The sequence below is a fragment of the Prosopis cineraria genome, unplaced genomic scaffold, assembly GCF_029017545.1.
Source record: "Prosopis cineraria cultivar Desert tree isolate PC_DT_omini unplaced genomic scaffold, ASM2901754v1 PC7, whole genome shotgun sequence".
Taxonomy (NCBI): Eukaryota; Viridiplantae; Streptophyta; class Magnoliopsida; order Fabales; family Fabaceae; genus Prosopis; species Prosopis cineraria.
In genome coordinates this window covers 4665655-4799582 of record NW_026555338.1, presented here as the reverse complement: position 1 = coordinate 4799582, position 133928 = coordinate 4665655, and the positions used below count along the sequence as shown (strand labels likewise).

Below are 133928 nucleotides of genomic sequence, written 5' to 3'. Positions count from 1 at the left end.
TCATGTGGGCACTTCAATCATTTCAATCAAATATCATATTTGAAAATGGTGCGTACTAAAACTTTACCTTGAAAAGTTGTCATGACAGCATTATGCTGTTATGAAGTGGTATGTACGCTGCAGCATGTTTGCGTATGTTGCGACATATAGCACAGCAGCGAAGTTAAGCTCTTTGTGTCACTTGCCTTAGCATATAGGCCCCCATGCCAAGGCATATGTGCCAGAATATGTTAAAATGACATTTTTGACCTCGTTTTGTCATGTCTTAATTGTTTTTGTCTACTATTCTTCCTATAACTTGAATATTAACAAGTTTGAGCTCAAATTACATAGTTGAAGGGTTTTCATTGGGATCCAAAAATTTTTCAGTTATATTTAAAATATTTATTTGATTTAACCTTTCTATGATTATAGTAAACTTATGAGGGATTAATGGCTCCTAATTATTGTGGTATGTTATGATTGTGTAGTGATTGTTGGTAATGTCAAGGTGGACATTATATGTCGTGGCTTGTCTTCTCTATGCTGTGTGCTAGGGCACATTGCATGTTTTGATAGCAAGTCTGTTGTTAGTTTGACAACACCCAGGAAAACTTCTAACTTGCCTTAATTCTTTGTCTGATGTTCGATTAAGGCAATCTAGGTGTTTACATAAAGTTCTTTCCAATCCCTAGCTAATGGCACTAGTTTTTATCCTAAATTATTTCTCAATTGAAAGTTAGACATTCATACACAAAACTACCTATTTCACAAATTTAGACATCCATACACAAAACTACCTATTTCACACTAAAAACTTCAACTTAGGTGTCTAAATTCTCAACCCAATTCCAAAAGCCTAAAAACACACCTAGACCATACTCAATAAACTCAAGATTGCTTATGCAACACACCACATCAAACTCATATATCTCAAATTTACCTCCAACCCCTTAATATCAAAAGCAAAAAGAGGAGATCTAGCACGTACATTTAATCAATATTCTTGCATAATAAATAATACGAATCTTTCCTATACTTGGACTAGTATTTTGACCTGATTAGAAATTATTAAATTTACATACAAACATTAAAGAGCCTACAATACAACAATACATCATGAATATCCCTTTGATGCAAGTATGTGCAAAATGCATTCCTAATTAGCAATATCTTATAATTACACAAAATAAATTAAGTTAGGAGGCTTCATAGAAGGAATATCAAATTCCTAAGCCTTCGGCGCTTGTCCCCTATCTACACACGAGCTAAAGCCTATAAAATGTTAAGAGAGAGGGGTAAGTATCACCATTCAATAACTAAAGTATGCCTATCAATTGACGTTAAAACATAATTACATATGAAATACAATTACATAGCACATACATGCTTACTTTATATCACATATGTGCATAATCATCAAACATCTCATGATTACATTATATTGCTCATTGCCACAACACTAATTACCATATAACAATGGCAATTTAATAATCACGACTTGCCATAATCTTAACAACCATGTGATATGTCTAATATTATGCATGAACTAACCACCCTCATATCCTCTTTATAGCTTCTGATCAAAATAATACGTTATAATTCAAATCAGGCTCCATTTGTGTGAAATTACATAATTCAAATCATAATTGTAGTATACACACATTTCAAATCCACCTTTACAATTATAACAAAAATGGGATAATTAACAATTCACATGTTTTGCACGTATTCAAAATCATGAAATTCAACCATTCATGTCAATCATTTTATTTTTGAAAACATAAATCAATTAACGAGAAAATACATTGAAAATATTTCCTTTAGTTACCTTAAACCTTTGAGTGATCAAGGGCTTACCTATAATATCTTGAATTTTAAACTAAAAATTAGTTGCTTGTTAAGGGTAGATTAACAAATTGGTGGATTAATTGTGTAATCATAGTTTTGGATGGTGAATTGATATCTTGGGTTATTGGATACTTGTATGATTAAGATCGAGTAGAAGAATTGTGATCCAGAGTAGAGGATGTGAGCTATAGTAAGAATTCTCTTATTGTTCTACATGTCGCGACATATGCATGATGCATTGTGGCGCATGGAGTAGAAAGTTAACTTTAAAGTTTGAAGATCAGCTCGTGGAGAAAGAGAACAAAAGGGTGAAACACCACAGTGAGGAGAGGAAGTATTTGCTAGGGTGAGAATTCTTAGGTGCCTAAGAGTTTGTTTAGACTTGTTGCTTATTGAGTAAGTTTTGTACCTCCCTGCTCTCATATTCTATCCTATTTTCTCTTAGTTTGAGATATAGGGAACTGAATTGAGGAGTTATTTTTTGAGTCAATAGTTATGAAAGGGCTATTGGGAGTTAAATTAAGATTTTGCAACTGGTTTAGCGTTTAATGATTGAGTTTTAAAGTTATAGGCTCAATTTAGCTTAAATTGAGAGGTTGTAAAAGTGAAATTCATATATGGATTATATGGAAGTTAATCAAAGTGGTAGAAAGTTTATGGAGGGTGGTTAGGACTTAAGGTTTTCTAATGAAAGGAATTGGATGCTTAATTTAGTCTACTTGTACTAACAAGTGCTTAGGATCAATTTGGAATTGACATATGATGCTTAATTATGTATATTAACATGGCTCATGAGTTATTATAAGCAGTTAATAGCCAAAAGTGTAAGGAGTACTATAGATAATTGTGAATACTGCATTTTGTCTAGGCATTTTTTTTAAATTTAATAATAATAATAATAAATAACAAAAAAAATATATATATATATATATATAAATACAAAAATGAAATTTAATCCTTTTTAGAATTATATTTTCAAAACAAAAAATTTTAATTTAATTGATAGGGTTTAGTTTTATTTTAGATAATCTTTTATTAGTTAGGATTTTATTTCTCTTAGTTCATTAAAATAATTAAAAAAATATAAAAATACAAAAATAAAATTTAATCCTTTTTAGGATTATATTTTAATAATAATAATAATAATTCAACAAAATTAAAAAAAATCTTGCTTAAATCTTTAAAGATCTCTCTCAAATTATCTCAATCATTCAAAAATATTGGGAGTCAATTTTTAAGAGTTAAACTTTCTCTCCTTAAATCTTATTTTTCACTTAATGTGTCTGTGTGTGTTAATCTAATCAAAAAATAATAACAAAATTAAAAAAAAAATACATGAGGGCTGGATGAAACATTGATTGTCACGGCCCTAAAAGGGCCTCCCTTTTTCAATGCATGCGAGTAGCACCGATGAAGAAATCAGACGGCAAGATCAGAGGGCTGCATGAAAAAAAAAGGAAGCCATAGCTAGACAAAAGAAGCGCAAAAGAGAACACGCAAACACGCCAACAAAAAACACACAAAGAGAGCAGCAAAAATAGGAAAACACAGACTACAGAAAGAAGTAAAACAGAGCAGAAGGAGCAGCAAGCAACCATCATAAGTACACATACTTTCGGCCAGCAAAAGAAAAGAGACAGAACCAAAAACACAGCATGCACGCAAGTGGAAGGAAGAAAAGGAGGAAAGAGACATGTATAGCATAGGGAAGCTTTAGTGATAAAGCACAAAAGAAAAAAAAACCAGACAAAAAAAGTAGAAAACTGAGAGGGAGAGACCAAGGATGGATGAGAAAACGGAAGAAAAAATAGAGCACTAAAATGAAGAGGAAGATTTTGATGATTTCGAGTGCAAAAAAGGAGGAGCTCTGCGAGATGGAAAAGAACTAAGCATAGTTAATGTTGTTAGAGATTCTGTGGCCACATCCGAGCAAGACCTCGTCCACATTTCCTTCAACATGACAATGCAACATTTAAATAGAGCATACACATGAAAAAGAAGAGAGAAAGAGGCCGAAGATGAGCAGCTGGACAATAATGACCGAGAGTAAGAGAGCATCGAAAATAGAGAGAAGAAAAAGTGAGAAAGAGAGCACAAAAAGAGAGGAGAGAGGCACGAAAAGAAAAATGAAAAAATAAAGCACCGAGGAGGGAAGCCTGAACAGAGAATGAGAGTGAGGGAGAGACCGAGAGAGAAGTTTGAACAAAGCATTGAGAATGAGAGAAAAGCTTTGAGAGAGGAAGTTTGAGAAGGAAAAGAATGAGAGTGAAATGTAGAGGAGAGAGAACACAGAGAGAGACCGAGAGTAAGGGAGAGAGAGAAGAAGAAAAAGAAGAAGAAAGGTTGTGGTGTAAGTTGAGCCCAGAACTAGACGTGTGATAGGGAATTAGTCACTTATCCTCAAAATTAAACTAAAGCTAACCTTAATGCAATATAGGGTCAACCCTAGGTCATCTCCTAAGGAATGGTCTTAGTCTAATTAAAAGTTATTTAGTGGAATAAATCACCCAAAGTTGTAGGAATTTAGTTACCTAATTATCTCAACTAATTACCTAATGATTAAAATGCTAAATAAAGTTAGTGAAATGCACTTTCCTTTTCACAATAATAGAACCCTAGAGATTAGTTGATTTTGGACTCATTATCTTCTTATGATTAGGCTAAGTTAAGCTTCCCTTTCCTCTTGATTAAAGCTGTCATGACTTAAGAAAATTATCCTAAGCCAATTAACCTAATTAGCTAACTTCCCTAGGTTTTAGATTAAAGTCCCTATTTTAATTAACCATTTGGTGAAGAAATTAGCTAAGTGATTCACTTAAAATCTCTTCTCAATAGCCACGGTCAAGATAACAATGTGAGTAACCACAAAATTATGTCAAGCTACTCAACAACACAAGCATTAACATCATAAGATTATGTAATATTAACACAAATAATTCACTAATTGAAAAATACAAGATTATGCACCAAACAAAGAGTGGAAAAATTCAGTCATGGCTATCCAAGGAAGAAATTAAATGAAACAATCCTCTCTCTTTACATCAACATCAAATTCAAATTAGAATTTACAAACTAAGATGATTAAACCCTAGATTAAGGAATCTAACTATTTAGTAAAAAGAGAAAAGGATAGAAACAAAAGAACTTAGCCAATTTGAAGCTCAAGAATCATCTTCCATCTTCATCTCTCTAGGATTCCACCAAAGAAATTAGCCAATCTTCATCATATTCAAGAATCCTAGTGATTGCTTGTGAAGGCCAAACTCCATAGCTCTTGAATGATGGAAATGAGCTTCAATCCTTGTGAAAATTGAAGGGATGGAACAAAAATGAAGAGAGGAGAAGAATGGTATGAGTTTTGTGGAGGTTTGGTGGTTGAAAATGGAGGTTAGGGTGCTGGAAAATGAAGAACAAAAGAGACAAAATGAAGAACACTATGAACAAGAGAGAGAAAATGTAGAAGATGGATGAAATGAGTGTTGGATTTGAATTGGGGCTGAATGGACGTGCTCCTAAGTGTTTCCCATCAGCTGAATACTAAATTAAAAAATGGAAAAAGAAAATAAAAAGAAAATGGGAGCCTTGTCATACTTACAAGGTGGCACCCTTCTATTGGTTTGCAGATGATTCCAATGTGTGCCTAATTTTTCATGTGTCATCCACATCATTTAAGCTGATTTAATCCCTCAAAATAATCATAATTCACGTGAAAATGATCAGCCATTTACCTCAAGGAGTGTTGACCTCAATTGCCCAATTGATGCACAAGTCACATGCCACCTATGTCACGTAAATCACATAATTTGATTAAATAGCATGTGATATAATAAAATTTAATTAATATCCAAAATTAAATTCATAATTAGAAGGAAGAATTTATTAAATTAACTAATTTTTAGGTTGCACAAAATTATATAAAAATTTTCACGCAAAGGCAAACCGAAAACTAAGTCAAACTAAGACACTTAAGAAAGTGTTGACTTTTTTATTTAATTACTCCCAAACTAAAATAAATTTTAAAAATTTAATTTTATCACTCATCAACTAGACATAAAATGCACTTTGTCAATTTTTCTTGTACATTTGCTCAAAATTTTAATTTTTAGACCAAAATACCCCTAGTAAACTAAACCTAGAAACTTAGGCAAAATTTCAAATCTAATGCAATATGTGCATTTAAAGGTGATAAATAATTAATAAAAGGGTCCTAATTGATAAATAAAAGTGGGTAACAAATGTGTTCTATCAATGTGGATCCGGATTGAATGCTTTGAACCATTTGATAGGTTATCCTCAATCGATATTGGGATGTTTTTCTCGTGCAAGTGGGTTCGTTTCTGTTCATCCCAATAAAGAAGGTGGTATAGGATGATATGGGATTTACACTGTGAAGGTCAGGGAATTAATGCTGAGAAAAATATTTTCGAACTTGGACGAGAGGTTAGAATTATTTTGAGGCAGAAGGAAGCTGCAAAACTTATGTTGTGAGAATGAAGACTAGTTATGGAGTGGAACTCCTAAGGGAAGGTAGCTATGTTATGTAATATTAGTTCTGATTCTTCCTGGTGGAAAGCCAAGAGCTTGGAGGAAGAGCTGATCGAAAACACCATCTCTGTTAAAAGTTGCAGGTAAAAGCTATGGCTTGAATAGTATTGTCCTCCTTTTCCCTTTTGTTTTCCAAGATTTTATGGTAGGCATAAGTTTGCATGAGTCCTTGACTAGCTATTTATAAAATATCATGTATAATCTTGTGTCTCTTAATGGTTTAAGGGTATAGTTCTATTCAAGTTTTGAGATTATTGATACTTGAGAATTAATCACTAAGTTTTCCTACTAATTTTAAAAATTTGACAAGTTCTGTATCTTGTGATGTTTGTCTTTGCAAAATGGACTTGTGATGGTTTGTATTATAAGATATACAACATATCTAATCTAGGTACATTTAGTTTTGCATGGTCGATTCTCAAATTGCCTTTCAATGTTTTTAATTACTATGTTTTAAAAAATGCAACGTGTGCTAGCATGGTTTAATTCTTATATTAATCTTTATTCATTTGTGGTAATTTATTCATGCGTACTAGTAATCATGGCTAATAACATACATATACCTCATGGTGTTTTCTATTTCTACATGTTGTCGTGATTTCCTTATAAGAGGCTGAAGTATAAAAAAGAGAGAAAAGAGAGAGAGATATATATATATATACAAATATTTATGGTTTATTTGTAGTGTGAGATTTCAAGAGTCTCCACAAGCATTTAAATTTAAAATGATCTCATATGGTGTAAATCAAAAAGATTTTGTAGGTATAAGAATCAATTTTGTATGTATTTATATGGGTTTCAAAGGCCCATTATTAAAATTAATTCTTTTTTTATAATTAAGTCTCATGTGAGATTTTAAGAATTTTTGTACAGACTTAAATTAATCATATTATCGTGTGGGATAATATATGCCGCAGATATCGTGATTCTCAATTTGTATATATTACATAAACGGATTTTTGTAAATAAAATAATAAACATTTTTTATAACATTAATTAATTAAATTAATAAATTTAAATTTAAATTATATTGTCTAAACCTTTTGGTCATGTGAGATTTTTGAAACTCTGTAGACCTTAAGGATAATCGTACTACCGTGTGAGTTAATAAGGCTTCGTATGTATAACGATAAGATTTTTATATTTAAAAATATGCATTATATAATTACGCATTAAAATATATTCAAAGTTAATATTATTTAATCCTTTTATTGTGTGAGACTTTGAATCTCTGCATATATTTAAGATAATATTGTATCGTGTAAATCAATAAGGTTTCGCAGATACGAGAGTAAAACTTATATGTTAATATGGGTTCCAAAAGCCCATCATTAAAATTAACTCTCTTTTTATAATCCAGATTAAAAATTTATTTGACTCTCATATGAGATTCCAAAAATATTTGTAAAAACTTAAATTAATCACATCATCATGTGGGATAATAAATTCTCGCAGATGTAGTGATTCCCAAGTTCTATAATAAATAAATGATTTTTGTAAATAATGATATAATACACAATTTAGAAAAATTAATTAATCAAATTAATGTATTTAAATTGTAATCATATTTACTGATTATATCTTTTAGTCATATGAGATATTTGAATCTTCATAGACTTTTAAGATAATTGCATTATCTTATGAGTTAATAAAACTCTACAGATATAATGATTAAGTTTTTTAATATATATATATAAATTATATATTAAATTAATAAAATTAAAAATGTATTTAAATAAGTTTAATTCTTTTATCGTGTGAGATTTTAGAATCTCCGCATATATATAGAATAATTGTATTATCGTATAAGCCAATGAGGCTTTGTAAGTATGATAATTAAGATTTTTTAAAAACATATATATACATGCTTAAACAAATTATCACTAACACTCAAAAATATAAAATATTTTAAGTTGTGAAATTTTTTTATCGTATGAGATTTTGAAATCTCCGTAGATATTTAGAACGATTGCATTATCGCATAAGCTAATAAGGCTCTATAGGTATAACAGTTAAATTCTCAATCATAAAATATAAAAAAAAATCTTAAACTCTTTTCTTTCCTTATTCCAAAAATTCAAAAATTAGGAAAATAATTAAACTTAAATTACTTTTTACAATTTAAAACACACATATCAAAATTTCAGAAATTGTTTTATTTGCAAAATGGTGAATTATTTCTAATTAATTTCTTCACCAACAAATATTTTCACCAACAATCTTCAAGCCCGAACTACGTGGACTTTAATCTCCATCATAAGGTACGTAGACTTTAAAGTCGAATTCTAACTCAAGTTCTCCCTCATAATTAAATAAATATTTCTCATTTAATTCTTATCATTTTTATATCAAATACATGAATATAAAAGAGATAATTAAAATAATTTTAAAATCCTATTAATATAACACAACAAACTTTAGGTAACTATTCTGATGAACAAGTGTTGTGGGATGCCTAACACCTTCCCTACACTTAATCGACTCCTAAACCTATTTTTTTATTTTTGCAGACCATCTTTATTCTCCTTTAAACGGTTTCCCAAGATTTACTTCAAAATTTTCGTGGCGACTCCTGTTCCATCTAGCTCTTGTCGTGAAGGTTGGAACGTCCGCTCGCGCGCCGTCCATGTCGCATTTTTCGGGTGCAACAGTAACCCTTTCTAGAAATAGAAAGGCTGAGATAATCAAATAATTCATTATATTTATTAGCTTATTTAACTATTTACAAGTAGTTGGTAAAAATAATTATGATATTACATGTTTTAGTAATTTGGAAACTGTAAAGTGGAATAAATGAAAAGGTTTTGAGAAATTAGTGTATATATATTTACTTTGTAATTTTAACTTAAGTTGATTTAAAATGAAATGTGAATATGGTGATTGCATTATATACATGTGAAAAGTTATCATCATGATAGAGGATGGGGGTTCATCCTAGGTGGAGTAGCATAAAAGGCCATATGGCAATGTTGACACCTTAGGACTCCAGGGCAAACATATAATTTTCATAGTGTTTGAAAGAGTGCAGTGTTGGAGAATTTATTTCCTTAGTGCCCATATAGGTACAGTGTTGGAGACAATGCTCTTTAGCATTTGTGTGATGCAGTGTTGGAATAATGACACTCCGATTGCATGTGTGATAGGAGGAATATGTAGTCCAAAAGTAAGACAAAACACTTTTGGCCAAGTGATTCTACCATGGAAGGTGAGCTTAGATCAATCATCTTATGGGTTCAGTTGGAGGTAGATGAGGTTCGGTTAGATAGTATGATCATGTATATGATTATGATTATTTATGAATATGGATATATATATATATATATATGTATATTATGTAATTGATAATAATAATGTTTTATTTACTTATTTATAGTTTTACTTGTTAAGAGATAATTTTGAGTTATCTTAGTTATTGTGACTCTATCTCAAGCCGTGGTTATTATTTTAAAGGTTCAAATGTTGGTTGTAGTAGAGGGAAAGATCTGGGTTAAGAGTAGTGAATCCACTACGTTACCCATTGAGTTTGTGTAATGAATTTGCAATGTTATATATATCTATAGTAATGTTTATAAGTTGCCGTAGGAATGTATTACCATGTTTTGGTTGCACTTGGATAAGTGTGTGTGAATATCTTAGCACTGAGAAGCAAAAATATTTGAAATGTGACAGTGAAGACTGAGATACTAGTACAAGTGCAAGGTTAGGTGTTTTGAAATGATTGAATGTGTGAGATCTGGCCAAGTAAATGAATTTTTGTGTGTGTGTGTATGTGTAAAAGGCCCTATTGTGATGTGAAAAGGGGCATTTGAGTAGCAAAATTTAAATGTGATTGTATTTTTATTGATATAATTGCTCAATCAAGTGAAAAATATTCTATTGAAAGTGGTCAAAGCCCTAATGGTGACTAATGACATAAGATTTTTGATTTAGGACGCTTGAATGTGGAAAAGCAATAGTAAGTTGTCATTTTGTATCCAAGTGTCTAATTTTCAAATCAAATATTATATTGAAGTGAAATTTATGTCATTAGTTAAATTATGAAATAAGCTACGTGTAGGTGCTTAAACTAATCAAATCAAACCTAATATGTGAAAATGGCGTATGCCGAAAATTTGTATCAGACGAACTGCCATGACAACAAAATCTATCATGTGTGCCATGGCACATTGTGTCCATGCTATAGCATGGCACATTGTGTCCATGCTATAGCATGGCACAGAACATGAATAAATTGTGCGGCATTGGCACACATGCTGCAGCATATGGGTCCTTTTGGACGAACAAAGGTGTTTTGCCCTTGCTTTCTATTACATGTTATTTACGCATTCTTATATGCTTCCGTTGTGCATAAATGCTTATGTTTTAGAGTTTTCACACATTTTTAACAATTTTTAGGAATCCAAAAATTTTAAAAGGAATATTTTTTTATATTTTTAATATTTATGAATTGTGGTAATTTAGGAGTTTAAAGACTTCTAATTACTTTTGTGTGTTAATTATGGATAGTTTAGTAATGTCAAGGTAAACATTACATTACTCCAAATTTGCTCTCAAGCCTATAATGGTGCACGGACGATTAATTTACAATTAATCATGCTCATAACCATTAACATAATCTCAAATAAGTCTTCATCTTCCTATTTCAACACTTTAACCACCCTAACTTCCCTTCCATTCATAAATAATCATACTCATTGTACACATTGTTTTCCTTTAATTTCTACTAGCCTCATAAACTCTTTTAGGTTCATTAATGTCACCCAACAACTTTCAAAATCCATAATTAATACTCAATTTTCAAATATAAATGCCCAACAACCACCATTAATGTGTAAAACCATAAATCTTAGGTTTAAATACCTAAACAACTCTCATTAATTCTATTTAAATCAATGGATTTGGAACCATCACCTATATGGATCAAAAATTAACTCCCAATTCCTATCAACAAACCTTAACCTAAAACTTGAGAAAAATGGGATGGGAAGGAAGAAGAGCTAGGGAACTTACTCTTATAGTTTGATAGCTTCAAAATGCCTCTAAACCTCTTGAAATAGAAATCTTACCAGAGCTGCAAGCTTTCTCTATCTTCCTCTCTCATGTCCTCTATTCTTTCTTTCTATTTTTCAAGTTTGATTTGAGTATTATTTTTACAAAAATTTGGCCATGTATTGTAGTGCATGTGGCGTGTGGCACAAAGTGCCGTAGCCATGACTAATATGATCATGCACCATGGTAGACACTTCTTACGTTACGGTATGGCACAAGTAGGTTCCCCTTCCCATTTTTAGCTCATCTTGCCATAATAGTTAGTGCACATGCCATGACACGTGGCACAAGGCCAACCTTCACCATTTTTCTCCCTCTTTTTAGCCTACTTAGCCAGAACTCAGTTATGAACCCAATCTTAAGGCTATACCCAAGCCTAAATGTTCCTCTAATCCTCTCTAAATATCCTTTAACTCAATTCTACTTATTTAAACTTGATTATTTCTTTTAATTAACAAAGGGTTAAAATTTGGGATGTTACAACTTACCATTTCACAAAATTCTCATGTTATATAATACACCATAACTTAATATCACACAAATGCAACTTAAAAATTATATGCATTTCTAGTTGGCAATCTAAAACACTATACATTTACATCTATGTACACAGACTTAGCATAAACAAGACATTAGAAAAGATAGATGAGTTGCTATTCCTTGCTCGACTAAACCCATAGGCTATACTACTAGACTAAACCACACTATTTGGTCAAAGCTCACCTTCCATAATAGAATTACCAGGCCAAAAGCATTCTAATCCATTCATGGACTGTGAATTTTCCCTATTACAAGTAATTGGAGTGTCGTTACACCAGCATCACATCCTACAGATGCTAAGGAGTATAGTTCTCCAATACTGTACCTTTTTAAGTACTAATAAGAATATAACTTGCACCTGATGTCCTAAGGTATCAGTGATACCATATGGATTTTTCATCACCACCTTCCCACCAGGGTGAACTCTCCTCTTACTAAACATGTACTGCTAATCACCATATAATCATGCATATGCAAAACATCACATAACATTATATCTCAACAAAACATGCTTTAGTCCATGTGTAATGATATATATGTATATGTATCTCATATTACTTTTAACTCAAAGATAAAACATAAATTTTAAATGATTTTACCTATCCTCTCATCCTTTACTTCTTTTTTTCCTCTTTAATATTTATAATTCATGCATGTGAGTGCGTGTGCGTGGACCTACACACACATATATGTACATGTATCGCTATTAGATTTTGCAAAACCATTTGTAAGTAATTTTACAAGGTAATAAAAAGTACAAATTATCTAGCTATCTCAACCCTTTTAACACAAAAACAGTTACTCATGGCCAACATATGCTCCTACAATGGCTTTACCCTCAATGAGGTTCAACAACCAAAATCTACAATATAAAGCACTATATGTTAATTGTAATATCCTCTTCCTTTTAACCCATGATTAACTCAAAACGTTAATTAATAAGGAGATTGGGTTAAGGTAATTAACATAAATCAAGTTACGATTAGTGAAAAAGATGGGATCTTAAGTTTATAAAACCAAAACTAGTTTTTAACTCTCATAATTAGACAAATCAGAGTTCATAGATATGAGGAAGCATGGGATCATTACGCATGTGAGTGCATTTGCTTAAGAATTTGTAAACAAGAAAATTCTAAAAAAATTTAGGTCGTGCATCGCGACTAGTCGAACATATGTTGCAGCGTGTTCGCCTTTGTACCATGCGCTGCAGCTTGTGATGCCATGCACCGTGGCACAATTGCACTAATTTTGATAATGAATTCTACAGTCAATTTGACAACAATTTGATACATACAAAACATCAAAAATAACTCGTGCAATGCATTATACACAATAAACACTTATAGATTACCATTTCACTACTCAAACCCTTAACCTAAAAAACATACAAGGGAAATTTAAGCACATTTTCATCAAGTAATCTATTGTCAACACATAATATTCTTTACTTTTACTTGCATTAGTATTTTGGCTCTATCACGTATGACACATATCATCAACTCACTTCCTAAGGCCTAACATACACTTACAACTTACAAACACATAATGCAAGTAAGAATAAAAAATGGATAAAACCTAATTGGCAATTTAAATTGTCAAATACACATAAAGGCTCAAAATAAAGAGGCCTACTAAAATAGGATTGCAGTCCTATGCCTCTGATTGCTTTCCTTTATCTGATTCTCTTGAGTTATTTCCTATAATATTGAAGATAGTAGGGTGAGTACAACCACTCAGTAATTAAGGTCTAACGAACTTATACTAATGTATGTCAATTAGTTTAAATGCAATTAGGAAATAAAAATCAATTCTTCAAACCATAAAAGAAACATTGAAAAGTGAGAATTTCACATTTCCAAGTATAATTGCACATATTCAGGAATCAATGCTTTTTAACAATTTTCTCATCAAAAGAATTTGTCACACAATTCATTGACATATATTTGAAAGTGATTAAGACTCAACTCATGATTATCATTATTAAGGTCATAAAATAGACAACTATGTGCCCTTACTCATTATATGTATGATCACAGCTCCCTTATATTCTCCTTATTTCTTTTATATGAAACTGTAGGTTATAACATAATAGGATAGTCTATAATCCATGACTTCCTTAGCCTAAATACTTGTGAGGGGATTGCTCAGCTAAGGCACACCCAACTTACTTATGGAACTCAATTTCCCCTATTTCTCACATGATAAGGTGTCATACACCCTAAATTAGCTTCTTCATTGAACTGTAGATAGTTAGCTAGGTTTGAATCCCTCGTTGAACTAGTGGGATAGTCTCTCTTTAAACAAGTGGGATAATATGAGTATAATCAATCTGGGCAAGCCATCACTCGAATGAGAGCCCTATCATGTGGATTTAATTCTTTACTCTTCTTTCTAGGCAAACTCTCGCCTCTCAAGATCGTGCAATGTATATTCATGCAAAATTTAGATATAACTTAATTTATAGCACTCCACATAACCAATTTCATTGAACTCCACCATTTTGTAAATAATTGAACTTCTTAAACACATTTTTATTGAACTCTAAATCACACAAGTTGTTGAATTCTAAATTTCAAAATCGCTATACCTCACACAATTCATAATCATTGAACTCCATATATTTCAAAATCATTGAACTACATGAAATCACCACTTCAAAGTAATCTTTTTCAAGTAAAGCAAGCCATATTTGCATTTCAATCAATTTCACATAATTCAATCATCATTTATCAATCAATAACTAATAAACACACAAAAATTTAAATTAAAATTTCCCTAATTACCTCAAATCTTTAAAAGGTCAAAGGTTTTACCCTTCAAATACTCACTCCTAAAGCTTCCAAGAAGCTTGAATGGTGCCAATGATAGTCACTCTACAAGCATTTACAATGCAAATTATCAATATCCACATTTGAGCTAATTTTCACTAATACTTCAATATTTTTTAATATTCAAGATTCATTCTTGACTCATGTAAAAGTACCTATAGGGTTTCTTAGCTTCCTATAACCCTCATCAATATTATTGAGCTTTTTAATGGTCATTAATGGGACCACATTGTTCCTAACCACCATATTTATTAGGATTTTTGAACACTAAATGCTCCTTAACCACAAATCCTCATATAATTTTATTAATACCAAGTTTACTTAACTTAATCTACTCCCATTAACTCTATTTAAGTCAATGGCTTCGAACCCATAGCCTTTATAGACTGAAAATTATCATTATCAACCAAACCCTAACTTCTACCATCAAGAAAATGGAAGAAGAGAGAAAGATTTAAAAGTAGGAAGCTTACCTTTGATCTTTAGGAGCTCCAAAATACTGAGCATTAGTCCTAGCACTGCTCTTTCGTATCTCTCGGTTTCCTTTGTTTCTCCTTTATTTTCTACTTCATTTTGTGACTTATGATAACAGAAATGTGACTATGCACTATGGCTCATGGCACAGAGAACACCTCTCAAGCATGTTGCCACACATGCATAGTGGCGGCTCATCTATAAGCCATGATATGTGGCACAAAATCTCTCTCTTTCATTCTCGGGTGGCCTGATTCTCCTTTGAACCTGTGTTTAGGGCTAATATTGAAACCAAATATGCCCATTAAGCCCTTCAGGCCACACACCTCACTAATACACACTTAATTAATCTAATTGAGCTTAGATAATTTGGTTTAAAATTAAGGATATTACATTAATTCTCCCACTTAACACAAGCACTTTCTAGCTAAATTTAACCCAATGTAGCCATTCACAATCTATAACTTTGATAGTTGAGCTATTGAAAGCTACATCCAACTTATATCATTACCTCCAATCCCTTTTTAACTAATTTATGCCTTTAATTAGCTTTAGGGTTTAACTAAATTTTCACCACACTTTATAAAATCACTTGCCCCAAGTCTAAGAAGCTTAGATTAGGCTCTTATAGACACATACAAAGCTTAACACATAGAACCCTAACCTCATATCAACTCTCCCCACTTCCAAGTTACATGAGATACAAGATGGAGAGGTAGAAGAAAGGGTTAGGAAGCTTACTTGAATGATTGTTAGTCCAAATTAATTCCCAAGCACTTGAACTTTTATTATTTAGTAGAAAATTCTCCTTCTCATCAGGATCCTATTATCTTTATGTTTTCCCCTTGTTTCTCACACCGATTCACAACTTATTAACACTAGAAATGTGCCATATACTGTGGCATAACATGCACAAGCTGTGATTTATGGCATAGTAAAAAAACTCTCACTTGTCTCATGCTATCCAATCTTGATCCAATTCTAGGTTAGATTAATTTACCTCATTAATCTAAATCTATCACAACTACTTAAACCCTTAAACTTACTCAAATTCATCATTGTTATACTTCCTAAACACTTATTTCACTTTTACACAACCTAAATCATAGTTAAATTCACCTAACAATGCCTAGGGTTTTGGTTTTGACACCAAAATTGTCATAAACAATCTCAAAACAACTTAAGCTATACTTATTTATCCTCAAAAAAACTATTTGATTTGAACTTAAGGGTTGGGTTATTCAAAAATCAGAACCCCAACATTAGAAACTATATAAACAAGATAAATGAGAGGAGTAGAAGCTAGAAATGAGATTAGATACCTTACTTTGAGTGATTTGAATCCCAAAAATGTGCCCTAAACTTTGGAATTCAGAAACCCTAGCAGACTTCTAAAAAATGGCACGCCAAATCCTCAAAATTTTCCCTCCACATTTCTGCTTTTGAACAGAAACCTTTATGCAAATTTTGCAGACGTTGCACCTTACTTAAGCCCACAATCTAGGCCTAATCCGGCCTAATACCTATTTTGGGACTTATTTAACCCTATTGTTTCATTTTAGGCCTAATTTAAACCATAATTTGTAGCCTAATTTCATGATTATCCCTAAATAACCTTAATTACAACATACCCTTTGAATTATGCCTCCAAGTATGATCAACCTAATTTAAACACCTTAAACAAGGCCTTAACAATAAGAATAAATCCTCTATTAATTTCCCCCCTAAAACCTTAATTTTCACAATTAAGTTAAGATTAAAAATTAAGATGTTACACTCGATAGTCTCTCTTTTATTGAAACGAGTATTCTTAGTTGATAATTGAGATTCTATTACCTTTTGCATAGAAACCTTTAGTTGTTAATATGATCAATAGGCTTAGAATAGTTAGAACATATAAATATCCCCATGAATCTCTCTTTCTTTCCTTCCTTTGTTCCTATATTCACTGTTGTTGGAGATATTCAAAAATGGGATTGAAAGAGAATGGTGTGTAGTTTTTGTGATTCCTCAAACTGATGCTAGCAGACTATGATTTTTTTGGCAAATTGTCCCTGCCAAAGTTAGGAAAGTTGAAACCATCGTGATTCATGGCTCTATCATTCCTCTATGTTTTTGGCTTATGGCATCAAGGCCTTTATAAAGGTTGCAATTTCTTTTATTTTCTTCTCACTGGTGTTGGAGTTGTAGGAGAACAGTGTTGTAATCATTGAAAACACTAAGAATGTTGTAATCATTGCATGAAGGTTTCCAATTGAAGACTCGTATACACGTTGTATGGGATGTTGTGTTTACTGCTACTAGAAAATGACTTGTGGATGCCAGAAGTAGTCATTGCAACATTTTGGTTCACGGTTGTAGGAAGACCACAACAAATCTGGTCAACCAAGGTAGTCATATCGGGTCCTAAGGATCTGACTAGTGAGATAGAGAACTTGTGATGTAGGCTAAGACTTCAGGCCCAAAATTTTAGCTTTGGGGTTAGCAATAATAAGAAAAAAAAGGGCATTAGGCTGTTCATTTAAGTGAAACCAATGTTCCACTTATGGTTGGCTAGGCTAAGACTAGGCAAAGTCCCCAGAAAAAAAAGTTTATGTAAATTATAGTTTAGGCCATAGATTTATTTACAATTACTACTCAATATTCATAGAAATTGCACCTTGATTCCATGAAAGTTTTAGAAATTACAATTTCATCATTTGGATCTTATTGTGTTGATAATCTTATGTGTAACATATGATGCATGGATACTGATATGTATATCGGATCAATACATATCCAATTTTTTGATATTTCCATTTTTAAAAATATAAGAAATGATACGTTTTTGACACACACACACACACAAAATAAAAAACATTAAAAATATAATTGTAATTTGCAAAATATCCAAAATAGCATACATGTATAGCCTTGTAAAATAATATCAAGCAAAACATAATCATTATTTATAATTTTATTATATATATATATATATATATGTACACCTAATTCTCTATTACTTATTCTCTACTAATAGTTCCTCACCTAAGTTTTAAATGACAAAAGATTATATTCCTACATTTTTATAATTAAAAAATATAATTTTTATATTTTTATTATATCTAAAAGTTATTTTTAAGGAAAGTCTAATCTTTGATTTTAAAAGCAAATGACAAAAATATATTAGGAATAAAAAACTAATATTGCAATATTTAAATTTTTTTATAAAAATAGTCTTAATATATTAGCTTTAAAGTATCAACTTACAATTTAGAAGTATTGGATACATATTGAAAATAAAAAAATTTAAAATTTTAAAATAATATTTCAATATTCTATGAATACGTGTTGAAGAAGTATCGGTGATGCATGAATCAATTTGAAAAATTGTTGTTTCATGTGGTGTAACTTTGTTAATGTAATTTTGGGGTTTGAACTTTTGAAGATAGGCATATAGAACTTATAATGTATTAAATATTTGTTGTAGCCTATAAGTATGAAAATATTTAATACATTTTTTGGAATGGAATTATGTGATCTAAATTTATGTGATATGAGAGTCTTATTGGTGTATAATAATAATTGCATAGCTAAAATTCATTTGTTGGGAGTTTTGTATTATATTTATGTTGTGCATGCATAATTATTATTACCCATGCTCTATTTTGCAATTTCAATTTTTGTTTTGAGTGACTATCTTTTTTTAAAGCTCTCAATAAGACTAATTATGGTAGAGTCTCTTAGTATGTACCTTACCATTTTTTAGAAAGATTTACCGTTAAGAGAACCTAAACAAGTAGATCTTTTTTTCATACTCCAATGCTTCTTACAAGGCCTATCATTTGCTTTAGAGTATGTCCAACCAGATTTGTTTGGAAGTGATTAAATTCACTCATTGGGAAAGGGTATTTGAGACAACATTTCTAGCGACAATGGCTTAATTGAATATTTGAAAGTCATATATTATAAGATTATATAGTTTTAGAATTAATTATATAATTTCTATAATTCAAAACTTTTATCATTAAATTATGTCTTCTAAATAATTTTTATACGTATGCAATTTTTATAATAATTGAATAAAAGTGTAAACATCTTATCAAATCAATTTTTTCATTTCACCTAAAATATTAAATCAAAATTTCTATAAATTTTAAAAGTATTTTTATATACACTTTTTAAAATATTTTATTTTGAGAAATTACACACACATATATATACATATGTATATATGTGTGTGTATTTGTATATATAATGTTGGCAAAGTGCATTAAGCTTACTATTACTTGGTGCTTGATAGCACTCAACTTTGAAATATATATGTATATGTATATGTACATATATATGTGCGTGTAACGTTGACAAAGTGCATTAAGCTTACTATTACTTGGTGCTTGATAGCACTCAACTTTGACGGGATATTTGGTATTAGGGAGCGTCTCTTGAATTTTGTGTGGAGTTGACTTTGAAGAGTATGCCCTAGTTCGTAAAGTCGTTTAATGTTACAACCTAAATATAAGTTATTGATGTCTTCTAACTTCTTGCGAGAAGGGGGAAAGTTTGATGCATCATGTAATATTAATTGTAGCCATGGAGAAGGCTCAATTTGAAGGGAAATATGCTTTAAGTTTGGAATACTTTGGAAGGATAATTCAAGTGGGAGTTGTTAGATTCAAAAAATTATCCCTTATCATCTCATTTGGGCTATTAGTTTCTCTCTGGACATTGAAGAAAAAAGGAGATTGGACTTTGTAAATATTGTGCTTTATGGGCTTATAACTTATGTCACTCTTGATGTTTTGGATACGTAAATCCTTTATATCATAAGCCTTATGTTTAATGTTCGACTATTGAAAATCGATTCATTAAAGTTAGAGGTAAGAAATGGGTGGGCTATTAACAATTGTGCTATAGGGTCAATAATTGTACTATGCACATTATTATTTAATAAATTTTTCTTTTATTATTATATCAATTGCATATTTACTATTATAATTGTATCCTTGGACAAACTATAGTGATTATCCTAAATGTCCCTGGTCGGTCATCTATGAGGGAGCATTGATGAAATAAAACTAGTATGACTTTAATTAATTATAGATATATAAATCAAAGTCATAGGCATTTGAAAGAGTATAAGGTGCTGGACTGACTCGCTATGAGAAAGCTGCATGGTTCAAGTTATAAATTTATCTCATATGTAACCATATCATTAAGCCTTTGACCTGAGATCATTATGGATTCCTACATGATGATCACTGAACTTTAACTTAGTCAAAAGTCACCTTTGATTGAGTGATCATAAAGACTATGATTGAGTTTAGTGATATTCATGCAGAGGAATATGAGTAGTTGAAATGAAATTTGTCTCTCATGTTAAGTAAGAGATATTATTGGGCTTTTTGATGAGTAAGACTAAGAAAATGTATGGCTATACTATAATGGAAAGGGTTTTTCCGTTGCTACAGTTAATCCTCTTAGAGATCGAGAAAGTAATGGTCAGGTAAAAGAGAATAACAATTTCATATCTCACATTTGATCGAAATATTGCGTGACAAAAGAGATGTAATACGGTTACATGATAGGTTACATCGGATCATCGATCCCCATATGAATTGGGTAGTTGCAATGTCTTGCTAGAAGCTACTTGTGACTTGTGGGCTAATAGCATAATTAGTCTACTACTAACTTCATATGGGCCTACAGGGTCGCACACAAGAACAGCCCAGCTCGAGCTATAATGTCAAAGTTCAATAAATCTAGAATATGTCTAGATTCAATAAATGTAATATAGGGTGAATTATATATATATATATATATTTAAATATTTATTTGATAAATATTTATATATATATTTATATGAAATATAAAATTCAAAATATAATTTTATGTTATATATATATAATATAATATATATATATTATATTATATTATATTGTCTTAGTGTTAAATTTATTTTTATATGATAGATTAAATTTAAAAACTAACATAATATGAGAGAATATTATATTAATTCTATAGTTTAAATTTATAAGATAAATTTAATCTAATATTTTCATTAACTCATTAAAAGAAAGCAAAACCCTAATCTATAAATAAGATAGAAAAGGGATGTGCTCTGAGTTTAAGAGAGTTAGAAAAGTTCTGACAACCAAACACTTTGAAAGCTACAAAACACTCTAGAGAAAAAGTAAACTGACGTTCAAAGATGAATGGACATTGGAAGCATTAGCACGCTATTCGAGTTAGAGAGTTATTCTTGTGGATACTGGTAGTGGGAGCAAATCTACGTTGTTAGCTCTTAAAATCTAGACTCTTGAAGAGAACACATATGAAGCACGATAAGAAAAAGGTAACTTTTCTTTCCACTTTGACTTAAACGATTTCATTTGGGCCATATCAGGATAGAAAATTTAAAATTTTAATCTTCCACTATGCCTCCCTATCCAACATGGGCTCGGCCTTTAAGCCTAATTTTCTTAAAATTAATTAATATCTAAAACCCTTTTTATTTAAAGTGTTTAGAGTTGGGTTCATAAGTCCTTTTTTATTTTTTATTTTATTTTTTGATTTTTTAAAATTTAAAAATTTTAATTATAATATTTCATATTCTTGAAATACAATTATAATGTTTAAAAATTAAAAATAAATAATATAAATTTTAAATTATAAACATATATTTTTAAAATTTAAATTTAATTTAAAATTTGAAAAATATTTTTTAAAGGTAAATGGAAAAAAAGCTTAAAAGGGCTACCCGAGCTTATTCTTTTAGGGCCTATTAAGCCCCGTTTTCCCAAAAAAATGTTACTTTTTAAAACCTAAATCCTTAAAAAAATGGGTTTAGATTAACGGCCTACCAGACTTAGCTCTTATTCCTTGTTCTAATTAATGGGATTGATAAATTACAAATATTTGAAATTTTTATTTCCATCCATATGATAATGACATTTACAAATAAATTAATGATATATTTTTAAGATATTGCAAGTGCTATTTACACTTAGTGATCATTAGCTCAGCTACAGTGAGTCCAATTATGACCATGTCTTGTTCGAAACTATATTCGTGTTGATAATAAATTTTACCTTCCAAGTATGTCATTATTAATGTAATTTGCATTTTAAAATTTTGGAGTTATTGGCAAACCCTATTTGGGTAATGAAAATCCTTTATAAATGAGATATTACTATTGTTGGTAGTTAGATATTTATTTTTGGAAATGTTGGCAGAGAAAGGTTTTAGTGTTTTAATGTTTCTTTTACTTTGTAGGTACGGTGACGTTAAATACATTTTATTGTAACCTTTTCGATAAAGTCTTTAATCCATATTTGAAGTGGATATCCAATAATTTAGAGAAACAATATCAGACAAATAATTTATATTGGGCTAGAAATCATAAGTGAGATCTCTAGCTGAAGAAGTTTCATCTTAAATCTATCAAGGGATTTATCGTTTATTGTTGCCATAGGATCAAGAAAGTGCCTAGTTTCTAACTCACTATTAAGTTAATCAAATTTGGATTTAACTCTCAAGTGAATAGTGAGGGTTAAGAACAAGTAATTATCGTCAGAAACATGGAGGCTTGCAGGATTGAAACAAGCTAACAGAGATTGGATATACTGCAACAAAATATTACGCTAAAGAGATTCTTCTTGTAAGTGAGTCAAAGACTCAAACCAATTGGACAAGCAATACTCAATATCAGTATCACTGCTAGTTTTCTTGAAGACAAATCCATTCAAGAATTCATTCTGGACAAAGAATGCAATCTGACAAATGATGGAGCTCTTCCTTTTAATTTTCTCCATAGAAATTATCTAGTTAGATGAAACAAAGGAAATCTCTGCAGGCCGACTGTTTATTAAGGTTTCTGAACTAAATGAAGCATAGCCCCAATCACGAATGTCCTGTAGAAGAAATCATTGATTCCAAAAACTTTGGCAAAGTTCGTAGGGTCCTGATTGATACCCTGATGAATTTGAAGATTCCTAGATTGTCAAACGAAATTCAGGGGAATAATGATGCGCAAAATCATACTTAACTGCCACTGTCCTTTTATTTTTCAAAATATAGGAACTAAAAATATGTAAATAATTAGTGTGATTTAAAAAATTCTTTAACATGGGAACCTATTTCAAAATCTTATGTGGATTAGAGGCTTAAAATTCTAATGCTTAGGATTAGATTATGGCCTTTTAAAATCAAAGGTGAGTTTCTATAACTTCTATATCTATGAAACCGTAGTGTGCGTGGATAGAATAACTATTGTAATTGTTGGTTAAAAAAGAATGATTAGCTAATATAAAATGAAATAGATAGTATTGTTATTTTATTATTTACTAATGTGATCAAGCGATGATTGACTTATTTTTATAAATTAATCTATTTTAAAACCATGTATTGTTTTTTGAAAAAACATTAGAATTTCAACTTATATAAGATGGCGCAACACAGAAGCTGTTGGTAGAAAAATATTTCAAACTCGTATAAAATATCAGTACTAACAAGCCAGCTTCTACGCGTTAACACTGACCATATTGTGATTAGAGTCATAACTTCAGCACCTAGCGTCAGCTGGTACTCTATCACTGTTTCACTTACTCTAATACAATATTACAACCAAAAAAAAAAAAAAAAACACGTTAGGAAATATTGAAGACAGATGGAGTAACAAGAGGAAATGAAGGACAGTTGCAGTATCATTCCATTAAAGGAAAAAAAAAAAATACAAAATTGCCCCTAGAATAAAAAGAAATTTGCGAGAACTAAATTTTACCAAAAGACTACAAATATAAGTATCTTGTTATTTCCACATTCCCCTCATGCTGGGGGCTTATACCTGAAATTTTAGAGGAAAAGAGAAATTAGAGAAGATCTGTTTGAATGATTGTGCAAGATTTCTAATACAGATGTGCTCACATATATAAGATAAAAGTTTAAAAGAAAACTGCGGTACAATGTGATGTTTGCAGTGAAGTACGATAACCCTATTCTGGCTTATAAACATTACTATTTTAACAAAATCAATCATACTCAGCTTGGATAAGCGAGCATCAAATCATGTTCTTTAGAATAGATTTCGAAGCGTTTTACATTCTTTTCTCCTGTGTCCCAAATTGATTGCAGTGGTCAGGAAACATAGGAGAACAAATTCCTTCCCAGTCCACGCACATCGGCGATGTTTACTCGAATCCTGTGAGCTTCAGTAAAACTCTCCAATATCTCATACAGGAAGGGTTTATGTGAATTGCTTGAAGAACCCATCTTTGAAGACTGTAGAAGGACCTTCCGCTGGACTGGGTGTTAAAACCAACTTTCGACTGTCTTGCAAGCAGATGCATTTGAAAGAAGAGCTCAGCAGGTCTCAGTTCTGAGAGATATAACAGATACCCACCGTTAGTCAACAATCAGCAGTGCGACTATTGATGCAGAACATCGATTATAAAAAGGGGTTGGGGGGGGGGGGGAATGAAGAGGGTGAAATACGGAGGAAAATAGGCAGGGAGGAAGTTAGGAAGGAAAGACTGATACAAAATCTAATATCAACTGGTCGAAAATTCAAGTCTGAGCTTAAACTACTATAGGGCCTTCTTAGGGAGCATAAAACATGAAATGAAAATAAACGAGTCAAAATAACAAAACAACAAAGCGCCAGAAAATACATAAATCTAACCTAGTATTTCCTTTATTTATATTTAACCCCTAATTTACAAATTATAAATGTCGAATAGAGTCAAGGTGCAAAAATACCCATAAAATATTGTGAGGAGTTACTGGTATCCTTAAAGTATGATGCAATTTTACATCATTCAATCAATCATCCATAACAAAGACTTAATGCCTGTTGAGCAAGGATTGTGAGTCTCACATGCCATACCACGCGTAAATGGGTTGTAGGCAAAAAAATATTCATGAAATAGTATACCATGGTGCAATTTTGCCCATCAAACCAAAAAACAGTGTGGAAATGTACATGTTAGCAAATGTTGGCCATGAATGTTAGAAATATTGATATGATATTTTATTTGACACCAAGTGCATATATTAAAATACATGTACTCAAATTTTGCATAATTGGCTGAAATTAACCCTAGGCATGACATTTTTATTTTCTCACACATCACAACCACAAACATATTTTAATTCAAAACCCATTTAGAAGCCATCCCAACTCTTGACTGTCGCTTCTCTATGCAACCCAAGTTAGTTCAAACCCCGTTCCCTCCTCTCCTAGCTGCGAAGTTGACAAAATAAAATATTGTGCTTAGATATGGACACAAGTATTTCCTCATTTACAGTTGGGTCAAATAAAATTAATTTTAATTTTTTTAGGACACTCATGGTCAATGTTTGCTAAATATGGCTTTGTTTTATATTGAGAATTTTTGCACTGTTTTTTAGGGCTTTTGCGGAAAATTGCACCATAGTGTATCACATGATAGATATTTTTACCCCTAATTCATTTACATATGGCAACTATTATTTAACGGATGTTTGGCCTCGGTTACAAATTTGGGAGTTCTGCACAATTTTTTTAAGGTTTATGGGTAAAATTACACCATACTTGAGTTAATGATACCAGTATAGCTCCTCACAGAATACTTTAGGGGTATTTTGCACCATAACCTTATTTAGTATTTTTTTCATAAGCTCACTTCCATTCTCCAACTATTGTACAAAATTCAATAAAAAAGACACAGATGAGTTTTTAAATCGCAAAGCATTTTCATTCAAACTTCTAGTAATAAATATAGGCTTTGATTTGAACAAAGGTCATAAGCCAGATAATTTTCCTCATACTAGCAGCTAGTCATTTAAGGACCACAACAATCTGCCATACAGAATAAGAAACCAAAAGAATGCAAGGACATGTTTGGTTTCTGTTTTTAAAAACTGCTTTCTATTTTAAAAAACAAAAATAACAAAATTCAGGTGGATAAGTGTTTTAAATTTAGATGTTTTCAAAATTGTTCTCATTTTCTACTCAGAAGCACCGATATGCGAAAATGACCGGCGAGTCCGTGTCAGATACGTATCTGACATGGACACGCATTCAGGATTGGGGAACGGCGCGTCCCTTTTCCTAGTTTCTGGTGGACGCAGGCAATGCGGGTCGAGGCGGGTTGACGCAGGCGAACACGGGTCGGACGTGGGCTGACGCGAAACTTTGCGTTTTTCACCTCTTTTTACTCGGTCCCAACTCCAAAAACCCGATGCCCTAAGATTTTTAGCACCAGTTGACCCCCTTCTCGTGTTTTCTGCTCTGTCGCTCACTGCCTGTGTCGACCGCTGTATCGTTCTTTGACCCTGTATCGTTCTGAGTCAGATGCGTTTTCACTTCTCACTTCACACGCTGCCTCACTCTCGCGTCTTCAACCTCATCGTTCTTCAGTCTTCAGCTTCAATCTTGGTAATTTATTCAGCTTCAATTTGAGCTCTGCCTCAGCGTCTTTGATCTCGTCTCTATCTCTTCTGCTCTTCACTTTTTTATTGTTCAATGTTGTGCTGCTGCCTGATGGATATTTATTGGAATTATTGCATTGCTGGATAATGAATATTTATTGCTCAATTCTTCACTGCTGAACCGAGAGAGGCAGAGCAACTGATCAGTTTTTCAAATTTAATATTGAATTACTGATTTAAATTTTTTTTATTTAGATGGATTATTTTATTGAGTTAAACATTAATTTATTTTAAAGTTTTATTGGCTTTCTTCATGTTAAAATTTTTATTAGAATTACTTTAAGTTAGTAATTATTTTTTGCCACTTGATAGTGCTTAAGTGCTTAAACTATTTATTTTATTATATTTTGTGATGGCATTAGACATCTTGAAATTGTATTTTTAGACATCCAAATATTTAATATTTAATTATTTATATAGCCGTACCCGTATCTTAAAATTTTGAAAAATAGCTGTGTCCGCATATCGTATCATATCGTACCCGACACTCGTACCCGTATCGGTGCTTCTTAGATTTTCTATTTTTAAAATGAAAAATGGAAACAATTTAGAGCTACTTTTGTTTTCTTTCTTTGTTTTTTTTTTGAACAAATTTTAAAGCACACCACATTTGATTATTATAAATTATTTTCAGTTCAGCCAACTGCTATCATAGGTCATTAACCACCAGTGACCACCACTATCAACCTTTTTTAAACTCAAATCAAACATATTTTCATTTTGTTCTGTTCTGAAAAATAATTTTTAAAAATTGGTTTAAAAAATAGTTTTTAAATAACAAAAAAATGAAAACAAAACCAAACAAGCTCTAAATATTGGGAATTCTAATTATTTATTTATATACAACAAAATCTCCTCATATCTAAATAGAATACCTGTAATTTTAAGACAGTAAAGATATCAAACCTGGGGGCCACGAATGCCATTCAAAGCCAAGGTTTCTGATCCAATTCTCTTTAAAACCAAGGCTACCTTCTGCTTGAGCCAGCAATAGTCTAGCAAGAGGTAAGGGAATCATTGAATGTTCATGAACTTTGGCAAGGCTCTTTGCAGCCCGGGATAAAAACGAAGAGCCATAGCACTGCCTGCCAAGCTCCATACAGATAGCTCCTGCACGAATAATCAAAATGGCGATAGAAATCCCTCTTGTCATGTATGCAAAACAGAATAGGACAAAACAGAAGAAGGGGGAAGCAAGAGCACAAGACAGAAATGACTAGCAACCAAATGCATATCACGAGAAAAGAGATAAACTTGTCAGAGGAAAGGAGAGCCTGATAAAAAGAAAAATCATTTACCCAATACCAAAGTGTCTGGCAATAATATATAAAAAATGATTGGTAATATTTAAACATGAGCTGGATTGTAGCATATTATAGAGTCTATAGATATAGCACTAGTCCATCAAGTACCAGAAATATTATTCCTCTACAACCAAAGCTTGGTGAAAATTTCCAAAACATGGATGAAGAAGGAGTTGTTTCTAAGGAAGGCTTAGGCACATATGGAGGAGGAGTTCTATGGGATTCCAATGCTAGCTGGGTTTATGGGCTTAGTGGTAAAGTAGTTAGAGTTCCTCCTGTTATAGCTGAAATTATTGGTATTTGTACTTGTGAAACATAATTAATTAGAAAATATTCTTTTCTAATTAATAGGGATGCAATTCTCATTTATAGGGATATAATTAGACAAGATTATGAGGTTAAATAAGTGATTTGATTTTTTCCGATTATTTCCTTGTACAGTCAGCCTTGTAATCGTGTATATATATCTGCACAGTGAAATAATATATCATTCTTCTGGTCAAAATACCTTCATAGTATCAAAGCTCATCAACGGTTCTAACTCAGAAAATGCAAACGATAGCGTGAGACTAGCAAAGGAGTCACAATTGAGCAGCTCGAGACCTTCATCCATGGGCTTGAGCATGCCGAGAACTCTCTATCATACACCCACAGCGGAACTCCCCTCGGGTTAAGTTCCGCCGAAGGGTCCTCTATTCTCCTGGTGTCCGATAAATTCAACGGACATAATTACCATGAGTGGGCTCAAGCTATACGGCTCGCTATTGGTGGTTGTGGCAAATTGGGCTTATCACTGGTACTTCTAAGGTACCAGACGAGTCAGACGCAGCAGCCCTGTCAAAGTGGGAGACCGAGAACTCACAAGTTGCTTCATGGTTGGTCACAGCTATGACTCCATAGGTTCGACACTCTTTCATGTTTCTGCCTATTGCGAGAGACATCTGGGAAGCTGTTCAAGAATCATACTCGGATGGTGAAGACAATGCTCGAACATATGAGCTGAAAACTCGAAACTGGCAGATTAAACAAGCTGAACGTGATTTGACCGAATATTGGTTAGAACTAGTTGCAATATGGCAGGAGATCAACCTTAACACAGAAGAGGAATGATCCTGTGCCCGTGATGCAGCAAGGTACAAAAAACGAGTTGAGGATGAGTGGGTGTTTTAATTCTTGGCTGGTCTTCATCACTCATCAGATGATGTCTGAAGCAGAATCCTAGCTCGCTTGCCATTACCCTCAGCAAAAGATGCATTTGGAGAAGTCCATAGAGAGACTTCTTGTTGAAAGGTGATGCTTACTGACCTTGTTCCCGTATCTTCCTCTTTTGAACCTTCTGCCTCAGTAAGTAGGAACTCTGATCAAGGTACGAAAGAGACAAGGGAAAATCTCATGTGATCATTGTAAAAAGGCTGGTCACACAAAGGACAAGTGTTGGGATCTTCATAAGAAGCTTGTTGACAGGAAACCATGCAAGGATAAAGCACGTGGATATCAAGCTACTTTTGAAAATGCCCTAGACAAATCTGTTGCTATCCCTCAAATGGATAAAGACCAGTTAATTAAGCTCCTGGAGGTGTTAAATACTCTACCACGACCTGAGCAACCATCTCAAAACCCACACAATGTTTCTGTGGCTAAGCAAGGTAATAATCATTATGCATTAAATACCTCCTTCCATAAATTCCGGTGGATTGTTGACTCTAGGGCCTCAAATCACATGACGGCATATTCCACATTATTCACATCATATTTTCCATGTAGCAGATGTGAGAAAATCGATACTACTAATGGAACATCTTCCTTTATTGTTGGAAAGGGAAGCATTACTATTTCTGAATTTTTACAACTGGATTCAGTTCTTCATTTTCCATACTTAGCCTGTAATTTGTTATCCATAAGCAAGTTGACTAGGCAAGCTCATTGTAGTGCTCATTTTTTCTCTACTCATTATGTCTTTCAGGATCTCACATCGAGGAAGATGATTGGCAATGCTGAGAGGTGTGATGGGCTATACTACCTTAATGAATCAATCGTGAGTAGTCTCTGGTCTCACATTTGGTGTTATCTTGTGTCCACCTCTAAGAATAATAATCTTTTTTTATGGCATAAAAGAATGGATCATCCCAATGTCCAGTACTTGAGTTGTTTGTTTCCTCATTTTTCATTCAATAAAATTTCTACTTTTCATTGTGATACTTGTGAATTGGCTAAACACCATCGTTCTTCATTTCCAGACTCTGGATACAAACCGTCTAAACCTTTTTCTATCATTCACGGTGATGTGTGGGGTCCTTCCCGTGTTCCAAACCGAACCCAAGCCAAATGGTTTGTTACGTTCATAGATGACCATACTCATGTGTGCTGGGTCTATGTAATAAAAGAGAAATCTGATGTCAAATCCATATTTTTGGAATTTTACACCATGATTCTTAACCAATTTCACACCTCCATTCAAATCCTCCAAACTGATAATGGTACTAAATACCTGAATAAAACTATGAGTGATTTTTTTTTTGAAAACGAAGGGCATTGTCCATTAAACCTCTTGTACAAATTCCCCCCAACAAAATGGTATTGCCAAACGCAAAAATAAACACCTATTAGAGGTTGCCCGTGCCCTTATGTTTACCACTCATGCCAAAATTCTTTTGGGACAATGCCATTCTTACTGCTACTTACCTCATAAATCAAATGCCAAGTAATGTCTTATCCTATATCACACCTCTTGATCACCTACGTGAAATACATTCTCTTCACCATCTTGAAACTAATCTCCCTATGAAAAATATTTGGGTGCTCAACTTTTGTACATCTTAACCCCACTTCCAAGCTTGAACCCAGGGCCATCAAGTGTGTGTTCATTGGTTATTCTTCTTCTCAAAAAGGCTACAAATGTTTTGACTCCTCTTCCCGGCGTCTATTCGTTAGTCATGATGTCACTTTTCTAAACATGACTCCTTTTATCCTCCTCCCTCAATTTAGGAGGGGGGCTTGACATGAATTTCAGTCATTCTTTGAGTATTCCCCTATTCCATCTGTTGATCTCAACTCTCTTGAGCTAATGTCTGTCTCTTTTAGTCCAGAAGCAAAAGAAAATGTAGGTACAGAGGACAACAAGGACACAAGTACCACAAAAAAAGAGATCATAACCTATAAACGGAAGAAGAAGCAAGGTACTAAATCTCCCACACCTGAGGCAATCCTTGATTCAGAACCGATAAGAGATCCTGTAGAAGGAAATGAGAACATCAGAGGTTGTGAATGTCAATAATGATGCCAGGAAAGAATTGGATAGTGATTTGAATTTGCCAATTGCCCTCAGGAAGAAACCCCGATCTTGTACACAGCATCCAATTCAAAAATATGTGTCCTACGAAGTTATATCTCCCAAGTATTAAGGTTTCATTGCAAACCTAGATGATGTTAGTATTCCAAATAATATTCATGAGACTCTGGAATCACCAAAATGGAGAGAAGCTGTCTTGGAAGAAATGAAAGCATTAGAGGAAAATGGGACTTGGGAAATTGTGAATAAACCAAGGAACAAGAAACTTGTAAGTTGGAAGTGGGTGTTCACCCCAAAATTCAAAGCTGATGGGAACCTTGAAAAGTTGAAGACTCGGTTGGTAGCTAAGGGGTTCACACAGACATATAGCATTGACTACCAAGAAACCTTTGCACCAGTAGGCACGCTAAACACCATCAGAGTGTTATTACCTATAGCAGCAAACCTGGAATGGCCTTTGCATCAGTTAAACATCAAGAACGCCTTCTTAAATGGAGACTTGAAAGAGGAAGTGTATATGACTCTACCTCCCGGTTTTGATCCAGGCAAAGGTGATCAAGTGTGCAAGTTGAAGAAATCCCTATATGGATTAGAGCAGTCACCAAGAGCATGGTTCGATAGATTCTCACAAATCTTGAAGTCTCAGGGCTACAAACAAGGACTATCGGATCACACTATGTTTGTTAAATTGGAAGGAGGTAAGAGGTGTATTCTCATTGTGTATGTTGATGATAGTTATTTTTGGTGATCACAGTGAGGAAATCATAAAAATTAAGAATGCATTGAGTCAAGAGTTTAAGGTAAAGGACCTAAGAAAGTTAAGATACTTCTTGGGATTGGAAGTTGCAAGATCAAATAAGGGAATTCATGTATCTTAGCGGAAATACATACTTGATCTCTTAAAAGAGACAGGCATGTTGGGGTGTAAACCTGTTGAAACACCCATTATTGTTCCAAAGAAGAGGCCAAAGTTCACAAAGAAGGATGAAAACTCTGACGAAGAGACCAAGAAAATTGAAGAAAAGGAAGATGAGGAAAAAGACAAACCAATTGATAAAGAAAGATATCAAAGACTTGTGGGGAAACTTATCTACCTCTCTCATACATGACTTGACATAGCTTTTGCAGTACGTGTAGCTAGTCAGTACATGTGTGAGCCAAAGGTAAAACACATGGAAGCAGCATACAGGATTCTGAGATACCTGAAGGGCACCCCTGGAAAGGGCTTGTTGTTTCAAAAACATGAACAGAGAACCATAGAAGTATATACCGATGCAGATTGGGGTGGACATCACCCAGATAGGAGATTTGCTTTTGGTTACTGTTCATTCGTGTGGGGAAACCTGGTTACATGGAAAAGTCAGAAGCAAAAAGTTGTATCTAAGAGTAGTATTGAATCCAAGTTAAGGGCCTTAACTCAAGGCATAATAGGGGAAATATGGTTGAAAATAATACTTGAGGAAATACATGTCAGACTAGATCTACCACTGAAATTATACTATGATAACAAGGTAGCTATAAGCATGGCCCTAAATCCAGTACAGTATGAAAGGTCGAAACACGAAAAAATCGACAGGCATTTTATTAGAGAAAAAGTGGAAGATGGGATCATTTGTTTGACCTTCTTACCAACAAGTCTCCAAGCAGCTGATATGTTGACCAAGGGATTACATAAGCCCGCATTTGAAAATTGTATAAGCAAGTTGGATATGATTAACATCTATGATCCAACTTGAGTGGGAGAGTGAAATATAATTAATTAAGAAATATTCTTTTCTAATTAATAGGGATATGATTCTGATTCATAGAGATATGATTAGACAAGATCATAACGGTAAATAAGTGATTTGATTTTTTCTGATTATTTCCTTGTACAGTCAGCCTTGTAATCGTGTATGTATATCTGCACAGTGAAATAATATATCATTCTTCTGGTCAAAATACCTTCAGTACTGGCCTCAAATTATGCTGGGAAAAAGGATTTAAGTAAGCAGAAGGATTTTGTGATTGTGCTGAAGCAATCACCAGAATCACGAGACCTTCAAAGTTTTCATCCCTTCCAAAATGTAATTGATAATACTAGGAACTTTTGTGTGTAGTGACTGGCATGTGCCTCTTAATTTTGCACACAGGGAAGCCATTTGGGAAGCTTACTCTAGCAAAATTAACTCTAGGTAATGATTCTGATTCTTGTACTTTTTGAGTTTTGCCCATAGCCCACCCAGTAGGAATGAAGTGGGTAATGTGAAAGAAAACATGTAATTCTTATGCACTCTCTTTATTTTGATGTAATGACAGTCTCAGTTCCCTTTGAAAAAAAAAAAAAAAGTTTCCTTTTTTCATTCCAACAGCCTAGAAAACGCTGGGTGGGAATCTCACTCTTCCAAACCCAATAGCCTAGGAAAATCTCCAAAATGCATTAAATTACCTAAGCCACAACCTAAAGGCTAATGTCCTATCTATAACAGAAATATAAACAATAATTAAATAAATAATAAAAGAAACTTTGAAAACTCCTAAGAAATGGGTAAGAAGTGTCAGTGGACTTAATGCATGGGTAAAACTGATGCAACTCCTTCCCCAGTAACCCTGCAAGTGTACTACCCACTTGCTCCATATTCTGCTCATGATTTCCATCACCTAGGGTGGTCACGTGGTACTTTATCACTATTTCACTAACCCGAACATAATATTGAAAAAAAAAAAAAATTGGCAGGAAAGATATGATGAATGATAACTTGTTATTGCCTTAGAGTAGTTTACATCTGTTCTATTTAAAAAGTTCAATCATACATGACTAAACTAATCGTGACTGTAAAAAAAATATATTATATAACTAATACAACTCATAACCTGATGCAACCAATAACCATTACCCCCTTACATTTCCTAAGACAAAGAACATCACAGACTTGGCCCAATGTAGATAATTATGCCCATTGGGCTCATGTCTTGTCACTTTTGACGAGCTAAAAGGAAGTTTCGATACTGCCATTGCTAGAAGACTATTGTCCAAGGGATCCACCCACAACTTGGCTAGTTTGAGTTTGAGATGGCACACGGCACACATTGAGGTAAAAAAAGAGAATTTTGGAAGGATTGAGATTTTGATTTGAGATGTGGCTAGACATCATCGTGGGTCAGATCGGGAGTTCTAGGGAACAGATAAGGTATTGAATAATACGCTATCTGACCAAGAGCCGAAGAGACTTTTTTTAGTGTAAAATGGAGTGTATTGGAAAATTATAGATGACCTAAAGGTGAGCCAAGGATCTTAAATTCACTTTTTGATGTTTTGAAGGGAGAGCATAACAAAGTCAGCATTTTGGGCCTGGAGAAAATGAAAAATCAAAGGAAAGATGGTGTGCACATTCCATAAGGTCAACTGGAGCTAAATTTGGTTTTGGTATCAATCTACAGTCATGTTGATCCATTCTGGGTGATTAGCTACAATGCATCGATGCATGAACATTGGTGTAGCTTTAGGAAGGTGCCGCATGGGAGCAAAGGAAGGAGCTATAGTGAATGTGCTAGACAAGTAGGCATTGTATGAGGAGGATTCTAGTGGCTGTGTCAAGATTGTGATATCAAGACGACTAACACATGGTGGCCTCTGGTTGTGGAGTTTTCTAATAGATAAACTTTTAATAAATAGACTCTTGACAGTTTGTTTGGAAGTAGGGGATTTAAATAAAAGGAACAAAGACTTCTGTGAGACTTCCATGCCGTGAACGAAAAACTGAAGACACATTGGAGAAGAGTTGTATAGTGTGAAAAGTGATAAGAGGAAATGGAGAGCTGCATCATCCTCTATCAGATTGATAATCTACAAGTGTGGGAAGGGCATGTATTTATAGGCCTAAGGAAGAAAGTTACAATAATGGCCATAGAATTAAAAAAAAAGGGAGAATGGCAAGTAAGGACCTCATAAGAAAATTTATGTCAAATCAAGAGTTTTAATATTGAAACATGGGAGAAGGAGTACTGAATTTAGGAACTTTATTTATCAAGAAATCCTAATTTGACACTAATTATATTATGGGGTCCTTCCTTGTCATTTCCCCTTAAAAAATTTTTACAAAGAGAACAAAACAAAAATATCTTGATACTTCCACATTAACAAACAATTATAAAGGTCGGAATATGCTTATGAATTCAAGTATGTATCCAAGTTCTCTTAAGGTTTTACTTCACAGGTAAAAAAAATTTAGGTAAAACTTCCAACAACTCATTAGATAAGAGATACAAACCATGACATAAATAGGGGCAGGTTTCGGAATCCACCAATAAACAAGCCTGTGCCAAGAGCTCTTCTGCTGAGAGTAAATCCCCATTCTGCAAGGAAATTAAGCCTCTCACCAGGTTATATACAGCCATCCACATTTTCCCTATACTGCCACCCTTTCTAATACTGTGCTCAAAGTTCAAGTCTATAGCATTTGAATCAATTTGGAGCTGATATCGAGATTCCACTAGTTTGAGACAAATCCAGCCAATATGACAATCTGTTCTAAGGTCCAAGCACCTTGTATACTCTTTCTGTAGATTTAGAAAATCACTTTTCATAGCATGAGCACGACACAACAGTAGGTGTGCAAAAAATAAATAATCATCAGGAAGTACAATTTCAGCAGCCTTTTTAGCATGGGTGATACAAGTAACTTGGTCCCCACAACGTAAACTAATCTCAGAAGCACAGAGAAGAAGTTGGAACTGTTGATATTGGTAAGACACTTCTGCCTTACAATATAATTCATTAGAAAGAGCCACAAAAACTAGACGATTAATTATAACACAAAGATGATAAGGAAATCTCTCTTCGCGTGCCCTCTGAAGATAGTTAAGAACAAGCAAGTATCGAGCATTGTGATTCCATGGTTTTTGATGAAAGCATCTGTAATTTTGTAGGAAAAAAGTGAGATGACTATCCTGTTGAAGGAATAAACAATAATAAAATGATAGCCAAAAAACTGCCAAAATTGGCTATGAAAAGATTTGATTCTGGAGTAATATATAAAGTAAAATATAAATAGGCCTTGCAAGGAGGATTTCAAAACTATAATAATGCATGGCTACAAGTTAAAATATGGAGATGAAAAAGTAAAAAGAGTACTTCTGCTGGTATCTGATAGATTTCAGATTAGTATGATACTGCTTTGCACAAGTTGGAAAGTAAGCTTTGAATTATTGTTTCCAATGGTGTAGCAAGAAATTGCTCCAGCGCCTTGAATATCTGATGCTAATTTAAAACCTTCTTGATTTGGAAGGTCAGGAGGGTCTGATTTGCAACACCTTATTGCTATGTGACAGTTGTTTATCTCTTTACAGGATACCAAGAGAAAACCAAGTAGATTCCTGTTTTCCATAAAAATTTACAGGAGAGACGTTATGCTAGCAAAACATTGTTAACAAAGTTGACAAGAAAAAAATAACAGGGTGAAACAGAATGAAAACAAGAATTAACCTTAGATAATTGGAGGTAGGTTATATTTATTTACGGATTTAAATCCTCTGAAGTTGAAATCTATAAATTTCTGTAAAGTTTGTCTTTTAAAGAAAGAAAGAGAAGATCTTATATTTTATAAAAAGTAATAAAATAATTAAAGAAATACAAAAAAAGGAAAACTTCACTGAACTTCACATATCTCAACTTGAGAGAATTTAAATCCTTTATCTATAGTAAGGACTAATTGAAATTCTCCATACGGATAACATTTCTCTATTAAATCAAAATTTCTATTAATCATTTTATAACTATCTTAGATGAACAGGTACCTATTGGGCCAAGAGCATCATAGGCTCATAAGAGAAGAATGAGGAGAGAGCATAACACAGTGTTACTATAGATTCAAGCAACTTACCCATGTGCAACCAAGATTATAGAGAAGAGTTCCTCATCCCACATGGGGGCCCATTAGATTATAATTTGATCCATGAAGACAATCATTTACTTAGCCATCTTGCTAGACATAAAGGTGATCAACCAATTATTAAGAGTTTCTCAAGCTACCGGAACTAATTTCTTAGTCCGGTCATAAAAAAATCTACCTCAGCAAATTGCTGTTAGGGAACATGTGCAAAGCTTTCCTAAGGTGCAGAACTCCACTCTGAACTCCAAGGTAGCATTCAGACCCATTTTTCACCTGCAAAAACCACAAGTGTTGTTTTCCCTTAAACCGATTACAAGAATTCTGCTTTGGGAATGGAGGAATGAGGGAGAGGAGAATGGAAAAGAAAAGGAGGTGATTAGCATTATACCAGTTTACCAAGCACAACTAAAAAGTGCATCTTGGCAATTTCTTCATGAGAAGTGAGAAAAGATCGACTACTTGAGACAACAGATCCAAGATAGTCATTGTGCCCATCAAGAGCATGAATAGCTGACAGTACAAAACTCACTTTGGCACTTTGAAATAACTCTTTGGGCATTTTCACAATCATAGTGGTCACTGCATCCAACCCACGTAGGGAGTATAATAATCTACAGATGAAACAAATGGATGTTGCCACAAATGTCTTCTCCATAGAAGAAAGACTTGCAGCAAGACTTCGAGCTACAGAAAGGGCCATATTATCTTCACCAAGTTGCCACAGAGAAAAAGCATATACTTGCAAACCTTCTGAATCAAGCGCCCCTTAAACAACAATATATCATGCAATAATGTTAGCAAGACCTAAAAAAAAAAAAAAAATCAAATCCATTTTAATGTAAGGTCAGCCACAAGATCCTTCGCATAAAAATTGCAGCCTACGAGATCAAGTGAAGATATACTTGCAAATATTCAACATCAAGGGACCCTTAAACAACAATATATCATACTATAATATTAGCAACACCAAAAAAATTCAAATACACTTTAATACAAGGTCAGCCACAAGATCCTTCACATAAAATTGCAGCCTACAAGATCAAGTGAAAAGTCCACTGATAAAGAGGCTTTTTATTGGCAGCATACATGTATTGACAGCTGCCATTCACATCATAAATTACTCTTTCTCCTACTCCTCGCCAGGAAAAAAAAAATGCATAAATTAGAATTCAAAAGAGTGACCTCCTAGAATTAACTACACAAATCCTCTCCCACTTTCAACATACCAAAAAATCCCCTCATATTTTAAAACTGTACCAATATTTCTGCCCTGCTTGACCATGCTACTCAAGATCAGGAAGCTCCATATTTTTGCATAAATACTTTATTTGAGATTCATAAGTGATTGGTCAATCTTCTGCTCTTTTCTATGAGAAGGAAGCAGAAAAGCTTTTCCTTGAATAGAGTAGCTGAAGTATAAACTTATTCAAGACAATCATAACTCAACACAAAACCATTGTTTACCAAAACCACCTTTAATTATTTTTACCAAACCTCTATTATAAAGTCAAATATTTACATGCCACTTTTGCTATCTGACAATTAAAAGCACTTTCCTGAGAGATTACTGAAAAATTTCATGCATATAATTTTACAGATCTGGGTGGATTCTGCTTACAAGAACTGAGGTTTTCGCTGAAAACAGAGGAAGAAGGGACTCAGGTCACCCTCCAGATCCTCTAAAAACTGGGGAAAAAAATACATTGACTCAGCCACAAAGCTCTGAAGTCTGGAAAAGGCGAGAAAGGAAAGAAAATAACAATGATTGAGGGAGAAAATAGGATATGACCGTTACTCATAGTATAGTAAAAACTTGGAGATTTGATCTGGAATAAATGTGATCAATTTTCCAGATCTAGTCAATCTTTAACTATTCTGCCAAATCCCCCAACTTTCCCCCAAATTCTGTTGAATGCCAACATTTACCAAATACAAAAGGTTTCTTGGATATTATAAAATTGCTTATCAAATGATTTTATCACACACAAAATCACAAACTCATTTTCTCTCACAACACTAACCTCCATTGGAAAAGTAAGTTCTCCAGTTCCAGAATAAGCAGACACCTGCAACCTAAATCGACCATCATTCATATTTTCAAAGGTATTCTTAACAATATTGGAGGTTGTTGTGCAAGACCTTTCAATTAACGATATTCCTAAAAACTTAATAAATAATAGAGCACAATGACATCACATAATCCATGTGGCCGACCTCACCTAGTGGGATAAGGCCTGTTGTTGTTGTTGTTGTTGTTGATTCTTAACATAATCATTAATTAAGACATTAACAATCAATTGAAATATTAACCTCTATTAACAACATTTACAACTCTAATGAGTTGTTTTCAAATCTAAAGTCATCACATGCAATAAATCAAGGGCATTTTAACTTGAAAGCAATTGATAAATATATCCAACCTCTAACTGCCCTTTGATATCAAGTACACGTTACACCAAGTATCTCTAAAAGAACCAAATAGAATAATTATTTTCGAAATATATGAGGGGGTGGGTCATGCATATTTTTTTTTTTTTGGGATAATAAGAGTGTATTATGCAATTAAAATAGAGAGAAGTCTGTGTAATTAATGCTAAATTCAGAGAGATCAAAATGTTTTACTCTAAGAATAATATAACCAATAATATAACGATTCAATCTTTAATTTCAACAATATGTAATTTAATACTACAATAGAGATGGTGAAATTGAAAAGCACAGACAAACACTAGAGTTTTAACAGTTTACAGCATATGTTTAAGAAGATGGAGTGGGTTGAAGGGAACCCCCCACCTCCAAACCCCATAAAAATCTCACTTTTGGTTCTCCTTAAAATAAGGGTGGTAAAGGGAGAGAACAAGTTTCCTTTTTAAGGGATATTTATCTAGTACTTTATCCCAAAAAAGAAAAATTAAAAGTTCTTCCTTTTTTTTGGTTATCTCTATCATATATCATCCAAACAATGATAAGGTACCCCTTTCCATTCATTCATACAGTAATACCTTCAATAGTATTATCATAACATTGTTCTGCTCCCTATTCTACCCCCCCACCCCACCTTTTAAAACTTCCAAACACAGCCTAAATTACAGTAAAATGAACCTGAACCTTCTTTCTTCAAATGTTCGCATTCTTCCAAAGCATCAACTGTATTCCCTGCCTAAATCAGATAGAGTTAGCGTTTATTGCGAAAAAAGAAAAGTTCAAATATGAAGTTTGCTTTCATATGAAATTCAGTACAGAACATTATAGTAGAATATGTTAAAAAAATGACTGAAAACCTCTTAAATATTTATTTACCTTAGAAAGTACCCTTGCCAAATTGATTGATACATCCCTGATCTGTGAGTTTGGAACATTACATGAGCCAGTGTTCATTGCATGGCGTGCTAATCTATAAGAAGTAGCAGCAGACTGATAATCTTTTCGAGCCTCAAATACCAGCCCATTTAAATTATGGGATTCAGGATATTGAGGTGAACGCTGCACAGCCTGCTGAATAGCTCCGAAGACCTGACATTCAAACAAAGGTTTGGCATAAATTTCAAAGAACTCAGCATCCTTACATGAGACAAGAAATTTTATCCAACCATCACAGCAAATTACTAATCTCTTCAATAATCTAACCTGTGAAGATGAAAGATGGCCAGTGCGTAAGGCGAGCTTAGTGAGGCCGATTTGGAATTCAGCTAACTGCATTGTAATTCAACAATCTTTTCAAGGAAAGCAATAAAATTTAATTACAGCATAGAAAAAGATTTGATAGAGTACTGATTATGGTGGGAAAATGGATAATTTGAGAAGTTAGAGATATATTAGGATTAATGGATTCCTACCATCTCTACACTACTTCTACAGATTCACCCTCACCAACTATCTCAACATGCACTTCCTTATCTAACCATGTTCCCTCGCTTCATGAAAGGCATCGATTCCTTTACATCATAGTTGGCCTTGATGTCTATAATTCTACCGTTACAACACCACCAATTGTGCCAACCGGGAAACAAATCAAAGCCAGCCAAATTCATTTAGGCTTTAAGGGAGATATGAAAATTCAGAAACACAGAACTCCTCAACCTAAGAGTGTGTACAAGCACTTGAGTTTAGCCTTAAACAATGAATCTAGGGTCCAACACTCTCATGGTCCCAAAGGAGTGCAACAACTGAGTCAAAATGAAACATTCTTGACTGGAAATACATTTGTTCATGAGGCTAAGGAGATGCATCCTTCTCTCCTTCATCTCTCAAAGACCCCAACAAACTCTAAACCTTCTATTTCAGAGATTGAACATGGCAAGGAACTCATCTCTCCTCTGAAAGACAACACTAAAGTGAAGATAGTGCTAGAAAGTGCAACACCTTTCGTTGCTGTAGGCTTAGGAAAAGCTACTTCAGCAATGATGAAGCTTCAAGAGACCTTTGAGCGCAAGGTTCTAAACTTGGTGGACGGTAGGTGTAATTGCAACTTTATCCTTGAAGTTTCCCTGTAGCCTTTTGTTCAACCTTTTGGAACCCACATTGGAGATGCTATAACTCCCATCTCAACTTCCAGATACACAAAAAAGCTATTGCCTATGTCTCACCTTGAGGACAAGGAAAATTTTCAAGGGGGAGAATTGATAGAGTACCAATTATGGTGGGATAATGGATAATTTTAGAAGTTAGAGATATATTAGGAATAAATATTATTTTACTTTATTTTAGACATTTTCTATTTAATAATATTGTTTAGATTTATTCTACTTTATTTTAGACATTTTCTATTTAATAATATTGTTTAGATTTTATTTAGATATTTAGTTATCTAGGTTTTATTTAGATATCTAGATATGAATTCTTTAGATTTTATTCAATATTTTATATAGATATAGATTCTAAGAGATGAGATTTTATTCAGTTTTATTTAATTATCTAGTTATTTAGATTTTATTCATTATTTTAGATTGTATTTAACATTATAAATATGCTTAACAACTCAAAAGCAGGTATATCATGAATACAACTGACTTTTGTGACTTTTAGTCTTTTGGAGATTCTCTTAAGCATAACCATTAAGAGAAGTATAAAACGAGATTCTTGTTTTATACTATCTTGATAAATTTATTCCATCTATTTTCTTTTATCAGTTCTACGTTCTCTTATTAATAGTATGAAGTTAGATTTTGATTTCATATATTAATAGAGATTTATCTTCCTTGTTTCTCTCTATCCATCTTGGATCCTATCAAGATTGAACTAATACAATGTGTCAGATACAGCAATGACACGTACAGATCAAAGAATCAGCCCAGCTGAGAAAATGAGAGGGAAGACCCCAATGTTGCCCCTGATAATTATTTCCAAACTAATATGTGCCAACAATGAGAGAAAGACCAAGAAAAAAACTTAAGATTCTTCCAGCAGGATAATACAAAAACCAAACAACATCACTTTGCTCATGTGAAAAACCAGCAAACAAAGAGACAGAAATTACAGGCATTATTTGTACAGCCCGCAAACAGCTCTCAAATGCCTCAGCTAGTGCAAGCTCCCTAAAGTAAGAATAAATTAGTAAGATAATAGATATAGATAAAACTACCATTTACATACTACACAAATTGGGTATAAAAATGATGTTATAATTATACCTCGTGTGACACTCAGCTGACATGCTTGCCCAGGGCAATGCAAGCCCAGGATCAATACTTCTAGCACGATCAAATACTTGCCTTGCCAATAGCTTTTCACCCTTTTTTCTATAAAGCTGAAAAATATACAATCACACAAAAGTTAAAAATTATACACAAACAAATTCATGCCAATTCATGTCTCGTCCTAACATTTTAAAAATAGAAGTGAAGGCTTGTAACACCAAACATGACTTGAAGACTTCTACAGTTTTCTACTTTCCTCTTCCCCATCTTGTTATCAAAATTGATTTGAAGGTGATGAAAACAACGAATAATAACACTGATACAATTAATAAGATGGATTTTCAATGGTGACACAAGACAATACCTTCCCAAGATATCCCCAAGAAATAGCTAGAGACACATTCAACTGTAATCCTCTAATTAAAGCATGTTGCTTTAGGGCATTATGATCAGACACATATCCCAATGCCACCCAGAACTCATAATTGTCACTTTCCAGCAGCAGGGCCCCCACAGACATCTTCTCTGATAGCTGCCTGCCAAAACAAATAAGTTGAGGGAGCATAAGAGTAAATAAGATTAGGAAAAATCTCAGATTAGTGAAGCCATACCATGCATTTGTGTCTTGTTTGTGATCATTATCCAATGAGATAATAAGATCTGAAGTTACTGCAATGTCAACATAGATGTTAGCTTGCCATGGAGCCAAATGCAAGGCCCTTTGATACGAAACTCTAGCATCTCTTGCAGCAAAAGAGCAGGCCTTCCTCCATGACAAGATGGAAGCCTTGAAAGCCTCATCAGATTCCAACTCTTGAATCTCATCGATCCAAGGAAAACATTTTGCATATGCAAGCTGCCACAGGCCAAAACCAAATAGTGTAGAATAACAAATAAGCAACAAAAAATAGCCCATGTTATGCTGCCAACATATTGGCAAGTATTTGAAACATTAACAACAAACAATACCTTTGAAAATTGAATAAACAAATGGTACCTGAATATCAGCAAGCAACGTCCAAATACATGAGATATTTTTAACAATATATGTACATGTCCTAGCAAACTGAGATGCCTCCTGTAATCAAATCAATGAGGCTTCCTTAAAGTGGCCAAAATGGTTAACTCTACCTTTAACAAGTGCCAAAATTAAAATGGCCAACTTAACAAAAATATGAAGAGAACAAACCTTTAATATTGAAGCTCCCCACCGATAAGCGCCCCGATTAATGCAGTTTTTAGCAAAACCAAGCAACCCAAAAGCAATTCCATAGTGTGCAGAGACACAATGGAGCGAGATCGCCAAAGCTTGTCGAAAGTGATCAACTCCCTTGACATAGAAAAATACCCCAAGACAGCATTTCACACATTTTAGATAAATTGAAGCAACTAAGCTATAAAACAAAAACTCAATCATATAATTGTCAGATGACATAAATTAATCCATTCTAATAAACGTTTTCCCTCCTACACTTTAAAACCTTTGCATTTTTCTCCTTTCACTTTGTAAAAAGGAGTAATCCCTAAATAAGGTAGTTGTGGAAATATTTAGTATTTATTGTAATGAAATTTTGAATAGTCTTTATTAGGTTTTATTAGACATTATTTCCCTCTTATGTATATAGAGTCAGCTTGTACTCAGTATTCAAATTAATGAGAAATATTTTTCTCTCAAATTCCACATGATATTAGAGCATCAAGCTCAAAATAAAATTTAAGGTTCATTTTCTGGGATGGATCCCGGAAGGCTTCTTGTACAGCACCTGAGGGCATCCATGTGGACCTTGGTGGAGCTCATTTGGATTCTCACCACCAGCCCTAGGAAGATCAGGAGGTTCTTGGCACAGAAACCGAATGAAAAAATTGCACTCTTGTTTATTTTTCAACTTGGCTCCTTAATACACTAGATTCATGGCCTATTTATACTAGAGTTATGGCCAAACGAAAACAGAAACGAAACAACAGAATTAAAACGGGGGATTCACTGGTTACAAATGAGTTTTGAATGCTTTTAAATGGAGAACGTTTCAGTAACTTCATCAGCTTTCGTTTTCTGCCGTTTTCATCAGCTTTCATTTCTGCCGTTTTCTATTTCATCCTCCCCGAGGTCAATGGAACTCGCCCTCGAGTTAAAATTCGGCATCATGATCAATGTAAGGAGATAGATCAGCAACATTGAATGTGGCAGATACACCATAAGAACCAGGTAATTCAACCTTGTAAGCATTGTTTGATCTTTTGCACTATCTTGAATGGACCATCAGCTCTTGGGGACAACTTGGCATTTGGCTGTTTAGAAAACCGTTCCTTTCGTAAATGTATCCAAACCAAGTCTCCTACCTTAAAAGTCTACCGTCTTCGATGCTTGTCACGTTGAGCCTTGTATCTCAAATTCTGCTTTTGGATTCACTCGTGAACTTGCTCATGCAACTTCTTAATTTCCTTAGCCCTTTGGTCAGCATCAGAACTATATTGCTGCTTATCAAGTGAAGGAGTCAAGTCTAGTGGACTAAGGGGACGAGTGCCATAAACAACTTCAAACGGACACTTCCCAGTTGCTTGGTTGACAGAGTTATTATAAGCAACTCAACTTGAGCAAGAATAAGATCCTACTACTTCAAATTCTTCCCCACGAAACTGCAAAGAAGATTACCAAGAATTCTATTTATAGCTTCAATTTGACCGTCTGTCTGGGGATGACTAGCGCTGCTAAACTGGAGCTTAGTTCCCATCTTTTTCCATAGCGTTCGCCTAAAGTGGCTAAGAAACTTCACATCACGGTCAGAAGTGATAGTTTTAGGAATGCCATGAAGGCGCACAATCTCCTTAAAGTACAAGTCTGCTACTTGAACAGCATCGTTGGTCTTCTGGCATGGAATGAAATAGGCCATTTTTAAGAAACGATCCACAACTACCATGACAGAATCTTTTTGCCTCTGAGTCCGTGGTAAACCCAGAACAAAATCCACAGTTATATCTTCCCAAGGTGCTTCTGGAATTGGCAGAGGCATGTATAGTCCAGTATTCTGACCCTTGGATTTAGCCAAGTGACAAATTCTGCATCTTTGTATATGCCTGTTGACATCCCGTTCAAGTGGAGGCCAGCAAAAGTACTCCTTCACCAGGTCAACTGTTTTATCCCCTCCAAAATGTCCAACTAATCCACCGTCATGTGCTTCCCAAATTATGGCTTCTCTCAAGGAACCCTGTGAAATGCAGAGGGTTTTACCTCAAAATAAAAACCCATTGTGTCTATAGAACTGGTGGAAAGGTTGATTTACAGTTGCTTCCCACACTCCTCAGAAATCAGGATCATCCTGATACAACTCTTTGACAAGGTCAAATCCAACATCCTTGGTTTGCAGCGTTGTAAGTAGCACATGGCGACGACTAAGGGCATCAGCTACGGAGTTCAAAGTTCCAGCCTTATGTTTGATAAGGAATGGATAAGACTGTAAAAGTTCACTCCAACAAGCATGTCTGCGGCTGATCTTCTGCTGGAAATTCAAGTATTTGAGAGCCTCATGATCCGAAAAAAAATATGAACCCTTTATTCAGGAGATAATGACTCCAATGTTGGAGAGCTCGAACAATGGCATAGAATTCCTTGTCACAGGTAGAATATCTAAACTCTGCATCATTGAGCTTCTCACTAAAAAAGCCAATGGGATGGCCCTCCTGGCTTAAGACAGCACCAATGCCGGTGTTAGAAGCATCACAGCTAACTTCAAACACTCGGTCAAATTTAGGAAGAGCGAGGACTGGAGCTTCAATTAACTTCTTCCTAAGCTCCTCAAAGCTTTTCTGAGCTTGCTCTGTCCACTGAAACTTCTCTCCTTTGGTGCAATCTGTAAGTGGTGCAGCAATTGAGCTAAAATTACGGATGAACCTCCTGTAGAAATAAGCTAATCTGTGGAAGCTTCGAACCTCCTGGATAGATTTTGGAATTGACCAGCTATCAATGGCTGCAACTTTGCTTGGATCAACGCGAACACCCTCTGCAGTAATGATGTAACCCAAGAACACAACTTCGCTGGTGAGGAAGGTGCACTTTTTGAGATTTGCATACAGCTTCTGTTCACGCAAGGCTTGCAAAACTTGCCACAAGTGATCTAAATGCTCCTCTTGATTCTTACTGAAAATAAGAATATTGTCAAAGTACACAACAACAAATTTACCAATAAAGAGTCTCAATACCTGATTCATCAGGCGCATAAATGTGCTAGGGGTATTTGTTAACCCAAAAGGCATCACATTCCACTCATATAAGCCATCTCTAGTCTTGAAAGCAATCTTCCACTCATCTCTTGGCCGAATTCTGATTTGATGGTACCCACTACAAAGGTCAATTTTGGAGAAAGTAGTGGCACCATGCAACTGGTCTAGCATATCATCAAGCCGAGGTATCGGAAACAACAAATTTACCAATAAAGAGTCTCAATACCTGATTCATCAGGCGCATAAATGTGCTAGGGGTATTTGTTAACCCAAAAGGCATCACATTCCACTTATATAAGCCATCTCTGGTCTTGAAAGCAGTCTTCCACTCATCTCCTGGCCGAATTCTGATTTGATGGTACCCACTACAAAGGTCAATTTTGGAGAAAGTAGTGGCACCATGCAACTGGTCTAGCATATCATCAAGCCGAGGTATCGGAAACAACAAATTTACCAATAAAGAGTCTCAATACCTGATTCATCAGGCGCATAAATGTGCTAGGGGTATTTCTTAACCCAAAAGGCATCACATTCCACTCATATAAGCCATCTCTGGTCTTGAAAGCAGTCTTCCACTCATCTCCTGGCCGAATTCTGATTTGATGGTACCCACTACAAAGGTCAATTTTGGAGAAAGTAGTGGCACCATGCAACTGGTCTAGCATATCATCAAGCCGAGGTATCGGAAACCGATACTTAATAGTGATCTTGTTGACGGCTCGACAGTCAATGCACATTCTCCAACTTCTATCCTTCTTAAGTACTAGAAGAACAGGTACCGAAAAAGCTGATACTTTCTCGAACCAACCCTTTCTTCAACAACTCTTCAACTTGCCGTTGGACTTTGGCATGTTCTTGGAGACTCATCCTATAAGCAGGCTTGTTAGGAATGACTGCTCTTGGAACGAAGTCAATGGCGTGCTGTATGTCTCGCATGGGAGGCAACCCAAGTGGTATCTCATCAAATATTACATCTGGAAATCCTGATAATAGCGGAATGACTCTAGGTGGATTGGCCATCTCGTTGTTCACCTCAAGCACCAGAATAAAGCTCATCATTTGGGTTTCGGATTTCAACACCTTCAATTCCTCCTTAGTCATCAAAGACACTAACAGCTTCGAGACACTAGATTCCCTTAAAGATTGGCTAATCTCACTAGATGGTAGAGGCGCTAGTGTGAACTTGACACCATCTTTCGTAAAAGAATAGGTGTTCACTCGCCCGTTGTGCATAGCATGTCGGTCGTATTGCAATGGCCTCCCCAAGAGAAAGTGGCATGCATCCATAGGAACGACATCACATAAAACTTCATCACAATATTGATTCTCAATAGAAAAGGTCACAAGGCATTGTCTAAAAACTTTTACCTCATTCCCTTTGTTGAGCCAGTGAAGCTTGTAATGTTGTGGATGATCTTGTGTTGGCAACTTCAATTTCTCCACCATGTAGTGAGATACTACATTTTCATAACTTCCACTGTCAATGATGACATTACAAAATTTTCCTTAGGCCGTGCAACGTGTGAAAAATGTTGCGTCGTAGCCAAGGTTCTTCTTTGACTATTGTTGTATGCAGACTTCGTCTAAGCACCAATGCTTCTCCTTGATCAGTAGGTATGACCTCCTCGTCATATACGGGATTAGTGCCGTAGAACTCAGCATCCTCCTCATCTTCTTCAAGTGCTTCATACCCTGGTCCTTCCCTAATGGTGACAACCCGTCGAGTAGGACAATCTGCAGCAATGGCCAAATCCTTGGCATTTAAAGCATTTGATTGCTTTAGACAGATTCCTTAGCAACATTGGATGGTGGTTTGTGCATAACAATAGGTTGTGGCTTGCTTGAGGAGTTGGTCTGCTGGAATTCTACCTTATGGCCTTCTGGATAACCCCTAGAGGACGAAGGCTGGAAAGTGGACCTCTTGGGTATCTACTTCTCAACACGCAGGGCTAAACGGATGACATCATCCAAGGACCAATATTGTTGAAGCTGGACTGGACGACTGATATCTGTGTTTAAGCCTGCAAGGTACCGGACTATTGTTTGCTCCTCCTTTTCCTGAATATCACACTTCATCATGAGTTGTTCAAACTCTCTAGTATAATCTTCTACAGATAAAGATCTCTGTCGAAGATTTTGCAACTAGATAAAATTATCCTGGTGGTAATGATCTGGCAGAAATTTCCTGGTGAGCTGGCGTTTCATTTTCTCCCAGGTCTCAATCTTGCGCTTTCCCTCACGTTCTTGCTTCCGTCTGAGGTTTTCCCACCAAATAGAAGCATGTTTCTTGAGTTTGAGGGTGACAATTTTGACTTTCTACGCATCTGGAATCTCCTTGTATTCAAATACTCGTTCAACAGTTTGCAGCCAATCTACAAACTCGTCTGGCTTGAGTCTTCCCTTGAATTCAAGAATGTCTACCTTTAATGTCATTAGGGCGGAATTGTTGTTGTCGTGGACGGTGGCGGTTGTCAGTGGATGACGAACTACTGCTTCCCGAATCTCCCTCTAAGTTTTCTCTATTGTTGTTTAACAGAGTTCGTTGCAATTCCACAGCGGCTTCCAGCTCTCAATCCTACGTCTTATCTCTTCCATCTCAACCTCGTGCACATGTCTACGTCTTAGAGGCATTTTGAATAGGTGTCAAGACTAGGGATATAGGAAAGATTGGGGTACAAACGAAAACGTTGAAAAGATATAGGGATAGAATGGGATTTTTGGAAAGGCTAGAGAAAAAATGGGAATTTTGAAAAATGAGGGGGTCAAACTGCAATTTATAGAAAATATAGAGGTCAAAATGGAATTCAGGTAAAATAAAGGGGCAAAAGTGTAATTTTAGGAAAGATTAGGGGTAAAAAATGTAATTTCAAAAAGATTAGGGGTAAAAATGGAATTTAGGAAAATATTGGGGTCAATATGGAATTACTGAAAGATTTGGGGCAAAAAATGTAATTTCTAAAAATTTTAGCTAACTGGGTTTAGTGACGTGGCGAGGATGACACATGGCAGATAACTATTGGGCTGACCTGTCGTTGACCGGTCAGATCAATGACGTGGCAGATGACACCATTGTCTTCAACCTTTAGCTAGCACGTGACGGCGCGTGGATCGATGGCGAGGCACATGGACTTCCGATGGCAGCACGTGACGGCGCGTGGGTTGGTTTCCGATGACAGGGAACCTCCTGTTCCACGTTTTCCGACCTCCTAAGCACGATGGTGATGTTAGTTTTCTGATAACACGCCTGGTTTGCAAAACGCGAAGACGTCAAGGACTTCTCCATTGAATCTCTCTTCTCTCCGGCATACTTTCTCAATTGTAACTCACTCTCTTGCTCTTTGGACCAACTCTGATACCAAAATGGCACAGAAACCGAATGAAAAAATTGCACTCTTGTTTATTTTTCAACTTGGCTCCTTAATACACCGGATCCATGGCCTATTTATATTAGAGTCATGGCCAAACGAAAACAAAAATGAAACAATAGAATTAAAACGGGGGTTTCACAGGTTACAAATGAGTTCTGAATGCTTTTAAATGGAGAACGTTTCAGCAACTTCATCAGCTTTCGTTTTCTGCCGTTTTCATCAGCTTTCATTTCTGCCGTTTTCTATTTCAGTTCTGACCGGCCAACCACCGAAAAACGATGCCCAACGGCGCAGCATGTGAGCTACAAGTGCCGCCCCAGCGTTCTGCACCATTGATGATCGAACAACGCGTGGAGGCACGTGTTTGCCCAGGACCAATGGCAGTTGGGTTTTCTGACGATGATACAACAATTCCAATCAGATCCTATCCACTCCGGTGTCTAGGCACCCTCCTTTCGCATCTTCTTAGTCGCGTGTACTCGTTTCCATACTATGTGCACTATTTTTATATATTTATGGGATTATGGCTTCTATACCCATTCTATTGTGAGAGTGTATTGCTCTTGTGGGCTCTCTCAAATATAAGATGTACTATGTCTTGGTTTACACATATAGCAACAGTGGCAAAACGAGGGGACTTTACTTCAGAGGCTTTAACAACGTCAAGAAATAAAATAGTTTAGATTGTAGCCTCTGGAGCCTCCAACTATATGACTTATTGTCATAAGTTATTCACTACTTACACTCCGTGTGCCCGGAATGTTAAAGTAAAGATTGCAGATGACTTCTTAACACTGGCAGCAAGAAAAGGGAGTATTAAATCTGAAAAACTATAGTGTTGGAATTTGTACTCCATGTGTCCAGGCTTAATTGCTATTTACTTTCAATTAGTTAATTGACCAAGTAATCAAATTGTTTTGATCAATTCCCCCCTCCCATTATATGTTTCAGGATCTATCATCTAGAGAGACAATTGAAAATGCTAAGGACTATTAGAGGCTCTACTATTTTGAAGTCTCCACTAGAGAGGGTAATTCACCGGTTGTTGGCAATGCTGCGTCTACTTCTAAAGTTAGTGATTTTATGTTGTGGTATAAGAGGATGGGTCAACCTAATTTTCATTACCTTCAACAATTGTTCCCGACTCTATGTCCAAACTTGAACATCAATGACATTCATTGTAAAGTGCTTGAGCTGGCCAGACACCATAGAACATCCTTTCCCAGAGCCACATTCACACCTACTAAACCATTCAAAATCATTCATGGTGACTTGCGGGGACCACTCGTACCCCTAATCTTACTAAAGAAAGATGGTCCATTTCTTTCATTAATGACCACATTCATGTTTGTTGAGTTTGTCTTTTACAAAATAAGTTTGAAGTTGCAGCCACATTCATGAATTTCTTCAACATGGTCAAAACCTGTTTAATACCACCATCCAAGTCTTACGCACTGACAATGGCACCGTATACTTTAACCAATCTTTAAGTACCTTCCTCAAGATATATGGTATTGTCCATACCAGTTCTTGTGTCCATACGGCCCAACAAAATGGGATTGTGAAAAGAAAAAATTGTCACATACTTGATGTTCTAGAGCACTCATGTTTACTTGTAATATGCCTAAATTTTATTGGGGAAATGCCATTTTGACTGCAACCTACCTCATAAATCATATGCCCAGTTGAATCTTATCCTTTGAAACCCCTCTCCATAAATTACAAAATATCTTGTCCGCATCACATATTGAAACCACACTTCCCCTCTGCATGTTTAGTTGCACAACCTTTGTCTATAACCACCAAAGCACCAAACTTGAACCTCAAGCCATAAAATGCATATTCCTTGGATATTGTGCTACTCATAAAGGACACAAATGCTTTGATCTTATCACAAAACACACATTTGTCAGCCTTGATGTCTCTTTTCATGAAGCCAATCCATTCTATCCCAATTCTTCAATTCAGAGGGAGAGCACAGGTAAATTCCAAAATTGGGAAAAAGAATCTAATAAAGAACTAATGCTTCTTGAGACATGGTTTGCACCAACTGAACTTGAGCCAATATCTTCATCTATCCTTCCAACATCCCTTCTAGCACCATCTCCTCTTTTGCCACAATTTGAGTAACACAGGCAAATAGGAGGAGATGTAGAAATACCACAAAGGGAGAACTTTTAGTTCACACTCAAAAAAAGCAATCAAAAGATAGTGAACAACTTATACTTGAAGCACAAGAGAGTCAACACTAGAGGAAATTCCTAAACGAAAAACTCATAGTGACTTGGAACTTAGGGTAACTCCTAAAACTCCAATGCTTGATGGTACAAAATAAGTAAATCTACTGATCTTGATCTTCCTATTGCTTTGAGGAAGCAACCTCGCTCATATAGTTTCCATCTGATAGAGAGGTTTGCTTCACACAATGCACTCTCCTCAATATCGGACTTTAGTTACTAATCTTGATAAAGTGAAGATACTTGAGACTATACAAGAAGCTCTAAACATCCCTAAATGGCGAAGTGCTCTCATGGAGGAAATAAAGGCTTTAAAGAACCTGTTCAACTACCAAAAGGAAAGAAAACAATAAGTTATAAGCAGGCGTTCACTCTAAATACAAGGCAGATGGAGCCTTTGACAAGTTGAAAGCACACTTGGTTGCAAGGGGGTTTAGCCAGATATATAACTTGGACTATAAAGAAACATTTGCTTTGGTGGCAAAATTGAACATTGTCAAAGTCTTACTGTCTGTAGCAGCTAATCTTTAGTGGCCTTTTCACCAACTTGACATCAAAAATGCTTTTTTGAATGGAGAGTTGAAGGAAGAAGTCTATATGACTCCACCTCTTGGGTTTGATAAAGGCAAGGCAAATTAAGTTTGTAAACTGAAAAAGCCTATAACGGCTTGAAACAATCATCAAGAGCTTGGTTTAATAGTTTCTCAAGAGTCCTAAAGTCTAAAGGTTACAAGCAAACTCTGTCGGATCATACATTGTTTGTTAAGGCCAAGGGAAGCAAGAACTGCATCCTTATTGTCTATGTTGATGACACAATACTCACTGGAGATCACTTTGAGGAGATAGAAAGAGTAAAGGCTACCCTTGGCAAGAAATTTGAAGTCAAAGATCTCGATAAGCCAAAATACTTTCTTGGGATGGAAGTTGACAGGTCAAGGAGAGGAATCTATATTTCTAAAAGAAAATACATACTTGATCTTCTTACTGAGACAGATATGTTGGGTTGTGGAGCTGTTGAAACTCTTATTGAGGTCAAGAAACCAAAGAAGAAACCTAAGGACAAGAATGGAAAAGAGAAAGACTCTGAGGAGGAAGAAAACTCAAATGAGGAGTATGACAAAGAAAAAGAAGCTACTGATAAGGAGAGATATAAGAAACTTGTTGAAAAACTAATATATCTTTCTCATACAAGGCTAGATATAGCATTCGCTATTAGTGTAGCCATTCAATATATGAGCTGCCCAATGAAGAGTCACATGGAAGTAGTCTACAAGATTTTGAGATATCTAAAATGTACTCCTGGTAAAAGGCTATTCTTTACAAAGCATGAGCAAAGATCTATAGAAGTTAAAATTGATGCAAGTTGGGGTAGAACTTATAAAAATCAAAGGTCAACCTTTGGCTATTGTTCATTTGTGTGGGGTAATTTGGTCACATGGAGAAGCTAGGAGCAAAGAGTTATTTCAAAAAGCAATGCCGAATCTGAGTTAAAGCTTTAGCTCAAGGAATAACAGAGGAGTTGTGGTTGGTACGAATCATGAATGAAATATAGGTTGAAGCAAGTTTATCATTGAAGCTCTACTGTAATAGTAAAGCTACCATAAGCATAGCTTTAAATCTAGTACAACATGACAGGTCGAAACATGTGAAGATAGACTAACATTTCATCAGAGAAAAGGTGGAAGAAGGAATTATGTGTTTGACATATTCGCCTACAAAGTTGCAAGCAGCTAATGTTTTGACTAAAGGGTTGCTTGGCCCTGCATTTGAAAATTCTATAAGCAAGTTAAACATGATTAATATTTATGATCCAACTTGAAGAAGAGTATGGAAATATTTGATATTTATTGTAAATATTGAATAGTCTTTATTAGGTTTTATTAGACATTATTCATAATTATTTCCCCCTAATGTATATATAGTTTAGCTTGTATCCAATATTCAAATTAATGAGAAATATCTTTCACCTGAACTATCTTAACTACGAACTATTAGCCCGAAGTGTGTGTAGTACATTCTACTAGTACTTAGAGAACAAAAGCCCAACTATAAAAAGTCGATATACTCATAAAACCTCCTTAAGCTAGAGCTAGATGTTAATCATGTAGACATGTACATCTAGGATGAAGTGGAAAAGCCCTGAGATGCTTAGAAGCTAGAATTCAATATATCAAGCAAATTTCATTGGCCGTCAATCTGTCATGAAAACAGTTTTTATCACTAGCAATGTTGTCAACATCTCACTACTTTTCATGACCACATCCAAATCAGATGTAACAACTTACACAATCTAATGCTCATAATCAATCATGTGACTCATTGGGTTTTGCATTCCAAAACATAAAGTTGGCTACTTAGTGCCAAAATTACTCAAACTGTTAAAAAAATAAAGAGAATGACATTACTACACACATTTGGCCTAGCACAACAAATGAACCAAAATTAGCAAAATGCATTTGTAAATGAGCCTAGTTAAGTGAACAAGTAATTTCATCGAGAGGTGGCTATTTGATAGTTGATAGCTGGACAGAATGTCTTTGTTGAAGCTAAGGTGTGGGCTTTCAAAAGGTAAATGGGAAGACCCCTAGCATTCAAAGTCTTTGAATGTATAACATTCATACATTTATACAGGGGTGATAAGTTGGGAAAACAAGTGTATAAATGCATCTTTATCGGATACTCCACTGCCAAAAGGGGTTAAAAGTGCTATTCATCCACCATTGGAAAAGAATTTAAACAAACGAGAAGGCAAAAGAAGAGGAAGAATTATTACCCAACAAAACCAAACATTTGACTGTGTTTAACTGTTAGTTTGACCCTAAATTCCCACATTGGCAACGAGGTACAATACAAAAACAATTAACTTTATCCCACTAGATGGGATCGGCTATATAAATTATATGACACCATTATACTTTATCATTTATTAAGATTTTAGAAATATTGTTAATTAAAAGGTCTCAATCAACAATTTTCAAAAGTGTTCTCTTTGACCTTTCTCTACTATTCTTAACAAAACTCAAAAGTTATCTGTTCCACTCTCCTTACAGGTGCCTCTCGTGATCTTCTTTGTACATGTCCAAACGACCTCAAATGATTTTCTATCATTTTTTCTTTAACAAGTGTGACATCTACTTTTTCTCGCATACACTCATTTCTTATTTTGTCTTTACGTGCATGTTCGCACATCCATCTCAACATTCTCATCTCTGCTACTCCAATTTTATGCCGTTGCTATCCCGTTAAAGCCCAACATTTGCTACCATATAATATTGCTGGTCTTACAGCAGTTCAATAAAACTTCCCTCTAAGTTTATTTGGGTAAATCTGTAGAGGTTGTAGGGGTTATGATTCAAAGAAAAATCAATATCCTTTGCCTGCAAGAAACAAAATGGCGTGGAAAAGAAGCTAAGGATATTCAAGGTTTCAAACTTTGGTATACAGGAAAAGTAAGTACACGCAATGGAGTAGGCATCATTATAGATAAGGAGTGGAAGAAGAACGTTGTAGAAGTTAGCAGAATTGGAGACAGAATTATTTCTTTAAAAATGATAATTGGACGTGAGACTGTTAATATTGTTAGCGCTTATGCGCCGCAAGTCGAGACAGAAGCCAGTCTTAAGGAATTATTTTGGGAGGATCTGGAGGGGTTGATTCGACACATACCATAGAGTGAAAAGATTTTTATTGGAGGAGACTTTAATGGGCATGTCGGGAGGGAAGCTGGTCAGTATGCGAGGGTGCATGGTGGTTTTGGTTTTGGAGAGCTAAACAATGAAGGACAAACTCTTTTTGATTTCTCATTGGCGTATGATTTTAAGATTGCCAACACTTGTTTCACGAAGAGAGATGAGCATCTCATCACTTACAAAAGTAGAGTCTCAAGGTCACAGATTGATTTTCTTTTGGTTAGGAACACAGATAGAAGACTTTGTAAAAATTGTAAGGTGATCCCCGGAGATGCTGTAACGACACAACATAGGGTCCTTGTCTTTGATGTGTGTATTATGAGTAAAATCCAAAAACGTCGACAAGTAGTAACACCAAGGATTAGGTGGTAGCAATTAAAAGGTGAGAAGCAAGATATTTTCAAGCGAAATCTTTTAGATAATGGAATTTGGGAATTTCAGGGAAGTACTAACATCATATGGGAGGATATGGCTAAAAAGATACGGGAGGTTGCAAAAGTAGTTTTGGGAGAATCAAAAGGTTCTGGTCCGAGAGATAAGGAGACTTGGCGGTGGAATAATAGTGTACAAGACAAAATCAAGTATAAGAAGAACTGTTTTAAAGCCATACATTTGTGTAACAATGAGGAAAATTGGGAGAGGTATCGTATGGCTAAGAAGGAAACTAAGAGAGCTGTGGGTGAAGCTCGTTCTAAAGCTTTTGAAGAATTTTATAAGAACCTTGAGACGAAGGAAGGAGAGCAAAATATTTATAAGATTGCCAAGAGTAGGGAAAGAAAATCAAGAGATCTAGAACAGGTAAGGTGTATTGAGGATGAAAAGGGAAGAATTTTAATTACAGATGATGAAATTAAAAATAGATGGGAGACTTACTTTTCTAAACTTTTCAATGATGGAAAGGATTCATCTAGTAACTTGGAGGATTTAGTAACTGGTGAAGGAGAACAAAATTTGTCATTTTATCGAAAAATACGTGATAAGGAGGTAAAGGAAGCTCTTAAGAAAATGGCAAATGGTAGAGCCAACGGACCTGATTGTATATCTATCTAAGCGTGGAAATGTTTAGGTGAAGAAGAGGTGAGATGGTTAACTAAGTTATTTAATGTGATTTTACGGTCTAAGAAAATGCCTGATGAGTGGAGGAAAAGTACATTAATTCTTATTTATAAAAATAAAAGGGATATTCAGAATTGTACTAACTATAGAGGGATTAAACTCATGAGCCACACAATGAAATTGTGGGAGAAAGTAATTGAGCATAGGTTGAGATTGGAGACAAGTATTTCTGAGAATCAATTTGGTTTTATGCCAGGTAGATCAACTACAGAGGCGATTTATCTACTAAGGGGATTAATGGAAAAATATCGTTGTAAAGACAAAAATCTACACATGGTTTTTATTGATTTGGAAAAAGCTTATGACCGTATACCAAGAAAAGTGCTTTGGAAAGCGTTGGAAAAAAAGGGAGTACGGATTGCTTATATTAAAGCCATACAAGATATGTATGAGGGGGTAAAAACTAGTATAAGAACACTTAGTGGTCAAACAAAGAATTTTCCTATAAAGATTGGACTACATCAGGGATCATCTCTGAGTCCTTATTTGTTCAACTTGATTTTAAATGTTTTGACGGAACATATTCAAGAGGAAATCCTGAAATATATGCTCTTCGCGGATGATATAGTTCTTATAGCAGAGACAAGAGAAGAGGTTAATTGCAAACTTGAGTTATGAAGGAGGACATTGGAGTCGAAAGGTTTTCGTCTGAGTAAAAGTAAGACGAAATATTTATATTGTAAATTTGGTAAAGGACTATTCGACAATAATTTGGAAGTGAAATTGGGAGATCAAATTATATCTCAAGTGGAAAAGTTTAGATATTTGGGAGCCATTATTCAAAATGATAGCGAAATCAATGGAGATATTTCACATAGAATTCAAGATGGGTGGTTTAATTGGAGAAAAGCTAAAAAAGTTATTTGTGACCGTAAGGTGCCTAATAAACTTAAAGGAAAGTTTTATCGCACTGCTATCAGACCGGCAATGTTATATAGTAGTGAATGCTGGGCTCTAACGGGACAGCAAGAGCATAAAGTTGGAGTAGCAGAGATGAGAATGTTACGATGGATGTGCAGACATACACGTAAAGATAAAATTCGAAATGAGCACGTACGCGAAAAAGTGAGGGTGGCACCTATTGAGGAAAAAATGATAGAAAATCGGTTGAGATGGTTTGGGCATGTACAAAGAAGAGCAAGGGAGACACCAGTGAGAAGAGTGGAACATATAACTTTGAGTCCGATTAAGAGAGATAGAGGAAGGCCTAAGAGAACACTCTTTGGAGTTGTTGAGCGCGATCTCTTGATTAATAATATTCTTAAAAGCTTGATAAATGATAGAGCACAATGGCGTCTTGCAATCCATGTAGCCGACCCCACCTAGTGGGATAAAGGCTTGTTGTTGTTGTTGTTGTTGTAAGTTTATTTGGGTACCTTTTAATCACAGATAACTCTTTTACCCTTTTTTCAATTAAACCATCAAGCTTGTATTCTCTGTGCAATATCTTCATGAATTTTCCCATTATGTTAAATAATCGCTCTCAAATATCCAAACTTTTCCACTTAAGGTATAATTTACTCATCCAATTTCACTTCCAAATTACCACTCACTGACCTCTTATCAAAATTATAATATAATGTAGATATTCCATTTTATTCCTACTCAAATGAAAACCTTTTGACTCCAATGTCCTCCCTCATCACTCAAGTTTACAGTTAATCTCCTCTCTTATCTCCGCAATAAGACCTGCATCATCCATGAAAAACATGCATTTAGAGAAAAGTTTAAAAATTAAAATTTTAAACTCCCTTGGCATCTAGTTGCAATATTTTAAAAATTAAAATTCCCTTCCTCTTCAACTTCTTCCAAGCTAGGCCAAAACCATACTCAAGGAACTAAAACCTAGATTCAGTTTTCTTCTACAAGGGAGAGGGAAAACACAATCTCAAGAAATCAAGAAATCTTATCTAAAAAAGCTTACGTATGATCTAAACTAATAGGAAAAAATGCAATCCATTAATAAAACCTGGAAGACCCATCTTTTCAAACACTAATAGATGAATCCCAATGGATTTCAGTTGAGATTTTCAATAAAACTTAATCAGCCACCAGTTTACACACAACAACAACAACAACAACAACAAGCCTTTATCCCACTAGGTGGGGTCGGCTACATGGATTGCAAGACGCCATTGTGCTCTATCATTTATTAAGCTTTTAGAAATATTATTAATTAAGAGATCACGTTCAACAACTTCCAAGAGTGTTCTCTTAAGCCTTCCTCTACCTCTCTTAGTCGGACTCAAAGTTATATGTTCCACTCTTCTCACTGGTGCCTCCCTTGGTCTTCTTTGTACATACCCAAACCATCTCAACCGATTTTCTACCATTTTTTCCTCAATAGGTGCCACCCTCACTTTTTCACGTATGTGCTCATTTCGAATTTTATCTTTACGTGTATGTCCGCACATCCATCGTAACATTCTCATCTCTGCTACTCCAACTTTATGCTCTTGCTGTCCCGTTAGATCCCAGCATTCACTACTATATAACATTGCCGGTCTGATAGCAGTACGATAAAACTTTCCTTTAAGTTTATTAGGCACCTTACGGTCACAAATAACTCCTTTAGCTTTTCTCCAATTAAACCACCCAGCTTGAATTCTATGTGAAATATCTCCACTGATTTCGCCATCATTTTGAATAATGGCTCCCAACTATCTAAACTTTTCCACTTGAGGAAAAGAGGAGGACAAAAACAAGCTCACATATTCAGAAACTAATTTGGAATTCAAAATCACAGCAACAAGCTTAGTGAGTTGCAAATATAGAGGAAAAGATGAACAGGCTTACAAATTTCTAGATCACTACTGCAAAACTCATGGTTGAGGGGAAGAATGAACCCGGAACCCAATCCTCATCAATTCATTCACAGCTTATGAACAATCATTTGCCTACCTAAGAAATCCTTCACCTTGTGATCCTATATATTCATATCCTCCCCAAGCAATTTGAAGATTCAATTCATATTCTTCGAGATTCAATCCTTTCACCTTCACCTTCAAAAGTGGTCACATCCCTAAACAAAGCCGCACTTGTTCAATAAATCTAGCAAAGAAATGGGTCATGGGTTTAGATCTATTAGGTCATTGATTTTTTAAGGCATTTGACAGTGCTTGATGTGAGTTGAGGGGTTTGTTTTTGGAGGTGAAGGAAGGTGAATCGCAATGGAGGTTGGAGCATCGAAATTGTGTTGAATCCCACCCAAAGTCTTCCCACCATCTCCCCTAACATCACCTATCGCCTCTCACACTATGGCTTCATGGCTAGAGGAAGTAGGAAGAAGAAGACAAGGAAGGGGAAGGGGGACTGGCTTGATCAAAATTGGAGAAGAGCAAAGGAAGGAGACAGACAGATGGTGAAGACAATGATCAAGGAATTGATTTTTGATTGAATCAATGAAGTCTATGCTCTGGATCTGTTTTTGTTTTAAAAAATATATATAATTTTTAAAATACTCTAGCTAGGTACCAACGTGGCAATTTAGGGTCAATCTAACAGTCAAACAATTGGTTCTGTTAGTTCAGGGAAAAATTCTTTGATTTAGAAAAACACTGGGGTGAAATTGCGCCTTTAAATACATAAGGATACCAATTGCACCTCTTTGAAAACATCCAATGCAGATTGTATAAACCAAATCTTTGAACTCTTCTACCTAGAGTAAATACTCCTAAGTATTCCATCACAAGGGTTCTTTGCTCAAAATGTTTGGCTATACTACAACGTAGAAAAGGAGCAATCTCCAAACAAGATCATTGATTTAACCAGTCAGCAAACAGACTATCTAACCCATAAACTACAAGAGTTTCCTACTTCTACTAGGAATTCATAGAAATAAGCAAGCTTAAAAGCCCATATACATTCAAATATAACAACAATCTTGCGTAAGACTTCTCATCCTCCTTTGTGTACTTCTATTTCCCAACAAGTTTTCATATTGAAATATGAATAGTAAAGAAAATGAAGTCCCAGCAAAATTTTAGTATCTTTCTTCATGCTTTTTTCAGTTATACTCAAAATACATGAATGGTCATATCATTTAAACAAGGTTAAAGAAACTTATATATCCACAATAATATGCCATACAAACTCTTACCTCAGTGCTCTTTGGCAAACAGCAACCCCATGAAAACACGTTAAAGAGCATGACATGTTAAAGAGCATGGCTGAGTTAACCACATAATACATATTTTAGTCATATAATGAATATAACCAAGCAAGTTTCCATGTGCCCCAAAATGACTCTCAAGTTCAGTAACCTTGACTTAATTAATAGTACTGCTCATTATATATGGAAAAGAGAACTACCATCCACCTATTTTGCTTTCATTGCACAAAAAATAAGCAAACAAATCTAAGGGGAAGAATTAAATCCTAGACCAAAAGAGACAAGGAGAACTACTTAGTACTTACTAATAGCCAAAAGTACCTTTTCAAATGTGCCAAGTGTCAAAAAGATATTTCCACTTTCAACCAAAGCGAAGACTCGAGCGTTATCCAATTCTAGGGCACGGCCGTAAGACTGATGGACAATCTCATAAATATTTAGGCAGTTGATAGACCATTTATTGTGATAACAGAAGCAAGTCAAGCACAACATACCTTAACAGCTGCAGTAAACCTGCCTAGTCGTTGATAAGCAAGACCCAAAGCCTAGCATAACTTGAAATGCTTATTAGAAACATAAATCATAGTGACAACAGGAAAATCTAATAGAAGATCAAAGAGATGAAATTACTTCCCACAAATCAGCACATGTAGGATAGCCTCGTAGGGCATACTGCAGACTCTGTACAGCCTCGATCCATTTCTTTTGATAGACCTGTTAAATTTAAAATAACTATATAAAATGATGTTACAATTTACAAACCTTTAATAAATTGAAGAAATACACTCGCCCTGCTCCATACATCTCGCTTGCTCTCATGTAAAACGTTGTTGGTACAACACCTTGTTTACTTTTAAGAGATCGGCTAAAATAGAATTTAGGGATGCTATTTGTTAGTATAGAAAGAGATGAAGAGAGAAGAAGAGAGATAGGTAGATAAGAAGGAGAGAACAGAGGGAAGTTCAGATGAGACATTCTAAATAGTACGTTTTATTAAAATGAGTTCAACAACAACACTGTGTATCTGGACTTGGGTATTTATAGGGCTGGACTATTAGACTAAATAATAGTAACAGTACCGACCCATAGAAATAACATTTATACCCCTGCCCTAACTAATTCCTATAGCTCCTAATATTATCACATCAATACTCCCCTCCCCAACATCCTTGCCCTCAAGGATCAAAAAGAAGAAAATTTGGAAACTATTTTTGAAATTTGAACTGAGACAGCCATGTAGCTTCCTCAACTGACAAGCCTTTCCACTGAACTAACACTTTAGTAATAATCCTTCCTTTCTTCCTTCCCACTCGTTTGTTCAATATTTTCTCAAGACATAACATTTATGGGATTTCTGGCCATTCATCAGGCGGATGTCTCTGCTTCACTGATGGGTCAAAGCATAACTTGAGGAGAGAAACATGAAAAGTGGAATGAATTCTGGAATTAGGAGGTAATTCCAGTCTGTAAGCAACCTTCCCAATCCTCTTGAGCACTTTATAAGGCCCAAAATACCTTGGTGCTAGTTTTTTAGTGCTTCTAAAGGTAATAGAGATTTGTCCATAAGGCTGTAATTTCAAAAACACCCATTGACTTTCTTCAAACTCTCGACCAGATCTTTTCAAATCAGCCCTTTGCTTCATTAAATTCGCTACCCTATGCAAATGATGCCTTAATACTCCAATCATGCATTCCCTTGCCTCAAAACTCCTGTCCACAGCTTCAACAATTGCTGATCTAGGCAAATAAGGAACATATAGAGGAGGTTTCTGCCCATAAAGTAATTCATAGGGAGTAGCCTTGATAGAAGTATGAAAACTAGCATTATACCACCATTCAGCAAGTGGTAACCATTTACTCCATTCTTTAGGATTCTCCCAACACACACAACATCGATAAGTTTCCAAACATCGATTGAGCAGCTCGGATTTACCATCAGTTTGAGGATGGTAGGAAGAAGTAAGCTTTTGCTCCACTCTAATCACCTTGAGGAACTCCTTCCAAAAATTACTAATAAACACTGGATCCCTATAACTTATCACTTCAACCAGGGCTCCATGCATTCTATATATATTATCCAATAATGCTTGAGCTAACGTAGAAGCTGAAAATGGGTGAGATAGGGCCATAAAATGGGCATCCTTGCTCATTCTATCCACTACAACCCAAATGACTTCTTTCCCACCTGATTTAGGAAGCCTATCAATAAAATCCATAGTAACACTCTTCCACACCTTACTCGAAATTGGTAGTGGCTATAACAACCCCAGACTTGCTACTGTCTCATACTTACAGCAGGCACAAGTATCACAATTTTTGACAAAATCCTGCACATCTTGTAGCATTTTCTTTCACCAAAATAACCCTTTGATTTTCTAATATGTGGCTTGTATTCCAGAGTGTCCCCCTTGAGCACTGGCGTGCAACCATTCTAGAATAAATTGCCTCAAAGCTGGACTTTTCCCTACCACCAGCTTCCCATTTCTTCTAAGGAATTTGCCATCCCAAGAATAGGCTTTAATACTGCCATTTTGTCTCTGTAACTCAAAAATAAGGCCCTTGCGATCTGGATCCAACTCCCAACTCTCCTCAAGCTTGTGTAATAATTCTGGAGATGATGCATCTAAAGTCATCTGACGTAATTGAGGTTGTGAGAGTCGAGAAAGAGCATCTATAGTTGTGTTATCATTCCCCTTTTTATAATGAATTTCATAGTGATACCCCATTAACTTTGTATCCCAATACATCTGAATAGGGGGTCTTCAACTTCTGTCCCAACAAAAATCGTAGGCTTTGCTGATCTATTTTGATAATAAACCTCCTTCATTCAAGGTATTGATGCCAATGCTCAATAGCTAGGACAACTGCCAATAATTCCTCCTCATAAACTGCAAGCTGGAGCTCTTTGGGGCCCAAAGCCTTGCTGGAAAATGCAATGGGTTGATTTCCTTAGGAGCAGGACAACCCCAATTCCCTTTCTACAAGCATCCGTTTCCACTACAAACTCTTTATTGAAATCTGGGAGAGATAAAACAAGTGTCAAAACAAGTATTTATTTCATCTTCTTGAATGTGACAGCAGTTTCTTCATGCCACTTGAATGCATTTTTCTTTAAAAGGTTCATCAAGGGTTTGATTATTTGTCCATACCCTTTGATAAACCTTCTATAGTACCCGGCAAGGCCTAAAAAGGACCTCAATTGTTTAATAGTAGTTGGTGTAGGCCAATCTACCACTACTTTGAATTTTCTAAGGGTCAGTAGCCACCACTCCATTACTAATAACATGCCCTGAGTATTCCACCTTATTGTTGGCAAATGTACACTTGCTCCTCTTGATGAAATAATGATATTTCTGCAAAATTTCAAACACCAATCTTAGATGCTGAACATGCAGATTTAAATTTGAGCTATAAATTAAAATGTCATCAAAGAAAACAAGAACAAAGTGGCACAAGTAAGGTCTGAAAATAGAGTTCATTGCTCCCTGAAATGTTGCTAGAGCATTGGTTAAGCCAAATGGCATAATTAACCACTCATAATGACCTGAGTGAGACCGAAAGGCTGTTTTGAATGTGTCTTGAAGCTCCATTCGGATTTGATGGTATCCCGCTCTCAAATCTAGCTTTGTCAACCATCTAGCTTCCCTCAATTCATCCAATAATTCTTCCACAAGTGGAATAGGATATCTATTTTTGATTGTCTTCTTAGTAAGCCCACGGTAGTTGATACACATGCACCGTGAGCCATCCTTCTTTTTTACCAACACAATAGGTGCAGCAAAAGGGGAGCTACTCTCTTGTAACACTCCTGTAGCTAGCATCTCTCCCAACATTTTCTCAATAAGGTCCTTTTACGCAAAAGAATAACGATAAGGCTTGAGATTAATAGAATCTGTCCCTTCTTGTAAAAGAATAGGGTGGTTATGACCCTTCCTAAAAGGGGGTAGACCTTTAGGTTCATTAAAAAGACTGTTAAATTCTTCCAAAAGGTCACCAACAGCCTTTGGAATGGTTTTTGTTGGTTGCACAGCAAGGAGACTCTGAAACTGACTATTTTCTGCTAATTGGAGTAGAAATAATTGGCACTCATCTCCATTCTTAATTTCCAACTTGCTGGAATCAACCATTTGCCATTTTGATGGAGGTTGTGCCTGCAAAACACACATTTTCCCATCATTCCAGAAATACATAGTAGCAGAAATATAATCCCAAAAAGCATAATGAAGGCTTTTAAGCCATTCCCAGCCCAACACAATATCATAAGTGCGCATGTTCATTATCCTGAGGTCACAGCCAAAGTCTTCTCCTTGCATTTTCCATTTAAATGCCTTCCAAACTCCATATATTTTCAATTTTCCAGCCCCTACAACCACGGCATCAATCCATCATCTTCTTCTTCATTCCAACCCAGCTTCTTTGCCAAGTCATAATCAAGAAAATCATGGCTGCTTCCATTATCTATGAGAATTTGGATAGGTCTCCTTCCCACATATCCTTGAAGTCTCATAGAATTCATACTAACTTCACCCTCAATGGCATGCATTGAAATTTGATGGCATTCAAGAGGAATTTCTCATTCATCAGGGTCTGTCTCATTAGGTTCCATCTCCTCTTCCTCCAGATTTTCATCCAGCTCTATTAATTGCAATTGCATCTTGCGTCTGAGTGCAATTATGGCCTATAGAAAATTTTTGATGACAGTAAAAGCAAAGGTTTTGTGCTCTGTGTTCTGCCTCCTCCTCTGGTGTTAATTTTGTGGGGATTTTAATCCCAGAAATAAATTGGTGAGAAGAAGATGAATTTTTTGGTGTGTTGGACGCTAAGCTTTGCACAACTGAGGATTCTGAGGTTGGCCGTGCTATTTTAGTTGTGTTTTGGCGAGACCCATCACGTGAGAAGCTCTATTTCGATACTGCCCAGGCATTCATAAAACGCAAAAAGGCTGTGGATGTCATGATATTGCTCTGCGATGTGTAGGATACCTTTCTTGAGCATATGTTTGCTTCTAGTGATCTTTGAAGGTGTATTTCTTGAAGTCGGGCCAAACTTCTAGCATCTCAAACAGTTGTGGGCTTAAGTAACCTCACTGGCCCAGTATATTCTTCTTGTAAACCCTCTAAATAGGTCTGCACCAGATACTCCTCAGTTAGGTCCAACTTACATACGATTTCATCAAAAGAATCATTGTAATCTCCTAAGCTCCTTGTCTGCCGTAGCCGTATCAGTTCTGCCATGGCTACTTCATAAGTAGGTCCAAATTGGTTCTTTATGGCTTTCGAGTATTCTTCCCATCCAGTCGCATGTCTCCTTCTGGTACGCATGAAGCTTTGATGCCATTGAAAGGCCTTCTCATCGAGATGAATACTAGCCATCATGACTTTCCACACATCTAGGGTGTTATCAAGTTGGAAGTACTAATCGCACTTCATGAGCCATCCAAGAACATCTCCTCTCTGAAATCTTGGAAACTCCATCTTGGTAAATCGGGTAGGAGGTTGGTATTCTCGTTCTTGTCTTGGTCGCTAAGGTCCTTCTCCAATTCTTCGCTGGTGTCCTTCTGCCTCATTAGAGTCTATCTCGTGATGAATTCGAGACTCTTCTACCGAGCGAACAAGTTCTATGATCTGGATAGTGAGCCTTTCAATCTGATTTTCAGCCATCGTGAGTCTTGCATCTGTTTCTTCAGCCATTCTTGTCTGCAGACGAGTGACAAGCATATGAGGGAGGAAGGACAGGCTCTAGATACCACTGTTAGGATAGAAAGATGAAGAAAGAAGAAGAGAGATGGGTAGACGAGAAGGAGAGAACAGAGGGAAGTTTAGATGAGACGTTCTGAATAATGCGTTTTATTAAAATGAGTTCAACAACAACACTGCGTATCTGGACTTGGGTATTTATAGGGCTGGACTATTAGACTAAATAATAGTAACAATACCGACCCATAGAAATAACATTTATACCCCTGCCCCAACTAATTCCTAGAGCTCCTAATATTTTCATATCACTATTCTTCAGGTCATGGAGGCTAACACAACATAATTCAATAAGGATCTGAAGAGGATACAGGGAAAGTTCAACAATATTTGCATGAATTATTTTCCTGCATGATAAAGATGCAGTGGCGCCTCGTCGCAAAGTGGCTCTATAACTTGTCAGGGCCTACCATAGGTTCCAACTAAGGGAGTTGATTTGTGCCCAATTTATAAACCAAAGGGAAGTTCAATTGGCACAGAAGATGTAACAGTAATTATGTCTGAATTAAATTAAGAGAGGAGAATAATTCTGAAGAAACCTGCAAGTAGCCTAGTCTGCGGAAAGCCCAGAAAGCCTTGGGTGACTTTTCAGAAGCTTCGCGGCATATTGCCACCTCCAAATTCTCTCTTCCTCCTTCGTCAAGCAAATTGCATAAAGCTTCCTGTTATGAAAAGTTCCCACGCCGGTGTACCGATGAGTCGGAATTAATTAATTCCCCCCCCCCCTCCCAAAAAAATATAAACTTAATAACTTAGAAGATACTAGCCCCTTACCCCAGAGTCAGAATCATCGGGATTGAGCGTAACAGCTCTCTGATAACACTTCAGGGCTCTCTGAGCATTGCCGGAAACGCAGCGATAATAATGGCCAAGAAATTTGAAAGCGTCACCATTCTCAGGGTTCAACTTGGCCGATATCAGAAAATGTTCAGCAGCATTTTCCTTGGTTTCCTTAGCTTCTCCTTTCTCCCACAAAAATACGCCCTGTGATCACATGTCATAGTGAGCGAATACCACCGAATTAACAGCATAATTTAGATAATTAACAGGGAAGAGAATAATTTCACACCATTTCAAGATGGAGCGAAGCATCATCTGGATGAGCATCTAAGGACTCCCGCAAGCGCCTAAAGAGGGCCTCCTCTTTATCATGATCTGCCACTTCTCCCTGAAACAATATAAAGGGAAAATCTTCTATTGAAGTCAATACACAAAGAAACAAATGCGTCCAACATGAATGATAATAGGCAGGAGATCCGGAAGAGACCCTTCTGCAAGTTTGGGAATCCATAGAGGTGTCCACCAACTGGAGGGAGAAGTCGACAAAGGTGGAGCGGGAGAAGTCGAAGTCGAACAATCAGATATGTACATGGAGAGAAAGAAAAACGAACAAAAAGCGGAAGATAAGATAATCAAACCTGGAAGGGACGGAAATGGGTGGAAGAGTTGTGTCTCGGAGAACGAGCAGCACGAATCGCAGAGGACTGAAGGACCCTACATGGAAGATTCTCTGCAATCGATTCAGACGGTTCTAGTTTTGAGGATGATGAAGATTCATCTCTAGAAACTGTAGAGGACGGCGAGTTCGTCCCCGCCATTTCCCGTGTGCATAGGCTTACACTGTCTGGCGCGGCCAACTTGGCCTGCAAAGCAGTATTTTTATAACCGACCGGCTGACCATCAACCGGTCTTTTAAAGGTTATTTGAACCGACAGTAGATTGAGAATTGAATCTAGTTTTTAAAAATTAAACTGTTTAAAAAAAATTAATTTTTATCAAATTTTTTTAAAAAATGATTAATTTTTTTAATAATTTAATATTATATTGTATCATATGACTTGTTAAGTCATAATAAACTTAAAATATTTAATTTTTTTAAGTTAAATAGCAATTTCATATGTATTTCTTATATTTAGATTATTATATATATATATATAATTTTTTTATTTAATTATTACGTCACCATTGGTTCAACCTGGTTAAACCATGTGAACCGTGAACCTCTGACTGTTCCAATTCAATGTCTGGTCTGGTTCTGAAAACATTGCTACAAAGGATCTAGCAACCAAAATCTTTTTCATTTTCTAATATCTTTCTAGGAAAAAAATATTTTTCTAGAATGTTTTTTGTGTTTAGTTCAAGGGTTTGGTCCCTTATTTGCTTAGGAAATTTCCGAATTAGTAACAAATATTCAAAAGATACCAGAAAGTGGAGGAAAAGAGGCTAACAAATATTCAAAAAAGAATTTCAAAGATTAAGACTCATTTGGTTGGAGAGAAAAAGGGGATCCCTAATTTGGGGGTGGAGGTTTCAAAGAAAATTTCCCCTCCTTTCCCTTCCAATCAAACAAGCCCTAAAGAGGGAAAAGTTCCTAACCGGGATGTGATCGTTGATGGTAATGTCATTTTCAAATTAAAATTCTAAATTCAAGTTAAAATATTCTAATCATCTTTCATAATTAACTAACATTGATTTAAAATATATTCGGAGGAGGAAACATACCCTAAGATGATGTACCAAATAGAATAATGTATGTGGAAATGAAGTCACGATGCCGAACTGGGTTTGGGTTTCACAGTGAATGCACTCTGAGGAGAAGAGGGAAAAGAAAGCCAAAGAGAGTTCTTGATGATCATGAAAAATCCAAAGAGTGGAGTGCCTATTCTTATATTGGCTATCCATATAAACTGCCCACACCAATGTTATTTCGTTTTGTTTGAGTTATTCCGTAGATTAGGAAATCGATTGTTATTATTGCTATTGTCATCGTTGTTGTTTCTTTGTCGTTCCCATTGTTATGTCGTAGAGGACACACTTTATTATTTAGTGTGGATATGAGTTATGCCATCTAATTGATCGTTATGTAAAGGAAGATGAAGGATATGCTAGTTGCTTAGTTAAGGAGAGAGTATAGGAGAAAAGTTTTATTCCCACAAGATTATGGTGAACATAAGATTAGTACATAATAGCATGTCAGTTGTACTTTGCTAAACAAATCCTTGGGTTGCATATTGTAGAAGTTTAATGAAAGTATTTTTACTATTTTGATTAACCCCTGTGTAGAGCGAATCCCACTAGTGAGTGCTATGAAACCAAGCAAAGTGTGTATTTTGTTTGAACCATTCTATGTCACTAAAACATAAGGAAGGTTGATTGATTAAAGGGTCCTAATACTCACTAGGAAGTGATGAAATTCTAAACCTAAAATTTGAAATAGATGATCTTTTGTGAAGCAATACATGAGTGAATAAGTCTCATTTTAATAGATGTGTTGGCGTTGTCAGTTCATAAGGACTTGATTGATTAAAAGGTCCTAATATTGTCAATGTTTATGAATATTTTGAGGATTAATTGAGTCAAGAGTATAAAGAAAATTATTGAGACAAACTACTTATGTGTATATTAGGCAAATGCCAATTAAGGAAAGATTAGTTGGAAATGATTAAAAGATAAGATAGCAAGTAAGTGAATGAAAAATTGTGGTATATAGGAATCAATCCATGAGAATTAATGGGTAAAGATTGATTGTTAGAGCAAAAGAAAGAATTGATAAGAACGTTTTATCATAGTTGCACAATGGAATTAAGGTAAATAACTTATGAAAATTGGGTTGAGTCATGTGGATTCATTGGCCATATCTACGCATTAAAGGTTTTGCAGTCCCAAAAAAAGGAAAAAAGAAAAAAAATGGAGAATTGTGGATTAGCCTTATTATAAACCAAATGGTAGTAATAATCATATATCTGTTGAAGTGATATGATTCTTCATGAGCCAAGAATGTTATAGATGATTTTTATAAAGCATGGCTTTAGGGAAGACCATAGTTGAATAACTAGAAGAGCGGTGAGGATCATGATAGAATCTTAGAGAATTAATTATGGAAGATAACAAGTTTTTCTTTTAAGGATTATGTGATAGGAACTTTTGTATGTATAGTATAAGGATAATTGTGAACTCTAAAGAGAAGAGGGTGAAGTTGGAATGTCAAACTCTTCACTTTATTGGATCGAGTTGAGTAGAAGGAGTATTTTGGGGCGGACTTGGTGGATGAAACAACTAAGGAGATCGAGATGATTAAGTAAAAGTTGTTGATTGCTCAAATCTACTAGAAGAGTTATGCAGATAAAAGGTAGAGACCATTTGAGTTCATGGTTGTAAAGTGCTAGGAATAGTTATATCAATCCTCATATTGTTGTCAATTTTAAAGCCACTTGCCTTGGTTCAACAACCAATGGTACTCTACAAAGGATCTATGATATTTGCTTATATGGTATGTGGAGCCCAAGTCTATAATCCAAGAAGAGAAAATAGTTTCCATTAGAAAAATATTATTATAACCATAAGAAAAACATGTGAATTCACATAATTCATAAATACCTGATAACGTCCACTTTACTTAGGACAATCCTTTGCAAAATGGCCCATCTTCTTACAGGCAAAGCATTTAACCTTCTTTAGTTCAATTTTCTTTTTGTCGCCCTTCTTTCCCTTCGTCTTGAAAGGTTATTTGTCCTTCTTTACCTTAAGGCCACTCATGCTACCCTTTTTTTGTTGTTTCTTGCCCCTTTTGGGCTTAGCATTTGAAGAACCACCTTCCTTAACAAGGTAAGCCTATCCAAATGACTTATAAGGCTCCAGATGCTTGTCCTCTAACTCCAAAGGCTTAGCCACATTGTTGAAAGTAACAATGTTCTCGTTGTGGGCTAAGTTAACTTTCATGTGACAGCTTGCACCTACTACTCATCAAATAAATCATGCCTGCATTCCTTAAATTCACGGATCATGCTGGCCATCTCCCTATGGCGCTGTTGCATAGGAGTATTCGAAGTGTCAAACTTCATAGTTAGCCTTCTCAATTTAGTAGTTGAGGTACCTCCAAACTTCTCTTTTAAGGCAGCCTATATAGCCTGGGTTGTAGAGTGCTTTTTAAATTCACACATTAAATCATCAGCCGTGGCACTTAAAAGTGTTATTCATGCAGTATTGTTATTTCATTTCCACAGTTTATTTGCCTCTTGATCTCTCTTATGCTAAGTTGAGTAACCTACCTCAGGCTCAACCATGACAACAGTCAATGGCTCAACAATATCCTATTACTTTCCAAAATGTATGACACCTTACAGTAACATATGTCTCAATTGTCCCTGTTTGACTTGTCACCTTTGTTAAGTTTAGTAATAATGTTTTTGGTTGCTATTCTTTGCTCTAATATGAAATTATCCCATATTAATAGTATTATATATTAACCAAGAACAAAGTACTTATGATAAATATATAATGTTTTATATTTGTATTATTATTTGCAAGAGTAACAACACTATTAGGTTAATGATTAGTAAGTTACATTTGTATCTCCCATCATATTGATTCCAATAATATCCCTATCATCAATACAGAATTTTACAAATATTTTTATAATCACTATATTTACTCTTAAATGACTCATCACTCAAGAGCTCTCACTCAAAAGAAGTATTTAAGGCAATAAAAGCCAATCAACATGAAAATTAATGTGCTTTACATTTACAAGATCAAAAGTCTTCAAAAAGACATAAAGTTTGGAAAAATAGAATAGTCAAAGATACATTATGTTTTTCATGGCACAGACCTAAAAAGACAATACTTTATATTTTCATATTTTCTTTGTACTCTCATTCCCTTAATGGCTCTATTTCATAGAGGATTTCCCAAATATGACTTGTTTCACTTGTTAAGTTGCACAAGTTCTTTCCTGAGTCATTTAAAAAAATTTCCCGACAACTAAGGCTTCTTCTTCTTTTGTTATCAAGCTTGAATATTTTCTTATGGTTAGGGAAACGTGATATTAACTTTTAATTTTTTTAGCATCTCTCTTAGTTATGTTTCAATCATAGAGGATGTGAAGGGTTGTTCCACTGCTTGATCTTCATCTTGAAGATCCTTGATACCCTCTGATTTGCATTTGGATCCTAACATTGTGCATACTTCTTTGGGCACTTCGAGCATATCTTCAAGTTCGTCAATAGGATCCTATTCAGGATTAAAATCCTTGCTTTGAGGTTCATACTCCTCCTCCTCCTCTTCTTTGAAGGGTTTTAGGTCAGAATCCTGACTAAAAGGTTCATAATCTAAATCATCCAGATATTCAATACTAACATAATAAATCTCTAAGCCATCGATGCTACTTAAAGCCTTTTGCTTCATATTTTCCTAGAAGAGAAATAAATATAATTTTTTAGGAATTTTTTTAAACTTTCAAAACTTATAAAATGCATTGAAAAAACTTAGAAGTAAATTCCAAATTTACCTCAATATGGGCAAATAGCATATCAAATTAAAGATCTTAAATTTAGGGAATTTTTTAAGATAAATTGCATCTCAATTGGCCTATGTGCCCTAATGTGCATCAAGAAGGTTAATGAATAAGAAACTTCTAAAAAATCAAAAATTTGAAAAATGCTAATCTCAAAGGTGGCACGTGTATGACACACGCTGTCTTCCCAACCTCTAGTAGCAACACAAGTTAGCCTAATGTGCTCCACGCATCGTGCTACTTTGAGTGGAGTCCTTCATGTGGCAATTAGGCCTTCCAGTAGGGCCCACATGCCATGTGGCCTTTTTATTAATTTTTCAAATTTGGAAAAAAAATTGTTGACTAGGTCAGGTTTGGTTAAATGTGACCTGAGGACTTAAAGGATCAGATCGTTGACTTGGTCCAAACCTAGCTCCCTTTTTTTAAATTGTTTTTTTACAAGCCCAATACTCATAGGCCTAATTTTTTCCCTTATGTGATAGGCTTTGGGCTCACCAGCCTAAAACAATTATTTATTGTGTTTTTAGAAACGACATATCAAAACAACGTGTTGCTTTAATATTCTCTAGCCAATTCTGTTTGACCCAGTTCCTTTAGCAGGTTGGTTCCGTCAAACTTGAATCTTTTGGAGGCCATATCTCCTCTATTTGATCTATTTTTCTTGTGTTTTTAGTGTTGTTTTCTTCATTTTTTTCGAGCTGTATAGGTTTATTCCATCCATTTTTCTAAAAAAAACCCCATTTTCAATCACCCATTTTTTAGTTTGTTTATGATTCGAAGTTTTTGACACTATTAACTCTTGCATATAGTCTATGAATTATGTGTATAGCCTCATACAACTCACAGTTTGCTAGGGCATTGGTCTATAAAGTTTTAGAAGTAAGTTTTGACCTGTCGCTTATCGGATAAGTTTTGTACCTGTAACGTCATCTTCAACATTACCAAGCACACAGAACACCAAACATAGAACAACGTTATGATAACTGAAATTACATTAATCCCATAAATAGTTATCATAACCTAAAGGTTAAAAGAATATTTAAGAAAAACAAGATTTGAAGAAAACCCTTTTTAATAGATTGTTTGAGCTCAAACTATAGTTTAAAACTAAATAAATTAGACAACAGAAGCATAAGAAATTCATTACGCTAAAAGATAATAAGAAACTCGAAGTTTTTCAGCTAGAGAGACATAGTGCGCCATAGCACAGTGCATCTTCTATCGCGGCAGACTGCATAGAGGAAAATGTCCCTCTTTGTGCCTCGTGCTGTGACATGCTACCACTGTTATGATAGTAAACTACTGTCATGACAACTCTCCAAGCCAACTTCTAAAGCTCGCCGTTTTGCCGTTCAATGTCCAATTCAAGCGATTCAAGCATCCACATGTAACTTTTAGAGCCACCTAGCTATTGGCACTAGTCTTATACCCAAATACTAAGCCAAATGAGATTTGGATACCCAAACCCAAAATGGCTCATTTTCTTTCAAAAGTCACTACCAAGGTGTCTAATCTCCTAATCTGAATGCCAATAACCATGGAACTACTTGAACCAACTCAAATGGACCACAAACAACTTGTTCAAGCATTCAAATCACAACAATAACAACCCAGACAATATTTGGCCACCAAAACCCCCTAATTTCAACTTAAATTTTAGGGATAATAATATCACGTAATCAATCCAATGGCCAATCTAACACATGAATCAATATAAAATTAGCACTTATACTAGTATCTTAACCTCTCATAGCCAACACAACATAATTAACACATCCCAGGCTAAGATACCCATAATTTATAATAGGAATCATGCAAGTGTGTCACAAAAATATATATGTCCTAAGTTGGCACATGCATATAATATTCGTTACAAACCAAAATAAATGAAAGTGACTGTACAATCAATGGCTAGTCCCCTTAATGCTTAGTTGCACCTTCCTTTCTCTTACTCCTATCGGAGCCTTCACTTGTAAAATGTAACCACAGGGTAAGTTGAGGATTTAGTAACCAAATAGTCTAATCAACTATTCATGTGTAAGAAAAAATTGTGCAAATGTGAAGTAGTATAACAAAACATGTAACAAGTCACAAAAATCCACACATATGGTTATAATATGATATGCACGATCATCACACCACCTTATATACTCCTTATGTCTCTCGACTGAATCTGTAGGCTAACAACTTGATAGGACCAAGTCTATGTGACTGGATTGGCCCAACCTCACCATTAGTAGGAGGTAGCCTCGACTGAAAGTACCTTCACCCACTATAAACTACAGATTTTGCCTGTCCATGAATACTAGGGGTGTCAATGCCTAATCTATCACTTGTAGTATTGGGACTTTTAAATAATATAATACTAAGTACTGGGGCCTCAATAGTTCCAATATATTATATGGATTTCTAAATAATGTCCCGACAACACATTAGGATGAATTCCTACTCTCTCACAATGATCATGCCAGACATGCTCAATGCTTCAACACATAATCATAACATATAAATTATCACAGTTCCTCATTTCCACTTAAATCATAGAGTTTCGCAAGTAATCATATATAAAAATAACATTTAACTTTTCAAATACTAAAACATTAAAACAACTTTTCATTTTACTTCACATAACTTCAAAATCATAATTTCATATTATTACTATGCTAATATCAAACCAAAATATTAACTTTAAAATCTAACACACTACTACCCAAACACACAAAAAAGGAGATTAGACAATTTAATTACCTCAATCCTTTTATCACTAAAAGGGTTACTGTGGTCAACCAACGACTCCACACGTGTCTACTTGCACCAAATGCTCGATTAAAGGCTAATCTATAAGATTAAACCCTTAACTGTCAATTCATATACTAATCACCCCATTTATAACACAGATTTGGGTACCCATTATACCACTATACTTCATTAATCTAATTTAACATCCCAAGACATAGATAATACCCTTACCTTGCCCACATTACTCTTAATCACCCAATTTCTACTAAGGGTTCATCTAAACCCTAACCAACAACTACAAATCACTATATAATCTGTAAATATAAGTTTAGAGGCTTGATTTGACTACCCAAGACCTTAACTAAGGCAATGGGTCCAGCTATTATCCAAGAAAAACTGAATCAAAGTCCTAAAATACCCTAATCATCAGAAAAGTTCAAATACAGGGAGAAGGAGAAGCGGAGGAAGCTTACCCAAGGCTAAATCTTACTCCAAATACTTTCAAAGTAAGCTCAAGGTCAAGCTCTAGTACCCATTACTTATCTCCTATTGCTTCATCGCAATCCTTCTTTCCCACTCTTAATTTTCATTCTGATTTCGCAAATTGATAAACACAGATTTTGCATGTGTGCTGTGGCTCATTGGCTTGTTCGCCATGGCTCATGACACAAAGAATTTCACACTTGAATTGAATCTCTCTCCATGCCATGGTCCGCTCGTACTTCAATCTAGCCCTCTTCTAAGGCTGTCTAATGATCCATTAGATATATTAGGCTCCCGAAAACATCATTAACTAAAAATTCACTTAATTTGACTAAAAATTAGTGGAAATTTCCAAAGTTGAAATTCAGGATATTACAATACCTCTCTAAGCTCCTATTCTACCCTAATTTCTCTTAGTTTAAGTTACAGAAAAATTAAATTAAGGAGATTTAAAGGGTTGATTTCTTACCCTTTATTAATAAAAAGATTCTCAGGAATTAAGTTAAGGTTTTACGACTCATTTGTGATAGTTAAGCTTTAAGGCAATAGGCTTAATTTAGCCTTAAATTGTAAAGAGTTTAAGGGTGAAAATGCTAGTATAGTTGTATTGAGACCAGTAGAAGTGATAAAAGGATTGGAGGAGGTGATTAGTGTCTAAAATAGTTAAGTTAAAAGAAGTAAGTGGTTAATTGTAGATAGTAGTGATAATTAGTACTTGTGGTCAATTTAATAATTGACTAATGGTACTAATTAGTGTAGGTTGATGTAGTTCTATGTATGGACTCAGATTGTAGAAGCAACACCATGGGTAACCCTTTATAGCAAGAGAAGAGTCTTGCTTTGTTTTATTAATTAGTTTAACTATTCATAAGTAATAATGTCTTTTAGTCATTTGCATGATTTGGAAATTTGCATACATTGTATTGAAAATAATGAAATTTATAAGGGTGTGTAAATGTGTGTGTGTGTGTGTGTAAATATGGGTGGATATGTAAATATATATGATTTATGTTTAAGAAAAGTGAACGTGAGTATGTTAGTAAGAGTTCACCCGTTAGGAAGGAGTAGTGAAAAACCATATGGCATATATTCTTCTTCGTATTTGACGGGGTATGATGTTGGAGAATTTTTCTCCTGATTGCCTGTTTAGGTAAGGTGTTGGTGATTCTCTCCTAAGTGCCCATACGAGTATGGTGTTGGAGATTTATGCTCCTTAGCATTTGTGTGGTGTGATGTTAGAGAAATGACACTTTGATCATGTGTGTGATAGGGGGAGTCCATAATCCAGAAATGGGACAAAACACATTTGGCTAAGTGATTCTACAACTAAAGATGTGCTTGGATCAGTGCATGTATGATTAGTCTAATGGAACCTATAGATTCAATTAAGGTGATACAAAGGATCAAGTGGTGGAATGATCATGCTAGTGTGCAAAAATATTTTGGTGGAAAATGGTTGTGTTTATATATATATGTGTGTGTGTGTGTGTGTGTGAGTTTACTTATTTATAATTATTCCTATTAATTAATAAATGTAAGTTATTCTATTACTAATATGTTTATCTCACCCTGAGGTTACATTTTTACAGGTTTGGATAGTGAAAGGGCAAGGGAAAAGACTCGGGCCAAGCATAGTGGTGTTGTTGTCAAGTCGAGGAGTCTGTGTAATGAATTTAATAAATTGTAATTGTAAATGAGATAAGTTGCCTTAAAATGCATTAGCATATAGTATTTAATGCCTGTTGACTAAGGTTGTCACTACCCTAGCAAAATAATACTAAGCTACACTAATATAGTACTAGTGTGAACCTAGGTCAATTTCTATGAGGTTGTCACAAGTAAATATGATGAGAATAGTTGAAGATGAACATATGACTAAAGAAAAAATAAGAAAACAAGACATGTATGAAAATATAAAACAAATAAGAATAGAAGCATAAAAAATAAGAAAAGGTCAAGAAATTATGAATAATAATATATGTTTCATACATGTACAAATAGAAAAATTAGAATTTCAAATATTTGATAGAGATAATGAAACTAATTATGCAAAGAAAAAAGAAAAAGAAATAAAAAAATTAGAAATAGAAGTAGAAAGAGAATTATGAGGAGAAAATGAAATAAATGAAGAAGAATGGGAGAGTGTAAATAGAGCTGCAAAAATAATGTTAGAAAATTATAATTATAAACCTAGAAAGAAAACCCAACAAAAACCACAACAAAAAGTAAGTATAAATATGGCTCAAGCAATTGATAAAATAGAAGATGAAATAGAAAGTCAATTAGAAGAATTAGAAATGGAGTTAAAAAAATTATTAAAGAATGAAGAAAATGAAGAGAAGAATTAGAAAAAATAAAACAAGAATATAAACATTTGGTAAATAATAATTATGATGAAGCTTTTATAAATATGCAAAATTCATAGTTAGTAATTCAGGAACAACAACCCTATAAAGTACCTCAAAACTTTATACCACCAAATTTAGATGATCCATCTTACAATAATAGAAATGTAGAATCAAGTAGAATATTTGAAGAACTAAAAGATACAAGAATGTTAGAACAAGATGAACATTTATCAAATTATGAAATAGACTTTGTAAAATCAAATAAAATAGATTGTAACAATATACCTTTTCAAGCTATATTTAATATACCAAAAAATAATAAATTTAAACCATCACCATTAACACGATATGAAAGTAAACAAATATCAAATTTAAGAATATGGTTAGATTTAGATTGCAATTTAGATAATAATAAAATAATAGATGAATGGGCAAAAGCAATACTAATAGCATTAATAGGAAAAAATGTAGATACCCAGACGGCAACTATGTTAATAGAAGCCACTTTTATTGGAAATGTACAAAAATGGTGGATAAATAAATCTCATGAATTTAGAGAAAATTTTAGAAAACCAAATAAAAGTTATGGAAATAGAAGAGAATATTATGCCATGATTATACAAAAATATGAAAGAGCATTAGTAAATGAATTTGTAGGAATAACACTAGATATAAATGAAATAAGTAAAAAGAAAGATGCTATAAAAATATTACATGAAATAGAATTATGTTCATTAGAACCATAATACTTAAATGCTTTTATATGTAAATACAAAAAATATTATTATGAAGCAAAATTAAGAGACTTAAAAGAAGAAAGATTTTATTTAGATTTATTCTATAGAAAACTACCAAAATTATTATTAGATATAATATTAGAAGATTATTATAATACTTATGAAATAACCGCTGTAGGACAAGAAATAATAGATGATATAAGACAAGGTTCAATAAATGTTTTAAATAAAGTAGATACCATGAGAAGAAGAGAATTATTTTTAAGAAAATATATAGCTGATAAATGTAAAACTACATGGAAAAATATGAAATATTATAAAACTAATAAAATCATATTACGATGTGGAGGAGTAATGAAAGGACATAAATGGGGATGTAAACTAAAAATATGAAAGAAAAAGAAAGAAAAGAAAATTGAAAATAAAATTTAAAAAATATCCTAGAGAAAAAATATTATAAAAAATATGGTAGATATAAATGAGGAAAATTTTTTAAAAGAAAAAGAAAAAGAAAGATAAATTATAATAAAAAACCTACAAAATGTAAATGTTATAATTGTAGAGAATTAGGACATATATCACTTCACTGTCCAAGTAAAAAAGATAAAAAAATTATAAAAAAATAGAAGAAGCATATAAAGAAATTTTAGAACTAATAGGATATGATGAGGAATTATTTGAAATAGAAAATAAATTAAATAATTCATATATAGAAATTTATAAATTAAAAATAATAACTGAAACTGAAACTGAAAATAGTGAATTTGAAGAAGAAGAAATAAGTTATATGTATATGATGAATACTAGAAGATGAACCTAAGAGTAGTAATCAAAATAATTATGATGAATATGAAAAAGTTATAAGTGTAGAAGAAGGAATAGTTCAAAAAAGGATGACATTTAATCAAAAAAATATAAAAAATAAGAGATTCAAAATTAATTTTAAAACCCGAAGAATTAAAAAATAAAAGTTTTATGAATAAAATAGAAAAACTTGTGAAATCTAAAAAACAAGAAAAATATGCTTGTGTAGTATTAGAAAAGAAACATCCTATAGAATTAATACTAACAAAAGGAGTATTAAGAATACTTCTAATGAGTAAGGCATTAATAAATGCAGAAACTAATAAATTATCATTTAAAGATGAAGTAACAGAAATATATATTACATGAGTACAATTATTAGTAAAATTTTATTTTCAAGAAGGAAGAAATTCACCTATAGAATTATTAATAACTAATGGAAGAATAATAAGTAGTGTTGAAAATAGTATTTTAGGAATATTAACTGGAAACCTAATATATCAAAAACTAAAATTTATAATAAATACTAACTTTTGTATACCAAGAGCTGATGAAAATATGAACAAAACTTTATTAATGTATCATAAATTATGAGGAATAAAATTATTAACAGGATCAAGAACAATAAGTATAACTCCTATGATAGGATTAATATTCACAAATGAACATAAAATTTATAAAAGAAATAAAGAAAAATTAACAATTGATAAACATTTTTTCCCGTTATTACAAGAAATATAACTAGACCCAACTAGAATAACAATACCTGAACAATTAAGATTAGAATTAGATAATACTATGGGATATTATGAAAATGAAAATAATCCAAGAAGATTAATAATTAATGATAATATTGGACAAAGGTCATTAAGGATTAGTACCTCAACATTAAACCTTAATATAAATCAATCTACTAGAAGAAGTTTTAGCTTAGAACCAAGATTCAGCACAAGTAGAGGAATATCTAGAGAGAAAAGATTATTATTAAGATCAAGAAGAGAAAGACATATAACTTCAAGTCTAGAATCATTAAGACCTGAAACACCAATAGAAAACAATAATTATATACAAATAGAAGTAAAACAAGAAGCAAATTGGATAGAAGTAATCGTTTTGTAGACCCAATAAAAGAAAAAAGTACAATACAATTCAATTTAACAATATAACTAATGAAGGAAATAGAACAATTTCATCTATAAGGATAAATAAAAGAGATGTTATAACTGTAAAATTTTGGGTAATAGATAATAATAATGATCAATATAAAAAATGACTTCTTAGAACAAGTAAAACCATAGAGAATACAAAAAGAAAGAATCATGATAAATATTAATCACCAAATAATAGTAATTCAAAAAATAAAATTGATATGACAAAACTATATTACATATTAATAAAATTTAATTATCAAAAATATAGATTAAGAAAATATCATGCTTTAGTAGATATAGTAGCAAATATCTGAGTAGCAAAAGCAAATGTATCAATAGATGAATTATGAAAAAATAAAAATAAAATATTAAGAATGTGAGGAGTAGGAAAAGAGATTAATTGTATAGAATTAGAAGCAAGAGATATTATGGTACAAATAGGAGAATATGAGTTAAAAATAAGAAAATTAAATCAATATAATGATAATTCATGTGATATAATATCAGGAATAGATTTTATTGAACAATATTATCCTTTACATATGTTTGAAAAAGCAATAATATTAACAATACCTTGTAATCATCAAGTATGGGGAGTAAGAGTGACTAAACCTTATAGTAAAAAAGATAAAAAATTTTAAGAGAAAATAGAAGAATATGAAGTAAAATTTCTACCAAATAAAAAACCTTTATATCAAAATGAAGTAATAAATTCAATAAAAATGTTAAATACAATAAAAGATATTAAAACAATTGAACAAAGATTATTAGAAAATTATAGTGATAATCCTTTAGTTCATTGGGAAAAATCTAAACCTTTAGTAAAAAGAGAATTAAGAGATTATAATAAAGAGATAAATTGTAAACTTTATCTATGGACAGAAAATGATAAAAAAGAATTCATAATGCATATTAATGAAATGAAACAATATGATTTAATAAAAGAAAGTAGATCTGAATATTTATCACCTGCTATGATTGTAGTAAAACCTAGTGAAGAAAAAAGAGAAAAATCAAAATTAGTTATAAATTATAAAAAACTAAAAGAATTAGCAATAAGAAATAGATATCTAATACCAAAACTAGATTTGTTGTTGTATTTAATAAGAGGAAAAAAATATATTTAGTTAATTTAATTGTAAATCTGGATTTTTTTCAAATAAAATTAGAAGAAGAATGTAAAAAATATACTGCTTTTAGTACATCAGAAGGATTGTATGAATGGAATATATTACCTATGGGATTTCATAATAGTCCTAGTATATTTCAAGAATATGTGACAAAATTATTATTACCAATTAAAGATTTTGCTGTAACATATATAGATGATATTTTAATATTCTCAAAAAATAAAGAAGAACATGAAAAACACTTAAAACAATTTATAGATCTTATAGAAGAAAAAGGACTATATATATCACCTAAGAAAGTTGAATTAAGAAAAGAAAGAATAAGATCTTTAGGGCAATATAAAACCAATAATGAAATAGGATTACAAGAACATATTAGTAAGAAAATATTAGAATTTAATAAAATTAAGAATAAGAAAGAATTTCAATCATTTTTAGAATTAATAAATCAGGCTAGAAATTATATTTCAAACTTATCAAAACTAACAGCAAAAGTAAGTAGATTAGCTAGAGAAAAGATAATATGGATATACGACAAATAAAAAGAAAAATAGTAAATCAGATAAAAACTTTATGTTAAAATTTACCTAAGTTAACTATCCCACTAAATAATGATGTAATATGGATAATTTATATAGATGCTAGTGAAAATTATTGGGTAGCAGCCTTATATCACATTAATAAAAAAGAAGAAGAAGTAATAACCATATGTGTTAGTGGAAAATTTAATAATTCTCAAACTAGATATCATTCTAATTGAAAAGAATTCTTAGCAATAGTAAAAGCTGTACAAAAGTTTGAATTATTCATTGTTAATACTAGATTTATCATAAGAATTGATAATACTCAAGTAAAACATTGGTTAAATAAAGGAATAAAAACAACTCAATTATGTAATAAGATGTTAATTAAATAGCAATCAGATATGTCTTATTATAATCATGAAATTGAACATATCAAAGGTAAGAACAATCTTGCTGCTGATTATCTGTCCAGATGGAGCCAAATAGAAGAGAAACAAGTATGATGACAAATAATGGTGGTGGTGGTTCACCAACAGGACCAATAATGACCCCACTAGACTAAGTAATCATGAAGGTAAATATTCTAGAGATGAATATGAGTGTTCTTGCTAGACAATAAATAACAGTATGCAAACATTATCTGGAACAATAGCTCATCTTAGAGATGAGATGAATTTGTTGACAAGTAAAATGGAGGCCTTAGAGAAATCTAAGGAACCATTATACCAATCCCTTAAAAGACAAGTAAAACAAGTAATTGAATCATCTACTCAAATTCCTGAGTCATTATTCCAACCTCATAGTCCAACTAGATCCAGCCCAATAATTCCTTTCACTGAAATAGTAAAGGAAGCCCAAAAGTCTAAAGCCTCAATAGTGACAAAAACACGTTAGAATAATGCATCTACTTCTACCTCTTCTAGGAGAAGGAGTTCAAGCCCAGTAAATTCACCATCCTTTAAAACCTTAAACCAATATAATTATTTCAAACTCCTTATCAATAAGACCAACCATTTCCTTCTTCCTAACACCAATAATATTAAATATGTTTCCCATTATTCCTTAAACAAAGTCATTGTTTATCTAAACACTAATCCTGAACTTGTAAAAAGCCTCCTTAGTTATGGCCTTATCTACTCAATATATCATTCTAATGATATCTCTGAAATATCAAAACTTCCAGAGTCCATCAAAGATGCTACCAAACACTATTTGGAATTGTAACTCAATATCGGGTTTTTATCAGGTGTTACTCAACAATAGTAGAAATAACTCCTAATAAATTTTATCCTCCAATTAATCTAATTAAGTTTGGCACAACAATAAGATCATTTGAGTATGACCAAGAAGAAAAAGAAGACATTATGAATGATGAAGACCTTAGATATAAAATCTCCACTATCAGAGCATAAAAAGTACATATTATTTTTTAAGAATTCAATAGGATAACTACTGCAGAAGAAGAATAGTGGACATACTTCACTGGGCCAACAACATGTAATTTCTCAGTAGGAAGAAATAGCAGAAATTCAAGAAGCTTCAAAATTGGTATGAAAGATTACAAAATAATTTAATGGATAATGATGAAGGAAAAAAAAAATATATCAAGTATTGTTAGAATATGCAATCCACAAATGCAAGTATTCGTTAATTACCAATATTATTCCTATTATTGTTTTATATTTTCATGCATATCTTGTTTTCTTATTTTTTTCTTCAGTCATATACTCATCTTCAACTATTCTCATCATATTTACTTGAGACTATTCTTCTTCTACTTTATTATGAGGGTTTATTCCTAAGTATTCCATTATTCTATAAGTATTATGACTCATCATACTTTGTTCAGTTCTTAGTCTTTCTGTATCATGTTTTATTTCATCTATTTTCATTACAATCTTTCTTTATTTCATATACTTTTTGTTCTAAAGGCTTAGTATATTTTTAAGTCTTTTCATTTTTTCTCTAGGATTTTCTTTTTCTAACATTATTTGTACTTCTTCTGGTAACATTCTTATTATTTCTTTTTCATTAAATAGATGTTCTAAATCATTTATATAACAACCTAATTGTTTCATTAAAAGTATGTTTGTCCAATTTACTTGATTACTTATACTATCTCCTTTTCCTCCTAATAAAAAAGGTACTAAAATACATGACAAATTTTCTACTTCATATATTTTTAGTTCAATTGTTTTTATTATATTCATGGTGAAAATCCTTCTAATATTTCTATAATTAAAAAACAAATACTTAAAAAGATTAAAAATTTTCTAGTATTTCTTTGTCTTATTGATGTTGAATAATATATTCTAGTTTCTCTTCCTATATATTCGTTAATTATCAATATTATTCCTATTCTTATTTCAATATTTTCTAGATCTTGTTCTATTAGCCAATTTAAAAATATAGATAACATAAATGAATTATTTGAACAACTATTTGTCCAATTGCAATACTATCAGCTAACTACTATCAAAATATTCAAATTATTCAAAACAACAAGTAAGGAAAGCAAGAAAGCAGATAAGGAAAGTAGGTAATTGAGTAAAACAACAATAAACTTTAGGGATTAAGAAGTTCATATTATCTTCCTCTTATATTATATTTTGAAAATATATATATATAAATATATATATATATATATTTATTTATCAAATAAATATTCAAATATATATATATATATAATTCATTTACCCTATATTACATTCATTGAATCTAGACATATTTTAAATTTAATGAACTTGGACATTATAGCTCGAGTTGGGCTGTTCTTGTGTGTGACCCTCTATGCTTATATAAAATTGGCAGTAAACTAATTACGCTGTTAGCTCACAAGTCACAAGTAGCCTCTGGCAAGACATTGCAACTACCCAATTCATATGGGGATCAATGATCCAATGTAACCTATCATGAATCATATTACATCCCTTTTGTCACGCGATATTTCAATCAAGTACGAGATATGAAATTGTTATTTTTCTTTACCTGACCGTTATTTTCTCAATCTCTAAGTAGACTGACAGCAACAATGAAAAAAACTTTTCATTATAGTATAGCCATACATTTTCTTAATCTTACTCATTGAGGGGCCCAGTAATACCTCTCACTTAATGTGAGGGATAAATTCCATCTTGACCACTTATATTCCTCTGTATGAATATCATTAAACTCAATCATAGCCTTTATGATCACCTGATCAAAGGTGACTTTTTACTAGGTCAAAGTTCAGTGGTTATCATGTAGCAATCCATGATGATCTCAAGTCAAAGAGCTTAATGATATAGTTACATATGAGATAAGCTTATGACTTGTACCATGCAGCTTTCTCATAGCGGGTCGGTCCAGCACCTTGTACTCTTTTAAGTGCCTATGACTTTAATTTGTATCTCTATAATTAAAGTCATACTAGTCTTATTTCATCAATGATCCCTCAAAGATGACTGACCAGGGACATTTAGGACAATCATTATAGTTTGTCTAGGGATACAGTTATCATATTATGTAACATCCTAATTTAAATTTTAATAGTTAATTTGGGTTAATAAAAATTTAAAAAAAATATTTAGAGGTAAGCAAATTAGTAAGAGATGATTATTAAATTTAACTTAGGATATAATTCTAAATTAAAATTAAAAAATTAATTAAAAAAATAATAAAAAAATATTATTAAATTATTATTATAATAAAAAAAAGAAAAGGTATTAAAAAAAAGGGAAGAAGAAGAAGAAGAACGAGTTTGCTTTCAGCGGCCGTGTAATGATTACATATAAAATAATAAAAAAAAAGAAAGAAGAGAGAGGAAAGAAGAAATAATAAAAAAATGTGGGACCCACTGAATTTTTATAAAAACTCACCTGTTTCCTTCGTTTCTTCATTCTTCCCTGTGCGTGAGCTGAGGCTAAGAGAGCGTCTAGTTTCACCGGTGCAGGAGATCTGAGTTTTTAATAGGATATTTAGGGTGTGATTTTAAGCTTTTCAAGACTAAGTAAGTGTTCTAAAAAATTTTCTTAATCATCCTTCCTCTTTAGTTTCTGATTTGTGGTGGTAGAAAATTTAAGATCTGGAAGAGGGATGAATTTATGTTTAATAAATATGGTTTTTGAGGTTGTTAGTAGTATAATAAATGTTCTAGAGTATAAATTTGTTGATGATCTTTGAATTTGTGGCTTATGGATCAAATTCTAAACTAGATCTGAAAATATATGTTGATTTATTGAGGTTTAGATGATTATTGGGATGAGAATGAATTATTATGGCTATAGGATTATGATTCTAAGCTAGAGACTCAATTTTTAATTTTTGGGTATTTTAGGTACGAATTTATGAAATAAAAAGAAAATTTTGATAATAGAAATTAGTTTAGAAGCTGATTTTAGATTATTAATGTTTATTGATAATTAAAAGAGGAGTTAAAAATTTTACTTAATAGTGTTGACTCTAGATTTGTATTAAGATTGAGATTAGGAATTATGTTATATTTTTAATTCTATTATTAGAATTATTTTATTAGTTTCAAAAATTGAAACTAATATTTATAAATAATATGTTATTTGTAGATTGTATTATTGGTGAAGATTGTGGTGGGAGAGAAATTGTAAGGAATAATTTATTGAAAAAGCCACAAGGTAGCCATGCTTTTAATTTGTGACCAGTGTTACTTCATGTTAATTGGGTGATTATTGAGAAAATTATGAATTTTGTAATATTGTATAATTGTGCAATATTATTATGAATTTATTTGATTATTGTGAGAGGTGTTGGGAGACTTGCTATTGTTGTTGTATTTATGTGCCACGTAGTACGCCCCCTATTGGAGCTCAATAGGTGGCTTGTAAGGGCTTGGGTTAATCTACCTTTGGCCGGGTAATTTAGCACCAAGTGAGGGCTACAGCTCGAGGTTAATGGAGGGATATAAGGATGATTATTGGTGTGTATTATAATATTTCTTATATTTGTTAGAATTATATTATTTTTAATTCTCACTTAATAAGCACACACTTAACTGTTGGTATATACTATCATAAATTGGCTTTGGTTACTGGGACTTTTGAGTCTCATTATGTGGTTAACAATTTTCAGGACAAGAGCCACGAATGACACGTGGAGGAGTCCCAGAGGCTTAGTGGCATAGATCTATTGTCTCTTTTGGGTATTTGATTTATGATTTATAATGTGTTATATTGTCAATATTAAGGCTTTTGTTTATTAACAATTATATGAATATATAAATGTAATTATGCCTTTCAAACTATTTCTATTTTTGGTACAATTTGGATGACTGTAATTTTAATATTTGGTTTACTTTGGATTGGTTAAAATGGCATGATTATGAGACCAAATAACTGGCTTGTGTTGAAAATTGACTAAATTGTTTATTTTTCTTGTTGGGAGTATAAGGATGGACAAATGTGATTTAGTTTACTTGTTGGGAGTATAAGGATGGACAAATGTGATTTAGCCTAATGGCATGTGGGAGGTAAAAATTTATTTGAAATGTTATATTGTGTGAGTTGAAGCCAATTATAAAATATTTTAAATTATTGATATAAAAATGTGTTGGGGGCTATAACCCAACTATGGTTGAGTTAAATTATTTAAAATTTTTTTTTGATGTGTTACATATTGAACATGCAATTGTTATGATAATAAAAGAGAAATTCATTAAATAACAATGTGCATAGTACAATGATTGGCCCTAGGGCACAATTTTCATCAAGTAGCATGTCTCTCTTCTCCTTTCCAATGCAGATCTCTCCTCTCCTCCATACAACAACTCTCTCTTCTCCTTCCCACTACATCGAGATCCACAACATCGAGATTTATGACCTACAGACTGAATAAAGACCTAAGGCTAGCATTCAACAGTGAGTATTTCACAAACAACTCTCTCTTTTCCCCATCTCCTCCTCTTTCCCCCATTCAATGGGTAGCTTCAAGACTTATGGCCAAGATCCACAACTTCTATTCCTCTTTCCCCTGAGCTAGCGAGCAATATTTGGTTAGTATCACTTTCACCCACAAACCCTTTTTCTTTGTAGATATTTCTGACCTCTATGTGAGCCTTTTTCGTTATCTTTGGTTGCTTCATCAATTTTGGAATGGTTTTATTTTTTATTTTGCTTTTAGGTCTATGAAATCTATAGCTAGCTGAAATGATGAAATAGGAATGGTAGATATTTAAATTTAAATTATTTTAATATTTATTTTAGGATAAACCACGTTACTTTTTGTAAAAAAGGGATGTGGTTTTTCTAGAATTCACGTCCCTTTTTCACAAAAAGGGACATGGTTTCTCCATAATCCATGTCCCTTTTTATAAAAAAGGAACACGAATTCTCCAAAAACCACGTTCTTTTTTACAAAAGGCGACGTGGTTTCTCCAAAATCCACATCCCTCATAAAAGTGACGTGGATAAGTCAACTTTTTATGTTACCCGGATCTATGTCCCCCATAATAGGGACGTGAAATGCCCTAAAAAAGTGACGTAAAAAGCTTTTTGTGTAAAGTGCAACTTTATACCTTCCTTATTTTCTTAGACTGAAACCATGGGCTATAACACTGAATAGAGCTCTGTCTGTATGACTGGACTACCCAAGCTCACCAATAGTGAGGTATAATCCAGCCAAAGATCATATGACTTACTCTCGAACCACAGCTTCCCCATTCTCGAATCTCTAAGGTGTCTTATACCTAGGCTATTCTCCTCATTGAACTAGTAGAGAAAGCTAGGTTTTAATCCTTTGACAAACTATGGGACAATCCCTTGACAAACTATGGGACAATGCTATACCTCCGTGCACTGGAGGATAGCCTAAATACCATATTGATTTTTCTCTACTCTAATCCCTAGGTGAACTCCCGCCCACTAATCATGACATAAACAATGCTCACTTGGGTAGCACTCAGTCATGAGTCTAACGTGTTAATAAGCACATCATTTTCAATCTCAATTACTTATCTTTATTAAGACCACTATCCACTGCTCATTCAAACACATTATAAACATGAAATTCACTCTCAAATATCATTTTTACAAATTGAAACTCATTTTATAATCTCTTTAGCATATTTAATGCATATCAAAGTGTTTAGATAAATATAAGGTTTCATTGCATGATGTACTCAATCATAAGTCAAAATTTGCATGTTTAACACACAATTCACTTCATATTACAATGAATGAATAACTACCCAAAACAAGGTTCCCCCAGTTACCTCAAACCTTTGAGAGGTCAAAGGTTTACCTCTCAATGTTATAGCTTCCAAGCTTGAATTCCTAAGCCAATTAGGTGTCCAAGAGCTCAATCTACAATTTATTAAGTTAACTTTCATTAACATTGCTAATTTCACACATTTCAACTCTAATCTTCCCTTTTTAGATTTCCCAATGCCCACATTGCTCTCATTTGGGCCCACCTATTGGGTTTATTATCTATCTTTAGTCCTTAATAACATTAATAAGCCATTAAACTCTTATTAATTGCATCACTCTCTTTCCAACAACCCACATTAATGCAAATTTTGGATATTTATAGTGGAAGAAAAGCCCAAGTCATATCAAGCTTCTCAAAAAACTAGAATATAGTTGAGTACACCATAGGTCATTAAAATCCTAAGAGAGCAAGCTTTAACACCAAGTTCAATTCATAAACCATTTTACCACTTAAAGTTACTATTGGTTTCACAAAAATCAAGAAGAAGAGTACTTTTGGTTTTTCTGAATTTTATATGAAAAGTGTGGACTGAAGTAAGATTGATTTAACCAAGCAAATAAGTGAGTTCTCCAAGTTTAAATCCACTTTCATTATCATATAATCCTAAGTTCAATTCATTCGGTTCTTGCAACTCATTTGACATTAAGTAAAATGCCTAATTACCATCAAGACAAGGCAATTATGACTTAGACCAAGATATAATCCTTATGAAAATTATGCCAAACAATGACTTGACTCTAGAGTTTGACCTTTCCTTGCCTTGACCATGTTCTAACGCTTAGAACCAATCAAGAATTAAGCAATTAACTTCAATTTAAGACCTAAATAGAAGCTAAATGATTCAGACATCACCACAAGGATTGGATAGATTAGCATTTTCACAACAAAAACTATTGAAGCATAAATTCAAACATATAATGTGCATCATCCAATTAAATAGCCAATTCATAGCATTTAAGTCTCTTAAGGAATGAAATCAACCATGAATCGTCAAGTCAATAGCAACAATAAAATTAGAGAACTCATGAGTGAATTGCAACAGAACTGAATTGGAAAGAAATTTAAGAAACTCAAATGAAAGTTCCATCTCCCTTGAAGAACTCTAGAGAAGATTCAGCTATCCATTCCAAACTTCCTCAATGAATGATCAAGGAAGATGCCAGTGAGAGCTACCATGGACTGTTGCTCAAAGAAATCCATGAGCCTAGATGAGTCTGGACTAAACTGAATGAGATGACAATATGCGGCAGTGTGCGATCAAAGATAAGTGGCTTGAAGCAATAAACGTGCATGTGGCGTCGAACCCGAGATAGATGGGCGAGCTGTGTGACAATGCAATGAGCATGTGTGATGAGCTAAACCTCCGCATGTCTCTGGTGGCCAAACTCAAACTGAAAAGAGATAAGCGATGGCGAGTGTGCGACGAGTTGGACTTTGAACCTCAGAAGAAGATGAGAGGCGAGTGTAACCGACTCGGACTGAGAGGTAGTGAAAGATGAGGTGTGTGATGTAGTGTGACTCAGGGAAGTGATGGAGACGATGATTTTTTGTCTAACGAACATGAGGATGAGCGATTTTTTTTATGTCTAGCCGAATGATAAAGATCACCATATGTTTGCATGCCTTGTTTCTCCATTTTTCTTCTTTACTGAAAAGTAAAAAAATGATTTAAAATAAAAAGAAGAAAATTACTAAATTAGGCCCTAAATGCTTAAAAAAGCAAAACAAACAAAAATAAATCAATCTAATGAAATTAAACTAAATAAAATCCTAACAATGAGTATAAAAAGTGCCCAAATAATAAAATTTACTAAGGAACTAAAATTCCATATTAAAAACAATTAATTCCAATAAAATGTGTAAAATGACCAAAATGCCTAATGCTAAAATTTAATGAGAAGTAAGCCAATGATCAAATTTAGTGCCAAAATCATGCATATAAGGGTCTAAACTAATAAAATATGGTCATAAATATAAAAGAAAAGTGTGCAAAATATGTGATTCATCAGTGGCCAACAACCCAAGACACCAAAATTCATTATACCTAGGTTTGGATACTCCAATTTAATCCCATTAACTTTATTTAGACCAATAGATTTGGACCCATAACATATATGGATTGAAAATTATCTTCCACTATCAAACCTTAACCATAAAGTCATAAATGTGGAAGAGATGCGGAGATTAATGAGTGTGGTACTTACCTTGAGTGTTTGTAGCCTCCAAAATACCCCCAATGTCGCTTAAGAGTGAACCCTAGTAGAGCTTGGCAAGTCTTCTTTGTTTTCTCCTTTTTCTTCTCTCTTTTTCTGTCTTAGCTTATGATTGATATGCAGTAGAAAATGACCATACATTGTGGTAGATATACAATGCGCTACGATGTATGGCATAGAGAGGTTCTTATTCCACATCTAAAGTCTCTGTGCATTGTGGCGAATGCTCTCCACGTCATCGTGTGTGGCACAGCAACATTAACCTTTCATTTTCTTTTCCTTTTAATGTCTGGGTGGCCCAACTTGTTATCGGACCCATAATTAAAGTTGAAATACAATCAAACATGATTATTAGATCTCCTTAACCACACACCACTACAATTTACTCAATTATCCTAATTAAGTTTAATTAATCAGGGGGTTAAAAAATGGAATGTTATACTAAGGAATGGCTAATTGTAACATCTCAAGAAAGGAAACCTAAATGATAACCATAATTCTAAGGTTTAAGGGAGTTGATTTGGGGTTTGAGTATCCCTAGGCTAGGTTAATTACCTTAGGTGTAGACTTGAATTAAGTAAGATTAAGCTATCGCACTCACTTAGATAAGTAGGTTAGCTCACTGGGGTGAGAATAGAAGTACTTGCTGAGGTGAGTTGGATATCTCACTGAAGTGAGTAGTGCATTTTTGGAAATTATAAATAGACGTATAGAAACACAACTCATTTTAAAGCTTTTAAAAGGTGCAATTTTCGATAGTGCTCTGCTAGGGTTAGTATCCAATGACATAAGGAACCCTGTTTAAGTCATATTTCACTAAGGTAAGTCCTCTAGGACTAATCTACACCCTTTAAACCTCTATTCTATGGATTTAATGTCAAGGGTCATGCCCTGGGGTTGAATCCTATATCTAAATTTTTAGAGTTTATCTATCTGAGTCTCAAAAAGAGTTCTAACTAGTTCATTCATTAATATAAAACCTATCTATAATATGAGTCCATCTAAGAAACTACTGAGGTCCAAGTATGATAGAACTTAGGAGTGAGAGATTGAAGATTTGATCTCTCAAAAGTTTGAGGTAACTAGAAATTTAATTTAGTATATGTAACATCTTCAAAAAATTTAAACCTGATTAACTAAGCTTGATTTAAATAATTAAGTTTATTAGCGAGGTATGTGGCCAGAGAGGTCTAACTGGCATACTTGTTGTAATTTTAGCCCTAAATGTGGGGTTTGAAGTGAAGTCGAGTTACTTGGATATGAAAGAAGAAGAAAATCTGAAGGGTGAGGTTCTATACCACACGTCGTGGCTTGTGGATAATTTGTCATAGCGTGTGTGTGCTAATGTGCCTAGCAAGGCTTCTTTGTGCCATACGTCGCAGTACATTGTACGTCCGTCGTAGCGAATGGTCACTTTTTTTACAAAAATAGGAAAGAAAAATTGATGTAGAAGAGGAGAGAAACAAAAGGGTAAATGAAAGAAACGCAAGGAGCTCTATTAGGGCATGGAATTTGGAAGCATTTAGAGTATTTTGAAGCTTCTAAACACTTGAAGTAGTTTTCCTAAGCTTAAATCTACCTTTCTCTTTCATTTTCTCTGGTTAGGAAGTTAAGGTTTGGTTGAGAATGATGATTTTCGATCCATAAGTGCTACGAGTCCAAACCCATTAACTTAAATAGAGGTAATGGGAGTTGTTTGAGCTATTTAAACTTGGCATTTATTGCTTTATGTATGTTTGGTTGTTAGAAGTTATAAATATCTAAAAATCCTCCATTAATGAACTGGTTGGAACAATATGGCTCCATTAATGATTATTGTAGAGTCCAATGAAATTAATGTGAGTTAGAGGAAGTTAAGAAACCTTATGAGTGCCCTTATATGAGAAGGGATGGAATCTTCGGAGTAAAGAAGTATTTGAGTTAATAGTGAAAATTATCCAAAAGGAGATGCTAATGAATTATATCTGATTAATTGTAGAGTGATTACATTGGCACCATTCAAGCTTCATAGAAGCTTTAGGAGTGAGTAATTAAGGGGTGAAATCTTTGACATATTAAAGTTTTGAGGTAATTGAGGAAAACTCTTTCTTATGCTTTTATATGTTAATTGATTTATTGTTTTAAAATGTTATGTTTGGAGAATGTGAAGTTATTTGAATTGCAATATGGCATGAAACATTTTGAAAATCAATTATGATTATGTGTAACAGAGTTTCATGATTTTGTGTGATTGGATAAAATCCAATGACTTGAAAAGTTATAAGTTCAATGAAAATTGTGTTTTATGGGAGTTCTTTGAATATTTATGATGTGGAGTGCAATGATTGATTATACGTTAAGTGAAGTTCAATGATTATGTGATAAAGGAGTTTAATGACATTATGTGTTGTAGAGTTTGATGATGTGTCAAATGTAAACATGAGATATTGTGCATGCTTGGGAGGTGAAAACTTGCATCTTGTGAATTATTGCATAATTATGCATTGCATGATCATGAGAGGCAGGAGTTTGCTTAGGAAGAGGAGTAGATAACTAAATCCATATGGTAAGGCTTTTATTAGAGCTCAATGGTTAGTTTAAGGAGTATGATACCTCATAGTGAGATAAATATGGAAAACCATGATCCATAAGTGAGTTAGGAAACTATAGCTGGGTAACCTCTTATGTGTGTTTTGGCTAGGGTAGTCTCAGTGTAAAGATGATCTAAATGTGTTATAGCCCATGGTTTCGTGTTAGAGGAATAAGGAGGATATAAGGGAAGTGTGATCATACATATAGTGATTAAAGGGCATATGGTTGTCTGTATTGTGACCCTTAAGAAACAAATCATGTGATAAGTTCTATTTCTATATGAAAAAGTATTATTTCAATCATTATATCATGAGTATGTGTACTATGAATGAGAAATTGAATTATGCTCTTGAATATGTTAAATGATTTGAAATTGATTATCTTTACCACTTGCCGTTAAATTGATTGACATGTATTAGAATGAGTTAAATGGGTCTTGGTTAGTGAATGATTGTACTCACCCTACTATTTTCGATATTACAAGAACTAGTTCAAGGGGACTAGACAAAGGAAAACAGCAGAGGCATATGATTGTTATCCTATTAGTAGGCCTCCTTTACTTTTTGAGTATTTATGTGTATATTTTGCATGATATTGCCAACTAGGGATAATTTAAATTGTGACTTACTTGCCTATGGGTTTTGTTGAATTATATAGTGATTTTTAGGCCCTAGGGTGTATGTGTGTGGATTGTGAGATATAAACAGGGCCAAAATGGTAGTGCAAGTAAGAGTCGTGTATGACATGTGAATTATGTTGATGAATTGATGAAATATGAGATTAGAGCTCCCCCTTCTGTTTTAGAGATTAAGGGGTTGAGTTATGAAAATGTGTTTCATGAATACTATTAGTAATGTGGTGCATTGCACAAGTCTAATTTAGTTTATTGAGTATGGTTTGGGTGGTGTTTGTAGCTTTAGGGCTTTTAGTATGAGTTCTGGGTACTTGAGTTATGTGAAAATGGTGTAAAAGAGAGAATTTTGAAATTAGTGTCCAACTTTTTTCTGAAAGATAATTTGGTTGTAAAACTAAAGCCACTAGCTAGAGCTAGGAGAAAGCTCTTTGTAGGCACCTAGATCACATTAATCGAATGACGGACAAAGAAATGGGGAGTGTCGAAAGTTGCCCTATGTGCTGTTAAATGATAGCAGAACTCTACTTTTGAAAAGCATGCAATGGGTCACAGTTCATTGTGCTTGAGTAATGGCATGGCATAGAGGCTTACAAGCTACGGTAGGTGCAGCAAGCCATAGTGCATGCCTCTATTTCTGCAGAAATTCACTGTTTTCCAATTTTATGCAAATGCAATGATTCTTTTTAATGATCCTATGCTTCTGTATAATTACTAGACTTTGATTTTCAGTTTGTAAATATTGTATGGGATGATTTAAAGTATTGGAAACTTTAAGATTTCATTTATGGAATTGGACAAACTTGTCATTATTACCTTGATATTATCTCTTAATTGATTGAGGTTTAGAGTTAATTGGGGAATAATAAGGGAGATATTTCAGTAGATATATTATAGTCTATAACATTGTTTGGGAAATTATCTATGCTTCTGAGAAATTGATTCTATATGCATTACATTTGAAGAATGAAATCTGAATTTGAATGAAATGTATTGAATTTGTGAGATGCTATGAAATTTATATGAGCATGTGTGGTAGGCTTATTTGTTAATTGGTGAATTGTTGTATTTTGATAATTGCATTATATATATTAACTCTAAAATGAAAAACTGCTCTAAAATATTTTCATATATAAATAGCACCTCAGTAGTGATTTTTATGAATGTATACATATGCTTAGTTTCACTACTCAAATTGGCAGTGTTAGTTGGGCACTTGCTCATGTTCACTACTTGGCTTGGCAGTAATGGTCGAGCATATCATGACACCTTTTGAAAATTCAGTAAGGGGAACCATGGTCTAAACTGAAGTAAGGAAGCTTTTAGCTGGGTAACCCCTCTTGATTGGAGAGCAGAATTGGCCTAGTCATGTTAACAAGAGCTATAATAAGATGCCCGTGAGTTCAGTCACAGGTAATAAGGAGGTTACAAGGGTGAATTTGAGCATGCATCATCAAATATGTATTTTCCTGGACATAAATAATTGATACAAACTTTAAAATTTATCTCATGTATGACTTAAGATGAATATGTGGAGTGTGTGAACTGCATGTTACCATTATTTTATGTGCTAATTTAAATATCTTGGTTATTGAGATTTTGTATGGAATTCACCCTATTACATTTACTTATTTTCATAAGAAGAAAAAGGCAAGGAGAAGGCTGAAATCTCAAGCACTAGGCATTAGAGACCTTTGGACTCTAGTGATTTTTATAATGCATGGTTGTTTGCGATTTTGCCAATTATAGAGAATTTTAGTTGCATGTTTATTTTACATTTAATTGTGTAATTTGGCATTTAAAATTTCTGTAGCCTAAAATGGTTTAGAGGCCTACATTTATATTCATTATTTAAGAGTCTTGGACCAGGTCAGCTCTATTTTACCTATCAACTTTTGAATTGAATTAAAAGCATGCTTGAAATTTTTTTTGAGAAGTTATGATAATTGTAAATGATCTTAATAATTGTGCATAAGTGTAGATTGTTGAATCATATGTTTTGATAATTACAAAACCAAGGGAAGAGGTATGTGTTACATGTGCAGTTGCATCAAGATTCATGGATAAAAACAAAATTTCAAGAGCATGAAGAATCGAGAGAAGAAGAAGAATTATAGGATAAGTTATTTATTTTCTCTTAGATTCAATGTAAAAACTTTGAGAGCTTAATCACATGTTATCACTCTTTAAAGTGAATGCATTATCTTAGGCTCATAAGTTTTATTTGTGCATATTAGGACTTGTCTTAGTCAATCCAAGCTTATTTTGGATCATAAAAGTGGAACTTTCACTGTCTGATGATTCACATGTGATTCAGTATAGTCCTATGCATGATTTGTCATCTTAAGCTCACTAACTGATGTTTCACACTGAATTAGTGGAGATCCACATATGATTTGTCACTTGTGCTTGTGTGATGCCTTGGTAAAGCTTCTGTGCTCTAATTCACACAAGTTAACCTTGTGTACACATGCTTGAATTGTCACTTTGTGTTCCTTACATATTGTGAAATGTCATTTCACGATTGAAATGGAATGTATTCACGCATGTTTTGTCACTTAGTCTTTCAAACACATTTAGCCTAAGTTAGTTATAAGCTATTTCAAGCCTGTTTCATCTTGAACACTTGCATAATTTGTCATCCATTATTCTAAATTGTTTCAATCATGCAATACTTGCTTGAATGCATATTGGTTCCATGTGTGATTTATCTTCCAAAATGGCTTAGTTTTGTAACTAGCCATTTCACACGTATGTAATAGAGTGTTTCATGCGTGATCTGTCTTCTTGAATGGTCTGGGTTTTGTAACTAGCCATTCCATGCATGATTCGTCACACAAAATTGGCTTTGGCATTTTGCCAACCAATTCATGTATGAGAGACTGAGGGTTGCATGCCTGTTTTGTCATATAGAATAGTTTTCATATTCATATCCTTTAAAACATATGAGTCACCCTAATGTTCAACTTGAATTGATACATATGCATGACTAGAACTTGGCTCACTCTATTTCACGCGTGAATAGTCTAGTTGTATGCAAGAAATATCACCAATGGCTATAAATACTATTCCAATAGTTTGTTAACTGCCAAAACTATATATGTGATATAATTCAAGTCTAAAATAAGAATTCTAATTCTTAAGTGAACTATTCATCTTTTGAGCTTTCAATTGTGCATTAAAGTATTGCATTCATTCATTTATTATTCTCGATCAAGTTTAAGGAAAAACTCTCATAAGTTTCTGAGCTTTCAACTATAATCTATCTATTCTTTCAAGAGATTTTTTCTTTGAAAGTTTTATATTCTATCTGAAATCTTGAAAAGGTGTTTTTCAAGTAATTTGCAACAACTTGCTAGTTGTAGCAAGGTTTGTTGTTGAATCAAGATAAGTTAAGTCTTAGGAGTTGTACTGTGGTAGCAAGCACCCATTGAAACTTGTGAATTTAGTTGGAAATTTAAAGTATGATCTTAAAGAATGGACGTAGGCAAAGATTTAGGTTGAACCAAGATAAATCTCTTATGTCTTATCTCTTCTTCCTTGCTCTTATCTTTCTCACTCTTCAAGCTTTCTAGAAAAATTGTGTCACCTAATTTACCCTGTCTTAGGTGCCAGCTTATCCAGCATAGATGTCACTAAATGTTATGCAAGAATGATTACAGGCATGAGATACATGCTGGCTATTAAGGTGAGTAGGTATATCTTGAGGCGAGGAATTAACTTCTCTCCGAGGCGAGCAACATGTTAGCTGAGGCAAGTGAGTCTTGTCTTGTCAAGGTGAGGTGATATACTGATTAGGGTGAGTGATGTCCCAGTGTGTTGGCCAATTGAGTAGCTGAAACATAAAAGTAATTACTAATACCATGATTTTGAATTATTTTGATCTAACGCCAAACTTTGTATGGGGTTTTCATGTTTGAGTTATAGATAGGAAGTCATAAAGGCTAGCCTAAACTACTAAAATTATAATGCTATGTAATACATTAGGGTTATAAATGGGGATTTTACACTAATGACATGTGGTTGAGATTTAGCACACTTGGGTTGGGTGAAAATAATATAAAATGGTCATTTTACATTTGGGTGTCCAATTTTCAAATAAAACATCAGATTGAAATAAAACTTGTGTCATTAGCTAGCTTGTCAAAAGAGTTTCGTGTAGGTGCTTGAATCACCCAATCAAATACCGTATGAGGAAATGGCGCATATAGGAAGTTCTTATCAGTAAGTTGTCACTGACGACATAAATTGATACATGCTCCGCAGCGCATGGTGCACATGTTTTGGTACATGTCATAAAACGTGAACTTGCTTTGTATCACATGTTGCCGCATATGGCCAATTTTGCTAAAAGGCACCATTTGCCCCAAAATTTCATATTATATGATATTTACACAATATATATGCTTCTACTGAGTAATAATAACAATGTTTGAAAGATTTTCAATGATTTTTGAATGGTTTTGGGATCTCAACTTATTAAAGATATTTATCTTCAATACTTTTAATAAATGTGACGATAGGGGTTTTAAAGGTTTGAAGCATCTCTAATTGTATAAGTATGGAATAAGTGTGATAATATGGTCATGTTGGAATAGACATTACAAAAAGTCTCAAAACTAGTTGCAAAACACTAAGTGGGAGAGAGAACAGAGGGATATGCTACAACATATGCATATGTGTCGCAGCTTGTTCCTCTTTATGCCGCGTGCTGTGACATAGGCACCATACACCATGGTGCACTGCATAGAATTTGACAGCATAATGTTGTCATATGACAGCACTTAAGGATAACTTCCAACACACCTCGTTTCCACATCCGATGTTTATCGAGAAGATTTAGGTATATATAGAAAACACTTTACTTAATCTAGTTGATGGCATGATAATAAGATACATTATTCATACACTTTATCTAGCTATTTAGGACCCATTTTATTTGCTAGATTCCTTACTTTGGTGCATTTGTACTCTTAATTGTGATAAAATTGCCTAAGGGGCAAAGTTGTGCACTAGAGGCATTTTGGTTTAAAAATATAATTTTTATGAAAATTTGGGTTAATGTTGGATTCTATGTGTTTTATGCCTAGGAAAATGAACATGAAATTAAATTTTGAAAATTTAATTTGGTTTGGGATATATTAAATAAAAATCATAATTTAGGGTTGTTGACTTTATTAACTTAATTAAGGTTTTTGTGCATATGTGTGTGTGTATGGCTTGTTTTGCATGTGGTACCCCTAATTTTCACTCCATTATTTTTCTCCCACCTAAATAATTAATTCCTTGTGCCATGATCTAAATTATTATATCACATACATTTATTTGATTAAATTTTGTTCATTATGTGATATCAGTAATACATGTGCACTTGGACTTATATCAATTAGTCAAAAGAATGCAAGAGGACTTGGAAGACCATATGTGGCATGAGAAAAGACTAAGTGATTGGGGTAGATCTAAATTCCTAAGTGTAAAGCATGGGATTATTCATATTAATAGAGGAATTATTATTTAACCAATGAAAAGGTGCCACCTAAGGGCATGTGTACAAAGTGTGAAGCTCTCTAACCTTTTTAATTTCATTTTAGAATTAATTTTGAGAGGAAATCTAATCCAAACTCAATATGCACATTCCTTGCACTAGAAATTTAGATTCAACACTCAATTAATTCACCATCTTCATTTTGTAGTTTATTTTCTCTCTAGTTCTTGGAGTTCTTTATTTTCTCCTCCTTCTCTCTAGAATTCTCCCACTCCATCTCCACATCCAACTATTAGATCCTCATAGAATTACTACCATTCTTCTCCTCTCATCATCTTCTACATATTCCTACCATTTGATCCAAAGCCTCAATCTCTACTTGAAGTCATAGAACATTTCAGTTAACTCAAGAACTTGAAGTAGACTTCCATGAAGCTTGAAGGCTAAGGCATTCTTGGTTTCTAGAGGGAGAATGAAGGAGACGGAGCCATGGCTCTACACTTACATCTTTAGCTAAGGACTAATTTGACCTAGCTCACTTTTCCATTTTACCTCACTTTCTAGTTCTAGATTTAAGTTACATCATGATTGGTTTGGACTCTAATTTGAGTAGATTATTTTTGTAATGAAAGATGACTTGTTTGACTCTTTCTTATGGTTTTGACTCTCTTCTTAATGTTGCCATGTTAATGAATTGCATAATTTTGTGGTTTATTAATGTGAATTTGCTTGAAATAGTCTTACATAATCTTGTGTATTAATTTCTAGCCTTGCTCTTGTGGTAGATAATCTTGTAGCATTTAAGTGCCTTGAGAGAGAGAGAGAGAGAGAGAGAGAAAGAGAGTCATGCCTTGGCGAGATAAAAACACACTAGGAGTCCTCACTTAGGTGATGGCCATGACTTTGGTTACTTAATTTAGGACTAAGTTTAGGTCATTAGCTAAAGCTAACTAAGTTTAATTTAACTTAATTGTACTTTTGATTAGTGAGGGCATAACTCTTGGTTAATGACTTAAGTGGCAAGGAATTTTTCCTAATTTAAGCTCTAGGAACCTACACATTCATAGTTGAATCTCAAACAATTTAATTCTACTTTTAACTTGTTATCCTTAGTTTAATAGCTCTAGTGACCAAATTAAATTTTAAACATTTGGAATTTAACCTAATTCACTCAAGCAATTTCCATAATTGAACTAGTGGACACTTCCATTGGGAGATGACCTAGGTTGAATCTTTGCTATATTATAGTTAGCTTAGAATTATTTTGAAAGGTGAGCAACCATTCTCATCACATGAGTTTTACTCTAAATAATTTCACACAAAGAAGTTGGACATTCAAACACAATTTTCACACTTTTACACACTTATACACAACAAGGATGTTCAAAACCCATCATATGTGCTAAAAGCTACAACCAATACCTAGACCACAATTATAATATAATACACATATCACATTTTCAACCCTCAACCCCTCTATAACAAAAATAAAAGGGGGAGTCATATTGCATTTAACTCATAATATTCATATCTCTGTATCATTTATAAATATATCTAAAACTTGTACTAATATTTTGGTCCTATAATAAATATCTCATGCATATACAACAACATAGGGTTTAAAATACATAAAATCATCATTCAAATAACTAAGGGCAAGTCTAACAAAAGAATACAACCTTAGTTGGCAAGTATAGATCAATACACCAAGCACTACACTTATATTTATTGGATTTGTTGCTAAAATATTAGTATTAAACCCGAAACTACCATATATTTTTCATATGATATCATCTCCTCTTATAGATAGATTAATTATCTTTCTATGATTTTCATCATCATAAATTACACATAAATTTAAATAGAGAGAGGTCGTACAACAAAAAATGTCAAATTCTTAAGCCTTAAAAGCTTTCCCTTTTTTCACACCGGAGCTAGAGCCTATAAAATGTTAAAATAGGGGTAAGTAAAACCACTCAATAACCAAGGTATATTTATCATATGCAATTATATATCAATTGACATTTAATCAAGTAAAAAGAATAAAATCACATAGCCATATATATCCATATATCTCATATCACATACATATAAAATCATCATACATCTCATAAAAACATCACAAAGCTCATTGCCATAATATTATTAACCATGTGACAATGGAAACTCAATAATCATAACTTGCCACAAACTCAACAATTATGTATATGATTAATCCCACCTTATATCCTCTTTATATCTTCTGACTTAAACTGCGTGCTATAATTTAATTAGGGTTTTGTTCGTGTGAATGGGCTACTCAAGCTCACCAATTATGAAAATTAACCTGTCCAAATGTCACTACATTCATTGTCGAACTACGGCTTCCCCCATTCTCAAATCCCCAGGGTGTTGTAAATTCTAAGATAATCTCTTTAACAACTAGGTGGAGATAGCTAGGTACAAGTCTCTCGACAAACAATGTGACAAAGCGAGCCTTCGATTACTGAAAGGTGGCCATGCCATATGGATTTTATCTATTCTCTTCGTTAAGTGAACTCCCACCATTACAATCATGCAATGAATCATGCTCATATATTTCAACACATAACACATGTAAAATAGCAAGCTAACTATTTTCAACATAATAAAAGCTACCATATGTGAGCATCACATATCTCCACATCTCATCTCATCTCATCTCATCACATCATATCATTACATTTCATCACATATTTATTTGATAAATATATATATATATATATGTATGTATGTATGTATGTATGTATGTATATATTCATGTATATATATAAAATTATATTTTAAAGTTTATATTTCATATAAATATATATATATATATATAAATATTTATCAAATAAATATTCAAATATATATATAATTCATTCACCCTATATTACATTCATTGAATCTAGACATATTCCAGATTCAATGAATTTGGACATTATAGCTCGAGTTGGACTGTTCTTGTGTGCGATCTTATAGGCCCATTTAAAATTGGCAGTAGGCTAATTACGCTATTAGCCTACAAGTCACAAGTGGCCTCTGGCAAGACATTGCAATTACCCAATTCACATAGGGATGGGATCTGATGTAACCTATCATGCAACCATATCACATCCTTCTTGTCACTCAATATTTCAATCAAGTATGAGATATAGAATTGTCATTCTCCTTTATCTGACCATTACTTTCTCGATTTTTGAGTGGATTGAGAGTAGCAATGGAAAAACCATTTCCATTATAGTATGGCTATACATTTTTTCAGTCTTACTCATTGAGGGGCCCAATAATATCTTTCACTTAATGTGAGGGACAAATTCCATCTTGACCACTCATATTCCTCTGTGTGAACATCACTAAACTCAATCATAACCTTTATGATCACCCGTCAAAGGTGACTTTTAACTAGGTCAAAATTTAGTTATCATCATATAGGAATCCATAATGATCTCAGGTTAAAGGGCTTAGTAATATAGTTACATATGAGATAATCTTATGACTTGTACCATGCAGCTTTCTCATAGTGGGTCGGTTCAACACCTTGTACTCTTTCAAGTGCTTATGACTTTGATTTGTATCTCTATAATTAATCAAAGTCATACTAGTCTTGTTTTATCTATGATCTCTCAGAGATGAAAGATCAGGGACATTTAAGACAATTACTATAGTTTGTCCAAGGATAAAGTTATCATATTGAACATATAATTGTTATGATAACAAAAAAGAAATTCATTAAATAACAATATACGTAGTACAATGATTGGCCTCAAGGCATAATTTCCAATAAATCTTTTCTAGAATTTTGAATGGCCCAATATACCATAGGGTTAATTTTGTTTGCATGAATAGACCTCCTGATTCTAGTCATGAGTGCAACTTTTAAATACACATAGTCACCAACCATAAACTTTAGTAGTCTCCTCCTCTTACCTAGACAACTTTTCTGCCTACTTTTAGCAATCAATAGTTTTTGTCAGATAATTTCAATCTTCTCAATGGTTTGATCCACCAAATTTGGACCTGTAATACTTCTCTTACTCAATTCGATCAAACAAAGAGGCAATCTACACTTTCTACCATATAAAGGCACGTATGGAGCCATTTGGATGCTCAAGTGGAAACTGTTATTATATGCAAATTCTTCTAAAAGGCAAGTACTTATCCCAACTATCGCTCAACTCAACCGCACAAGCTGTAAGTATATCTTTAAGAGTTTGAATTGTTCTCTCTCTTTTTCTATTGATCTAAGGGTGATAGGTTATGCTAAATTTCAACTTAGTACCTATGGTTTGATGCAGTGCTTTCTAGAAGTTCAATGTGAACCTTAAATTATGGTCTAACACAATCTCTTTCGGCAGCCCATGCAACCTCACAATCTCCTGAGTGTAGATTTTTATAAAACTTTCTAAGGAGTATTTAGCCCTAATGACTAGAGAATGTGTAGACTTGGTCAGTTTGTCTACTATTACCAAATGGCATCATGGTTGGAAAAGGTATGTGGCAACCCCAAAATGAAATCCATGGAGATGCAATCCTATTTTCACATAGTGATCTCCTATGGTTGTAATAACCTTAAGGGTTTCTGATTTTTTATCTTCACCTTCTAACAAGTCAGATATTGTGAAACATGTTTTGTCACATCTCTTTTTATACCGAGCCATTACTATTGACTCTTTATGTCTTAGTACATTTTGGTGGCACCCAGGTGGATAATGAACTTGCTCTAATTAGATTTTCCTAAAATGGTCTCCTTTATCTCCTTATTATCATGCACATACACCCAATTCTTATATACCACAAATCCATCATCATTGGACCAAAAATATATGGTCTTCTTCACCTCAATATCCTCTCAAATCCCTAAAACAGATTTGTCTTCTAACTGTGCTTTCCTTAACTCCTTCCATAATTCATTGGTTATTACTGTCATATTCAAGTTATATGTAGCAAAGTCTGGGCTATTGTGATGCTTTCTAGAAAAATCTTTGAGCAATTGTTGTTCATGCATTATCAGCCACACCATGTGGAATGTCTTATAACTCAAGACATCAACCACTATGTTAGCCTTCCTTGGATGGTATTTTAATTCAGAGTTGTAGTCTTTTAGAAACTCTATCCATCCTCCGTCGTCTTATGTTTAGTTTTTTCTAGTTAATAAGATACTTGAGACTCTTGTGGTCATTGAACATTTCAAAATGTGAACCATAAAGATAATGCCTTCATATCTTCAGAGCAAATACAATAACCACTAGTTCAAGATCACAAGTTGTATAGGCGCATAGGCCATAATTCTGTTGTCTTGCATCAATACATATCCTAGTCTATTAAGTAAAGCATCAATATAAATCATGTATGGCCATTTGGGATATGGAATGGTTAACACTAGTGGGGTTGTCAATTTCTCCTTCAAAGTATGGAATTCTTTCTTATACTTATTAGTCTAAATAAATCGTTGATCCTTCTCATCAATTTGGACAATGTAGAAGCTATATGGGAGAACCCTTAGATGAACCTCTAGTAATAACAAACTAAACCTAAGAAACTTTTGATTTCTATTTGACCAAGGCTAATTGCACACCTATCAAAATAGTACTAGTTTAAACCTTAATGTAGTAGAGGGTCAACCCTAGGTCATCTCCTAGTGAGCATCTCAATTCAATTATTAAGTTACCTAGTGAACAAATTATAGAAGTGTTTAAAGAGGTTAGCTACCAACTAAAATGCTTAAACCTATACTAAAGAGTGAATGAAGTAAATAACCTTTAATGAAGTGGAACCCTAGAGTTTAGATAGTGGAAGAATTATTATCTTTCTTATTTTTTACAGCTTTTATGAGTTGGTTCTCTTCTTGGTTGTGTAGAAGCTCTCTATAAAGGCTATCTTAGAAAACTTAATCTAGCTAGTTCAATTCTCTAAGTCATTAACAAATGTCCTTAGGTTATTTTCCTAGTTTGATTTTAGAATGACCAAGTGTTTAGTTAGAGAAAAACCCAAATGAAACCGTGGCTATTCAATGGCTAGATTGAACCCCAAAACTATGAAAAGCTCTCTCTAATATCTCCACCTTTACCCACAAGACTATGTAAGAATAAAGCAAGACAAACATCAATAGAAAACATAAGACAATGCATATTTCTAATGATGACCAAATCAAACCAAGTATTTCACATGAATATAGTCAACCAAACAAGTATCTTTCATTACATCAAGATTAATTCAAACTAGAATTACAAACCAATGATAGAATAACCTTAGACTAAGTTGTTAAATATCAAATCAAAGAAGAGAAACTAAGATAAAAAAATGTCTTAGCCATGTGAAGCCCAACGATTCATCTCCCATCCCTCTTCTCTCTAGGATCCCTTAAGAAATCTAGCCAACAATTATCATCTTCAAAGCTTCAAGGTAGGAACCAACTTGGCCATGACATTTCATCTTCTTCTAATAATGATATGAGCCTTCAATCCTTGTTTTGATTAAAGAATTTGGATGATAATTAGAAGACGAGAAGAATGAAGGTGGTTTTATTTGATTTGGATAAGAAATGAGAGATATATGGGTGATTGATTGGATAGGAAAATTGAAGAACAAGTGAGAAAGTGAGAGAAAATGTTTGAATGTGGAAAATGAGTGATAGATCTGAATGGGAAGTGATTTGTACGAAAATGGCTAAGTGAAAATAAGAGAAAAGTGATGGAAACTTACAAAGTGGTTATGGTCTTCAACTATTATCCCACTTAGCCGAAACTAACTATGAAAATGGAGGGAAATTGGTGACAATTCCAATGCTAAACTTGATCCAATGCAATGCACTATTCTAAGCCTAATTTACACCTATAAAGTTTGAATAGGTCATGCGTCTTAAGCCCTTTAGAAGCCTCCTTTGGTTGCTTTGAATTATGTCTTCAATTATCACATTAATCCACTTAAATCACAATTAAATCAAATAATCAAATAACCATAGTATGACATTTATTTAATTGAACTAAGGTAAAAAGACTTAATTCACCCAAAGTGATAACATGACTAAGAGAAAATGAATATAAAAGCCTCATAAGACATAAGTGTAGACAAGCACACGTTTGAATTAAAATCAAAGACTAAATGGAAATCCTTAAGTAGACAACCTCAAAATGTTATCTTTTTCTAATAACTCTCAATCTAGGATGAATCAATAAAAAATAATTTGACCAATCATCTTAGCCCATTAAAAGACAAATCTCAAGATTAACCTTATTTTGGTGAAAAAGAATATTTTATGACCAAAATACCCCTAATGTATGTAACTGAATAGTTGGGCAATTTGCATTAAGAATGTGATACGAATGCATATGGAGACTCTTAATGTCTATAAAATAGTCTTAGTTAGCTAATAAATGTGTGTAAATAATATGTCTTATCATTGTTATTGAAGTCGGTTTCTTACATTGTAGTATTGTATCAATGTTGTGAGGATTTGCTGCTATGCCATTAGCTGAGACAACATGGCTTAGAAACTTCATCTCACGCAGCCAAAACTCACACTTGATCAACTTGGCATGTAACTTATGCTTTTTCAAGACTTGTAGCACTATTCTTAGATGTTTCACATGTTCCTCCTAGTGTCTAGAGTAAATTAGGATATCATCAATGAAGACCACCATAATCTTGTCTAAATAGGGTCTGAATATCTTGTTTATATAATTCATGAAAATTATGAGTGCATTCATTAATGTAAAGGGCATCACTAGGAATTTATAATGCCCAAATCTTGTCTAGAAAGTGGTCTTAGGCATATCATCCGCCTTTACCCTCAACTGATGGTAACTGAACCTCAAATCAATTTTTGAAAATACAGTAGCTCTAGCTAGTTGATCAAGCCAGTCATCAAGCTGTGGCAGTAGATATTTGTTCTTTATCATTACCCTATTTAGTTACCTGTAATCAATGCATAGCCATATACGTCCATTCTTCTTATTCATAAATAAAATAAGAAATCACCATGGCAATATGCTTACCAAATGAATCCCTTTTCTAACAATTCTTCCAATTGCTTTTTTGATTCTACTAGCTTTGTAGAGCCATACAGTACAAATCCTAAGAGATGGGATCAGTACCAGGTACTAGGTTGATTGAGGACTCTACTTCTCTTTTTGGTGGTAATTAATCTTGACATCTTATTAGCAAAAACTCCTAGAAATTCATTTACAACCCCAATTCGATCAATCCCACCATCATAAACTTCATGTGTAGAAAAGTAGACCATAAATGCTTAACAACCATCTTGAACAGATCTCTCCACTTGAACTGCTAACAAAAACTTGGGGTTTTTGAATTAATTGAAAATAGTTGTTGATCAGCTTTAGGAGAAATTGCATATTGATAATAAGATTATTTTCTTGTCATAATCTAAAGTTGCTTCATTAGGAGACAACCAATTCATACCCACAATCATATCAATATCACTCATGGGTAAGCAAATCAAATAAATACCACTTATGGGTAAGCAAATCAAATCAATAGTCATTACTCTATCGCTAAATTTCAATTATAAGTTCAGACAAGCTCAATTGATTTTTACAAAGGCGCCAACTAGTGTGGATACATTCATAGAAAATAGTATTCCAAGCACATGTAGATTTAATCTTTTTGCACATTTATCAGAAATAAAAGAGTGTATGGCACTGAAATCAAACAAAACATTTATTTAGTTACCACAAAGTGAGATTTTACTTTTAATCAGCTTAGGAGATGCCTCAGCCTCTTCCTTAGACATAGTGAAGACTCATCCTAGAATAGCAGATCTTTAATATGGGGCAGGGATGTTCTCTAAGCAATACTTGGCAATGTGCCCAACCTTAGGACACTTGAAGCCAGCCCAGTACTACCCTTGATGAAGTGTCTTGCATTTGTTGCATTGTGAGGCTCTCACTGGTCTAGTCATAAAAGTAGTTATGGACCCTTGTTGGGATGTCGAGTACGTGCACTGTCTATACTCCTTAGGTCATTGTTCCTTTATTTAGATCCTTTTGACTAGGACCCTTTTGGAAACCCTTCCTCTTACTTCCACTAGCACTATACCCTTTAGATGCACTTGGGGTAAAACCCAACTTCTTACTCACTTTTCCCATGACCCATAAATGATGAGAATCTGCCCTGGCTATCCCTTCTCTTATCCTCCACAACTTGGGCCCATCTAGCTATAACCTTGAATTTGTTGCTCATTGTAACATCCTAAAACTTCAAATCTAGAAAAATGGATTAATTAAGGGATAAATTAGTTAAAAATATGATTAATTTATTTAATTATGTTTTTGGATGGCTAATTGGATTTTTAGGTCATATTTGGCTCTAAATTGAGATAGAATGAAAGTCGGATCAAGTCGGGAAGCATCAGGGGGAGAAAAATCAAGTTGTTGCTCGTTGGGCCATGAGCCACGGCTTGCGTGGCATGCACTATGGCACATGGCACAGCAGACAACTTAAAATTTCGGGAATCAGCAGAAAAAAATTAGATTTTGAGTTGGAAAACCTAGAGCACGAAGGGGGCAACTTTGGACACTACTAGGGCATCAATTTGGAAGGATTTTAAAGATGATTTGAGCCTTCAAACTCTTGGGTAAGTTTCCTATCTTCTTCTCTACCTTTTCATCTCATTTTTCGTGGGATTTGGAAGAGTGAGAATTTGGTTTGATTGAATTAAGCCATTAGTCAATGTTTTGAATGTTTCTATTGACTTTAAAGGTTTAATTTAGGTTTATTGATCTTAGATATGTGGTAATAGGAAGCTATTTTCTTGTTTGGTGAATTTTGGATTAAGCTCCAACTTGACCATAGGGTGTTGAAGTGTAATAAGTTGAGATATTGAGTTTTATGTTGTGATAGAGTTAGAAAGAGACTTAAAGGAGTGGTGTGAACAAATTCTAACCTTGACAAATCTATTTGTTGAGAATTTGAGTGAGAAGTGGAAGAATTGGGAGGTTATTATTAGCTAATAGTGCTTGTGTTAATTGAAAATTAACATATAGTACTTGTTGATATAGATTGTGGTGTGAGAAGACTTACCTTGACACAAGAAGAGAATTTTGTACCACGGGTAACCCTTTTAGTAACAAAAGGGTTGAGATAACTAGATAATTTTCATTGTTTATTACCTTGTATAAGTTATTCTCAAGTTGCTTTTCTATGATTTGTTGAGTATATATGCATAAACTCTTTAAAGGTTAACTATTTTAGAAAAAGTGGAGTATTAGTTTGTAAAATTCTATATTTTTGAAGTAAATGGAAAGATTTTGTTATACTTGTTTGAAAAGTTGTTTATGCATGGTCATGTGGAGATATATAGTGAAATGTGGCATATTAGAGGGTGGGAGGTCACCCTAGTGGAGATAGTGAAGATTAAGTCCATATGGCATTGCTAGTACCTCGAGACACCAGGTACAGCATTTACTCTCCTTAGTGCTTGAAAATGGGTGCGATGTTAGAGACTTACTCTCCTTAGTACCCAAAAGGGTGCGAAGTTGGAGATTATGCTACTTAGCATCCGTAGGATACGGTGTTAGAGTAACGACACCCCAATTACTTGTAATAGGGAGAAATAGTAGTCCAGAAGTAGTTTAGGACACCTTGGCCAGGTAGTCCTACCATGAATGGTGAGCTTGGGGACCATACATGTGGTTTGGTTCTGTGAAATAGCCTACTGGTTCGGTCAGGAGTATTGGAGGACCGGATGGTTAGGGATCATGCATGCAAATTTATGGTAATATTATATGATGTGATTATGTTACTCATTTTAATACTTGTTTATAACTTGGCTTGTTAATCAATAATGTAGATTATCTTAGTTACTGAAATTTTTATCTCACCCCGTGGATTATCATTTTACAGGTGCTACCAGTAAGACTGAGCCAGGGAGGGAATCGGGCAGGGGTTAGCATATCTGCTACACTCTTTGTAAAGCCCAATTTTTGGTTTGAGTGGTGTACATAAACTTGTTATATGATATTATATGTTGCCAACTAGGAATGTATATCATTTTGATTGGTTGCACTTGTTTCATACTATGTTGTTTTGTATTTTAGCCCAATACGGTATGTGATGTGAATATGTGAGAATTTTTGTGGTGATGGGCTAAAATACTAATACAAGTATAAGGAATGTTTTATCTAAGTGGTGATAATGTCTTGGTACTGTATTATGTGGCAATAGAGGCCAAATAGTGCTTGTAGTGCTAATTATGCATTTTGGCCATATTGGGCAAAATGGCCATTGAGTGGCCAAATTTTGTGTGGGGTATGTTTTTGTGTGTTTGATTGGTCACTCAAATGTATTTTAGTCCATTAGACTTGGTTCAAGCCTTACAATGGGCTAATGGTATAAGTTATGAGTTTTGGATACTTGGATAGTTGAAAATTTCTTTGAAAATTTGACTTTTGCATCCGAATGTCTAAAATTCTCATACGGTATCGGATCGTAACGTATACCATTAGTTAGCTTATTGAATAAGCTTTGCGTGGGTGCTTGAATCACTCTAATCGGATATCGGATGTGAAAATGGCGCTCGTTCGAAGTTTGTCCAGAAAAACTGTCATGACAGCATTGCTGTCATGGACAGGTGCGTCGTAACGCATTTCGCGCAAGTCGTGGCATACGGTACAGCAAGAAAACATAGCATTTTGTGCCACAAGCTGTGGCGCACTGCAGCATGAACCAAAACACTCAAAAATGACATTTTTGGCCTTGTTTTGAAGTGGTTTGATTCCCAAAACTTTTCCATGCTCCAATACCTATATAAATCATTAAGTTTGAGCTCAAACTATCAATTTAAAGGGTTTTTATGGGATCCCAAATATTCCTCAATTATTTTTAAAAGAATATTAGTTTTAACCTTTTTATATATAATGTGAGATTAGGAGCAAATCCTTGCTCCTAATTATGATTGGTTGTTGTGATTGTGTGGTGAATTTTGGTAATGTCAAGGTGGACATTACACTCATAACTTCAAAGGAGGTGATATCAAATGTAACATCTTGAAATTTTAATCCAAGAATTAATTACTAATTAAAGGGTAAATTAGTAATTTAGTGAATTAATTATATAATTAAGATTTTGGGTAGCAATTTGAGGTTTTAGCTCGTTGTATTATTGAATAGATAGTATCGGTGAAAGAATGGCATTCTGAAGTAAAGTATGCTAGTAGGGTAGAATTTTTTTCACTATGCCATATGTCACGACATATGCTTCATGTGCCATAGTGTATGGCGCAAAATTTGCTTAAGTTAGATGTGACTTAGCTCACAAAGTAGAGAGGAAAAAGAGAAAGGAAGCATGGTGGAGAGGCGAAGAGAGGGAGCTGTGCTAGGGCAAGGAAATTTGAATACTCGAGAGATATTTCTGACCTGTCGCTTATTAGGTAACTTTCGTACCACCTTAAGCTCTTATTCTACTCTAATTTTTCTTATTTTGAGTTATAGAGAAATTAAATCAAAGAGTTTTATGGGGTTGTTTCTTATCCTTTGGTTATTAAAGGACTCTTCGAAGTTAGATCAAGATTTTGTGACTGGTTTGGAAGTTAATAGCTAAGCTTTGAAGTTATAACCTTAATTTAGCCAAAATTAATAATTTAAAGTAAAGCAAGTAATTTGGGCTAAGCCTGATAGGCTAGCCCGAACCCGTCCGAAAAATTTAGGATCGAGCCTAAACAAATATAATTTTTTAATGTTTGGGCCTATTTAGGCCACCCGAATTGGGATTAGGCTTGACCCAAATATTTGAATAAAAAATTATATAAAATATAATAAATATTAATTAATTCTTTAAGTTTTATATTATTTTATACTAAAATACCATATATTTGAGTGCATTACTATAATTATTTTTTAAAAAATAAAAAATATTTATATTTTCATATTTTTAATCAATAAAACATCTCAAAATAATATTTAAAATATATTTTAATATTGATTTTTATATTTTAAGACCCAATTTTTTTAAAAAATTTTGAATCCTATAAATCAGTTGCATATCCAAAAAAATATATTTTATATTTTTTATAATATAAGATAATTAATTTAAAGTAAAAATAAAATTTAAAATAATTTTAAAAATAACATCCGACCATGTACAAATTCTTGACTCTACTACTAGATAAACATAATAAATAGAACAATATTCTTGGAGAATTATTTTGTTATTGTCCATGCCAGACTTAGTTAAAAATTAACTAAAGTAAATACCTGTTATATGTAGGAGTTAAACAATATAAAAAATTAAAGAAAAATAGTTCCAAAAAAGTAATATTTTACTCATAATTAAATGATTTTATTTTATATAATATAATGATAGTTATTTTTTTATATTCTAAAAAATAAAAAGCACAGTTTATCTAAAAATTATTAAAAACTTTGAACTAATCGGGACAATTATTTTAAGTTAGTGGTCAAAACATGAATTTAGATCAATTTGATCATAATTAAAATAATATAATTTAATTAAAATATATAAAATATTTATATATAACCAGAACAAAACAATATTTATACAATTAAAACATTAATTAATTTATAAGTAAAGAAAACATTTATGAATAAATTATACACAATACAACAAAACAATAATAGAGCTACTTAAGTACAAGGTTGATAAGTTATTATTTTTTATTTTATTATTTTAAAATTAAAATAATATTTTATACTTAAAGAATTATTTAAAAATTAAAATTGATTCAAAAAATAAAGAAAAAATATTTTTAAAAAATTTTGGGTTTTTGGACTAGCTCGAATAAGCCAGAAGCTCAAAGGTGTTAGGGTCAGACTTAGTTATATGGGTTTTTTAGAAGGATAAAATACTTTAAGCTCAATCCAAATAAGCTCGGCTCGCTTAAACTACCAGCTCTATTTTAAAGAGGCCGAGAGTTTGATAAAAAGTGTGTAAAGGCTTAGGAAAAGTGATAAGAGGACTTAGTAAGATGATAAGAACTTAAGATCAGTAAACGAAAGCATTTGGATGCTTAACTGTGACAATTAGTATTTTTAGTCACTTCGTTAAGTTGACTTATAGTGCTAACTAGCCTTTACTACCTTGTTAATTATGTAAATTCAATATTATTTAGCAAAACAAAGTTTCATTTAGATTAACATCATGTACATTCTAGAAAATGAAGAAACATATTACAGAGAGATGTTTCATTACTTATTGAATTACATGTGAAGTGAAACATGTTCAAACATAATTAAAAACAAGCACATATTAAACTAAGTTCTTAAATATCTCTCTGTAAACAACATTTGTTTTGGTATATGTCCCATGAGGCAGTAAAATCTTCAACCCTTCCTTGCCCTTAACTTTACATAATGAACCAAATAGCTGACCATTTGTGAAAATTGGTTTTGGCAAATAGAATCCAACATTGCACAATAATTGCCTTTGACCTTTGTTAATTGTCATTGCAAATGAAATAGTAATTGAGAATTGTCTTCTTTGCATGTAAAAGGGTCATCTACTTTCAGAGGAATTCATTTTCATTCTATGAGTTAACACTTTCTCATTTTGCTTTGAATCATTCAAAGTTATAGCATCAAAATAAAGAACAAAATAAATTAGTATATAATCATCTCTTGTAGTTTCTACTTTATTGGTGACTTTTAGATTCTCACTTTAATATTAAAGTACAAAAAAGTGTCCAAGCCAAGTTTTAAAGACATACTCCTTTAGCTTCTGCTTTATTCTTTTGCCATTTACTAAAGCTTTTGCTTCTTTAGATTATGTAACATCTTGGTTTTTTCTAATCCTGTAATTAGTTACTAATCAGGGGTGAATTAGTAATTAGTAAGTGATTAGAGATTTGGATGATACTTGATGATTCGACTCATTGGGATGTTAAATGAATAGATATGGGTAAAGTGATCGTGTCTCGGAATAAAGTGTGTGCACACAGTGAGGATCTTTCTTGCTGTGCCACGTTGTGGTGCATGAACCAAAAACTTGGCTGATAAGTTCGTGTCACACTCATAGAAAACAGAAGAAAGAAGCAAAGAAATGAGAGAGAGTGTGGGGAAGAAGGGAGTAGCTATTAAGGCAAGAATTCTTGGGAGCACAGAAGAGATTTTTGACCAATAGCTTATCGGATAAGTTTCGTACAGTCCTTACATTCAATTCTACTCTAACTTCTCTTAGTATAAGTTATAAAAAAATTAAATTGGAGAAATTTAAAGGGTTAGTTCCTTACCCAATAGTAATAAAAAAGTTCTTGAAAGTTAAATTAAGGGTTTGTAATTGGTTTGAGTTGAATGGTAAAGCTTTGAAGCTATAGGCTCAAATTTGGCCCTAATTCAACGAGAATGGGGTGGAAATTAGGTAGAAATGGAATGGGATTGATAGAAGTGATAGAAAGTGATAATCGAGGAATAATGAAACTAGATTGGCTAAGTAAAAAGGAATCGGATGGCTAATTATAGCCTTAATTGAAAATTAAGTAGTTTTGATCAATTAAATCAATTGACTAATAGCGCCAATGGTGTGTAAATTGATGTGTTCCATGTGTATGGTAAGAAAAAAAGCTTGTAGAGGCACATTAGCGACTATGAAAGTCCACAAGTAACCTTTCTTGTAATAGAAGGGTTGAGGTAACTGAATAACTTCTTTTGTTTGATTATCTATTGTAACTGTTTGAAAGCATGAGTATTAACGGATGAAAATATTTTAGAATGAGCATGTTTGCTAAGAGAATGTTTAATGCATGAAAATGATTTCTACAAAATTGAGTTTATGGAATTGCATGTTTTGTAGTTATATATATATAGGGTTATATATATATATATATGAAAAGGTGATTTATACGAAAGTATAATCCTAGAGTGAGAGTTCACCCATAGGGAGAAGTAGAGAAAGACAAATGGCATTATTTTCCTTAATACTTGACAGGGTTTGGTGTTAGAAAATTGTATCTTATAATGCCTTTCGAGGTGTGGTGTTGGAGATTATTTCCTAACTACCTATTAAAGTGCAACGTTGGAGATTTGGACTCCTTTGTATCGATGTGATGTGGTGTTGGAGTCAACAATAACCTATTGCGTGTAATGGGGCAAACCATAGTTTAAAAGTGAGATAGAATACCTTTAGCTGGCTGTTTCTACAGCTAAAGGTGAGCTTAGGACTAATGAATGTGTGTACATTAATCTAAGGCGAGCCTATGATTTCAAGTCAGGGTAATTTGGAGGTTCGGATGGTAGTGATCATGCTATAAGATAAATGTGGTGAAATGTTGTGAAAGTGGTGATTAGTAGTAAAACACTATACTGATGGTGATTTGAAATGAAATCCACGATATATGATATGTTTAAATGTGTATTATGTCATACTTGCCTATAGTTGTATATGATAGTCAATAGTAGATACTTATTTTGTTATTGAGATTATTATCTCACCCAATGGTTACATTTTTACAGGTCAAAGTAGTAAGCCGGGCAAGGGAAAAAAGTCAGGACTAGCTTAAAGTTGTTAAAGCCATGTGAACTCGGAGTTTTGTATAATGAACTTGATCCTTTATGAATGATGTGTATATAAGTTGCCATAGGATTTGCATGCATGTTTTGAGTTGTGATATGGTGAAATATGAAGTGAATTTGCTATAATATTATAGTGAAAATGGCTAGAGGAATGTTTTATGTTAAGTTGTGAAAAGTTCATATTTGTGGAAATGGGCTGTTGATTGGCTAAATCTTAATTTATGTATATATATGATATAACATGTGATTAATTAGGTGTATTAGGTCCTTTTAGACTTGGTTTAAAGGCCAAGAATGGTCTAGTAAGACAATGTGATTGATTTGAGCGCTTGGGTGCATTAAAGTTTTAGAAAAAGCAACTTTTTGCACCTAAGTGTCTAATTTTCATTGGATCGTTGGATCGTATCTAAACTTTTGTCATTATTTAGCCTATGAAATAAGTTTCATGTGGGCGCTTGAACCACTCTAATTGGATGTCATATATAAAAACAGCATATACCGAAAGTTCTCTCAACAAACTGTCAAATGACAGTTACAAAAAATGTCATGTGCATCACGGCGCACGGCGAGCTTATGCCACAGTGCATGACACAGAGAGGAGCTGCTTGTGGCTTTGTGCTACATGCCATGACATATGGATCGGTTTGTGACTTTATTTCTTTGTTTTGAAAGCATGCATGGACTCTAATAAATGCTTATGTTATCTTTGCCGTGCTATGCTCTTTTTAGTATTATATTATGATGATTTTCAAAATGAATCTTAAGCCTAAGCTTTTCATATAGTTTGTTTTCATAGTACGGTGATTATATTAATTCTCTCCTTATATCATGTTGATATAAAGGGAGGGTTACAATTTGATAATAGTTTCTCAAGTTCTGTAACCTAATTGTGGTGATTGTTTCTTGTGTTCATTTTTAGATATGGCAACTTATCCTTGTTTATTACACAACTCTTTCCCTTATATTCACTTTTCCTTATTCTTTTTGTCCTTAAGAAGGGAGAAATAGTATATCATAAGGAGAAGTACTTGTGCTAGAAGTGCCTATTCTAGATGAGCTAATGAGGAGGATAAAAAACAAGAAGTTTAGCTGGTTCAGCCTCAACCAAGAGACAGGCATGATGAGTTACTAGAAGAGCTAAAAAATATGATGGTAGATATAAGGCAAACATTTCGGGATCATGATACGATCTTGAGAGGTAGAGAGCAAGAAGAGAGAGTTGAAGCTTAGAATGTTCTGGTTCAAGAAGAAGCGCATAGCAGGCCTGGATCGTCTCAGGGTTCAGGTAATCAAGAAGAGGTTCCTAGCATTGATCTATTAATTGATCATGCTTGAAAGACTTTTGTAAGGTTCAACCCATGTACGTTTGATGGCAGTATGAAGGAGGGTGAAGTAGAATTATGGATTGAGTGATTAGAGACCATTTTTGAAGTGGTGGTTTGTACGATTGAGTAGAAAGTTGTCCTGGCTATAGTACAGTTAGTTGGGTCTGCGAAGTGGTGGTGAGAATTTGTAAAACTAACCATTGGTACTCGTTTGATCTGGAGGAATTCAAGAAGATATTCTTCGATCAAGGTTTCCTAGTTTCTTTCAGAATAGAGAAAGAGGAGGAATTTCATTTGTTCAAGCAAGGAGATTTGGATGAGGAGGAGTTCATTAGAAGATTTAATAATTTATCCATTTACTTTACCTACCTCCAGCACAGTAATGACACTAAGTGGAAGGTTGAGAGATTGTTATAGAAATGAGATCTAAGTATTGACAGCAGATTGCCTTGTTTGATGTAACAACATATGAAGACATATGCCACAAATTGAGAGTAGTAGCCAGGCATGGTAGAGAGGCAAAAGCTGAGAGAAGGTAAGACAGTGTAGGGAGATTCTCATCCCCTTTGGGTTCAATAGGCGGAGTTCCAAAAAAGCCTGGGTACAATTATGGCAGTTCCAATTCTTTTAGAATGAAGGGTTTCAGTAAGTGTAGAGGGGATCAGTGTAAAGAAGTGGAGGTGTGAGGATTGGACCTCTATAGTCTTCGAGGCAAGCGTCCAATGTTCTAGTACTGACCTTGAGTACTGGAAGGTCGCCTCAGTGTAGTATTTATGGCCAATCTAATCCAAGATGATGTTGGACTTGCTTTAAGTGTGGTAAATTAGGATATTTGGCAAGGCAGTGCCTCGAAGGTAGAGTTGAGGGGATTGAGCAAAGATCTACTATTCCTGGCCGAGTGTTTACAATTACACAGGAAGAAGCTAGAGCCTCTCCGAACTTAATTAGAGGTATGATTTCTATAGGTAGTCACCTAGTGGAGGCATTGTTTGATTCGGGTGCCGCACATTCCTTTGTGTCTGAGGAGTGTGTGGACAGATTAAAATTGTCTTTGCAAGAGTTACCCGCATTTATTAGAGTAACTATGCCTACAGGATCATCTAGTATCACTATTAGAGCTTGTCAAGGTGCGAAAATTCAATTTGAAGGTAGAATTTCGAAGGTTGATTTGATTTGCATCCTTATGAAGGGAGTAGATGTAATTACTGACATGGACTAGCTAGTAACAAATAATGCTACACTTGACTGTGCTAGAAAGGTGGTGCCATTACTAATGTTGTCAGCAACCATTAAGCAGTACAAGTTTTTATCTATGAATAGTGTAGAAAAGTTGATTCGGCAGGGTTATGATGCTTATATGGTATTTTTCACTTCCAGTACAGTCTATAACAGTGGAGTTGAGAAGATCAGGGTAGTGAGTCAGTTTTCGGAGGTGATTTCTGATGAGATGACTCGATTACCTCCTAAAAGAGAAGTGGAATTCTCAATTGATTTGGTTCCTAAAATTGAACCAATATCAAAGGCCCCGTATCGAATGTTGCCATTAGAATTAGCAGAGCTGAAGAAGCAGATCAAAGACTTGCTGGACAAGGGGTTTATTAGACCGAGCGTATCACCTTATGGGTCACCAGTGCTATTTGTAAAGAAAAAGATGGTAGTTTGAGTCTTTGTATTGGCTACAAGCAGTTAAACAAGGTGATGATGAAGAACAAGTATCCTTTACCAAGGATAGATGATCTTTTGAATCAATTGGCTTGTGCCTCAGTCTTGTTAAAATAGATTTAATGACAGGGTATCATCATGCATTTACATCACATACAAGCATACTTAAAAGTTAATATATCTTATTCGATGAACTCAAATTACGAGTTTGCTTGAAAGAAATAAAATATACTTAAACAATATACAATTCCTACGAATTAAAAATCATTAATATGCATTACAAGCATTCTTGAAAAGAAAATGAAATAATAAAAATTATATATAGCTAAGATACAAGCATTCTTAATAAGATTCAAGCGACGTATGAATTTCTAATAAATAAATTTATTGTTATACGCATTTGATATCACATAGAGTTTGCATACATATGGAAAGAAACCTTGAGTTACCTATTCTCCCAAGTTTACAGGTAGTAACACAGAAGTCCAATTAAGAGCTATCAGTTAGAGTCTACAAGAATTACACACATATAACAATATTAATTTATAATTTAACGCCGCCAAAACTAACTCAAGGCTCTTCTAAAGTTATTCTAAATTTACTCTAGGATCTTAAAGCTATTTTAGAGAACCCAAAATTCTCTTTTAAATCTATATTCCTTTGTATAAACCTTGCTTCTCAATGTCTATGACTCTAGTAGATTTTCCTTTTTTAATAGCTCAAAAGTATTTATTTAAAGCCACTATACAGCTCAAATATTTTCCCTCATTGGCCCCAAACCTTAATCTAGGAGTCCTTTGATTTAATAAAAAATTTATATTTAGATATTGAATGTCTCAAAAACCTTGAAATAGATGAAGCTATATTATTAGAGTAATCCTCTATCAACAAAAATACCCAAAATTCTAAATAAAGTACTCTCTTAGATTTCTCACCTTCAAAAATCTAAAAAATAACGAGGTAGATAAATAAAATAAAAATTTTAGAATGCTTGCTCATTCTTAAAAAGTCTTAACTCACCCTTGAACTATGTTTTTAGCAACCGTAATCCAAAATTAGTCTCTGTTCTATGACGCTGGTGTTCTCTTTCCCTCATTCGCTCCTTGGGTGCGCTGTGCTTGAGAAATTGTGTGTTTAGGGGATGGGTTGTTTAGGTGTAGTAATTAATGGAATGATTTATAGGCTGTGGCCCACACCCAATTCTTTCTTCTTCTATTTTTTTTTTTACTTTTATACAATACATATTATGTTATAAATAAATACATATACAGACTTACGTGTGTGTGTATTCATGGATTTGCTTTTAATCATTTACTGTTTCTCTTACACACACACACGTGTATGTGTTATATATATATATATTAATTTAATTTATTATTATCATTATTATTATTATTATTTTGGTTTAGAACTAAATTCTTATAATTTATTTTATTTTGCATAAATTCTTTATTTTAAATTAATTAACTTATTTCTAAATTCTAACCCTCTAAATAATCACTAATTTCCTATACTTCAAAACTTATTGTGCCTCAAAATTTCTTATAATTAATTCAATATCTGGTAATTATAATTCAGGATGTTACAACTTACCCATGGCAAATCCTAGCCCTAAACCCGTTAGCTATTGGTGGACTGCTCGAGTTGCTCTTACAGCAAGAGCGAGTTGTTGTGTTCTGGCAGAGGACCGGACTAGGAACGAGCTCCCTTCCTCAAGCATCAAACAGTCGACTCAAAATTGGTATAGATAAGGGAAATTTGACTGTTTAATTAAAACAAAGCATTGTGATGGTCATTGCTGATGTTGACACTATAACATCTGGGAAATGTAAGCATGATTAATTAGGTTAATACGGGTAATTAGTGGATTGAATGTGTAGCTAGAGGGGTCTAATTGGTGTATTTGATTATTATTTTGGCCCTAAATGTGGTCCAAAGTGAGCTGGACCATTCGGGCAAGGAAAGAAGAGGAAAAAGTGAAAAAAAGTGCTCTATGCCACATGCCACAATGTGTGGATGATCTACCGCTATGCACATAGGCAATCAGCATGAGACTAGACTTCTATGTGTTATAAGCCATAGCGCATTGTGCATTCGTTGCGACGTATAGTCAAAATTTTGACTTTATCAGTTCGTGTCTACGTGAGAAAATAGAGAAGAGGGAAAGGAGAAAACAAAAGCATGACTTTGGTTTTGCTAAGGCATGACATTGGAGATCATTGGTGGTAATTTGGAGCTCCTAAACACCCAAGGTAAGTAGTTTATGTAACATCCCAATTTAAATTTTAATAGTTAATTTGGGTTAATAGAAATTTTGAAAATATTTAGAGGTAAGCAAATTAGTAGGAGATGATTATTAAATCTAACTTAGGATATAATTATAAATTAAAATTAAAAAATAAAAAAATTAAATTAATTAAAAAAATAAAAAAATAAAAAAATATTATTAAATTATTATTATTATTATAAAAAAAGAGAAAAGGTATGAAAAAAAAACAAACAAACAAAATGAGAAGAACAAGAAAACTTTCGGCCGTGCACGTGTAATCATTATATTTATAAATAATAATAATAATAAAAAAAGAAAGAAGAGAGAGGAAAGAGGAAAATAATAAAAAAAATTTGTGGGACCCACATTCATTTATTTTAAAACCATCGTTCTCTTCTCATTTTTCCTTCATTTCTCTTCTCTTTCGTGTGTGATCAGAGAGAGCGTCTGAGTTAGGTCGTTGGTGTGAAAGATCTGAATTTTTAAGGTAAGAGTTTTTAATAGGATATTTAGGGTGTGATTTTAAGCTTTTCAAGATTAAGTAAGTGTTCTAAAATTTTTTCTTAGTCATCCTTCTTCTTTGGTTTCTGAGTTTGTAGTGGTAGAAAATTTAAGATCTGGAAGAGGGATGAATTTATGTTAAATAAATATGGTTTTTGAGGTTGTCAGTAGTATAATAAATGTTCTAGAGTATAAATTTATTGATGATCTTTGAATTTGTGGCTTATGGATTAAATTCTAAACTAGATCTGAAAATATATGTTGATTTAGATGATTATTTGGGATGAGAAATGAATTATTATGGTTATAGGATTATGATTCTAAGTTAGAGACTCAATTTTTAATTTTTGGGTATTTTAGGTACGAATTTATGAAATAAAAAGAAAATTTTGATAATAGAAATTAATTTAGAAGTTGATTTTTAGATTATTAATGTTTACTGATAATTAAAAGAGGAGTTAAAAATTTTACTTAATAGTATTAACTATAGATTTGTATTAAGATTGAGATTAGAAATTATGTTATATTTTTAATTCTATTATTAGAATTATTTTATTAGTTTCAAAAATTAAAACTAATATTTATAAATAATATGTTATTTGTAGATTGTATTACTGGTGAAGATTGTGGTGAGAGAGAAATTTTTAAGGAATAATTTATTGAAAAAGCCACAAGGTAACCATGCTTTTAATTTGTGATTAGTGTTACTTCATGTTAATTGGGTGATTATTGAGAAAATTATGAATTTTGTAATATTGTATAATTGTGCAATATTATTATGAATTTGTTTAATTATTGTGAGAGGTGTTGGGAGACTTGCTATTATTGTTGTATTTATGTGCCACGTGGTACGCCCCTATTGGAGCTCAATAGGTGGCTTGTAAGGGCTCGGGCTAATCTACCTTTGGCCGAATAATTTAGCATCGAGTGAGGGCTACGGCTCGAGGTTAATGGAGGGATATAAGGATGGTTGTTTGTGTGTATTGTAATATTTCTTATATTTGTTGGAATTATATTATTTTTAATTTATTTTTAATTCTCACTTAGTAAGCACACACTTAACTGTTTGTATATACTATCATAAATTGGCTTTGGTTACTGGGACTTTTGAGTCTCATTATATGGTTAACAATTTTTAGGAGAAGAGCCACGAGTGACACGTGGAGGAGTTCCAGAGGCTTAGTGGTATAGATCCACTATCTCTTTTAGGTATTTAGTTTATGATTTATAATGTGTTATATTGCCAATATTAGAGCTTTTTATTGATTGTCAATTATATGAATATATAAATGTAATCATGTCTTTCAAACTATTTCTATTTTTGGTACAATTTGGATGACTGTAATTTAATATTTGGTTTACTTTGGATTAGTTAAAATGGCATGATTATAAGGACAAATAACTGGCTTGTGTTGAAAATTGACTAAATTGTTTATTTTACTTGTTGGGAGTATAAGGATGGACAAATGTGATTTAATTTACTTGTTGGGAGGATAAGGATGGACAAATGTGATTTAGCCTAATGACATGTGGGAGGTAAAAATTTATCTGAAATGTTATATTGTGTGAGTTGAAGCCAATTATAAAATATTTTATATTGAAATTATTGATATAAAAATGTGTTGGGTGGCTGTAACCCAACTATGGTTAAGTTAAATTATTTAAAAAAAAATTTGGTGTGTTACAGTTTATGCCTTTCTCTTCCCTTTTCAACCATATTTATGAAGAGTAAACTTACAGTTTGAGTTAAGAGATTAATTTTCAGTCCATAGAAGTTATGAGTCCAAATTCATTAGTTAAATGGATATAATGGGAGTTATTTAGGGGATTTAAACCTTACATTGATGATTTTGTGAATGGTTAGTTGGGAGGAACCATTAATATGCGAAATTTGCAATAAATGGGGTGGTTGGGAATGTTTAATGCTCATTGATAATAGGGGTCAATGGAACCTAATAAATCTATTGGGTATGAATGAGTGTAATTTTATGATTTTAATAGGAAGGAATATGTGGAATTTAATGTTGAAAATTCTCAAGAGTGAGATAATGATGACATCCTTGTAATTTGATTGTAGACTATTGACTTTGACACCATTTGAGCTTGGAAAAAGCTTTAAAAGTGTTTATTGCGAATGGTAAACCTTTAACCTTTTGAAGGTTTGAGGTAATTAGGGAAACTTAATTTATATAGTTGAATATTAATTGAATATTTGTTGAAATGGTTGATTTGAAACATAACTGATATTTTAAAATCTTGATGCAAATTGGCATGTTTGATGATATGATATGATTGGAAATGAAATGTATGTTCATTTACATGTGATTAATGATGATGGTTGTGAATATGTGTGCATGTACTATTTGGCATGTGGAGTATAGTAGAGAAAGAGAGTCTTATATGCTTAATGTGATGAGATAAATGTATCAAATGATATTAATTGTCACAAGTGCATAATAAGTGTCAAATGTGTATAGGATAATCATTGGAAGGTATTCGCCTAGGAAGAGGAGTAGTTTGATAAACTCAGGAGGTATTGACAGTGACCGTTGGAATCAAGAGCTTGCCCTAGCACCAACTATTGGAATTGGGAGGTAGTCCTTGTCCTATGATTGATTCAAGATTGTCCCACTTGTTTTATAAGGGACTTAAACCTAACTAGTCTTCGCCAATTCATGAGGAGGCTAGATTAAGGGTGCGACACCTTATGGTTGTTAATATTGGGAAAAACCGTGATACACAAGTGAGTGAGTTGACCCTAATCTGGTAGCTCCTCACGAGTAGAAGGTTGAGTTAGCCCGTGAGGGATATAGCCACTAATTTCATGTTGGAGGTAACAAGAGAGTGAAAGGTTGGCATTTGATCATGTATTTAGACCTAAGCACATGGTTGTTATTATTGTGGTTTGACATGTGTTAAGGGCGCAAAGTTTGCGACCTCATGTTGTGCATAATGGCTAATTGATGATGTTATGTGTTTATGTCCGACCATATGGTTGTTATTGTTGTGGTCATGGCTATATTTATCACGTGTTTTATTTGTGTGTTTATTGTCAATTGCATCAATTTTGAATTGCTATGCAACTATATAGATTAGATGAAACTTGGTTACTAAGTGGTTGTACTCATCTCTCAATTCTCAATATTTTCAGGGCCTACCTCTTCGGATTAAGGTTGAGGAAAACATGCTAAGGCTTAAGATTGTAGAGGAATCCTATTATATGCCTCTTGGTATTGATTTTTGTGTATTAACAATGTTAATTTACCAACTAGGTCATATGCCATTGATTTTGAGCTACTTGCACTATCATTTTATACAAACTGGTGTATTTTATGCCCTAAGTCAGTGAATTCTAGTTGTAAGCCTTGTTTAGGGCCAAAATACTTGTACAAGTAGTGGTATGTGTATTTGGGAGTTGTTTTGAAATGAAAGGAATGATTTGTGCAAAGATTTACTCCCTTTGTGTTTTATGAATTTGGAGTTGAGTGGCAGATTTATGTTGTATGAGTATTAGTGTGGCTGTGGTGCATTACACGAGTCCATTAGGGTCCATTAAGTGTAGTCAAATAGTTGATGTAGGCTTTTAACACTTGTGTGTGAGTTTGGACACCCTTATAATGAGTTTTTGTGAAAAAGTGATGAAAATGGGTTCGGGTGTCTGATTCCTTGTAGAAAATGAGTTTGAGTGTGAAACTTATGCCATTAGCTAAAGCTAGAAGAAAGCTCTATGTAGACATTGAAACCATCTCAATTGGACATCAAATGGTGATTTGAGACACATCAAAAGTTCGCTCCTAGTGCTGTCATTGACAGTAGAATTTATTGTCATTGACAGTAGAATTTATTGTCATATTTCATGCAATGCACCATGGTGCATGACATAAAGGCAGATGATCTGTGGTATATTTGACCCTTAGCCATGGCAAATATGCCATTTTCTACATAATTCATGATTTCAATTTATAAATCTAATGTTTTGTGTCCCATTTGAGTTCCAAGCTTTCGTATTACTTTGAAATCTTGATTTAGGCATAATGAAAGTGTATGAGATTTAATTGTTGAATTTGTTTCTCCCAATTGTTTAAGCGTTCTTCCATTTGAAATCATGCCAACTTGGTTATTTCTAACTATTTTGTCAAATGATTCTGACACCGGTTTTGGATAATGGGGAGAATTAGTAAGGGTAACCTTGCTAGTCTAACCCAAGAATTTATAGACGCAATGTGATATTTGCCTAATGCTTTGAATGTCAAAGTGAAGAAATTCAACAAGTGTGGGCAAACGGTGGGAGTAACTATGACTCTCTTAAGGTAGCTAAATGCCTTGTCATCTAATTAGTGATGTACATGAATGGGTTAACGAGATTCCTATTGTCCTTGTGTACTATCAAGTGAAACCATAGCCAAGGGAACGGGCTTGGTAGAATCAACAGGGAAAGAATACCTTGTTGAGCTCGACTTTAATCCAACTTTGTGAAATGACTTGAAAGGTGTAGGATTAAGTGTGAGCTAAAAAGGACAAAAGTAAAATACAATTACTTTTAATGTTATTTTATTTATTTCGTGAATCAGATGTGGGGCAATGCCCCTCTTTTTGGACCCAAGGTATAAAATCCTAAATTTCTAATTTTGAAACTAATTGCTAATTGAAGGTAAATTAGTAATAAGAGAGTGATTAGTATTTTAGATGACAATTTGGTGTTGACTCCTTGGAATGTTAAATGAATAGATACAAGTGAAAGGATCATGTTGCGAAGTGAAGCGGATGCACGTGATGAAGATTTTCCTCACTGTGCCCTGCACCACGGCTATTCCTGCCTGCGCTATGACATACAGCACAAAAAATTGTTTAATGTGATATGGTCAGGTCGTGAAAATCAAAGAGAGAAGAGGAAGAAGGGCATAGAGAAGATGATAGAAACCTTTGCTCTGCTAGGGCAACTAATTTTGAAGCCTTGGGAGACATTTCCAACTAATAGCTTACCAGGTAAGTTTTGTATTGCCCTTAGCTCTAATTCTATACAAATTTCTCTCAATTTAAGTAATAGAGAAATTGAATCAGAAAGTTTTAAAGGGTTTGTTTCTTGCCCTTTTTCAATGAAAAGGTTCTTGGGAACCAAATTAAGATTTTGTAACTAGTTTAGAGTTAACCAATAAAGTTGACATTGTACGCTCAATGTGACCCTAAACTAGAAAGAAATGAGAATGAGAATTGAGGAGAAAGTGTGTTGGGATTGATAGTAGTGGTGGAAAAGGGTAGTTGGAATTTAATGAGCCTAGATTGACTAAGTGAAAGGGAAAGAATAGTTAAATATGGTTGTAAATGATAATTAGTGCATGTGATCAATTCGATTGATTGACTAAATAGTGCTAATCATGTGTAGATTGCCATGTTGCGTGTGTAACTTGAGAGATAAGACGTGTAGGGACATAGACTTTTAGGAATAATCCATTGATAACCCTTTTCTTGTGATAGAAGGGTTGAGGTAATCGAATAATTTACTCTATATGATTATCTGCCCTAACTATTTATGAGTATGAGTATTGTTACATGAAATTGTTTTAAAATTTGCATTTTTTGAGTAAACGTGTGATTGTGGCATAAAAAGGATTTCAAATAAATGAGTTTGTGAAAATTATATGATTATATAACTACTCATATGGATTTAGTGGTTTGTATACGAGCATGATCATAGGGGTTGGGAGTTCACCCACAAGGAGAAGTAATGAGAAGTCCATATGGCATTATTCTCCTTAGTGCCTGACGGGGTGTGATGTTGAAAAATTTCATCTCTTTAGTATCTATTGAGATGCAGTGTTGGAGATTATCTCCTTAGTGCACATGTAAGTTGTAGTATTAGAGATTAGAGCTACTTAGCATCTATGAGGTGCAGTGTTAGAGTAATGACACCCTAATCATTACGAGTGATGGGGGAAATCATAGTCCCAAAGTGGAACAAAATGCTTTTTGTTAGGTGATTCTACTACTGAAGGTGCACTCAGGTTAATGAGTGTGTATTGGCCTAATAAGAGCCTGTGGTTTCAATCGGAGTGATATGGAGAATCAGATGATAGTTGATCATGCTAGTGGTGATGATTGGCTGTGAAAATGGTTTGATGAAATGAAATTATATTATATGCTTTATTTGAGTACATATATGCAATACTTGTTTACAGTTACATGTGATAGTTAGTAGTAGTAAGTTATTCTATTATTAAGATAATTATCTCATCCCATGGTTACATTTTTATGGCCAAAGTAGTAAACCAGACAAAGGGAAAGACATCGGACTGGTGTAACGGTGCTACTGCCATGTGATTAAGAGTTTATGTAATGAATTTAGTTTTGTTGTACATTTGTAAACGAATAAGTTGCCATAGGATCCATATGTATATTTGGTGGTGAAATATGTTAGCCTTGTGAATCTTAACCTAATTGTGTGAAAAAATGGTGAAATGTGATTATAGGCTAAGATTGCTTTATGTGTGTATGAATATATTGATAGTGGTGAAATTATGAATTAATTGGTCAAAAGTGTGTAAATTAGTCTAGTTGCGAAAAGCAGCCCCTTTTTGTGTAAAAGGATGATTTAGTGGCCCGATTTTGATATGTGTGTCTATATGATGACATTATTGTTTAATCAAGTGTATATAGTCCTTTTAGACTTGGTTCTAAGCCCAAAATGGCCTAATGAGACAACGTGTGTAATTTGAACACTTTGGTACTTGAAATTTTCAAGAAAAGTAACTTTTTATACCTAAGTGTCCAAATCTAGATTGGACCATTGGATCGTGACCAAATATATCATTAGTTAGCTTATGAAATAAGCTTCAAGTGGGTACTTGAATTATTCCAATCAGACGTCGTATGTGAAATTGATGCATGCTAGAAGTTCATTTTTGTCAATTGTCATATGATAGCAGAAAACGTCATGTGCGCCACTAAGCATAGTGCTGCATGCCACAGTGCATGGCACAAATAGGGAGCCCGTGGCTTTGTGCCACATGCCATCACAGCACACTGCCCCTGTTCTAAATTTATTTCCTTGACTTGAATCTTGCATTGTAAGTAATGAATGCATGAGATTGTTTTCCACTCTATACCATCTAATATTTGACTAATTTCAAATGGTTTTAACAAATAAGTCTTGGGTTCCATACATTTTAAATAATTTATTGATTCTGGTTTGTTATACAATATTGTGATTGTGTTAACCCTTCTAATATCAAGTGGATTTTGGGAGAGGTCACACATGACTCGCCCAGCGTGCCAATGGCAAAAGATATTGTTTGGTGCGGAGTTTGGTTAGGTGGCACATTTGTTAAAAGATAACCCAAGTTTCCTAAGATGAGTTCAACAAGATCATAAATCTCATGTGAAACAAAAAGGTAAAAGCTCATTTGATTATGAATTCTAGTACAAATACAAACCATGAAAGTGTGGCCTATCGATCTTTTAGTCCTTCAATATTTGAAGCTAAAAGTGTCAGAAAAGTTACCACAAGGATTCAACAAAGACTCAATCATTAAAGAAACTTAAAAAAACAAAATAATATTTTTTTCAAAACTTTTTGAAAACCAAAAGAAAACAAAACAAAAATATTTTTATCTCTCCCTCACATTTAAATCATATATTGTTCTCAATATAAGCCTAGATTCAAGATATGACAATTTAAGTTCAAAATGAATGCATGAAATAAGTGTAGATATGACAATTTAAGTTCAAAATGAATGCATGAAATAAGTATAAGTGCAAAATTTTTAAGAAATTTTCCTCTTAACTTCCAAGTGCAAAAATTTCCTTCAATAGCTTGGGAATCATAAGAACATTAAGCTCGAGTAGAGAAAAACACCTATATCAAAAGAAGGAGAGTCCTCATCTTAGCCCATAAAATCAAGAATAGAAGATATTTCATCATCATCAAGAATACATTAGAGGAGTGATCTATATCTTTCAAAAATTCATCAATGTCTAAACAATTCACTATTACAAAAAATAGCTTATAGGAGCGCTTAATTTTGGCCAATGGGAGCACTTCAAAAGCATTCCCATATCCAACACTCCTATATATATGGGAGTGCTTTAAAGGTGCTCTTATAGGTCATACATACAGGAGCGCTTTCAAATTAAGCACTCCTGTAGGCTTTAAGCATTTATAAAATCTAAAAACCCCATAAACATACGAGAGCGCTCTTTAAAAATGCACTCCCATATGTTTCATACAAGAGCGCTCTTAATAAGAGCGCTCTTGTAAGTCCTATCATATGGGAGTGCTCTGTAGGTTATGATACAGGAGCACTCTTATTAATAACACTCTTGTAAGTTGCTTTCTACAAGAGTGCTCTTCAAAAGAGTGCTCTTATATGTTAGTCTAAAAGAGCTCTCCCATATCTTTTTTTTTTTCAAATTATCCTTTTGTATATCTTTTACTGATCATTACAAATGACAAATATTCCATACCAATATCAAAAAAATCAACCTAGAAACAAAATAGTTAAATAGTGAAAGTTAAATACAACTAAAGAACTTAAAATTAGAACAAACTTGTTAGCTTATTTAATCTCTAGTTAGTCTATCTTACAAATAAAACTTTTTGATATTTTTCTAATATTAGATGTTATCTATCACAAACAACTAATTATATATTCTGACCACTCCTCAATTACATCTTCTATTTGCTCCATGGTTAAATGCAAAGATCTTGCTCTAGCAAAATACTATAAGAAAAATCAACATATAATAATTTAATATCTATGTTATATGTAAGACATGAATTTAATTTTGAAACACTTACATTTAGCAGAATAATTAACTCTTATTGTGTGATTACTTCTTTCATAAACCTCAAGACATAGTAACCACACTCCTAATTTTTTATTTATGTAGGTACCTATATAAACAATAAAATAAGATGTAACTATCCAAACATGTTAGAAACAAAATGGAACTAATTATCATTTTAGAGATCAAATTATATATAATTTAGATCTACAAATCAAATTTAAAGAAAATCCAGCAGAACCTCTCCTATAACTTAGATGTTCTAGAATTGCCCAGCAATTCTACATCAATCCAAAATAGCATATTCAGAATAAAAGATATAAAATATAGATCAAACAATCATTTGTATACATATATACCAAACATGTTTTATTGAGCAAATAATACAAACCTTTATTTTGCTCCATGTATAATACTCAGCAGGATAACTCTTTTGAGTATTTAGAGGGAGACCTTCACCACCTTAGTAACATGTTACGGCTCTATCAAAATTAAACATACCAACTGAAATTATGACTAATTGTTATAATAAACATGTATATAGAATACAGAATAGAATACTTACTGATTAAATAATATCCTCATATATCCGTAATTCTTGAGCTCATTATCTTTTAATGAGTCAAGATAATAAATTGTAGGGATGAATGGATTGATATAAACAAGCACCCAATGTTGCCTAAAAATGTAAAATATTGTATTTAATCAAATGTCAACCAGATTTAAAGATAGATAATAGCTTACCCTGAATTCTGAGGAGCTAAAAATAACATGTTCTTCTTCTCTTCAGCCTTGAATGCATCAATAGTTTTTTTGAGAATGATGATCAATGTTGTATGTACTTATGTTGTGCGAGCTAATAAATAAATTTTTATCATCAATGAGCCTAACATAACAAATGTATAATACAAATACCTATAATGAATGAACAAAAAATATCATTATAAATAATAAATAAATATCACAATAAGTAATAAAGCTTATAAGATAGTCAATCATTTGTCAGAATTTCATTAATATTTTCCTCTCCTAATCTTTCGATAATCGTTTCACCATAAATCCCTTCATCCATTTCTATTTCACGAATGGCACTATTTTTAAATGTCCACATAATCACTCTAAGTGCATTTTGATTAGGATATTTTAACTGAGCAGATTCTATATCGGTTTTCCTTACCTTAGTTACAGAGGTAGATTCTTTTGACAATTTTCCTTTTGATTTGATTGGCTTCTATACTATTTCTTTAAATGTTAAGCTTTGTAAAATGTAAAATT

At 33.6% G+C, this 133928-nt stretch overlaps 1 protein-coding gene across 1 annotated transcript; it reads right to left on the bottom strand.

The window, feature by feature from the left end:
• Positions 1-24115: 24115 nt before the first annotated feature.
• Positions 24116-133106, bottom strand: LOC129316057 (tetratricopeptide repeat protein SKI3). Its single transcript, XM_054960304.1, is given in 25 exon segments — positions 24116-24621; positions 27621-27824; positions 35558-36201; positions 36421-36481; positions 36484-36662; positions 37356-37450; positions 37566-37942; positions 40286-40337; positions 40478-40690; positions 40805-40870; positions 42654-42711; positions 42808-42923; positions 43178-43349; positions 43425-43669; positions 43811-43891; positions 44003-44143; positions 61874-61966; positions 62047-62097; positions 62183-62266; positions 67845-67967; positions 68080-68289; positions 68375-68473; positions 68573-68611; positions 68724-68978; positions 133045-133106. Coding segments are annotated over 24 exon segments (3771 nt in total). The 5' UTR covers positions 68904-68978; positions 133045-133106; the 3' UTR covers positions 24116-24433.
• Positions 133107-133928: the final 822 nt, after the last annotated feature.